We start from the raw sequence: 131,232 nt of genomic DNA on the forward strand, positions 1-131,232 counted from the left end.
AGGCTGGATCTTAGGCAAATTAGGAATAGAACACAGATATTCTCTATGGTTGAGTAGTGCAAGACTAAGGAAAAGGCATGGATTCATTCCATCATTTATATAATAATACTATAAATGTGCGATTTATATGTACAGATTTTTAACACAGCAGTAAAGAAACTTATTTTATTTTACAAACACTAGATGATTTTCCCTCCTTCTTCCACCTCCGGTTCAAGCCATTGTTTTCAGTCTAGTTGTGTAGGACACAGCTCCCTGGCCCATGCTGGTGTTATGAGCCTTGCACTCCCCCTGGCTGAGGCCAACCACCACCAGTCTTCAGTCTGCCGCTCACATCCCTACAGGGTAGCCCAGGGCAGCCCGGAGAGCTGTTGTTCACAATCTTAGCTGTAGAGGGCGCAGATCACTGGCCCATGTGGGAATCAAACTGGTGACCTCCGTGTTAGGAGCATGGCACTCCAACCACCTGAGCCATTGGCTTGGCCCACTAGATGATTCTGACAAACCTAATGTCTTCATTTGGAGAAGGGATACAATGGGAATATAGACACAATGACTTTACTCACAAGCCCAAAATGTGTTCCAAAATCCAACATGAGTTTCAAAATCTGGTATCACTCTCCTTCTCTATTCCTTTTCCTTCTTCCACTTGCCATGTTCAGGTCAATGAAAAAAAGTCATAGATTTCCTATCAAATTATCTTCTAACTTCCATGTCCACTCAAGTTTTTCACATCTGTCGTTTCCCCAAACCTGGCTTTCACTGGAAGGTTAGCCCTGTACTTTGTATTGCACACCTGAAAGATGGGGCTTGTGCTAGACTTCTCGCTTTCCTTCTTTTACCACCAATAACTACTCACTAAGATTTTCTAAACAGCTTTATTGAGGTATAATTGATATACACTAAACTGCACATACTTAAAGTGTTCAATTTTTTAGTTTTGATATATATGTCTACTTGTGAACTATCAACACAATCAAAACAATGAACATATTAAATACCTACCAAAACTGTCATCATAATTACCCAACTTGTAATCCCTCCTATCCACCCCTGCCAATCTATCCTGAAGAAACCACTGCTTCTAGTCACAACAGATTAATTTGCATTTTCCAGAATGCTATATAAATAGAATCACCAAGTATAAGATTCATTCCTGTTGTAGCATGTATCAATAATTCATTTGTTTTTAATGTTGAGTAATATTCCACTGCCTGTTTACCTATTTACCAGTTGAAAGACATTTTGTTTATTTCTAGTTTTTGTCTATTATAAATAAAACTGGCATAAATACTCATGTACAAGTCATTAAATCAACATGTCATCATTTCTCTTAAGTAAAAAATGAAGAATTTGTTTAATGTTTTTAAAAAATCTGTTAAACTGGTTTTGAAAATGGTTATAACATTTTTTTTGTATTTCTTTTTTTTCTTTTTAATTTATTGGGGTGACAATTGTTAGTAAAATTACATAGATTTCAGGTGTACAATTCTGTATTACATCATTTATAAATCCCATTGTGTGTTCACCACCCAGAGTCAGTTCTCCTTCCATCACCATATATTTGATCCCCCTTACCCTCATCTCCCACCCCCCATCCCCCTTTCCCTCTGGTAACCACTAAACTATTGTCTTTGTCTATGAGTTTTTGTTTCTCATATCTACCCAAAAAATCTGAAAACATTTATCCATAAAGACACGTGTGCTCCAATGTTCATTGCAGCTTTGTTTACGGTGGCCAACACATGGAAACAACCAAAATGTCCTTCAATAGATGAATGGATAAAGAAGTTGTGGTATATATACACCATGGAATACTATTTGGTGGTAAGAAAAGATGATGTAGGAATATTTGTGACAACATGGATGGATCTTGAGAGTATGATGCTAAGCGAAATAAGTCAGACAGAAAAAGCAGAGAACCATATGATTTCACTGATATGTGATATATAAACCAAAAACAACAAAAGAACAAGAAAATGGTTATAACATTTAAATCTCCATTAAGGCTGTTGAGAATTCTGTCGAGAGTTCCTCAACATTTTCAACAACATTTGGTGTAGTCTTTGTAACATTATACATTCTAATAGGGATCTAGTTGTATATCATTGTGGCTTTAATTTGCATTTCCTTTTGAATAAATGATGTTGAGAATCTTTCTGAGTGCTTATGTGCAATCCTGTGCATTCTTTGGTGAAGTGCACAGACACAAAAACAACTTTCTTGTTTATGTTTTGAATAAGGTTGACTATTGTCTTGTTATTGAGTTTTGAGAATTCTTTATAAATTTTGACTACAAGTCCTTTATCATGTGATTTGCAAGTATTTTCTGCCTGTCGCTGGCTTCTCTTTCACTTTTTCTATGGCTTCTGAAGAGCAGAACATTTTAATTTTGATTATGTCCAACTAATCAAATTGTTGTTTTATGACTCATGGTTTTGGTATTTTATCTAGGAAATATTTCCCTACTCTAAGGTCACAAAGATTTTTCTCCTCTGGTTTTTTTTTTTTTAAGTTTTGTAAGTGGCACTATTTCATCTTATGGCAGAATAGTATTCCATTGTGTATATATGCCACATCTTCTTTATCCAATCATCTATCAAAGGACACTTTGGTTGTTTCCATGTCTTCAAAACAAAAGTTTTTGAGTTTTAGCTTTTAGATTTTTGTCTATCATCCATTTTAAGTGATTTTTGTATATGATATAAGGACTGATATTCATCTTACTGTATATGAATAACCAATTGTTCTAGTGCCATTTATTGAAAATGTTATATCCTTTGTCAAAAATTAGTGGTCCACATGTAAGTGAAATCATATGGTTCTCAACCTTTTCTATCTGAATTATTTCACTTAGCATAATAATCTCATGATCCATCCATGTTCTCACAAATGGCACTGTTTCATCTTTTCTTATGGCAGAATAGTATTCTATTGTGTATATACCATACCTTCTTTATCCAATCATCTATTGAAGGACACTTTGGTGTTGGGAGAATTGGAAAGCCACATCCAAAAGGATGAAACTAGACTTCTACCTGTCACTGTGTACCAAAATTAACTCAAAATGGATCAGAGATCTAAACATAACACTTGAAAGAATAAACATAGAAGAAAACATAGGAGAATAAAGCATAGAAGAAAACGTAGGTACTAAACTTATGGACTATGGGTTCAAAGAGGATTTTATGAGTTTGACTTCAAAGGCAAGGGAAGTAAAAGCTAAAATAAATGAATGGGACTATATCAAACTAAAAAGCTTCTGCACAGCAAAATAAACCATCGACAAATAAAGAGCAAACGAACCTAATGGGAGAAGATTTTTGCAAACAACCCCTCTGATAAGGGGCTAATATCCAAAATATATAAGGAACTCATACAACTCAACAACAAAAAGACAAACAATCCAATTAAAAAATGGGCAGAGGACCTGAAGAGACATTTCTTCAAAGAGGACACACAGAAGGGCCAATAGACGTATGAAAAGATGTTCAACATCACTAATCATCAGAGAAATGCATATAAAAACAATGAGACACCACCTCACCCCAGTTAGGATGGCTATCATCAACAAGACAAATAATAACAGGTGTTGGAGAGGCTGTGGAGAATAAGGAGCCCTCATACAATGTTGGTGGGAATGTAGATTGGTGTAGCCGTTATGGAAGGCAGTGTGGAGGTTCCTCAAAAAATTAAGAATAGAATTACCCTATGACCCAGCAATCCCTCTCCTGGGTATCTACCCCAAAAATCTGAAAACATATATCTGTAAAGATATATGTGCTCCATTGTTCATTGCAGCTTTATTTATGATGGCCAAGATATTGGCAGTTTTCATAATATTTTCTTATCCTTTTAATTCTGTAGAATTTATAGTAATTCCCATTCTTACGATTGGCAATTTGTCTTTTTCTTGATTAGTCTGAATTTAGTTTTATCCGTTTTATTTGTATTCTCAAAGAAACAGGTTTGGGTTTTGCTTATTTTCTCTATTTTTCTGGTCTTTATTTCATTGATTTCTGCTTTGATTTTTATTATTTTCTATCTTCTCTTTACTTTAGGTTAAATTTTTCTTCTTTTTCTAGTTGCTTAAGGTGAAAATTGATGTCATTTATTTGAGATCTTCTTTTCTAATGTGAGTATAGGTGTTTAGTGCTATAAATTTCCCCTTAAGTAATATTTTAGTGACAACCCAGAAATTTTGATGTGTTGTATTTTTATTTTAATTCATTTCTAAATATTTTCTAATTTCCTTTTTGATTTCTTCTTTGACCATTGGATTATTAAAATTGAAATAACTAATTTCCAAATATTTGAGTTTTTCCAGAGATAATTGTTTTTGATTTCTAATTTCATTCCATTGTGATTAGAGAAGATATTTTGTATGATTTGAATTATTTAACTGTTGATAATTTTTTTAAATTTCTTTTATTATTATTATTAAGATTTTTTTTTATTGGGGAAGGGGAACAGAACTTTATTGGGGAGCAGTGTGCCCTTCCAGGACTTTTCCCAAGTTGTTGTTCTTTCAATCTTAGTTGTGAAAGGCGCAGCTCAGCTCCAGGTCCAGTTGCCATTGTTAGTTGTAGGGGGCGTAGCCCACCATCCCTTATGGGAGTGTAACCGGCAACCTTGTGGTTGAGAGACCACCGGTCCATGTGGGAATCGAACCGGCAGTCTTCGGCATTAGGAGCACAGAGCTCCAACCGCCTGAGCCACCGGGCCAGCCCAACTGTTGATAATTTTTATATGTCTAAAAATATTATCTACCTTAGGAAATGTTCCATATGCTCTTGAAAAGAATGTATGTTCTGTTGTTATGGATAAAATGTTCTATTAATGTTGATTAGGATAAATTGATTGATATTGTTCAATTCTATACTATTCTTACTGATTTTCTGCCTATTTGATTTATCAATTTTTGAGAGAAGACATTGAAATATCCTATTATAATTATGGATTTTCTATTTCTCCTTGCTGTTCTATAAATTTTTGCTTCGTGAATTTTAAAACTCTGGTGTTAATTTTATAAACATTTAGGATTGATATGCACTCTTGATAAATGGACACATTTAATGTTATAAAATGATTTTCTTTATCCCTGAAAATATTTTATACTCTGAAATCCCCTTTTGTTGATTTTAATATAGCCACTTGGGCTTTCTTTTCATTGGTTTTAGCATGGCATATTATTTTCCATCCTTTAACTTTTAGCCTGTTTTTTGTCTTCATGTTATTTATGCATCATATAATTGAATTTTTCTTTTTAATCCAGTCTGCCTATTTCTGCCTTTCAATTGGGGGTGCTTAGACTCTTTATATTTAATGTAATTATAGATATAGTTGGGCCCAAATCTATTATCTTGTTCTTTGTTTTTCTCTTTGTCCCATCTATTCTTTGTTCTATATTTGACTCTTTATGCATTCTTTTGGATTAATTGAATGTGATTTATGATTCCACTTTATCTAGTATGTTGGCTTATTAGCTATAACTCCTTGTTTTGTTATTTTAGTGGCCTCTTTAGGTTTATAGTATACAATTTTAGCTCATTATTATCTACCTTCAAAAAATATTCTATCACTTTACATATAGTACATAAACTTTATAATAATGTTTTTCCATTTGTCTCTTTACCCTTTGTGTTATTATTTTCATATGTTTTTCCTTTTACAGATGTTATCAACTCCATACTATACAGCTTTATTGTTGTTTAAACAATGGATTATTTTTAAAAAATAACTAAATAGATAAAAATGATATATTTACTTATGTAGTTACCATTTCTTATGCTCTTTATTTCTTATGTTAAACCATATTTCCACCGAATATCATTTTTCTCCTGCCTGAAAGACTTTCTTTAACGTTTCTTGTGGTGTGTGTCTAATGGTAATGATTTATTTAAGCTTTTAAATGTGATGTCTTTATTTTTCCTCAGTATTTGAAAGATATTTTTGCTGGTTAAAGGAATTTAGGTTAGAAGTATCTTTTTCTTTCCGTAGTTAATACTGATGCTCCACTAGCTTATTGTTTGCATTGTTTCTGACAAGAAGTCTGTTATTTTCCTGTCTTTGTTCCTCTGTACTTGTGTGAATTTTTTTTCTGGCTGTGTTTAAAATTTTTATCATTGGATTGGGACAATTTATTTTGATGTGTCTTATTGTAGTGGTTTTCATGTTTCTTGTGCTTCAGGTTTGTTGACCTTCAATCTGTGGGTTTAGAATCTTCACAAAGTTTGGAAAAATTATTTGAACCATCATTCCTTAAATGCTTTTGGGGACTATAATTACACATATATAAAGCTGCTTGAAGTTGTCCCACAGTTCACTGATGTTCTTTTCATTTCCTTAATTTTTTTTTCTCTCTGCATGTTTCACTTTGGGTTGTTTCTATTGCTATTCTTCAAATTCCCTAACATTTTTTCTGCAATATTTAATCTGCCAGTAAGCCTATTCAGTGTATTTTCCCCCCAGATATCAACATCTATCTTTATTTGTGTTTTCTTTTGTCTTCTGTTAAAGGCAAATAGCTGTGAAGGTTGTTCTCTCTCTTTTTAAAGATTTTATTAAAATGTAGCTAATATACACTATTATATTAGTTTCGGGTGTACACCATAAGTTAGCCAACATTTTTATACCTAAAGTTAATCACCATGATTATTCCAGCAACCATCTGACACCGTATCGTGCTATCACAATATTATTGACTATATTCCCTATGCTGTGCATTACAGCAAGTGTAGAGCATAGTGGTTAGACGTTTATATAATTTAAGAAGTGATTCTCCTAACTAGTCTAGTACCCGCCTGGCACTATTCATAGTTATTACCATATTATTAATTATATTCCTTATGCTTTACTTTACATTCCATTGACAATTTTGTAACTTCCAATTTGTATTTCATAATCCCTTCACCTTTTTGACCCTGTCCCCAACCTCCCTCCTATCTGTCACCCCAATAGATCTAGTACCCATTTGACACTATACATAGTTATTACAATATTATTGACTATATTCCTTATACTATACCCTATAGCTGCATGACTACTGTGTAAGAACCAATTTGTTCTTCTTAATCTATTCGCCTTTTACATCTACCCCCAACCCTCCTCCCATTTGGCAACCATCAAAATGTTCTCTGTATCTATGAACTTGTTTCTGTTTCATTTGTTTATTTACTAATATATCATTCTTTAGATTCCACTTGTAAGTGAAATCATACAACATTTGTCTTTCACTGTCTGACTTACTACACTCAGCACAATACCCTCTAGGTTCATCCATATTGTCACAGATGGCAAGATTTCATTCTTTCTAATGGCTGAATAATATTCCATTGTATGTATGTACCACCTCTTCTTTATCCATTCATCCATTCAGGGACACCCAGGTTGGCTCCATGTCTTGGTTATCGTAAATAATGCTGCACTGAACATATGAGTAAACATGTCCCCTCAAAGTAGTGTTTTGGGTTTCTTTGGATAAATATTCAGAAGTGGAAACACTGGATTCTTCTTTGTCTCTTGTTAAACAGCCTTTGTTTTGAAGTCTGTTTTATCTGGTATAAATATTGCTACCCAAGCTTTGTTTTTTAATTTCCATTTTCATGAAATAACTTTTTACACCCCTTTACTTTCAGTCTGTGTGTGTCTTTGATCTGAAGTGAGTCTCTTGTAGGCAGCATATGTATGGGTCTTGATTTCTTGCCCATTTAGCCACCCTTTATTTTTTGATTGGAGCATTTAATCCATTTACTTTAAATGTAATTGTTGATAGATATGTTGTTATTGCCATTTTATTATTCATATTTTTAATCTTTTTTCTTTTTATTTTTCTCAAAGAAGTTCCTTTAACATTTCTTTTAATACTAGAATACCAGTTTGGTGGTGATGAACTCTTAGCTTTTTTGTGTCTGGGAAGCTCTTTATCTGTTCTTTGATTCTAGATGATAACTTTGCTGGATAGAGTAATTTTGGTTGTTGGTCCTTGCTTTCCATCACTTTGAATATTTTGTGCCAATCCCTTCTGGCCTGCAAAGTTTCTGTTGTGAAATCAGCTAATAGTCTTATGGGTGCTCCCTCATAGGTAACTAACTACTTTTCTCTTGCTGCTTTTATTTTTTTTTGGGGGGGGGAGGGGGAAGGCATATTGTGTTTCTCCAGGGTCCATCAGCTCCAAGTCATTGTCCTTCAATCTAGTTGTGGAGGGTGCAGCTCAGCTCCAAGTCCAGTCACTGTTTTTCAATCTTAGTTGCTGGGGGTGCAGCCTACCATCCCATGTGGGAATTGAATGGGCAACCTTGTTGTCAAGAGCTCATGCTCTAATCAACTAAGCCACCCAGCTGCCCCTGGAGATGCTTCATTAATTCTCCAGTTCTGGTGCACCACTAACACCTGACAATATTTATGCCATCATGAGCTATAAAATTTTTATGTTTTCACATGCTTGTATTCTTTTTTATGTGCTATTTTTATGCCTTAAATTCCTTTATCTTTTTTAACTTTTGGCAAAGTCCTTCTCATATTTTAGGCACAATTTCAGCATCTTCTCACAGATAAGAGTTTTCTGGCTGTTCATTTTCATCTCCCAGTTGATATGACCATTTCTTTCTTTCTTTTTCACCCTATACTTAGAACCTATGTTCATTAGTGCTATCATATCTGATACTCTTAGCTGATTTTGAGTTATTTAGAGCTAAAATAACGTCTTGTAAAATTTTATTGTGAATTAAAATTTTATTGTAAAATAATGTCTTGTAATATTCCATTCCATTGTATGTACTCCATGCCATTGTATTCCATTGTATTCCATTCCATTGTATGTATGTACCACCATTCCACCATTTGTGGAATCTGTAATAGTCATGCATAATTCTATTGCTGTTCTCCATCCCATTAGAAAAAAAAAGCAAGTTCTGTCTATAGACAATCTACACAAAATTATTCACTAGACATTTACTTATGGAAATAATATTAAAATCGGTTATAATAATAATACATTAATTATTTAATTATATTTTGCCTATTTTATTTTAGTTTTTTGACATAATTTGACCAGATAAATTCTGTCATTTTTGTTTCTAATGTATTAGTCCAAAGCAAAGTGCAGAAATTTGATATAGTCAATTCAACAACAATAGTATATGAGTTAATATTTCCCCTTAATTTTGTAAATTTGTAGTGAATTTTTTCTCAATTTCTTTGGTTGTTTTATGCCCCATATTGAAGAAAACATGAGTATGAAAGGGAAACTTACTCTTTTAATGATTTCCCTTTTTTGGTTGACTCCACCTCTATTACATAACCTTTCTATATTTTTGTGGAAGTGAGAAGATTTTTAGAATTCTTAGTGGTCCTCTTCTTCAGGAGAACATTTCTAAGGACTAATACAAGAAGATTTAGAAATCATAAGACTTTGGGACGGACAAACTCAGAATGGTACCACATGAAAATTCTGGATCTGCTGGTAAAATCTTCTCATTTATTCTACATTTATCCTTTAACGGAGGATAACATTATTCTGACAGTCAGTAGATCTGATTTAATTGTGGTTGGTATCAGGAGAATAAGAAATGGGAAGAGGGCATTAAGTTTATACGGCAGGACCTCATACCTGCCATGCATTCTAGATTAGATTTGGTGTCAGTTTTGTAAAACTGCTGAGGTGAAATTAAGAGCTGAAATAAGTGAATTGAGTATTAAAACAATAATTGTTAGAAAAGATAGAACATGTAGGAATGAATATTAATTGTAAGTTGATTACCTAGAAGAAACATAGAATGACACACCAGAGTGTTAAAATCTACTTCATGGTTTATATGGATGTGTTAAACTCACTTAGAATTTTTAATTTTTTTCAAGCTTTTATATTGAAGTATAACATATCACATGAAAGCATAAATCGTAAGTGCAAAGTTCAGTAACTTGTCCCAAAGTGAGTGTTCCTATATGGCTACCACATAGCCTTTTTTACTTTTAAATTATTGTTAGCTTAATGTAGGAGGAAGAAATGAGAGTGATGAAGAGAGCTGTAAAGAGCATTTTATGCTATATCTGAAGATGAGATCCAATGTTTGGGTCTTTCCAATATAAACATTGTTACTTTATGTCATCAATGTATTGTTTGGCTTCTATTTAGCAGGCACAGTGCCAGGTACCCGTGAAACTATGGTGAGCATTATAGATATAACCCATTTCCTCATGGAATTTACCATCTAACAATGTGAATCAAGTAGGCTTAGAGACAGGAACATCAATAATTGAATATTGCTCTGTGCCTTCAGGGAGAATTACCCACTTCTAAGTTTCATTAATGCCTTTTCAATTTTCCAGTTTTTAAGGCTACTCTTGAAATTCTTTTTCCATTCCCAATTTCCTTCTAATTACTCACCACTAGGTTGCCTATTGACATGAACATTTTAAAGCTATTTCACTGAGACTCTATGACCCTGGCTATGAATTTTTTCTGTCGGCCTTGCCATTAAGAAGGAAGGGTTTTCTGTCTTGATTTGATCTTCTTTATTAATCTCAAACCTCTGAAACCATCTGCCTTCTCCAAAGTCTCTTTTTAGGAAGGCTACACTTTTGCCCTCTTTATTTTTTTTCACAGATTTTAGAAGATGTTTTGTCTACTCAAGTTCCTTCATTGTTGCTGTGGTCTCAGTTCTCTGTGCCTGTTTGATTACCAGTTCTCTTGGTGAGTACTTTGTCAAATCTAGTGGCAGCCTTAGCCCACTCTGACAAGAATCAGTGAAAAGCAAATAATTCTCCTTAAGGCCAAATAGCATCTGAAAACATGCTTCATGGTTTCAAAGGATCAGATATTAAATGTACAAAATAAGAAACTAACAATGTGATACACAAAAAAATGAACAAAATAATAGCACAGTTTTCCCCACAATAAACTCTCACAGAGAAGAAAAAAAATGCATTTTACTTAAAGGTTTGAAATAACATCTGACTAAAAAAAAGGAAAAATAAAAGGAGTAGAAACCTCAGAATTATTGGGATTATGGGAATTTTAGAGAAACTTTAATAAATTCAAATGTTAAAATTTATCAAAAAGGTATTGAGAGACTGGACATATTTATCAGTGGGACCACAGCTAAAATAATCATGAAGTGCTGGCTGAGACATTTGGGAGGGATGTGGGGGAAAGGCGATTTATTTTATGGTAGAAGATAAAAGGAAAATATCTCCATCTCAACTTCTATTTAAGTAGATGCATTTCTGTCATATTTCAACTAGTACTTTTTTAAAGATTTTTTTCAATTACAGTCAACATACAACATTATATTAATTTCAGGTGTACAACACAGTGATTAGTCATTTATATAACTTACAAAGTAATCACTGCAACAAATCCAGTACCCATCTGACACCATACATAGTTATTACAATACTACTGACTATGTTCCCTATGCTATACTCTACATCCCCATGACTGTTTTGTAACTACCAATTTGTACCTCTTAACCCCCTCCCCCACTTCACCCACGCTAATGGCATCCATCAAAATCCTCTCTGTATCTATGACCTTTTTTCTGTTTTGTTTGTTTATCTTGTTCTTTAGATTCCATGTATAAGTGAAATCACATGATATTTGCCTTTCTCTGTCTGATTTTACTCCACTCGGCACAGTACCCTCTGCATCGATTCATGTTGTTGCAGATGGCAAAATTTCATTCTATTTTTTGGCTGAGTAATATTCCATTGTATATATGTACTACTACTTCTTTATGGACACCCAGGTTGCCTTCGTATATTCGCTATTGTAAATAATACTGTGATGAACATATGAATGCACATGTCCCTTCAAAACATGGTTTTGGGTTTCTTTGGATAAATACCCTTTGTTTTAAAGTCTATTTTGTCTGGTATAAGTATTGCTATCCCAGGTTTTTAAAATTTTATTTCCACTTTCATAAAATACCGTGTTTCCCCGAAAATAAGACTGGGTCTTATATTAATTTTTGCTCCATTAGGGCTTATTTTCAGAGGATGTCTTCTTTTTCATGTATAACAATCTACATTTATTCAAATACAGTCATGTCATCTTCTTCTGGAACATCATCATAACATACTAAGTGCGTCCGTCTGGCTGATGATCTTAACTGGGGCTTATTTTCGGGGTAGGTCTTATTTTGGGGGAAACACAGTAACTTTCTCTCTCTCTCTCTCTCTCTCTCTCTCTCTCTCTCTCTCTCTCTCTCTAAGATTTTATTGGGAAATATTGAGGAACAGTGTGTTTCTCCAGGGCTCATCATCTCCAAGTCGTTGTCCAATCTAGTTGTGGAGGGCACAGCTCAGCTCCAAGTCCAGTTGCCATTTTCAATCTTTAGTTGCAGAGGGTGCAACCCTCCATCCCATGCACGAATTGAACCCACAACCTTATTGTTGAGAGCTCATGCTCTAGCCAACTGAGCCATCCAGCCACCCCTCTAGAAGCTCAGCAGCAGCTAATTGTCTTCATTCTAGTTGTGGAGGGTGCAGCTCACTGGCCCATGTGGGAATCAAACCTGTAACCCTGTTGTTCAGAGCTCACGCTCTAACCAACTGAGCCATCTGGCTGCCCCTCCTTCTCTTTACTTTCAGTCTGTGTATACTTTTCGGAAGTAAGTATTTTGCAGGCTTCAACTGGTATTTTCAAAATGTATGATATTTTACATATATATGTGAAACAGGTGTAAAATTTTTTATAACTGGTCTTTTCATCCTAACCATCAGCCTTCCTTCTATTGATGTTGGGATTTTGGAGAAACTTACATAGTTCATGCCTTTAAAATTTTATACTACTTTATTTAAATAGTAAACTTTCCATGTAGATTCTATAACTTGACATTATAAAGAATATCAGCCATAATATAATGATATATAATATTGTGTTACTTGGATTTACTGGTTTACATCATTGTTTAATTTGAAGCCTGTGATGCCAATATTTGTATTTGAATTTCTATGAAATAGCATTCATTATCCTATTGTACCATAGATGGGTCCAGGAATGTTTCTCAAACCTGGCTTTGGAAAATAGATAATCTAAGGAATAATAGTTCTCTACTTGCTCTTTGGATCTTGACCAGTTGCTGCCTTTACCCTTTGTTGCAGGAGGAACAGACAAAGAGCTGAGACTAATGGATGGTGAAAACAAGTGCACTGGGAGAGTGGAGGTGAAAGTGCAGGGGGAGTGGGGAACTGTGTGTAATAATGGCTGGGATGCGGATGAGGTCTCTGTAATTTGTAGGCAGCTAGGATGTCCAACCGCTATCAAAGCCACTGGATGGACTAATTCCAGTGCAGGCTCTGGACGCATTTGGATGGATCATGTTTCCTGCCGAGGGAATGAATCAGCTCTCTGGAACTGCAAACATGATGGATGGGGAAAACATAACTGCACTCACCAACAGGATGCTGGAGTAACCTGCTCAGGTAAGACTTGCATAAGTCAAAGCCTCAACATGAAATGCTTTGTGAGAAAAAATATACAGATGGATTAAAAATAAAAAGGAGTTTTCGGTAAGTAATCTAGAACACATATAAAATCACCCAATCCATTGCTAAAAGACCAGAAAACGCATGAAAAAGCCCATATTAAAAAATAAATCGACTTTTTCTGTCTGACTTATTTTGCTTAGCATAATAATCTCAAGATTCATCCATGTTGTCACAAATGGCACTATTTCATCTTCTCTTATGGTAAAATAGTATTCCATTGTGTATATATATCACATCTTCTTCATCCAATCGAACCATTTGATTTCACTGATATGTGGGATATAAAACTGAAAGCAACAAAGGAACAAGACAAACAAATAAAGAAACAAAAACTCATAGACATAGACAATAGTTTAGTGGTTACCAGAGGGTGAGGGGGGAGAGGGAGGTGGTAGATGAGGGTAAATGGGATCAAATATATGGTGATGGAAGGAGAAATGACTCTGTGTGGTGAGCACACAATATGATATATAGATGATGTATTACAGAACTGTACACTTAAAACCTATGTAATTTTACTAACTATTGTCACCCCAAAAACTTTAATTAAAAATAAAATAAAATACAGAAGAGAATATAAATAAATAAATAAATAAATAAAGATTCTGAACATTTCAATCAATGAGGAAGTGACTAGCTTCCATTTTATATTTAGTAATCTGACTATAATCTCCTACTCCTACATAAAAAATCATGATATTGAAGTTAGTTCCTTCTCCCCTTTCCCAATGACATACTGCTTTCATGCATTGACACATAAATCATTAATTACCCTTTTTTCCATTAACTGATAACCAACTTACTGAATCAAAAAATAAATATTCTTAGCACTAATCCTTCTTTGCCCCTTTTCCAGTATACAATGCTATTCATTTCATTTACATAGTGGTTTTAATTTATAAAATATTTTATGAGTTTTATGTCTGTTGACCTTACAATGACTCAGAAAGTCATGTGTCAGACCTTTCTCCTGACAAATCCTAAAGTTGTGTTTCTGACCCAATTCAGATTCCCAGGCTTCTCATTTCTCTTTGCCCACTTCACTGAGCTTTATGCAACCCTCTCACCTTCCAGCTTCTTTCTTAGAGATCATCTCTTCCATAGGACTGATTTTAGAAGGGGCTAATCTCTACCCAAGTATTGTGGTATAATGGGAGCAACACAGGCTAGTACCTAGAAAAACGCTGGACTAAATTCCAGCCAACCACTTATTAATACTACTATTTTGAGCAAGTTGTTAAATCTTTCTAAACTTTAATTTCTGAGGACTCAACGACAGAATACATGTAAACCTACCGGTACACTGTCTGGTATGTAACAGGAGTTAAAAATTAACGTTAGTTCCCTCATTACCTTGACTACTCAGTTCTCTTTCTTCTTTCTCCCTCCTCCCTTCTTCCTCCTCCCCACTTCTTTCCCCCATCTCTCCTCCTCCTTCCTTCCTCCCCTCCTCTTCCCCTTCTCTCTTTTCTCCCCCTCCTTCTTCTTCCTTTTCTTCTTGTCTTTTATGTTAATCATCACTCAGGGAAAAGCAATGCTAAGATGTACATCAAACATCTACAGCAAAGTTAAAAAATCATAATAAATCTTGCTAGGCTCTTACCATAATTATTTCTGGTAAGAGCCTAGCATTATTTCTGTCTATAGAGTTGACTTTTTAAGCTAAGACACAATGTAGTATTTTTAACTCTGGTTTTCTATTTTTTTATGCTTAAGGATGGAGTTAGTCAAACTTACTTTTTCAAGTTTATATATCTATAGCTCCAACTGGTGCATAATATTAATATTAGGAATATACAGACACTCACCTCACTAGTTTTATGTGGTTTCAGAGTCTGAATTTCTGAGATTTTCCATCCTGATAAATGCTCAAACCTCAGAACCTGTGCCTCCTGGGAGATTTTAAGATTATTACATGCACAGGGGCAATATAGCATAAAAGTGAAGAGAATAGACTCTGATGCATCACTGCTTTTTCCCTTCCCACATTCTAGTTCTATTATTTTCTAGGTATTTGATCCTGTGTCAATTATTTAACCTCAGTTTGCTTATCTGTAAAGTAGGGATAGTGGTAATAACACATAATGCTTAAAGTTGTGAATACTAAAGAAGAGAACATATCCGATGCACTTGGAACAACTTATGCATATTTTGATTGTGAGCTATTATTATTATTAATTGTTCATAATAAAAAATCTTGTTAAGTGATCTTTTTACCTGGAGTTTAGAGCTTTTAAAATTGAATTACTTTTTCAAAAAGAAGCTTCTAAACTTTTTGTTTAACCACAAACAGTTTTTGTTTTTCATGTGTCCCAAAGTTTCATGCCAAAGCTTCTTTTCTCGGATATTTCAGTCCTCATAGAAAATCTAAGGGACAGTGTATAGAGAAAAATCTTTATGAAAAAGCTGTTCTTTGCTAAAACTAGTACCAGATGCTTTGGGGATGGGGAAAAAAAACACCCTTTGGTTTAAACAGGAAATTGGTAAGAAATTAATTATTTTGATTGATTTTTGTCTTTAGTTTTTAATAGTTTGGTATAGCACAGGGTACTTTTGCAAAATATTCATGCTTGTGCATTTTATTTTTGCTTTTTCTGTTTTCTAATTTCAAATTCAATTTCAGACAATTACTCAGGCTCTGAATTATTTGTGATAAAGATTTTATTTTTATTTTTATAGAAATGTTCCCTTTTATTTATTTATTTATTTATTTTTTTGTTAAAATTTTTTTTTTTGTGATAAAGATTTTAAATGTTCTACAAGTGACCAGTTAGTCATTTTTACTACTTTGTTGTGTGGACCAGTTTTATTTTTTTCTAGTTTTTTAAATAACTGATTTGAATAGATTTTATCTATTTCTATATAGAAGAGTGTTTGTTCTGTCCTCATGAAGGAGCAAAACAAAAAGTAAATTTAATCTGTAAAACATTTTCTTTGGTAAGTAGATGTACATAAAAATCCTAATTGTTAACTTACTTTTAAAAAATTAAAATTCTCCAATATGTGAAGATGGGCAGCATCCAAAATGAGGCACCATTTTAAGGAAAACATGAAATCCCAAGTGTCCCGAAGAATCTTATTTTCTAAAATTCCTTCTGAATGAATACCACTTTGAACTCTGGTCTTTTCTCTGCTCTAGATGGATCCAATTTGGAGATGAAGCTGATGAGTGGAGGAAACCGGTGTTCAGGAAGAATAGAGATCAAATTCCAGGGACAGTGGGGAACAGTTTGTGATGATAATTTCAACATGCATCACGCTTCTGTGGTTTGTAAACAACTTGAATGTGGAAGTGCTGTCAGTTTTTCTAGTTCAGCTATTTTTGGAGAAGGTTCTGGACCAATCTGGTTTGATGATCTTGTATGCAATGGAAATGAGTCAGCTCTCTGGAACTGCAAACACGAAGGATGGGGAAAGCATAATTGTGATCATGCTGAGGATGCTGGAGTGATTTGCTTAGGTAAGACTGATGTGGGTTTGTTCTGTTCTCCAAGAGAAGACCAAAAAAATGGGGTATGCGGGATAAGAGCCTTAAAAGGCTGAACTCTTAAATGTATAAGGAAGTCTGTTTTCTTTGTCACTTTATTATTACCTAATGTCAAGTTCCAGTTCTGATAGCTGTGGAGTTTTTATTGTAACTGAAATTAGGATTAGTGGATTAGAAAGGAGGGATGAACAGTGAAATTGAGATCCAAATAATAAGGATAAAAGGAGACATTTAGAGAATAGTCCAATCCCATCCACCACCACCACCCCCCAAAAAAAAAGAAAAAGAGAAGAGGGAAGAAGAAATGGCTTAACTAGCAAATTTTACTATCTGGATGCGTTTTAAAAGGAAATCACCTTATTATCCTCTACCTACAAAAGTCTCCTCATTAGCCACATTAACCCACCCCTTCCCAAAGTAGTAGCTCAAATTCACAGAGTCAAATGATTAAAACAAAATTGTCGGTTTCCTGTTAAAACCTCATTTATGCTACTGCTATGGTATGAGCAGACACTGAGTTTGTCTAGAGACTTTCATGTTCCATACTTGATCAGGGGACATGGGCAATGGATTTGTATGAGCAGGGATGATGGTCTCCTTTTTTTTAACTTGAGTTCTTGTTTTGAAGAATATCTAGGATATTTTGAACCCCAAGGAACATTTAGGAAAATACAATGGGAGTTAAAATGTCCCTGTATTCACCAGGTATTTTTTTTTTCTTTTTTGGGGAGAGGGAGGCAAATGCAGGAAACTCAATTCAAACTAATGTTAAAATGAGAAGTTACTGACTCAGAAAACGGCAATTCAGGAAGTACATGGCTGAATTCAAGTACTTAAAGCAATGTCATCAGGGTTCTGGCTCCTTTTTTATTTCTCAGATTTGCTTTTCCTTGTTGAACAATATAACCATCTATATATATAGTCTGAATCACAAAGAATGGGATTCCTACAGAAAAATATAGATTTCATTAGCTGAGGAAAATGAAAGGGATTTGGGGTAGAAAAAAACTCAGTATGTACCTTCCATTTTCCTTTACCCATCAAAATATTTCTAGGTCAACAATCAGCACATTTCTTCTCAATATGTTTTATACATGCTGAGGAATCCTAATAAATAGTATTGTGGCAGCAAAAAGTAAAACTGCCAGAGGAAAAAACTAATTTATTTATTATAGGATATTACTTAGAATCAAGTTCTGAACTTTGAGGAATATTGATTGGGAGAAGATGAAAGCAGTAAGGATGAAATCCTTGTTCTCTTAGTTTTGCTTTTAAACTAAGGAAGTCGTCACAAAGGGGCCAGGCACATAATACTGACCAGGTAGTACAGATAGGAAATACAGTCAGAGGCAAAATTGAGTGTTGAATATTGAGGCGAACTAGAGTATGTGGGTACCACCTAAATACGTGAAAATATATATCTAACAAGAAAAAACAAACAATTCCGACAAAAAAATCTGTGGTGGTCAAAAAAGTAGATCACTAGATATAATTCAGCCCCTGGACCTCCTGTTAGGAACTCTTCCTACAGTGCATGCTCTCTAGACTGAAAAGTTCTGTCTTACCTGATCCACTCTTTCTTCCATCTTCAATAGTTTTCAGTAGTAGTGTGTCATTGTTTTCTCTGTTTCTACTTATATCTCTCCCTTTTCCTTAATTCATCTCAGATACAGCTATTTAGAGTCCCCTTATACTTGTTTCTTTGTTTTTCATTTATTTTTCAATTACAGTTGACATATAATATTATGTTAGTTTCAGGAGTACACTGCAATGATTAGACATTTATACAACTTATGAAGTGATCACTCCAATAAGTCTAGTACCTCTTTGACACCATACATAATTATTACAACATTATTGACTATATTCTCTGTGCTGTACTTTACATCCTTGTGACTATTATTTTTTTAATTATACTTTGCATTCAATATTATTTTATATTAGTTTCAGGTATACAGCCTAGTGGTTTGATATTTACATAATTTATGAAGTGATCCCCTGATAAGTCTAATACCCACCTGGTACCATACATAGTCATTACAATATTATTGACCGTATGCCCTATACTGTACTTTACATCCCTGTGACTATCCTGTAACTGCCAATTTGTATTTCTTAATCCCTTTACCTTTTTAACCCAGTCCCCTGACACACCTCCCATCTGGCAACCATCAATATGTTCTCTATATCTATGAGTCTGTTACTGTTTTTTGCTGTTGTTTATGTTCTTTAGATCCTACATGTAAGTGAGATCATATGGTATTTGTTTATGTCTGTCTGACTTTCAGTTAGCATAATCCCCTCTAGATACATTCATGTTGTCACAAATGGTAAGGCTTTCTTTTTCATGGCTGAGTAACATTCCATTGTATATATGTACCACATCGTTTTTAAGCAATCATCTATTGATGAGAATTTCAGTTGCTTCCATATCTTAGCTATTGTAAATAGTGCTGCAGTGAACATAAGGGTACATATATCTTTTTTGAATTAGTGTTTTGGATTTCTTTGGATAAATACCCAAAAGTGGAATTGCTGGGTCATAATGTAGTTCTATTTTCAATTTATTGAAGAACCTCCAAATTGTTTTCCATAGTGGCTGCACCAATTTGCAGTACCACCAACAGTGGATGAGGGTTCCCTTTTCTCCACATCCTTGTCAACACTTGTTGTTTTTTGATTTATTGATGATAACCATTCTGACAAGTGTGAGGTGGTATCTCATTGTGGTTTTAATTTTCATTTCTCTGATGATTAGTGACATTGAGCATATTTTCATATGTCTGTTGGCCAATATATGTCCTCTTTGGAGAAATGTCTGTTCAGGTCCTCTGCCCATTTTTTAATTGGATTACTTGTTTGTTTTTTGGTATTGAGTTGTATGAGTTCTTTATAAATTTTGGATATTACTCCCTTATCAGGTGTATCATTGGTGAATATCTTCTCCCATTCAGTAGGATGTCTTTTTGTTTTATTGATGATTTCCTTTGCTGTGCAAAAACTTTTTAGTTTGATGTAGTCCCATTTATTTATTTTTTCTTTTGTTTCTGTTGCCTGAGGAAACATAACCCCCCAAAAATTACTTTGGGCAATATTGGAGAGTTTACTGCCTATGTTTTCCTCTAGGAGTTCTATTGGTTTCAGGTCTTCCTTTAAGTTTTTAATCCATTTTGAGTTTATTCTTGTATATGGAGTAAGAAAGTGGTCCACTCTCTCTTTTTTGCATGTATTTCTCTAGTTTCCCCAGCACCATTTATTGAAGAGACTGTCTTTACCCCCATTGTATATTTTGCCTTTTTTGTTGTAGATTAAGTGACCATATAGGCATGGGTTTTTTTCTGGGCTTTTCATTCTGTTCCATTGATATATGTGTCTGTTTTTATGCCAATACCATGCTGTTTTGATTACTATGGCCTTGTAGTATTGTTTGATATCAGGTAATATGATACCTCCAGCTTTATTCTTCTTTCTCAGTATTGCTGTGGCTATTCAGGTTCTTTAATGGTTCCATATAAATTTTAGGATTATTTGTTCTAGTTCTGTGAAAAATGCCACTGGTATTTTGATAGAGAAGCATTGAATTTATAGATTGCTTTGTGTAGTATGGACATTTTAACTATGTTAATTCTTCCTATCCATGAGCATGCTATATATATGCTTCCATTTATTTGTATCTTCTTCAATTTCTTTCTTCAGTGTCTTTCTTATAGTTTTTAGAATACAGGTCTTTTACCACCTTGGTTAAATTTATTCCTAGGTATTGTTTTTATGCAGTTGTAAATGGCATTGTTTTCTTAATTTCTCTTTCGGACCGTTCTTTATTGGTATATAAAATGCAGCCAATTTCTGAACATTAATTTTGTATCCTGCTACTTCACTGAATTCATTTATTAGCTCTAATAATTTTTGGTGGAATATTTTGAGTGTTTGATATATATAGTATGTCATCTGCAAATAATGACAGTTCTACTTCTTCCTGTCCAATTTGGATGCACTTTGATTTATTTTCTTGTCTGATTGCTGTGGCTAGCACTTTCCATACTATGTTAAATAAAAGTGGTGAGAGTGGGCATCCATGTCGTGTGCCTGATCTTAAGGAAAACACTTTTATCTTTTCCCCATTGAGTATGATGTTGGCTGTGGGTTTTTTTGTATTGGCCTTTATTATTTTGAGGTATGTGCCCTCTATTCCCACTTTGCTGAGAGTTTTTTTTTTTTATCATAAATTGATGCTGGGTTTTGTCAAAAACTTTTTCTGCATCTATTGATATGATAACATAATTTTTATCTTTCATTTTTATGTGGTATATCACATTAATTGATATGCAGATATTGAACCAAACTTGCATCCTAGGAATAAATCTCACTTGATCATGGTGTATGGTCTTTTTAATGTATTACTGAATTCAGTTTGCTAACATTTTGTTGAGGATTTTTGCATCTATGTTTATCAAGGATATCAGCCTATAGTTTTCTTTTTCTATAATGTCTTTGTCTGGTTTTGGAATCCAGGTTATGGTGGCCTTGTAGAATGATCTTGAGAGCATTTCCTCCTCTTGAATTTTTTGGAATAGTTTAAGAAGAATAGGTGTCAAGTCTTTGAATATTTGATAAAATTCACCTGTGAAGCCCAGCCAGTTGGTCTAGGACTTTTGTTTATTGGGAGTTGTTTTGATTACTGATTTGATTTCATTTGTAGTAAGTGGTCTGTTCAGATTTTCTGTTTCTTCTTGATTCAGTCTTGGAAGATTATATGTTTCTAGAAATTTATCCACTTCTTCCAGATTGTCCAATTTGTTGGCATATAATTGTTCATAGTATTTTCTTAAAATTTTTTGTATTTCTGTGGTGTCTGCTGTCACTTCTCTTTCATTTCTGATTTTATTTATTTGGGTCCTCTCTCTCTCTCTCTCTCTCTCTCTCTCTCTCTCTCTCTTTCTTTATGAGTCTGGTTAAAGGCTTATCAATTTTGTTTATCTTTTCAAAGAGGCAGCTCTTTGTTTCATTGATCTTTTGTATTGGTTTTTAAAACTCTATTTCGTTTATTTCCACTCAGATGTTTATTGTTTCCTTCCTTCCACTCACTTTGGCCTTTGTTTGCTGTTCTTTTTCTAGTTTTCTTAAGCATGAAGTTAGATTGTTTATTTGAGATTTTTCTTGTTTCTTGAGGTAGGCCTGTACTGCTATGAATTTCCCTGTTAGAACTGTTTTTGCTGTGTCCTATAGATTTTGGGTCATTGTGTTTCATTTTTATTTGTCTCAAGGTATCTTTTGATTTCTTCCTTCATCTCATTGTGAACCCATTCATTGTTTAGTGGCATGTTATTTAGTCTCCACATGTTTGTGTGTTTTCAGTTCTAACTGATTTCTAGTTTCATACTATTGTGATCAGAGAAGATGCTTGGCATGATTTCTATCTTCTTAAATTCCTTGAGCCATGTTTTGTGGCTAACATGTGGTCTATACTGGAAAATGTTCCAAGTGCTTTTTAAAAGAATGTATATTCTGCTGCTTTTGGGTACAATGTTCTAAAAATATCAGTTAAGTCCATCTGATTAAAGTGTCATTTAAGGCCACGATTTCCTTGTTCATCTTTTGTCTAGATAATCTATCCATTGGTGTCAATGGGGTGTTTAAGTCCCCTATTATTATTGTATTACTGTTGCTAGCTCCCTTTATGTCCATCACTTGGTTGATAGTGTAAGCTGTGGCAGGCCACTTTTGTGGGGAAACCACTGGAAGAGACTTTGTTCCAGGGTGTGAGTTGGATAGGGTGGAGCCCCAGGGAATCACCAGGAAGTGGCAAATGGTGTTAGCCAAGTTAATGGAGAGTACAGATTTGGTGCCAACCTGCTCCTGCCAGCTGGGTGGGAGAAAGGCTCAACAAAGGAGCAATGATGTCTGTCAGCACTCCCATCCCCGGAGATAGTTGCCCCAATCCCTACCCTTCCAGCTCTCACACTGAAGTTAGTCAATTTAGTTTTTCCTGGATCTTTTAAAGCTGCTGCCCCTGCACTAAGTCTTAGTGTGAGTGAGATTGTGAGTGAGTGATTCTGTGCGTGGGCCTTTTAGGACCTGCAGTGCCTCAGTCTCTAGCATGCCATTGTCTTTGTTGGACACATCCCTTCTGATTTTCACAGTCTAATGTTATGGGAACTCCTCTTCCTGACGTTGATGCCTCGGGTTTGGGAGCCTGGAGTGGGGCTGGGACCTTTCACTCCTCAAGGGGGACTTCTACAGTTGAGAGATCCCTCCTGATGCTTAATTGTCCCACCATGGTTGTGGGACCTGCCCTTTCTGTATCTCCACCCCTCCTGCTAGTCTCGATGTGGCTTCTTCTTTATACCCTTAGTTATATGAATTCTGTTCAGCTAGTTCAAGTTTTTTTCAGTGATGGTTGTTCTCTAATTTAGTTGTAATTTTGATGTGGTCATGGGAAGAGGCAAGCACAGAGTTTACCTATTCTGCCATCTTAACTGGAAATCTCTTATTTCTTTATCACTGACTTGTTTTGTATCCTTCTTACAGATGGAGCAGATCTGAGCCTGAGACTGGTAGATGGAGTCACTGAATGTTCAGGAAGATTAGAAGTGAAATTCCAAGGAGAATGGGGGACAGTGTGTGATGATGGTTGGGATAGTAATGATGCTGCTGTGGCATGTAAGCAACTGGGATGCCCAACAGCTGTCATTGCCATTGGTCGAGTTAATGCCAGTGAGGGAACTGGAAACATTTGGCTTGACCGTGTTTCCTGCCATGGAAATGAATCTGCTGTCTGGCAGTGCAAACACCACGAATGGGGAAAGCATTATTGCAATCATATTGAAGATGCTGGTGTGACATGTTCTGGTAAGTTAAAACAAAAATAGAGAAGGAAGGACCTGTGTTTTGTAGGAGTAAGAATAAGTATGAGGTGTGAGAGACAGAAATATCTAATAATTTCCTTGTTGGGAATTCTTACAGTTGTGTGGAATCTTTATTTGACTAGTTTGGAGCATTGTCTGACTCTATTTTCTGTAATAATTATTCAGACTGCTGTGAGGAACCACACTTCAAATTCTAAATCTACCTGGAGCTCTGAGACACAAAATGTTATAGCCCTTTTTAAAAAAAATCTGACTTGCTCATATTTTTCGGCTATTGATAATTTTTATTAACCCTTGAAACTATAATCCCATTTCTAACCAAATTTGTGATCTATACTGGCTGTTAAAAGAACCAGAAGATGGGCAAGCCATAATTTCCAGTCCCTGTCTTGGAAGAAACAAAATAAAAAACATGTCCTATATTTAACCTCCATATGTATCTATGGCCTAAGTTTATGTTTCTTTGGCAGATGGATCAGATCTGGAACTGAGACTTAAAGGTGGCGGCAGCCGCTGTGCTGGGACAGTGGAGGTGGAAATTCAAAAATTAGTAGGGAAAGTGTGTGAAAGAGGCTGGGGACTGAAAGAAGCTGATGTGGTTTGCAGGCACCTGGGATGTGGATCTGCACTCAAAACATCCTATCAAATTTATTCCAAAATTAATCCAACAAACACATGGCTATTTGTAAGCAGCTGTAATGGAAATGAAACTTCTCTTTGGGACTGCAAGAATTGGCAGTGGGGTGGACTTAGCTGTGATCACTATGAAGAAGCCAAAATTACCTGCTCAGGTAAGATGTTCAAGCAATATGTTAAGAAGTTTAATTTAAAGTTTAGCAGTATATTATAAGTAGAGAGAAAAGTTTCCGCAGATGCACAGAAGCATGAAAAAGCATGGTATTCCCAGGTATTGTTAGGCTGGGGCATCAGGTATGATTGATAGAGTGATAGATATTAATACTTTTAAGGTAACATCATAGAGTTCTTTAAAGTATGTTAAATTATTAGTGTTTATCATCTCTCCATAATTTTAATAGATGGGTGATACTGGGAAATCTACCAAAGCTCTCTGTGTTGCAGTTTCCTCAAAAGAAAAATGATAGTAACAAAAATACCTTCCTCACAGGAATTACACACTAAGTGACCAATAAATGGTTATGATTATTATTAGTAGTATTAGCATTATCTGTCTTCACTGATAGATTGAACTCTGTGACAGACTTTTTAACCCACCCAAATGCCTAAAGCATTGTAGGTGCGTAATAATGTTTGTTGAAAGGACAAATTATTGTATAAATAGGAAAGCAACATTGAATTATCTTGAAGACAAAGAAATCATGTGAAAACATTTGAAATTTAATAATATATATTTGTGATCATGTCGTACATTTATTAGAAAGAGGACTTAGAAGCAAAAAGAACACTTAGGAAGATATTGCAAAGGTCTACATAACAAGATGACAAATTATATTAAAGCAATAGCAACGAATATGCAGAAGAAACATGCTGGAAGACTGACAGAGACTGGTGACTTTCCACATGTGCTAGTGTATTGTGAGGGTCAAGATTCTAGCCTCTAGCTTCAAATCCTGGCCCTTTACTAACTCACTGTGAACTTAGCAAATTACTACACCTCTCTATGCTTCAGAAAATTAGAATGATTTTAATAATTCTACCCTAAGGCAATTGTAAGAATGAAATAACGTTTGTTAAATACTTAGTAAAAATGCCATAATAATAGGTGTTCACTTAGTGTTCACTACTATCATTATTATTACATTTTTGGTAGATAAAGAAATTGTTCAGTTTCAGGTCATTCTAATTTGGTTTAGATATCATTAAGTAAAAAATACAGTGGGCTTGTCAATACATAGTTTATTCAATTTTGAACACCTTAAATTCCTGATGTCCAAGTAGATATGTTTATGAATATAAATTTAAAGAGAAAAGTATAAATGAAGACACATTTATTGGCAGTTAAGAGAAGATGTCCATTAATAGGATGGGAAAGCTGAGGACAGAACCTTCATCAGGGAATTCATGAAAGGTTCTGATAAAACATTGTCAAGTAGGAAGGAGGAGAAAGAAGTGTCTCGTGTATTGAGTGCAACAGATATCAAAAGAAAAAAAGGGTCTAATTTTCATTTTGAAAACAGGAAGGATGTTGGAAACCTTTATTTAAAATCATTTGAAAAGGTTGGGGCAGATCCCACATTGCAGTAGATGAAGAACTGAGTACAGGTCTAAAAGAGAGAGTATGGATACACACTTCCTTACATTGTTATGAACAATGTAAGGAAAATACAGAAAGGAAAAAGTTATGCTTCCAGGATTAGTTGGTTCCAGGAGGTAAAGTTCCAGAATTCTCTCAGATGAATTGGTATAATGAGGAATGAAGAGGTCTAGAATTTGCTATGCCCAATTCTAGGCAGAAAAGCCAAAAGAAATGAGTATGGAAAAAAATCACTAAATACTCTGGCCTCCCTTTCTTACTCTTCCCTCCCTTCCTCACTTCCATCATGAAGGAAAATCTTGGAATCATGTTATCTCTCATTGAAATATTATTTTTTCAGCCCACAGGGAACCGAGACTGGTTGGAGGGGACATTCCCTGCTCTGGTCGAGTTGAAGTAAAACATGGCGACACATGGGGCACCATCTGTGACTCTGACTTCTCTCTAGAAGCTGCCAGTGTACTGTGTAGGGAATTACAATGTGGCACAGTCATCTCTATCATGGGGGGAGCTCACTTTGGAGAAGGAAATGGACAGATCTGGGCTGAAGAATTTCAGTGCGATGGACAAGAGTCCCATCTTTCACTGTGCTCAGTAGCACCCCGCCCAGAGGAGACTTGCAGCCACAGCAGAGACGTTGGAGTAGTCTGCTCAAGTGAGACCCAGAGAAAATGTTCAATATGTTCCCTTGCCATGGAGAGGGTAGGGTTAGGTAATCACAGACACCTTTTGTAAAGCCCTGATTCCTTCCAGGATACACAGAAATCCGCTTGGTGAATGGCAAATCCCCATGTGAAGGAAGAGTGGAGCTCAAGGTTCTTGGGACCTGGGGATCCCTCTGCAACTCTCACTGGGACATGGAAGATGCCCACGTTTTGTGCCAGCAGCTGAAATGTGGAGTTGCCCTTTCTACCCCAGAAGGAGCACATTTTGGGAAAGGAAGTGGTCAAACCTGGAGACACATGTTTCATTGCACTGGGACCGAGCAGCACATAGGAGATTGTCCTGTAACTGCTCTGGGTGCATCGCTATGTTCTGCAGGGCAAGTGGCCTCTGTAATCTGCTCAGGTAAGAGGATCAAGGGTAGCCAATGATGAACCTGTTATCTAGTGGTGCGCCTGAAGAACAAGTATACCTATAGTGATGAAGAACAGAAGTAAAAGGGAATGATCCATTTTGAGGGATCACAAGAAGTGTACCTGAATATTAACCTCATTTGTCTTTTTAGAGAGAGTATAAACTTAATTTTCATGGACCTCATAGTTATCTAGTGCTTATCATGTGCCATCCCTTCTCAAAGCACCTGATTAATCCCAGCCTGGCTGACCCATCCCCCTTCCTTTACCTCTAAAGCTATGTTTGTCCTCAGCTCATCTATCTAATACTTCGTCTGACCTCCATTCCTCACCCTACCTTTTGTATCTTGTATGACTGAGCAGTTTGATGTTTACAGGAAACCAGAGTCAGACACTATCCCCATGCAATTCATCATCTTCAGACCCAACAAGCTCTACCACTTCAGAAGAAAGTGCTGTTGCCTGCCTAGGTGAGAATCAGTGACCAGACTATGAAAATGATCTCAATCCTTAGGAATGCATTTTATTAATATTTTGTTTTCTCTTTCAGGGAGTGATCAACTTCGCTTGGTAAATGGAAGTGGTCGCTGTGCTGGGAGAATTGAGATTTATCATGAGGGTTCCTGGGGGACCATCTGTGATGACAGCTGGGACCTGACTGATGCCCATGTGGTGTGCAGGCAGCTGGGCTGTGGAGTGGCCATTAATGCCACTGGTTCTGCTCATTTTGGGGAAGGAACAGGGTTAATCTTGCTAGATGAGATAAACTGTAATGGAAAAGAATCTCATATTTGGCAATGCCCTTCACATGGCTGGGGGCGGCACAATTGCAGGCATAAGGAGGATGCAGGAGTCATCTGCTCAGGTAAGTTCTGCACATAACCTCTGGTCACAATTACATAAGAAAGGGCTGAGGTGAGGCAAAGGGTAGTGAGGAATATTAATCTGAGAGAATTCCCTGAAAAGCAGGTTCAGAGGGAACTGTTGCAAGAGCCAGGATCCCAGAAGTATAGCTTTGACGAATTAATGTAGTGCTGCCTCATATGCAAGGTAGTATAAAATCAGAAGGAGGAATATTCAGAAATGAGCTTGCATATCATGAAAATGACAACAAAACTAATGAGTTATTTTATAAATATCCATGGAGCTGGATATTGGGTAAGGATTCAGTGCACCACCTGATAATCACTGTATTAATAAAAATGTAGATTAAAAGGGACAAGGAGAAATACATCAGTGCTACATTCTACAAAGACAAAAATAATTACTATGCACAAATAATTTTTCATGACAGACAAATGAGACTTACTTGTCCTAGGAGCAAAAATTACCATAAGAGGCCACTAATCTTTTTTTTCGTATACATGGCAAGCTTTAGAAACTATTGTGAAGTAGAAAAATGTATTCAGTTGTAATATACTCGGAAAAATAGTACTATGACTCAGTAACTTAGGGAAGTGAAAAATTCTTTATGCCAAAAGTGATTTGGGTATCATTTCACATTTCATGACATAAATTTGGTAGAGGACATACACAACAAAACTGTGAGGTGTCAAAAAGGGAAATATTTCATTTTAAGATAATGTACACAAAGTCTTGGTTTTAGTGTCTGAGTATCTCACTAAATTTTAACTGCCAAGGGCAGTTGCAAAAAACACAAAAATGAACAGAATAAGATTCTTAAGTGACAGTAACTTAGAAAGAAAAATCCAAAATATAAATTAATAAAAGGCTTTGAGCCTTTTATTGAGATCTGGAAGTCAACTTAGAATTATTGGTGCCATTCTGAAGAGGTCCCGGAGTACAAAACCCAAGACTAGAAAAGCAGAAGATCTTTATAGAACAAATACTATATTTTACTAAAAGCTACTAAATCACCCAGAAGTTACTAAAGAATTACCAGTAATCGATAGTGTACCTATTTTTAAAGCCATTTTCATGTCAGAGTAAAAGAAGGGAGTCTTCTGAATTTTCAGAGAAGCTGTGAAACTACTAACTTTGTATTTCACCTCAGCGTTCATGTCTCTGAGACTGATCAGTGAAACTAGCAGAGAGACCTGTGCTGGGCGTCTGGAAATTTTTTATGATGGAGCTTGGGGCAGTGTGGGCAAGACTAATATGTCTCCAACCACTGTGGAGGTGATATGCAGGCAGCTGGGCTGTGCAGACAAAGGGAATATCATCCCTGCATCTGTCGTCAAGACAACGTCCAGACACATGTGGGTGGACAATGTTCAGTGTCCGAAAGGTTCTGACACATTATGGCAGTGCCCATCATCTCCATGGAAGCGGAGACTGGCCAGCCCCTCAGAGGAGACCTGGATCACGTGTGCCAGTGAGTATGTGTTGGCCTATATGAACATTCCATTCTACGACTCCATTATCATCTTCTGCTAAGTACTAGGAATGACTAAACCCTAGTTAATATGAGCATCTATTCTACCTGGACAGTGTAATTGGTTTTATTTAAATTTACCTATAGATTTTCAGGGTCTAAGATCATTTTTCAAATATTATATATTCTCTGTGGTCTTCTTGAAAGTTTTATTCAATTTTTTCTCTATGGACAAATAAGGAGCAGAGAATATGTGATTTAGTATTGACTATTGAATGGTCTACCTTACCTTTCCCATTTTTCTTTCAAATATTATCTTGCTGTATTACTATAAAGAGAGAAGCAGTCAGAAAGATCAATGCTGAAGTATTTCCCCATTCTCCATCGTATTAAACTGGAAGAAAATTTCTATGTATCTGGCAATACCCCAAGCTCTTTTCCATTTGAGACAACTTAACATTATGTAATGTTAATGTTATTCATTTGACATTTCCCGAGTCACACTAACATTATGTCCAGGATGAAATATTTTGCTAAAAGGGCATGTGCTTTCACAAAAGATAAATTTTATTAAAATATATTTTAAATGTGCATTAAATAAGCAAAGTTTTAAAATAGACATTTGAAAAGAGTTTCAAATCTCTCTTTTCCCCTGTGACCTCTTAGGAGTTTTTATCTTCTCAGAAATGACCTAGGTGTCTCTGATTTTTCAGACAAGATAAGACTTCAAGAAGGCAACACTACTTGTTCTGGACGTGTGGAGATCTGGCATGAAGGTTCCTGGGGGACAGTGTGTGATGACTCCTGGAACTTGGACAATGCTCACGTGGTGTGTCGACAGCTGGGCTGTGGCTCAGCTTTGGAGCCACTAAAAGAGGCAGCATTTGGTCAGGGAACTGGGCCCATATGGCTAAATGAAGTGAAGTGCAATGGGAATGAATCTTCCTTGTGGGATTGTCCTGCCAGATCCTGGGGACACAGTGACTGTGGGCACAAGGAAGATGCTGCTGTGATCTGCTCAGGTGAGTGCCAGGATACTGGATGAAATCTGGAATCTCTGGCAGCAGAAGAAGGGTTGGGCAGTCAAGTACATTGTGTAAAGACTGGATGTGTCAATACAGGGATCTAGTGCAGAGAGAATCATGATGTTTCTGTCTGAAGGAATGATGAAAATATTTGTTTTCATACATTGACCTTCACCAAGGAAAAGCATATTACTTATCTAGATCCCTGTGCAGAAGGAAGAAAGACAGGGAGATCATAGTTTTAGGTGGGAAGGAGTAGTTTACTTAGCTGAGAAGCACTGAGGGCTCACATAAAAACATAGAATTTTTTTAAAAATTTTCAATAAAAACTGTATTCTTTAATCCAGGAAGTGATACCAACACCTATACAATTCTCCAGTTTAAATTTCTTCTTCTCCCTCTCATCTATCACCTTCCCCAGTCACCAGGTTCTATATATTCTTTTTTTAAAATTAAATTTATTGGGGAACATTGGTTAAGAACATTCTATAAGTTTCAAGTGGATGGAAATAGAAATATTTGTTCTATATGTTACTCTAGAATTGAGTCTCTTCTTTTTTTCCCTACAGGAACTGTAACCAAAGAACGATCAAACATCACAGGTATATCTGGGTTTATGAGCATGGGATCAATAACCTGGATTATTTAGAACCCTTTTGTTAAGAGATTTTAGATCAGAAGCAGTTCTGAGAATATGAAATTCACTTCAGTGATCCTGTATCTAATGTAAGGGAGGGATGGTAGTAACTAGGGACCCAGGTTTTTGAGCTAAGACATTCTCATATCTTGTGATATTTACTTGTGCTTAGGTCTCGCCTTCCTTGTTGTATTCGGACTCATTCTGTTGTCTGGTCTCCTTGCGCTCTTCTTGTGGACTCGGAAGCGAAGACAGTTACAGCAACTTACAGGTCTGAGCCAAATTATGATCTCTCTAATGTCTTATGGGATTAGAAGATTCTTGGGATTAAAAAATATACCTATTAGATTCAAGTATCAAATGGCCAGAAATATGGAGCCAAGAAGAGGCTTAAGCAGTTTCTCAAAAGGAGAGAACAAGATTTCAGAAAAGACAAGGGGCTTTGGTTATATTGATGATTCCTATACTTCACCTACATGTTTAATTGGGACATTATACAATTGATAGTTTAGAATGGATATGCTTATTTGGTTTCGGGTGAATCCTTTATTGCCCGAACATTTATTTGCCCTTACTATATGCTTAATTCTAATGTTACTGTTCTGCCAAGCTAGGTACTAGGCCCTGATGTAGACATGGATAAGCAAGTGTTTTTGTCTTCATGGAATTTCAAACCTAGTGGAAGAGATATACATGTAAACAAATAAACTGTAGTATAGTATTATACATTAATACAAATAAAGAAAAAGATGGCACTAAGAAGAGAATAACTAACTGAAAGGGAAATGGAAGTGTCAGAGGCTTCTAGGAGGCTTTTGAGGCAAACTTTGAAGATAGGAGTTCAAAGAACTGGGGAAGGTGCAATATAGGGAAGGAGAAAAATATGTACAAATGTAGAGAAGCTTGACAGATATCACATTTGTTGTTTTTTGGTGGGGAGTAAAACTTGAGCTCAAGGAGAGAAGCTACTGAGAAAGCTGGAGAAATGGGAAGAAACAAATTATGAAGTTCTGTATTCCATGGTAAGATGAATAGTCATCAAAGAATATTATGCCAAGCAGCCTTTCGGAAAGTTCTATTTGACAAAAGGATGTATAAGGAATTGAAGGAGGACCACACTGTTGACAAGGATAGCATTTTGAATTAGTTGAGATGAAAGATGAAAAATAACTTTATAGTGAGAATGGAGAGGAGGCAGATTTTAGAGAAAGCTCCGATGAACCAACAATTGTCACCTCAATAAACTTTAATTTGAAAAAAGAGAAAAGACTACTGCTGCCTTAGGGAAAGAAACTGGATTTTTCTACCATGGCAATAGCATCATTCCACTGGATTTGAGTTTGTGGCATTATAAGGGAAAATCTTGGTAGTAGAATGGGATGGAAACAAGACAAGGGTATGAATGAAGATTAAGTATGTTTGCATTGCTGCGGAAAAGCACACGTAGGGAAAAAAATCTTTATTGTGGTCTGCTGATTCCTGACCTAGGACCTCTGTTTTCAGTTTCCTTGAGAGGAGAGCATTCTGTCTCCCAAGTTCAATACCAGGAGATGAATTCCTCCCCCAAAGCAGATGATCTGGACCAGCTGAACTCCTCAGGTCTGTGGGTTCTTTGAGGGTCTACAACCCCGGGGTTCAGACCAGTAGATGCAATTGAGGCTGAGGCATTCTACTTTGCATAGCAGTGGAAAGAAGTCTCAAACAGCTAGTAATAGGAAGCTTATGATGCACATGAGGAAGAAAGGCAGGAATAAACTGAAAATTTTTCTTGGAGAACATAAAAATTGCAATCATGGGGAGACTTCTGGCTAAGAAGTCTACGATTATTTCTGACAGAGGTACAAATGACCATGCAGTAGAATATCATGACTTGGACCTCATTTTATGAAAACAAAATTAATCTTCTGAAAAGTAGTTTAACTTTTCATATATCTCTTTTACAGTTTCTTCCATTCCCACTCCTGCTACTTTCCTTTCTCTAAATTGCTATGTATTATATTTTCCCTAAAAACGTATAAGCTTGAACTCTCTATATTTTTATCCCATCAGAAGTCATCACTATTCACAGGACTGGCCTCATTTCCCATTACGTAATGCTTCTTTCTCTGTCCCCCAACTATTTAGCACCAGTGCACTGGTGCTAAATTCTGCCTCTAGGAAGCATCACTCTGCTAGGTTGGAAAAATATCCCAATACCCACTCACTGCATGAAGGCTCAATTCCTTTTCAATAGTCCTTACCTTCTGACAGGGGCCTGCCTCACATCTTCAGCCCAAGGAATTTGGTATTTGCTGCAGTTACACCAGGAAAACATATTTAAGGCATAGGAAAGACTTCCTATGCCCCTTAAATCACACTTGTTCGCCTTCCTAATTGTGGACAGTGTTTTTAAATGTTCAAAGAACTTCTAAGGCACTTGAGGGGAGGTCTGATTTATTTCCCCGTAATTATTTTTTTCTTTTAAGAAAATCCCAATAAGTCAGATAGTTTTAATGCTGCTAGACTAATTTCTGTGTCTAAATGTCTTTCTGTTTCTGGATGAAAAAGAGACCATCCTGAAGAACACTGAAAAAGAAAATGGGAATTATAATCCAGTGAGGTGAGTGAGGAGAATTTATTCATCATTGTGCTAAATAAGTACATTCCTTTGGAAAATTGAGGACTCTTCTGGTATTAGAAAGAATGTATATACACATATATTTCCATATACATCTGTTTATGTATATAAATCCACATTTGGAATATATAACATTTTTATTACTGTGACTTACACATCTCTTAGTTACAGATATATTCTAAACCATAACAATGGTACATCACGGAGCTAAGAAGAAACTGGGTAAATACACATACATAAATCTTTTAAAGATATTTTGGGGGTCATTTCAGGAAAAATATAAGGCATATTTATGGTTGTATAATGCATGCCATGTAGAGTAGTATAAGATACTATAGGAATATAGAAAGTTTGCCTAAAAAAGTTTGGGGAGATTGTGAAGGAGATGTAATGTTCAAGTTAAACATGAGATGACTGAAAGATAGACCATTTTAGAGAAAGAACATAACATGTACAGAATATGGAGGCATGAAATAGAAGCACACCTTTGGGAAACAGTAAGAAGTTTTGATAAATATGTTCATATATATTGAACATATTTTGGTGACAAGTGGTGTCCTGAGCACTGAAGGTACAGAGATAAAATATGCTGTTGAAAAAGACATAATTGTTTAATGAAATTTCTCAGTCTATTGGTGAGAATATGGAGAAGTTAATGTGGAGAGAGGGGAAGTGATGAGATCCTAAGGCTGTCTGGGTGGGTAAACACATAGTGTAATACACAGTGATGTGTTATAGAAGTGTACACTTGAAACCTATATAATTTTACTAACCAATGTCACCCCAATAAATTTAATAAAAATTTTACAAAAAAGAAAAGTCTGCATGAATGGTCTTACCGGCTATATTTCATGTTTATATTTTATTTTAGGGAACTATTGGGCAGGTGGTATGCTTTAGAAGTTTAAGCTAGGGCAAGCTATGATCAGATTTACATTTTATAATTTGCTCTCATGAGGAAAGTATAACAACAACAAAAAAATGAACAAGGCAAGAAATGTATTGAGTTATACATCAAAGAGAAAATATGGTGAAATGAGTTAGTGGGTACATTTTCTGTTCTTTTAAAAAATGTGGGGAGGGCTATATATTTAGAAATGACATATAACAAAAGTAATATTTTTGTAGAAATATTACATATGACATATAAAAAATACAGATTGAGTCAAAAGATAAAAGTTGAAACTCTTGAAACTATATAAATGTAAAGTGTTAATGCATACGTATACATACACACATAGAATGTTTATAACTTGTATATTGCATGAAAAGGGTAAGTATATGTATATAAATTTCATATATATATATATAAAATATATATATATATATATCATATCAATTGTTAAGACAAAGACATCTAATGGATAATTGGGCAATGCTATGAAAAGGCAATTCATACAAAATTAATTTCAAATAACAAGTAGACATTTTAAAATGCTCAAATTCACCAGTATGTCTGAGCAATTCAAGTTATGATTAAGAATATATAAATTTATATACACCAGACCAACAAAAATTTAAAAGCACCAATATTTATTGTTGGTGGGAGTACAGAGAAAAATGTAATTTCAAACATTGCTATTGGAAATGAGAAGTGTGATACCCTTTAGAGAAAGCAACCTGGAAATTATTATTTAAAAAAAATTTTTAATGCTTCATAGCTCCTTTGACCCAACAATTCTACCTCACAGAATTGTTTCCATACAGATAAAGCCACTAGTATGTAAGAACATATATAACAGATTATTTTTTGCAGTTTTGGTAGTAGTGGCAAAAGCTGCAAACAAAATGAATGGTAATCAGTGAGGTAGTGGCTGGAAAATTATGGTGCAGCCAACTGAAAAAGGAAAAATCATCTATAAAAGTGCAATAATATCATCCCATTTATGTGCTCATGTTATTTAATCTAATACAATGTTTACATCTATAAAATTATACGTGAATATGTATAAAGAAACATTCAAAAATTCTAACACCATTGTAAACTGAGGACTATAAATGACTTTTGATGTGTAATCTCAAACATATAAATATTATTCTGATATAATAAATAACACTTAAACTACTTTTTTTCCTTAAAGAGTAATCATTGCTGAATAACTGATTCAGAATCATGTGGGGTGCTTTTAAAAATAGAAATTCTAGACACCACTGTAGTTCTATGGAATAGGAACCATTGCATTTTTCTGTTTAAGGAAGTAGTATGCTTTTTAATATAGGTGAGTGAGTGGTGTATGTGTGTGATAATGGAACACATTATATTATATTATAATGTAATTCTTCTATGCATGTGCATGTGAAGAGGAAAATAACAGTTTTTTATTTATGGCTTCAATTCAGCTTTTGACATACCTTGATGAAGACCTGGACTATTGAATGAAGTAAGAATTCAACTCCTTCACTGAAGATCACAATACAGTCCTATTTTTCCTATATTCCAAAGATTGCTGCTAAATTTATAAAAATTAGATTGATGACTGTGACTACTAAAAGTTGTATAAGACTTTCAGTGTGATTAAATAAAAATGAATGTTGCTGATTTGAATTTGTCTTAACTTTTTATTCTTGATTTTATGAATTTTTTTTAATTAAAATTTATTGGGTGACAATGGTTAGTAAAATTACATAGGTTTCAAGTGTACAATTCTGTATTACATCATCTATAAATCACATTGTGTGCTCACCACACAGAGTCAGTTCTCCTTCCTTCACCATATATTTCACTCCTTTTACCCTTGTCCCCTTCACCCGCTGGTAACCAGTAAATTGTTGTCTGCGTCTATGAGTTTTTGTTTCTTTATTTGTTTGTCTTATTCCTTTGTTACCTTGAGTTTTATATCCCACATATGAGTGAAGTCATTTGGATCTCGACTTCTTTTGTCTGATTTATTTTACATTTTATGAATTTCTGGGTGTGCTTTCTGACTTCTTTCGAGCTTCATAAATATAATATGATGTCTTTTCATTTGGCAGTGTTTGTATTTGCATCTAATACATATTTTTCTAGTTTGGTTTAAACAATAATTTTCTTCTTATTACAAAATCAAAACAGATTGATTTCTCTTTTTGCTTTTTTTTAAGAAAGGGAAAGTTAGTAATTATTAAAGGATTTCTGTTTTTTAAAATTAAAGTTTATTGTGGTGACAATGGTTAGTAAAGTTACATAGGTTTCAAGTGTACAATTCTGTAATACGTCATCTCTATATCATATTGTGTGTTCACCACCCAGAGTCAGTTCTACTTAAATCACCATATATTTGACCCCTTTTACGCTCATCTACCACCCCTCGCCCCCTTACCTTCTGGTAACCACTAAACTATTGTCTGTGTCTGTGAGTTTTTGTTTGTTTGTTTGTTTGTCTTGTTCTTTTGTTGCTTTCAGTTCTATATCCCACATATCAGTGAAATCATATGGTTCTCAACTTTTGCTGTCTGACTTATTTCGCTAAGCATAATAATCTCAAGAGCCATCCATGTTGTCGCAAATGGCACAATTTCATGTTTTCTTATGGCAGAATAGTATTCCATTGTGTACATATACCATATCTTCTTTATCCAATCATCTATCGAAGGACACTTTGATTGTTTCCATGTCTTGTCCACTGTAAATAAAGCTGCGACGAACATCAGAGCACATGTATATCTTTAAGGATAAATGTTTTCAGATTATTTTGGGTAGACACCCGGGACAGGGATTGCTGGGTAAAATGGTAATTCTATTCTTAATTTTTTGAGGAAACTCCACACTGCCTTCCATAGCAGAAACACCAATCTATATTCCCACCAACAGCATATGAGGGTCCCTTTTTCTTCACCGCATCTCCAACACTTGTTATTATGTGTCTTGTTGATAGCCATTCTAACTGGTGTGAGGTGATATTTTATTGTGGTTTCTATTTGCATTTGTCTGTTGATTAGTAATGTAGAGCATCTTTTCATATGTCTATTGGCCATCTGTATGTCCTCTTTGGAGAAATGTCTCTTCAGGTCTTCTGTCCATTTTTTAATTGGATTGTTTGTTTTTTGTTTTTGAGTTGTATGAGTTCCTTATATTTTATGGATATTAGCTCCTTATCAGAGGCATTGTTTACAAAAATCTGCTCACTTTCAGTTGGTTGTCCATTGTTTCTTTTGCTGTGCAGAAGCTTTTTAGTTTGATATAGTCCCATTAATTTTTTTTTTTTAGCTTTTACTTCCCTTGCCTTTGAGGTCAAATTCCTAAAATTGTCTTTGAACCCAAGGTCCATAAGTTTAGTACCTATGTTTTCTTCTATGCAGTTTATTCTTTCAAGTGTTATGTTTAGGTCTTTCATCCATTTTGAGTTAATTGTGGTACACAGTGACAGAGAGCAGTCTAGTTTCATTCTTTTGCACATGACTTTCCAATTCTCCCAGCACCAATTATTGAAGAGGCTGTCTTTTCTCCATTGTTTGTTTTTGGCTCTTTTTTTTTAATTGTCTGTCCATATTTATGTGGGTTTATTTCTGTGTTTTCAGTTCTATTCTATTGGTCTATGTGTCTGTTTTTCTGCCAATATTATACTGTTTTGATTATTGTTGCTCCATAGTACAAGCTGAAGTCAGGGATTGTGATATTTTCAGCATTATTCTTTTTTTCTTAGGATTGCTTTGGCTATTCAGGGTCTTTTGTGGTTCCGTACAAATCTGATGATTTTTTGTTGTATTTATTTAGAAAATGCCATTGGGATTTTGATGGGGATTGCATTAAATTTGTTTATTGCTTTGGGTAATATGGCCATTTTACCTATGTTGATTCTTCCAATCCATGAACATGGAATGTCTTTCCATTTCTTTGTGTCTTCTTCAATTTATTTTAAAAATGTCTTATAGTTTTCAGTGTACAGGTCTTTCACACACTTGGTTAAGTTTATTCCTAGGAATTTTATTCTAGTACAATGGCAAAAGGAATTTTTTTTAAATTTCTTTTTCTGAGATTTCATTGTTAGTATATAGGAATGCAATGGATTTTTGTACATTGATTTTGTATACGGCAACTTTACTGTATTTGTTTACTGTTTCTAATAGCTTTTTGGTGGAATTTTTAGGGTGTTCTGTATATAGCATCATGTCATCTGCAAAGTGACAATTTAACTTCTTCATTCCCAATTTGGATGCCTTTTATTTTTTTCTCTTGCCTGATTGCTCTGGCGAGGATTTCCAACACTATGTTGAAAAGCAGAGGTGATAGAGGACAGCCCTGTCTTGTTCCTCAATGTAGAGCGAAGGTCTTCAGTTTTTCACCATTAATTATGATATTATCTGAAGGTTTTTCATTTATGGCCTTTATTATGTTAAGGATTTTCCTTCTATACCCATTTCATTAAGTGTTTTAATCATAAATGGATGTTGTATCTTGTCAAATGCTTTTTCTGCATCTATTGATATAATCATGATTTTTGTCCTTTATTTTGTTTATGTGGTGTATCACATTGATAGATTTGTGTATGTTGAATCATCTTTATGCCCATGGAATGAATCCCACTTGATTGTGATGTATAATCTTTTTAATGCATTGTTGTATTTGATTTGCTAGAATTTTGTTTAGGATTTTTGCATCTGTATTCATCAGACATACTGCTCTGTAGTTTTCTTTTTTTGTGTTACCCTTACCAGGTTTTGGTATCAGGTTAATGTTGGCCTCATAAAATGAGTTAGGGAGAATGTCTTTCTTCAATTTTTTGGAAGAGTTTGAGTAGGACAGATATTAGATCCTCTTTGAATGTTTGGTAGAATTCGCTAGTGAAGCCATCTGGTCCTGGACTTTTGCTTTGGGGAAGGTTTTGAATGACTGATTCAATTACTTTACTGTTGAACCATATATTTAGATTTTCCAGTTATTCATGATTCAGCCTAGGAAGACTATAGGTTTCTAAAACTTGTCCATTTCTTCTAGGTGATTGAATTTGGTGGCATATAGTCCTTCATAGTATTCTTGGATGATCCTTTCTATTTCTGTGGCATCCGTGGTAACTTCCCCTCTTTCATTTCTGATTTTGTTTATTCATGTCTTTTCCCTTTTTATTTTGGTGAGTCTAGCCAAGGGTTAGTCAATTTTATTAATCTTTTCAAAAAACCAGGTCTTCATTACATTAATTTTTTCTATTGTCTTTTTGCTCTCTATTTCATTTAGTTCTGCTCTGATTTTTATTGTTTCCTTCCTTCTGCTGATTTTGGGTTTCATTTGTTCTTCTTTTTCTAGTTCTTTAAGGTGTAATGTGAGGTTGTTTATCTGGAATTTTTCTTCTTTCTTGAGATATGCCTGTAATGACATAAATTTTCCTCTTATTACTGCTTTCACTGCATCCCAGTAATTTTAGTAGGATGTATTTTCATTGTCATTTGTTTCTATGTATCTTTTGATCTCTATTCTTATTTCTTCTTTGACCCAGTTATTTTTTAACAGTATGTTGTTTAATCTCTACATATTTGTGGTTTCTCCTGCTTTCTTTTTGCTATTGATATCCAATTTCAAAGCCTTGTGATTGGAGAATATGCTTGTTATGATTTCAATCTTCTTAAATTTGCTGAGACTAATTTTATGTCCCAATATATGGTCTATCTATTGAGAGTGTTCCATGTACATTAGAAAAGAATGTATAACCTGATGTTCTAGGATGAAGTCCTCTATAAATGTCAATTATGTCCATTTCATCTAATATGTCATTTAGGGCTGATATTTATTTATTTATTTTCTTTTTGGATGATCTATCCATAGTTGTCAATGATGTATTTAGGTCCCCTAGTACAATTGTGTTTTGGTCAACATTTCCCTTTGGTTCTGTTAGTAGTGGCTTTGTATATGTTGGTGCTCCCTGATTGAAGGCATAAATATTGATAACTGTTATGTCTTCTTGTTCTATAGTCCCCTTTATCATTATGAAATGTCTATCTTTGTCTCTTGTTACCTTTTTTATCCTGAAATCTGTTTCATCTAATATTAGCATTGCTACACCTGCTTTTCTCTGAATACCATTTGCTTAGAGTGTCAATTTCCACCCTTTCACTTTGAGTCTATATTTGTCCTTGTAGCTGAGATGTGTCTCTTGGCAGCAGCATATGGTTTGGGTTTAGTTTTTTTATCCAATCTGCTACTCTGTGCCTTTTTATTGGTGAGTTCAGTCCATTTACATTTACGGTGGTTATTGACATATGAAGATTTCCTATCATTCTATCTTCTTTTTCTGGTAGGATGGTGTCTCCATCATTTCTTTGCCTTTTTGTTGCTATCTTTTATTTCAGTGTGGTGGTATTCTATGAATTTCCCCTCTGTTTCTTCTTTTTTTATGTTTTATATTTCAGTTCTGCATTTTTTGAGTGGTTACCATTAAGTTTTATAAAAGAAAGTTTGATATTTAGAGTATTCCATTTTCTTTAGTACGCTTCCTTTCTCTATTCCTCTTTGCCAGGTCAGTCCTTTACTCTCTCCCCTTATACATTTTTGTTGTCACAAATTATCCCTATTTATGCTGACTTGATTTCTGCAATGCTGTAGCTAGTTTTCTTTTTCCTCTGTTTTTTTTAATTTTTTTTTTCTTTACCCTGTATGTTATGTTTAAGTGTGTAGTGAACTTTTGGTGTAGGCGTTGCCATTTCCTGCTTCTGTCTGTTCGTAATACTACTCATGGTTTTGTATTCTTTTTCTTTTTTATTTCAGGTCAAATACCCTCCTTCAGTATTTCTTTAGTGCAGGTCATGTGTTTGAAAAGTCCTTCAGCTTCTGTATGTCTGGAAAGATCTCTATTCCTGCTTCGTATCTAAAGGATATCTTTGCTAGATATATTATTCTTGGCTGATAATTTCTCTCTTTCAATAGTTTGAATATTTGATTCCACTCCCTTGTGGTTTGTAGAGATCTACTGAGAAATCTGATGATAATCTAATGGGCTTTCCTTTGTAGGGTACCGTCTTCTTTTCCCTGGCTGCTGGAAGATTCTTTCTTTGTCGTTAATTTTTTATAGTTTCAACACAATGTGCCTTGGAGAAGGCCTGTTTGGATTGAGGTAATTAGGTGTTCTATTTGCTTCTTGAATTTGAGGGTCCAGTTCTTTCCACAAGTTTGGGAAGTTTTGTTGACTATTTGTTTGAATGTATTCTCTGTTCCCTTCTCCCTTTCTTCTCTTTCTGGTATGCCCATTATTCTTATGTTACTCTTTCTGATGGAGTCAGAAAGTTCTTGTAGAGTTCTTTCATTTCTTTTAACTCTCAAGTCTCTCTCTGGTTCCATCTGTGTCATTTCCAGATTTCTATATTTGATGTCACTGATTTTTCCTCCATCTGGTCAGCTCTATTACCCAAGCTGGCTATTTCGTTCTTCATTTCTTTTATTGAGTTTTTAACTTCCAGAAATCCTATTTGGTTCTTTTTAAAATTTTCAATCTGTTTGGTAAAATGTTCATTTTGTTTTTTTATTTTGTTTCCAAGTTCATTAAACTGCCTGTTTTTTTCTTCTTTTTTTCACATCTTGTTGAGGTTTTTCAGAACTGCAGTCTTGAATTCTCTGTCATTTAACTCACATATTTCCATGTCTTTAAGTTCATTTTCTGGAGATTTTTCATTTTCTTTCTGAGCTGCCTTGTCACCTTGGTTATTCATGGCAATTAATGAATTATTATTTCTCTTCCTGGATATCTACATGAATGTGTTCTGCAATAGGTTGATATGAAGAGGTGTTTCTTTTGCTTTCCAATAGGTGTTGGTGGAATGTTTTATTTTCTCTCCCACTGCAGCCTTTTATTCTCTCTCATGCTGTAGCATTATATTTTCTCTTGCACTGTTCTGGCTACTCACATGATGGGGTGGTTCCCTGCAAGGTGGGCTTCTCCTCTGTGAGCAGGTCGCCTGGGTATCGGGGCACCACCTCTGTGGGGGGATGTGGAGAGCTTCCGACGTCCCAGAGCTCTTTCTGCATCGAGATTCAGAGCCTGTGTGTTTCCATGGCTCTGTTTGCCCTTGCAGGGGTCCCCCAAGATAGGTGGCAGAAGGGGTCGTGTGGGTTGTGAGAGTTGGCGCTGAGCAATGGCAGCAACTACCAGCACAGTTAACTTGCCCCTAAAGTTCCTTCCCTTTTGCTGGAATTGGTTGAGCCGTGAGTCTGTGGCTGTGGGGCTACTGTTCTCAGAATTGTAAATATTCTGTTCTTTGATCTGACACTGCTACCTTTCCGCTTCTAGCACTGGGAGGTTGTGGGTGGGTTGAGCTCTGGGAGGGTAAGGAGGTGTTGGCTAGGCTCTGTGCCGGTGTCTTCCATCCTCTACTTGGCAGTGAGGGCTTAAACCACCATTCTCACCCTTCTTCCCTCAGTCTTTGCTCTGAGGTTCTGTTATGAGCATTGGGTCAGCCGTGTTATATGCTGATCTTTCAGGTAAAACTGTGGACTGTAGGGGAGTGCTTGCAGTCTGAAGTTTTCCCTCTCCCATGACTGTGTAGCTCCAGAATGTAGGGAGTTCTGAGTTCTGGTTTGTGTCCTGCAGCCCCATGGCCTGAGTCTCTACACTTCCTCCTTCCCCTCTCCCCACTCACCCAATTTCCCCACTTTAGATGATTTCAATTGTGTGTCTCCTAGGCTTGCTTGTCTGCTGCCCAGGGAGTCCTCTATGGAATTATAGCTGCTCAATTTGTAGTAAATTCCAGGGGAGATTTCAAGTGGGTCTCCTCACACCACCATTTCTGTGATGTCCTCTGAAGGATTTCTTAATAATATAAGTTTATCTCTACAACACATGACTCTCATTGGATCTTTTGTTTATCTTTATTAAATTTATCAGGGTGACATTGGTTAGTAAAATTATATAGGTTTCACATGTACATTTCTATAATACATCATCTATATATCACATTATGTGTTCATCACCCAGAGTCAGTTTTCCTTCCATCACCATATATTTGATGCCCATTTCCCTCTTCTACCACCACTCCCACCCCCTTACCCTTTGGTAACCACTAAACTGTTGTCTATGTCTATGAGCTTTTGTTTGTTTGTCTTGTTCATTTGTTGCTTTCAGTTTTATATCCCACATATTGAGTGAAGTCATATGGTCCTCACCTTTTTCTGTCTGACTTATTTTACTTAGCATGAGCATTTTTTTATATCTCTGGCCTTTTATATCTATTCCTTCTTTCTTCTTGCCATGATATAGTTTACCCCAACTTTCTGCAGCACCATCCATAATAATGGCACACAAATGATATGGAAGGAAAAAAGAACTTCTCAGCAACCTTAAATACGTCTTGACTTTTGACCAGACTGGACTGTAAAACTTCAGATAAAGATTCCTTTAAAAGAGATTGCATTGTGACTTAAGAAACTTTTGCTGGATATATTTCTGACTTGCAGTAATATCACAAATCCTCCCAATAGACTATGTTTGCTTTTACATGTGTAGGGGAGCTTAACTATTTGCCTCTTTTCAACCTATTTCCTCAAACATTTTGTAAGCATAGCTTTCACAAATATACACTTCTCATTTCTTTTTTTAATAAACTTTTTATTTTAGAACAATTTTATCTTTACAGGAAAGTTGCAAAGATAGTAAAGAGAGCTCCTATTTGCTCCTCATCTATTTTCAATTTCCCTTAGTGTTATCACCTTACATTACTATGGAACATTTGTCAAAATGAAAAAACTAACATTGATATGTTACTGTTAGGGGTTAAATTGTGTTCTCCCAAAAGGTATGTTCATGTCCTCATCTCTGGTACATGTGAGTGTGACCTCATTCGGAAATAGGATCTTTGAAGTTATAATCAAGTTAAGATGAGGATATAGTGTATCATCAGGTTGTATTCTAATCTAATGACTGGTGTTCTTCTAAGAAGAGGGAAATTTGGATACAGAGACCACAAGGAGAATATCATGTGCTGATGGAGGTAGAAATTGGAGTAACAAATTTCCAAGCCAGGAAATGCTTAGAATTTCTGGCAACCAGCAAGATAGGAAGAGACAAGGAAGTATCCTACTGTAGAAATTTTGAAGGGAGCATAGCCTTGCTGATGTCTTGATTTAGAACTTTTAACCCTTTTGCTGTGATGGTCAGATATCCGAATGAATATATCCAAAATTTTTATACACAAAAATAATGTCATTTATATACAAAGCAGCTCAAATTGTTATTATTAAATGCATAAAATAGTCAAACTATCAACTTTTTGTTTTGTATGGATTTCTGACATATTTTGAAAAAAAAAAAACACTTGAAATCAATGCAGTGGAAGAGCTAACATCCAGAATTGTAAAAAAAAAAAAAAAATTAATTTCTGCTGTTTTAAACCATACATTTTGTGATACATTGTTATGGCAGCCCTAAGAAACTAATATATTCACTATGAAATACATTCCAGACATTATTTGGATTTCACCAATTTTTTCATTAGTGTCCCTTTTCTGTTCCAGGATCCTATCCAGGATATCACATAGCATTTGGTCTTCCTATATATTTAGTCTCCTCTGGTCTTTGAATTTCTCAATCTTTCCTTGTTTCTCATGACCTTGACAGTTTTGAGGTGTATGGGTCAGGTATTACTAGAATTTCCCTCTCTTTGAATTTATCTAATTTTTTTTTTTTCATGAATAGACTGGGGTAATGGGTTTTTGGGGAAAAAATATCACAAAAGTGAAGCACCTTATTCATGACACATCATGGGAATACATGATATGCACTTTATCACTGGGGTATAACCCTTGAGCATTTGATTGAGGTGGTGTTTATTGTGTTTCTCCACTGTAGTTATTTTTCTCCCCTTTCCATACTTTATTCTTCGGAAGTAAGTCACTAAGCCTGATAGAAGTCTGCTGGTAATGAGTTCCATCAAATTTTGTTTGAGGATTTAAAAAGAATTTCCTTCAATTTTAAAATATGTTTTCACTGTGCATAGTATTCTGGGTTGACAGGTTACATTCTTTCTTTCAGCTCTTAATAGATGTCATCTTCATTGTCTTCATGCATGCATAATTTTGACAAGTCTACTGTAATTGTGATTTTTGTTCCTCCTTATGTAATGTGTCTTTTTCTCTGGCTGACTTTAATATCCTCTCTGTCTCTGTCTCTCTCTCCCCCCACCTCCCTTCCAGCTGAACATATTATACCTAAGTACAGAGTGTGTGTGTGTGTGTATGTTTCTTTTCCTGCTTGGTGTTCTTTAAGTGTGTTGGAACCTGTGGTTTGGTGTCTGTCATTAATTCTTGACCACCATTTTTCAAATATTTTTTCAGCCCCATTTGTCATCATTTTCCTCCTGGTATTACAATTACTGTTACATATTATACCATAGCCTTTGGATATCCACTTATATTTTTGTTCACTCTTTGTTTCAGGTTCTTCCCAAAATTATTACCAATGACTTCAAGTATTTCTTCAAGTATTCATGCCTTCTGTAATCCCCTCCTCTTGTTGGTTGGATACAGTGACTTGCTTCTAATGAATAGAATATATCACTTTCAAGATCAGCTTATAAGTGACTGTGATTCCACCTTTCTAGTATTCTCTCTTGCTGAAGGAGCTCACATCTTCTCTGCCCTGTAGAGAGGTCAATATGGCAAGTAGCTGAATACAGCCTCTGTCTAACTCAGCAAGAAACTGAGTCCCTCAGTACAACATCCCTTGAGTAACTGAATCCTGCCAACTACCTCACTAGTGACTGTGTTATTCTGGGCTGCCATAACAAAATACCACAGAATGGGTGACTTAAATAACTCAAATTTATTTTCTCATAGTTCAGGAGACTAAACATTCATGATCAAGGTGCTGGAAAATTTGGTGTGTAATGAGAACTCTCTTTCTCATGCGTTCTCACATGTCTGGCTCTTTCTCTGTATGCATGTGGAAAAAGAGAGAGCTCCCTGGTGTCTCCTCCTCTTCTTCTTTTTTATTTTATTTTCAGGTGTACATTTTTTATTTTATTTTTTATTTTATTTTCAGGTATATTAGACATTTATATACCTTATAAAGTGATAATTCCAATGAGTCTAATACTCATCTAACATTGTACGTAGTTATTACAATATTATTGACTATATTCCCTATGCTATACTTTATATCCCCATGACTATTTTTTTAAATTATAGTTGACATTCAATGTTATTATTTTTTAAATTAAATTTATTGGGGTAACAATGATTAGTAAAATTACATAGGTTTCAAGTGTACAATTCTATAAGACATTCATCTATATATCATTGTGTGCTCAATACCCAGAATCAGTTCTTCTTCCATTACCATATATTTGACACTCTTTTCCCTCCTCTACTATCCTCCTCCCTCTTTACCCTCTGGTAACTATTAAAATGTGTCTATGAGTTTTGTTTCTTTGTTCATCTTGCTCCTTTTTTGCTTTCAGTTTTATATCCCACATATGAGTGAAGTTATATGGTTCTCGACTTTTTCTGTCTGACTTATTTCATTTAGCATAATGATCTCAAGATCCATCCATGTTATCACAAATGGCAGTATTTCATTTTTTCTTATTACAGAGTAGTATCCCATTGTGTATATATGCCACATCTTCTTTATCTAATCATCTATCAAAGGACACTGGTTGTTTCCATGTCTTGGCCACCCTAAATAATGATGCAATGAACATTGAGTACATATATCTTTATGGATAAATATTTTGAGGTTTTTCGTGTAGATTATTTTATATTTGTTTTAGCTGTATGGTGTAATGGTTAGACATTTATGTAATTTATGAGATGATCCCCCAATAAGTCTAGTACTCATCTGACACTATACAAAATGCCCTTCAATAGAAGATTGGATAAAGAAATTTTGGTACACGTATATACAATGGAATATTACTTTGCCATAAAAAAGAACAAAACCCTCTCTTAAAACTTCATTTAACCTTCATTACCTCCTTAAAAGTCCTATCTCCAAATATAGTCATATTGGGGGTCAGAGCATCAACCTAAAAATATTGGGGGGCACAATAAGTCCATAACAGTAACCATGGAACCAGATCTTTCCTCAGTCTAGTCTTTGGGTGAAACCAACGCCCCAGTTGACACTTTATTTCAGCCTTATGAGAGACCTTGAAGCAGAATACCCAGTCACTTCTCCAAATCAAATATTATCACATTCATTTTTCTTGCCCCTTGTAAAGATAAGAAAGAAGCTCAAACATTTAGATTATGATCTCCCAAGTGTATAAGGGAGATAATTTTGGAGACTTTGGATAACTTTGGAAAATGAACGAATCCCAAAACAAGCAAGTTTATTATGAAGGCAGGAGTTGATACAAATGTTCTGTCAAAGAATATCAATAACCCGGTTTTCATCTTTGTTTTTAGTTCTCACTTCTGTGAGATAAAAGTTCAAACATTTATCAGCAATAGTTGTTCTGGATTCTGTCAACATGAAAATGTCAAGGAAGTGAAAATATTTTCAGTCATCCTGTATTTTGAAAATTTCAGGGAGTTGAAAATTTCAATATCCTCTTTGTATCCTTTATTCTCTCTATCATATGACCTTGTCCTGAACAGTATATTATTTTCCCCCTGTTCTATATTATCTCAATTATTAATATATTAAACATTGAGGAGAAAAAGAAAATTTTCCAAATAAGCAAGGTAAGATATATAGGCCCATTAGCACATAGAATAATCACTGTGAGCTGAGAAGTCAATTCTGGTTTTCCACCAAATATTTTAAATCATTTAAATCGATGTCATCCAAACTCATTTGAGAACTGAACTTAATTTTCTTTTACATTATCACTAACACTAAAAAACTAATCTTCCAAGGACTCCGTTTTATATTTTTTTATAGATTACAGAATATTTTCAAATATGTTTATCCCAGTTCATGTTGACATCAGCAAAACTTTCATAGAAAATCCAGCTTTGAGAAACGTACTTTCCCTCTGATTCTTTTAACATAGTTTCCTGTAATATGTATGCTAAAATTTAAAAAAAGAAGAAAAAAGGTGACATATTTTATCTTTTAAGTAATATCCATGTAAATCTTTTAATGTGGCATACAAACCTCTTTGAAAGTTCAGGGTTGCAGTTTACAGTTCCCCTTATTCAGTAGTAGTTTCCAGGCAGCTTCTTTAACTTTCTTTGTTATCCCATATCCAAATGTGATAAGGAAGTAACAAGGGAAAAATACCTCAGGTCTTACAATAACTTCTCCTTTCAAATACCAGAAACTCAACTTTATGTTTTTCTTATTTCCAATGATAAATCTGTTTTCACATCATGAGTACACCTATGGGGGCATATATAAGCTGATCCAGGAATTATTTCTTAAGATTCAGAAAGAGTTAGTCTCATGATGATGCTACTTCAAAACTTTTGACATGTTAGTAAGGGTTTGCTTTTATTTTGATCTGACATTTGGGAGAGGGCAGGCATGGTAGGAGTATGTATGTCAACAGGTAGATATAAATACTATGCAGTAAGGACAAAAATAGGGAGAAAAGAGAAATAAAAAAATTTTGTAAGTTTTCTGGAACTCAGAGTAGCAGCAATATTGGAGACAGATTCCTGCTATTCTTACCCAAGATATATGAGTAGTTCTCAAATTGAGTTTTGACTTTAGTCAATTTCCAGAGTTCTGAAATAGGTTTTTTGTTTGTTTGTTTTACTACTATATTTAGTTTTATAGTTTCTTCTGGGGGACAGAATTTTCCAACCTGCTTACTCTATCATGCCTGACATACTAATGTAAATATCCATTTATTATCTTGCCTGATTCAATCATTACTATGATGATTACCACACAGTGACTTTGAAATCTGTAATTTCTATTTTATTTGTCAAAATTTTACAGTAAAGGAGATCTTTCTCTTCTCCACTTATTTATAAATTTACTTATTCAATATGAATACATGAGTTTTTATTTTATTGATGGATTATAGTTTATTACTAACATTATTTATATTGGTATACAAATTATCTCACACTTGCCAAGTAGGTGCCTCCTCGTAGTAGGTCCCAAGTCCATTAGACACATTTTCATCATTCTTTGAGTACTTCTTAAATTTATGCCACAATTAGGTACATACTTCCTATCAAGATGGCAGACTATGTAAATTCTGTGTTTGCCTCCTCCCACAGTTAAATTGAAATTGCAACTAAATTAGAGAACACCATCATTGAGAACCTCCTGATGACTAGCTGAACAGAACTCCTATAACTAAAGATATAAAGAAGAAGCTATGTTGAGACTTGTAGAAGGGACAGAGACATGGAATGGGTATGTCCCACACTTACAGCTGCTGAAGTCTCCCCTGAGGGATCTCAGACCTATACTGAACTCCCCAACCCAGAGCATCAATGCCAGGAAAAGAAGACCCTATAACATCTGGCTGTGAAACCCAGAAGGGATTGCCTCCAAGAAAGATAATGGCCTGCAAGAGACAAGCACTGCAGGTCTTACAGGGCCCAGGCACAGACTCACTCACTCACTCACTCACTCACTCACTCACTCACTATCTCACTCAGTCTAAGCTCCAGTGCAGGGGCAACAGCTTGAAAAACTCTCGGGACATATGGGAGAAAGTAAATTGACTAACTTCATGGTGAGGGTGGGAGGGGTAGGGGTCATGGCAACTCTTTCTAGTGCTGGAAGGCACCATCGTTCCTTTATGGGGCTTTTCTTCTACCCAGTTGGCAGGTACAGGTAGGTGCCAAATCTGTGCTCTCCATTAACCTGATCAACATGATTCAACGCTACCTGGTGATTCCCTGAGGCCCTACCCCACCCAAATCACCCTCCAGGACCAAGTCTCTTCCAGTAGCTCCTCTGTAAAAGAAACCTGCCTCAGGTCATGCTGCAGACTTCCAAAAACTCTCGAAGGTCCACAAACCCCAAACAAGCAGTGGCTGGCCTCAGCATGCCTCATAGTTCTTGCTAAGTGGCCTCAAGCCCAGCAGAGTGGCAGCCAATCTCAATTTGCATTGTAACTTTCATCAGCTGGTCCCAAGCTTAGCTGGGCCTGGAACACAGCTTCAGTCTGGACCTGGAACGTAGCTTCAATTAAGCAGCCACAAGCATTGGCACAAGTGATGGCTGCCTTAGTTCACATCACAGTGCCCACCAAAATGTCCCAAGCCCAACACAAATGGCAACTGGCCTCCATTTGCAGTATAGCCTCTCCAAAGTGCCCGAAGCCCAACGCAAGCAGCAACCAACCACAAATCACTTTGTAGCTCCACCAGGAGGCCCCAAGCCTGGTACAAGCTGAGCTTGGCCTGTCCCAGAGCCCCTCTCAAGAGGCTTCAGAACAAACACACCCAGTGTCCAACTATAGACCACACCAGAGCACAACCCAACTAGCTCCACAAACGACATAGCTGAAGGACAGATTTAGCTAGCACCAAAGGTCTGCTAAAGTGACTGCCACTTGGTATGGTCAGGCCCTGCACAAAAGCTTATCTTTTATAGTCATAGCCCATCCTCACAGCCAGTCAGCCTGACAGCCAACCCCACCCATGGGCATACCAATAGCAGTCCAGGCTCAATTACAAGAGGAGGGCACACACAACCTATACAAAGGACACCTCTGGAGCACTGGCTCAGATGACCTGCAAGATTGTGCCACTGGGTCCGATTGGACACTTTCTACATAAAACTACTCTATCAAGACTGGGAGATATAGCAGACCTATCTAAGACATAGAAACAAACATAGAGAGTCAGCCAAAATGAGGAGACAAAAAAAATGTCCCGAATGAAAGAACAGGATCAAACTCTGGAAAAAGAACTCAACAAAACAGAGACAAGCAATGTACCTGACACAGAGTTCAAAACACCGGGTATAAGGATGCTCAATGAACTTAAGAGAAGAATATATGAATTCAGTGAGAACTTCAACAAAGTAACAGAAAACACATAAAGGAGATAGAAAACATAAAAAAAAAGAACCAGTTGGAAATGAAGAACACAATATTGAAATGAACAATACATTAAAGGAAATCAACAGCACATTGGCTAAAAGAGAGAGACAAATTAGCAATCTGGAAGGCAAAGTAATGGAAAAGACTCAATCAAAAACACTAAAAGAAAAAGGAAATTAAAACTTAGGATAGTTTAAGGGACCCCTGGGACAACATCAAGCATACCAACATTTGCATCATAGAGATACCAGAAGGAAAAGAGAGACAGCAAGGGATTGAAAAAAATTTGGAAAAAATAATGACTGAATACTCCCCTAACCTGGCAAAAGAAATAGACCTAAAACTCCAGAAAGCACAGAGTCCCAAACAAGACAATCCCAAACCCACACCAAGAGACATCATAATTAAAATGCCAAAGGCTAAAGACAAAGAGGGAATCTTAAAAGTAGAGATTAAAAAACAGTTAGATAGCTACAAGGGAGCTCCCATAAGACTACTAGCTGATTCCTCAACAGAAATTGCAGGCCAAAAGGCATTAGCACAAAGTATTCAAAGTGATTAAGGCAAGACCTACAATCAGTGTTACTCTCCTCACCTAGTCTATCATTTAGAATTGAAGGAGAGATGAAAAATTTCCCAGATAAGAAAAAGGTAATTCAATTTATTCAGCTAACATTTATAGAGCAACTAAAAATGCCCAAAGTATGGTACAAAGGGCTCTCTATACATGATTAATATGGTTTGGTGTGGCTGTGATACTTTATACAGAGAAGAAACATGTTAAAATGCAATTATTTTGGCTAAATACGATGAAATGTGGAGTTAAACATAGAAAAGGGATAGATTAGTTCAATAAACTAACTTGTAAAGCAGCTATAATTGCACAGGCAAACAATAAAATGGTGTAGGACTATGACAAAGACCTTGCATGTGGGTGAGAGAGATGGACAGAGAGGAAGAGCAAGAAATATTAGGACTTGGTAAACAAATGTATGTGGCAGGTGAAGTTAAAGGAGAATGTGTACTGATGTGGAAGAGAGAGAAAAATCAGTTTAACTTGGTAATAGGAGAGCAATACTTGGGGGCCATTCAGCTGTGGACAAAATAGAAAAATCTATAGCTAGTCCTTCACCACGCATCTCTCTGTTAAACCATATTCCAGTGTAGTATAGGAGAGAAGTGCGGTACTTACATAAGAAAATGATGAAATCTGGACAAAACACTTTAGAACATTTCAGTAATTTGGCAGTAAAATCATTTTGGGTGGAAAGAGGAAGGGATCAGCTGTGGTCCTGGGCCTAGTATCTACCTATTCTGATAAAAACTATAAGCATCTCTTCATCTATAGGAGTGAAACCACATGTTGACTTGGGAAAGGAAATAGCACAGATCACTCACCTAGGACTTTACCTAGACAACAGAAGTGTGCTTGGGATTTTGATTCCCTAAAAGAAATCAGATGAAAGAGAATAGAAATTCAACAAAGAATTCCTTATAACAGCACTTTTCTGAGAGTATCAAAGTATTATCAATTTCATTTCAATACAAACAGATAATGAGGGTCTCAGAAAACCTCTCCTTTCTGAGACATGATGTAACAGGGATACCTTGTAGGTTCAGCCACTCTCAAACAGAAGTTGCTAGACAGACTTCCTGGGCTCTTTCTCCAACCACGTTCACAATAAGTGACTGCTGATCTTCTCTCATCCTCCCAACTTTCTCCCTCTCAGAGCTTCTCTCCTAGGGTACTGAAGAAGATGGCCTGAAACAAAAAACAAACAAACAAAAAAACAACAACAAACAATTCTTGGCTATAACTTAATGCAGCAAAATACAGAACCCTATTTAGGTAGAAAAAATTCAAGACACTCAGATCGCAAATATTTCGGAACATCAGCAAAATCTCAGAACACATATCAGGATAGAGCCATTTTCCATATACAAAGATTTTCTGTAGCTCTGTTCTGATTGGTCAAAAAATTTTATGTAGATAATCCCAGACTTATTAGTTTATCCCTAAATAGAAGAGATTACTTGAGTTCAAGAATAAAAGTCATCAAAATTCACACAACTCTCATCTTACCCACAAACCTAAGAGGAAAAGAAACTTTTCTAATCTGTTATTGGAAAGATTACAGCTTATATTTCCGAAGGTTCCTTCTAGCTCTAACTTCCTATGTGTCTACAAGAAAGTTTACAATAATTCTCACATTTGCTATACAACTCTCTGAAATTGTGTACTTATCAGGAAAATCTAAATTACTAATGTCAATGATCACCATAACTCCAACACATCATAAACGTACGAATATTTTAGCATCTAAATTGATTCCCCACAGCTCATTACACATAGCACACAAAAAATCATGACACTTCAAGGAACTAACATTTGGATTTAGTAAATATAGTCATAGTAGAACTGCATGTGTACATCAGTGACTGAGAAGAGGGCGGGAGGGAGGGATAACCACAGAACCCAAGATTTACCCAGCCTCTGGGAGGATACAGAAAAATGACAGAAATGCCTTGAAAAGGGCAAAGGTGATGTATGAGAGAGATAGCAGACCACTCAGGTTTTGAACTCTCAGAAAAGATCAGCTTTCTCGGTGACTTACAAGAGGCCCTAGATGATAAACCTGTGTCTCTTTACCCTTCCAGGAGAGAGATATCCCTCTCATTACTGGAAAAGTTTTAGACAAAGTGACTCATATGACCCCTTTGAAATCGTCACTTGGGATATTATTGTTCTGATTTGGGGTCCTCCGGGCAAACCAGGATTTCAAGACCAGGAGCAGAGGTGAAATGTAACATGAATTGGGGTAGTGGAGACATTTTTGTAAAAATGACAGAGTTACAGTGACTTCATGTGAAATTTGGAGCAACTCACATAACTTTTCCAACTACAACAATAAATTATATTATTTTAAATTATATATTCTTATTTCTATAATGACAGTGTTGGATATTGTGATTTTTTTAATAATTAAAACCACCATATTCTTTTATTATGTTGAGGATGTGAAAAATCCAAATATGTGGTACCATCATTCTTCCAAGTTAGTAAACAAAGAAGTTCTCAAATCCAAATATTTATTCAACCAAAAATGTATTTTCTATCTTTTTTACCTACCTCAAAGCAACATGATAACCTTTTATAGACTGGTTATTTCAATTTTGTGTGAGGGAAACCTGGTCAGAATATCTGTAGAACATATTAACATTCATACTGATAGAGTGATATGGTGGACACAGACAACCTAAGACTCTATAATGCCATAAGGAGTCAGAACAGCACGAAGGAGGGAAGATTTGACCTTACTTGGAGATGCGAGTTGCCTCAGATACACAGTATATAGGAGTTATGATCATTTTTATCCTTATACACAGCATTATGCCGAGAATATCTGTATCTGAACAAGGCTAATACAAAGTTCCTTGGGTCGGAGACAATATCTGAAAGTTCTCTCATAGATCCTCAGGTTCTACAGGGTTTCCCATATCCTTAGCTCAGTCAGGGCCCCAGATACTTCCTCATGCTCCAGAGGTATACCAGGAATGGACTTCCTACCCAGGTCCTGAACTCTGCCACCCAGTATTTCTATCATATATGAAAGCATGATTTTTAAGAATTCTTAGCCCAGGGTCATTGAAAGGCCTTAAATTCCAAAGAGAAGAAATTATTTTCTCAGATCATGTAGTAAGGAACATATTTTCAAGTACCTTACATTTTAATAGATCCCTTACCCTCCTTCCATATATACATTCTCTAGGCTCCACATTAAAATTTATATTTCTCCATGTGTTCATCAGCCTCACCAAAGAAGGGGGAAAAATGAGAAGACAATGAAAATGATGGTCATTACAAGTAGGATGTGTAGCCAAAAGACTACAGTTAGGTGCTATCGGATGCCTAATTCAAATTCACATGAAGATGTAAATAAGGATAAAGGAATTCTCTTTTGCAGCTCTGTCACCACCTGAGTGATCAGGTGATAAAGTCACAGTTTCAGAAAGAACGGGAGTAATGAATGTCTCAGGGGGATTGGTGAAGCCTTTTCCTATATATACCGTACAGGAAACATTGAATAAAATCAGATAGCTTCACTTCCACAAAAGCCTTAATGGCCCCCAAAATACTAGCATAGCTAAACCCAATCAGGAAGACAGAAGACTCAGACACAAATATTCAGAATGAGTGTGTTACCTGCACTGGAGTCATATCTATATACAAAAGGAACAGCCTGTTTCCTCAGACTCCTCAGCTTTAGAGCCAGCTTTATTTAGAGAAAAAGACATCTAAGTTTAAAGATGAAGAAAGAGCAAATGTTCCTGAAAAGAAAGCCCAGATCTTTCAGTAGAAGCTCCAGAATTCCCTGTCTTGGTGTACTTATTCATGTCAGGAATGTGTGTCCCATTAATGATAGGATATCTCCCCAATCACATGTGTCAGAGGAGGGAATTATTTATTTTCTCAGATAAATTTAATGTTGTCTTCTGAGCTAAACAATATCAGGCACTGGGATTGCTCTGAATATCACCAGAATGAGCCCCCTTGATCGTTGGCAGCAGCTATGGAACCACTGGGGAGTGAGCCAAGGGATCAGGCCATAGATACCTGGTACAAGAACACAGCTTTGCTCACAGTTATCTCTGCATTGCTATCCTACTACACAAACCCATCTAACATGTTTCAAAGAACTTAGATCAATCAATTCTCCTCCATTCAAAAGAGCACCTGACAGCAGAATCTGTCTCATGCTTCAAGTCACTTTCTCTAGGGATTCCCAGCTCACTGACACAGGGAACAGTCTGTCCCACCACCACTCCCCAGTGCACACAATGACCTCAATTCCTGGTCTGAATTCAACCTTTTCTAAGGTGACCGGTGCAGACCCCATGACAAGATGCATCCATAATCTTTGCCACCTTCCAAGACTTGTTGTATACCATCTCCAGAAGCCTTTATGCCTAATCTCTACTGCCATGAGTATGTTTCCTCTCAGGGTTCACAACCTCCCTATTTCTCACCCAAAACAACAAAGAGAAATCACTGATGCCACAACACTGCCTAAGAACAAAAAATATGCCCAGTGCAGGATTGGACAAGAAATATGCAGCCCAAATACTGTCCTGTGAGAGCTTCTCACCCAATTGAGGAAATAAAATCCTGGGCAGAAAAGGCAAGGGTGACTATGGCTGGATTAATTGGGGAGGTCTTCATGGAACATTAGAAAGGAAAAATAGCCATTAAGCAAATAGAACGAAAAGGAAATCATCTGAGATTCGTGGTGACTTTCTGGTTTCAGGGGATGGATACGGGAACCAAGATACCTATGTGCGTTTATGGGCTTCATTTTGAGGACAGTCTCAGAAACTGAAAATTTCTCAACCTACATTTTTAAAATATTTATTGAGATAAAAATCCATGTTTAGAAACTGAAATAAAAACAATTGTTGATATTTTAGTTAATCACTAGAAAAACAATTATCTACTATGTTTTATTTTCTTTCATTTTGAATACTTTCCACAGGAAGACCTTGGGCAAGTGTTTTAGACCTAAAGATACTCAATAACTCCAGCACATCATTTTTCACAAAAAAAGCCCTTTCCTGTTTATGAAGAAATCTGTTCAATATTTTTATTCTTTTTCATATAAAGTCTGTTTATGTCCCCTACATAGATAAACAACAGGAAAAAACATCATTTTAATAATAATGAGAGACTTAAAAGACAATATAGATATTTGCCTTTCCATTTAAAAACAATGTTTGAAATTTTAGGATTAATTTAATGATCAAAAATATTAATCTAAGGTTAAAAAACAAAAATGGGGAGGTTGTTGACATTTAAATGATATATGAAGGTTATATGGAAAGACAATAATAGTTCAATGAAACTATTTTTTTTTTACTTGATATTTAGCATTGTTTTATCAAGGGAATGGCAATTGAAGGGTTTCTGGAAGTTTTATTCCATGACATCATTAGCATAAGTGAGAACTCCTTTTGAGTTTGGAAATTAACCATGATAAACTATTTGTTTAAACAAGTATAAAAGTAGTAAACATCCATTGTCCATTAAGAAAACTATTAGGCCTTCTTGAATCTCAATTTAGGTCACAGAAATTGGTTAACAATGTATGTTTTTAAAATAAATTCATCAGGCATATCACTAGCCAGGGAGCATTTTTGAGGAGCAATGGTTTCCTGGGAAGGAAATTAACACTAGAATGTTGGTGCCCCACACATGATATATAACTTATATATCAAATAAGTCAAATAAGATTTGGGGGAATGAATGTAAAGCTATTGTGATTGCAGTGTGCTTTCAGAAAGTAAGGAAAGGGATGTTTTCCAGAGTTGGAATTATTTTCTAAAACAATGAGATCTCGGCACAGTATGTAGGTAATGTGAAGCCCTCCTAACCCAGCACCCTGAAGAATCCCTGTTAAGAACAGAAACACAAATAGCTAGAGGAGTCCTGTGGCGTGATCAGTCGGTGTTCTGCTGATGGTAAGCAGATAGCTAGCTCCTGCTTTCACTGAATAGGCCTCTGAACGGCATTCTTATCAATTCCTCCTATTGCTGCCTTCTTTTATATTCTCCATGAACAACTGGGACTGGGAGACTGAGAACTACATTTCCCACAATCCCTTCAGGATCAGTTTGGGCTACCAATGACATGTTCTTCTATTCATGGGAGATTTAGTTTTGCAGGAGCCTTTGCACATACCCTGAAAATTGCTGGCCTTGGCATTGCAGCATCGTGACTTTTAGCAGTGGTTTCTTGTGGTTTTTCAAATTTCATGAGAACTTTGTAAGCGTATAATTTTCTGTAGTAAACCACTTCCTGTTTTAAATACCTAGAGGGCTTTCTGTTTAGTGTCTGATTTTTGAGCCCTGTGTCTCCTTAAATTCATTTAATCCTGGGCAGAATTACATTTTGAGAGGGGTACTCTTTCAAAATGAGCAGAAACTGCACTGACTTTGTAGAAACTACCATCCAGAGCCCTCAGCCCCACGCATCTAAATCTGCAGTTCAACGTCACTCTGGGCACCATGTGACCGGCTCTGCCTGCACAATACGCAGAGGACTCTTTGGTATAGCAGAGGACAACCTGGAGATTACTTGGTGGGCTTAAGCCAAGACTGGTGCTACTTTTTGTTTTGTTTTATTTTGTTTTGTTTTGTCTTTATATCTTTGATATCTTTGCCTGTGTTGAGTGGGAGTTGTCGGTTGTTTTCACATGTGAAGGTATTTGATTTTTTCATTGTTGTTGTTGTTGTTGTTGTTGTTGTGCTTGGTGATTTGCTTTGTTCTGAAATTGCCCTACCAGGGCCCAGCTTAAGAGGCACAAGATTCAACACACCCAGAGCCAACTCCAGACCAAACCAGAGTATTACTGTGTTTGACCTATAACACCAGAGGGAATTCTCTACAGGCACAAGAGCCCATAGAGGCCAAACCACATTTAAGTGGTCAACCCTCACGCAGCAGAACACCCTGAGGTGGGCAGAGCCAAGTCTCACAACTAGTCAGCCTAGGAGTTAACCCCACCTACTCACAAGCGAAAAGCAATTAAAGATCTTCTTTAACAGGACAATATACACAACACAAGAGTCACCTTTGGAGCACATGCAGAGGAGAAGAAGAAGTAGTGCAAGTCAAATATAAAGGACACATACTACATAAGATAACCCAGCAAGAACTAAGAACTCTAGGGGATCTACCTAATACATACAAGCAAACACAGAGAGTCAGCCAGAATGGGGAAACAAAGAAACATGTCCCAAATAAAAGAACAGAAGAAACCTCCAGAAATGGAACCAAATGAAACAGAGGTAACCAACCTATCAGAGACAGAGTTCAGAACACTGATGATAAGAATGTTTAAGGAGCTTAGAGACGACATAAAGAAGGATGTAGAAATCATAATGAACAACCAGTTAGAACTAAAGAACACAATTACTGAAATAAAGAACTCACTTGAAGGAATTAACAGCAGGTTAGATGAAGCAGAGGATCGAATCAGCAACTTAGAAGACAAGTTAGCAGAGATCACCCAAACAGAACAACAGAAAGAAAAAAGAATAAAAAACAATGAAGATGGTTTAAGAGACCTCTGGGATAACATCAAGCGCAACAACATGCGCATCATAGGAATACCAGAAGGTGAAGAGAGGAAGCAAGGGATTGAGAACATATTTGAAGTGATAATGTCCCAACCTGATGAAGGAAACCAACATACAAGCCCAGGAAGTGCAGAGAGTTCCAACCAGGATAAACCCAAACAGGCCCACACCAAGACACATTATAGTTAAAATGGCAAAGGTTAAAGACAAAGAGAGAATCCTAAAAGCAGCAAGAGAAAGACAGAGGGTTACATACAAGGGAACTCCCATAAGACTATCAAATGACTTTTCTACAGAAACATTGAAGGCCAGGAGGGAGTGGCAGGAGATACTCAAAGTGATGGAAAACAAAGGCCTACAACCTAGATTGCTTTATCCAGCAAGGCTATCATTTAAAGTTGATGGAGAGATAAAGAGCTTCCCAGAAAAGAATAAGCTAAAGGAATTTATTACCACCAAGCCAGCATTGCAAGAAATACTAAAAGGACTTCTGTAAATAGAAGAAAGATGAAAACAATCTAACTACAAATTTAAAAATGGCAATAACTATGTACCTATCAATAATCACTTTAAATGTAAATGGATTAAATGCTCCAATCAAGAGACATAGGGTGGCTGAGTGGATAAGAAAGCAAGACCCTTGTATATGCTGTATACAAGAGACTCACCTCAGATCAAAAGACACACACAGGCTGAAAGTGAAGGGTTGGAGTAAGATATTTCATGCAAATGGAAATGAGAAAAAGCTGGAGTTGCAATACTTATATCTGACAAAATAGACTTTAAAATGAAGAACATATTAAAAGACAAAGATGGGCACTATATAATAATAAAGGGATCGATCCGACAAGAGGACATAACCCTAGTAAACATCTATGCACCCAACATAGGAGCACCTAAATATATAAAACAGATATTGACTGACATAAAGACAGAGATCAACAGTAACACTATCATAGTAGGGGACTTCAACACACCTCTGACAACAAGGGACAGGTCTTCCAGACAGAAAATCAATATGGAAACAACAGCCTTAAATGACACATTGGACCACTTGGATTTAATCGATATTTTCAGAGCATTTCACCCCAAAGCTGCAGAATACACGTTCTTCTCAAGCGCACATGGAACATTTTCCAAGATAGACCATATGTTAGGCCACAAAACAAGTCTTGATAAATTTAAGAAAATTGAAATCATACCAATTGTCTTTGACCACAGTGCTATGAAATTAGAAATGAACTACAGGAAAAAAACTGGAAGACACACCAATTCATGGAGGCTGAATAACATGTTACTAAATAATGAATGGGTCAACCAGGAGATCAAGGAAGAAATCAAAAGATATCTCGAGACAAACGAAAATGAAAATACAACGACCCAAATCTATGGGATGCCGCGAAAGCAGTCCTAAGAGGGAAGTTCATAGCACTGCAGGCCTACCTAAAGAAACAAGAAACATCACTAATCAACAGTTTATCTTCACACTTAAGGGATCTGGAAAAAGAACAGCAAAATAAGCCCAAAGGGAGTACAAGGAAGGAGATAATAAAGATCAGAGTGGAAATAAATGAAATAGAAACCAGAAAAACAATACAAAAGATCAATGAATCCAAGAGTTGGTTCTTAGAGAAGATAAACAAAATTGACAAACCTTTAGCCAGACTCATTAAAAAAAGAGAGAGAGGACCCAAATTAATAAAATCAGAAATGAAAGAGGAGAAGTGACAACAGACACCGCAGAGATAAAAAAAATGTAAGAAATTACTATGAGCAACTATATGCCAACAAATTTGACAATCTGGAAGAAATGGACAATTTACTAGAGGCATACAACCTTCCAAGGCTAACTCAAGAAGAAACAGAAAACCTGAATAGACTGATTACCACCAGAGAAATTGAATCAGTAATCAACAATCTCCCAACAAACAAAAGCCCTGGACCAGATGGCTTTACAGGTGAATTTTACAAAACGTTCAAAAAGAATTATCACCTATTCTCCTCAAGCTCTTCCAAAAATCCAGAAGGAGGAAGACTCCCAAACACGTTTTACAAAGCCACTATCACCCTGATCCCAAAATCAGACAAAGACACCACAAAAAAGAAAACTACAGGCCGATAACTCTAATGAACATAGATGCAAAAATCCTCAACAAAATATTAGCGAACAGAATTCAGCAATACATTAACAAGATCATACACCATGATCAAGTGGGATTCATCCCTGGTATGCAAGGGTGGTTCAACATCCGCAAATCAATTAATGTGATACACCACATTAACAAAATGAAAATAAAAATCACATGATCATATCAATAGATGCAGAAAAAGCATTTGATAAAATCCAGCAGCCATTTATGATAAAAACCCTTAAGAAAGTGGGAATAGAGGGTTCATATGTCAACATAATAAAGGCCATATATGATAAACCCACAGCTAATATCATACTCAATGGGGAAAAGTTAAAACCATTCCCCTTAAGATCAGGAACAAGTCAAGGTTGCCCACTTTCTCCACTTCTATTCAACATAGTGCTGGAAGTTCTAGCCACAGCAATCAGACAAGAAAAAGAAATAAAAGGCATCCAAATCGGTAAGGAGGAAGTAAAATTGTCATTATATGCAGATGACATGATACTATATATATAGAGAACACTAAAGACTCCACCAAGAAACTATTAGAGCTGATAGATGAATTTAGTAAAGTAGCAGGATACAAAATTAATATTCAGAAATCAGTTGCATTTGTATATACCAATAATAAAACATCAGAAGGAGAAATTAAAAAACAATCCCATTTACAATTGCTCCAAAGACTATAAAATACCTGGGAATAAATTTAACCAAAGAAGTAAAAGATCTGTACTCAGAAAATTATAAGACACTGAAGAAAGAAATGAAAGAAGATACAAATAGATGGAAACACATACCATGTTCATGGATAGAATATAGTTAAAATGTCCATACTGCCTAAGGCAATATACATATTCAATGTCCCGACCGGCAGGACGATACAACGTGGGACGAGGGGAAGAAACCTGTTGAGGATGAAAAGAGAGACAGGAGACGCGAAGAATGGAGGCAAGACAGGGATCTGATCAAGCCTCAAAAATTTTATTGTGGTGGTTGGTTATATACAGCTATGTCGGATGGGGGCGGGATAGGCTGTGTCATAGGGTGGCGAGGTACTTGTCGCGGGCTAATTGGCTAAGCATAGGGTGGTGCTATATGAGGTACAAGGAAATGGGCAGGCTCTGGGCTTGGCGCGCGCGGGCTTTGCGCGAGGGCTTTGTCTTGGTGCGCGGGCTTTGTCTTGGTGCCCGGGAAGTTCCGCCCAGGCAGGGCCTGGGGATTTCCGTGGCTCCCGACATCTCCTCCCTTTTTGTTTTTTAAAAGGAGGTGGGCCTTGACCGAGTGAGGGAGCAGAGGCCTGGTTCCTCCAGCGAGCGGAGCTCGTTATTGGATGGCTCTGGGTATCTTTTGTGGAGGAGAGGTAGAGCCTGTGAATAGAATTTTGATACCAACCTCTATGCAAACCAGGCATGCTCTCAGGAAAGTCAAAGGGAGCCGATCGTTGTGAGTCGAGCCCTTCCCTTGCAAATGCTTTGCTTTGCACTCACCTCGGTGCCCATACCCCTCCCCAACCCATGGGGGGGTAGGCATACCTTTGTATTATGCCGTCCCCGTGGGGAGGAAGCCAAGATAGCCTTCTTCAAGGCAGTCTCTGTCTATAAGACGTTGGTAATGAATTTGGATTGGCTTTGCTAGAATAGCGTCGACCTGTTGTTTAATGAGGTCAGTAATGCGCCTAAAAGCCCAGGGCCCGAAGGTTGTTAAGAGGAGGATGCATAGGAGGGGGCCAAGGATGGGGAGCAGGTAGGGGAGGAGTCCGTTAAGACCCGTCCAGAGTGGATTTTCGAAGAGTTCCTTACGTCTTTTTACTAGGTCCTCTTGTAGTTTTCTGATCTTGTCGCGGACGATCCCAGACTTGTTAGCATAGAAGCAGCAGCGTTCCTGTAAAGCTAAGCAGATTCCTCCCTGTTCTGCAGTGAGAAGGTCTAGGCCTCGACGGTTTTGTAAGACTACTTCAGCTAGAGAATCAATCTGATCTTGGAGATCATTGATGGTCCCAGAGAGTGTTTGGACATCATCTATTAGCTGGCGTGATAGTTTATTGTATGATTGGACTGCGACACCTATTCCTGTGGCACCGGAGGATATTCCAGCAGTAATTCCTAGCCCCACGAGTAAGGGGATGGCTGCAATAGCACGCTTATGGCGCCCGGTGGCAAAATCTAGGCTAGGGAGAGGGACAGGTTCGTCTCCTGGGATAATAGAGATATCAGGGAGGAGACTAGCTGGGACACAAAGTCCAGTCCAGTTTGTGGGTAACGTGGTATAAGCGAGGCTGTTCCCGCATACGAAAACTTGTCCAGGGCCAGAACATAAGGTGTCGTTAACTATAATGGTGTTAGAGCAGTTAGTAAAAGTGATAGACCCCAGATCTAAATCAAAAGTGTTGTTTCGAAATCTCCCCTGATAGCAGGTGGAGGTATTAAATCCTACAGGTTGAACTCTAAGAGGGAGGGAGAGGCGGGAACAGTTAGAAATTCGTGTGTTTATTGTGATATTTGAGGGGATTGCAGTAGGTATGGGAGTGCCCATAGTCATGCATAGCCAGCAGTCTTGGGCAAGAGAGGGGTTGGAGTGATTTAAGGCCAAGAAGGTGGATTCAAGAATGTTGTTGGTTTGTGTGTCTAAATCTGTATCCCGGGATTTCGGGAGGGCCAAGGGGTGGTAATACAAGGGGGGGTAGAACTGGTGGAGCATTTCTTGGATGCGTTGAGTGACAATAGCCTGTTTTAACATATCACTTGGCCCTCCGCCGTCTGAGACATGAATGGGCGCTTGAAGCGGCCAGCAGACATTGCCTCCGACGGTACCACGACAGGATGCTTGACTAAATTTGGAAACTCCTGTTGGGGTGGTGTAGTCTCCCTCACCTCCAGAGGAGCCGGCGAATGTCTTTTGTAGAATAGCAGTGTAGTAGGTTTTGTTATTTGAACCAGTACAAGTTTGGGCTTTTTTATAGCATGTAACATGCATTTGTGATTGCATGTTGCACCCCGTGGGGCAGGGTCCTGGTCTATTGTTGATGGGGGATATAACTGGTGGTTTTGGGACACAAGTCCATTTTTGTGGAGATGTGCCCGTGATTTGTGTGGTGTAGGCTAAGTAAGCTAGTTTATTACCACAGTCTGTGTGTCGTGTGTAGCTACGGGGGGTGATGGTTACTGTACCTCCTTGGCAATCACATGGATTTCCATAGAGTTGTTGGAGGAGTTGTTGGCGGTTTACTGGGGGTCCGAACCCACCGTAAACGGGGGTGACGAGGAGTGTGAAGAGCGTTAGGGTGAAGAATTCCATGAAGAACTTCATGTCCTGTAAAAGGAGAGAGAGATTTTCTCAGGGAAGATATCCCTGGAGTCTTTATGTGTTATTTGGATTTGGGGTGTTGACAGGTTTAACGAGACGTTCTGGCAGCCATCGTGCGCCGCCTTCTTGAGAATCATAAATGCAGGCCGACCCACGTCCCCAAATGAGGACTGGATCGGGGCCGTACCATTTGGAGGTTAACGGATCTCTCCACATAACTTTAGCATATTGATTTTTTGTTTCTTGGTGCCAGAAGCGATCGGCAGCCGATTTTCCCTGAGCGTCAAGTTGTAGGAAATTAAGGGTAAACAATGCATGGCTGAGAACATTACGAGGAGATCCTTTGGTCGGATAGGCAGTGGTGGTTTTTAATTTGTTAATGGTGTTTTTAAGTGTCTGGTGGGCTCGCTCTACAATGCCCTGGCCTTGGGGATTGTAAGGGATGCCAGTGACGTGTTTGATTTGGAATTGAGAACAAAAAGCTTGAAATGCCTGGCAAGTATACCCTGGTCCATTGTCTGTTTTTATAGTTTGAGGTTTTCCTAGTGTGGTAAGGCATTGGAGGGTATGGGCTATGATGTTTTTTGTAGCCTCGCCTCCATGAAGGGTGGCAACAATGAAGCCACTGAAGGTGTCTATAGTTACGTGTACATATTTTAAATGGCCGAATTCAGGAATATGTGTAACGTCCATCTGCCAGATTTGTCCAGGGAGTAAACCCCTTGGGTTAACCCCTAGGTGAGGAAGAGGCAGAAGGGTTATGCATCCTGAGCAACTTTTAACAATGTGTCTAGCTTGATCTCGGGTAATTTTGAATAACAAGCGAAGTGTGTGGGCATTGACATGATGTAAGTTGTGGAATTGGGTGGCCCGCGTTATAGGATCTAAGGTTAAGGGACATACTAAGCGGGTATGATTGTCTGCTATAGCATTGCCCTGTGAAAGGGGTCCAGGGAGGTCAGTATGAGCCCGAAGATGACTAAGGAAAAATGGGGTCTGCCTTTGTAATATGAGATGTTGTAGTTGTTGAAAAAGATTGGCAGCGCTGGTAGAGGGCTTGATATATGGAACTGTTTCTAGTTGGGGCACAGACAGGGCAATATAAGCACTATCAGTGTACAAGTTAAAGGGTGACTCCTGTAGTTTTTTAAACACTTCTATAACGGCATAAAGCTCAACAAGTTGGGCAGACTGAAATGGAGACTGCACCTGAAATTTTTGAGAGTTAATGACGTATGCTGCTACGCCAGAAGAAGACCCATCCGTGAAAACCAAGGCGGCATTTTGCAATGGTTTAGTGGCTGTTACCTTCGGAAAGACAAAGGGATGTAGTCTGGAGAATTGTAGGAGTTTATTAGGGGGATAATGATTATCTATTTTGCCCTGAAATGATGTAAGGGAAATGATCCAGTCATCGTTATTTTGGGTTAGCCAGTTAAGCTGTTCTTTAGTGTAGGGGAGAATGAGCTGATCAGGGTCCCTGCCAAAGTGTTGTCGGCTTTTTTCTCTTCCTATTTTAATAAGTTTGACTACTAGGGATGGATATGTGACTAGGACCTTAGACGGGGAGGAGGGCAAATGAACCCAGAAGAGGGGATTATCTTGCCATAAGACCCCAGTAGGTGTATGAGGGGTTGCACAAATAATGAGGGAAAAGGGCTGTTTGTATGATAGAAAGGTGACTTGTTGTTGTTGGATTGCCTTTTCTAGTAATAGAAGGGAGCCCTTTGCCTCGGGCGACAGCTCTCGAGGGGAGAGAGGGTCTGAGTCTCCCTGAAGAATATCAAAGAGGGGCTTGAGGTCTCCTGTAGTGAGCCTTAAGTATGGTCGAAGCCAGTTAATATCTCCCAAAAATTTTTGAAAGTCATGTAGAGTGTATAAATGACTAGTTTTAAGTTGGATTTTTTGGGTGGTTATGGACTGATTATGTAGCTCAAATCCCAGATAGTAGTAGGGGTCTTTGAGTTGGATCTTATTGGGGGCAAGTTGGAGTCCATAAGTGGTAAGATTGTGAGTTAAGTGTTGGCAGCATTGGAGTACCTCTGTGGTGGTCTTTCCTGCTAGAAGGATATCATCCATATAATGAATAATATAAATAGTGGGCCACTGTGTTCTAACAGGATCAACAGCTTGTGCCACAAATTTTTGGCATAGAGTGGGACTATTGGCCATGCCTTGTGGGAGGACTTTCCACTGAAAGCGCTGCATAGGGCCCTTGAAGTTGGTTACAGGCAGGCTAAATGCGAAACGCTCTCTGTCCAGGGGGTGTAAAGGGATGGTAAAGAAACAATCTTTAAGGTCTATAATAATCTTGTGATAGTTAGCTGGGATAGCTGTTGGGGAAGGGAGGCCTGGCTGGAGGGCTCCCATGGAAAACATAGTTTTATTAATTTCCCTGAGATCCTGAAGGAGGCGCCAGGAACCAGACCTTTTTTTAATAACAAAAATGGGTGTATTCCATGGCGAGGTAGTTGGTTCTATATGTCCTGCCGCTAATTGTTCCTGCACTAACCGAGAAGCTGCGGACAACTTTTCCTCAGGTAGTGGCCATTGGTCCACCCAAACGGGGGAATTATCTTTCCATTTTATCTTATCCGTATGGGGTGCAGGAGGGTCAATGGCCGCTAGAAAAAATCCTGACTGCCTAATCCTTGCCGGTTAGGGTTGGGCTTTATAGAGAGGGGGTTTTTTATCCCTTGACCAGTTTTTCCCAGTCCCTGTCCAGGGAGATAGCCTTGATTAAGCATCTGTTGAGCAATTGTTTCAAAATGAGCAGAAACTGCACTGACTTTGTAGAAACTACCATCCAGAGCCCTCAGCCCCACGCATCTAAATCTGCAGTTCAACGTCACTCTGGGCACCATGTGACCGGCTCTGCCTGCACAATACGCAGAGGACTCTTTGGTATAGCAGAGGACAACCTGGAGATTACTTGGTGGGCTTAAGCCAAGACTGGTGCTACTTTTTGTTTTGTTTTATTTTGTTTTGTTTTGTCTTTATATCTTTGATATCTTTGCGTGTGTTGAGTGGGAGTTGTCGGTTGTTTTCACATGTGAAGGTATTTGATTTTTTCATTGTTGTTGTTGTTGTTGTTGTTGTGCTTGGTGATTTGCTTTGTTCTGAAATTGCCCTACCAGGGCCCAGCTTAAGAGGCACAAGATTCAACACACCCAGAGCCAACTCCAGACCAAACCAGAGTATTACTGTGTTTGACCTATAACACCAGAGGGAATTCTCTACAGGCACAAGAGCCCATAGAGGCCAAACCACATTTAAGTGGTCAACCCTCACGCAGCAGAACACCCTGAGGTGGGCAGAGCCAAGTCTCACAACTAGTCAGCCTAGGAGTTAACCCCACCTACTCACAAGCGAAAAGCAATTAAAGATCTTCTTTAACAGGACAATATACACAACACAAGAGTCACCTTTGGAGTACACGCAGAGGAGAAGAACGAAGTAGTGCAAGTCAAATATAAAGGACACATACTACATAAGATAACCCAGCAAGAACTAAGAACTCTAGGGGATCTACCTAATACATCGAAGCAAACACAGAGAGTCAGCCAGAATGGGGAACAAAGAAACATGTCCCAAATAAAAGAACAGAAGAAACCTCCAGAAATGGAACCAAATGAAACAGAGGTAACCAACCTATCAGAGACAGAGTTCAGAACACTGATGATAAGAATGTTTAAGGAGCTTAGAGACGACATAAAGAAGGATGTAGAAATCATAATGAACAACCAGTTAGAACTAAAGAACACAATTACTGAAATAAAGAACTCACTTGAAGGAATTAACAGCAGGTTAGATGAAGCAGAGGATCGAATCAGCGACTTAGAAGACAAGTTAGCAGAGATCACCCAAACAGAACAACAGAAAGAAAAAAGAATAAAAAACAATGAAGATGGTTTAAGAGACCTCTGGGATAACATCAAGCGCAACAACATGCGCATCATAGGAATACCAGAAGGTGAAGAGAGGAAGCAAGGGATTGAGAACATATTTGAAGTGATAATGTCCCAACCTGATGAAGGAAACCAACATACAAGCCCAGGAAGTGCAGAGAGTTCCAACCAGGATAAACCCAAACAGGCCCACACCAAGACACATTATAGTTAAAATGGCAAAGGTTAAAGACAAAGAGAGAATCCTAAAAGCAGCAAGAGAAAGACAGAGGGTTACATACAAGGGAACTCCCATAAGACTATCAAATGACTTTTCTACAGAAACATTGAAGGCCAGGAGGGAGTGGCAGGAGATACTCAAAGTGATGGAAAACAAAGGCCTACAACCTAGATTGCTTTATCCAGCAAGGCTATCATTTAAAGTTGATGGAGAGATAAAGAGCTTCCCAGAAAAGAATAAGCTAAAGGAATTTATTACCACCAAGCCAGCATTGCAAGAAATACTAAAAGGACTTCTGTAAATAGAAGAAAGATGAAAACAATCTAACTACAAATTTAAAAATGGCAATAACTATGTACCTATCAATAATCACTTTAAATGTAAATGGATTAAATGCTCCAATCAAGAGACATAGGGTGGCTGAGTGGATAAGAAAGCAAGACCCTTGTATATGCTGTATACAAGAGACTCACCTCAGATCAAAAGACACACACAGGCTGAAAGTGAAGGGTTGGAGTAAGATATTTCATGCAAATGGAAATGAGAAAAAGCTGGAGTTGCAATACTTATATCTGACAAAATAGACTTTAAAATGAAGAACATATTAAAAGACAAAGATGGGCACTATATAATAATAAAGGGATCGATCCGACAAGAGGACATAACCCTAGTAAACATCTATGCACCCAACATAGGAGCACCTAAATATATAAAACAGATATTGACTGACATAAAGACAGAGATCAACAGTAACACTATCATAGTAGGGGACTTCAACACACCTCTGACAACAAGGGACAGGTCTTCCAGACAGAAAATCAATATGGAAACAACAGCCTTAAATGACACATTGGACCACTTGGATTTAATCGATATTTTCAGAGCATTTCACCCCAAAGCTGCAGAATACACGTTCTTCTCAAGCGCACATGGAACATTTTCCAAGATAGACCATATGTTAGGCCACAAAACAAGTCTTGATAAATTTAAGAAAATTGAAATCATACCAATTGTCTTCTCTGACCACAGTGCTATTAAATTAGAAATGAACTACAGGAAAAAACTGGAAGACACACCAATTCATGGAGGCTGAATACTATGTAACTAAATAATGAATGGGTCAACCAGGATATCAAGGAAGAAATCAAAAGATATCTCGAGACAAACGAAAATGAAAATACAACGACCCAAATCTATGGGATGTCGCGAAAGCAGTCTTAAGGGGGAAATTCATAGCATTGCAGGCCTACCTAAAGAAACAAGAAACATCACTAATCAGCAGTTTATCTTCACACTTAAGTGATCTGGAAAAAGAACAGCAAAATAAGTCCAAGGGAGTACAAGGAAGGAGATACTAAAAATCAGAGTGGAAATAAATGAAATAGAAACCAGAAAAACAATACAAAAGATCAATGAATCCAAGAGTTGGTTCTTACAGAAGATAAACAATATCGACAAACCTTTAGCCAGACTCATTTAAAAAAAAGAGAGAGGACCCAAATTAATAAAATTAGAAATGAAAGAGAAGTGACAACAGACACCGCAGAAATACAAAAAAATTTAAGAAATTACTATGAGCAACTATATGCCAACAAATTTGACAACGTGGAAGAAATGGACAATTTCCTAGAGGCGTACAACCTTCCAAGGCTAACTCAAGAAGAAACAGAAAACCTGAATAGACTGATTACCACCAAGGAAATTGAATCAGTAATCAACAATCTCCCAACAAACAAAAGCCCTGGACCAGATGGCTTTACAGGTGAATTTTACAGAACGTTCAAAAAAGAATTATCACCTATTCTCCTCAAACTCTTCCAAAAAATCCAGAGGGAGGGAAGACTCCCAAACACGTTTTACAAAGCCACTATCACCCTGATCCCAAAATCAGACAAAGACACCACTAAAAAAGAAAACTACAGGCCGATATCGCTAATGAACATAGATGCAAAAATCCTCAACAAAATACTAGCGAACAGAATTCAGCAATACATTAAAAAGATCATACACCATGATCAAGTGGGATTCATCCCTGTTATGCAAGGGTGGTTCAACATCCGCAAATCAATTAATGTGATACACCACATTAACAAAATGAAAATAAAAATCACATGATCATATCAATAGATGCAGAAAAAGCATTTGATAAAATCCAGCAGCCATTTATGATAAAAACCCTTAAGAAAGTTAGAATAGAGGGATCATATATCAACAGAATAAAGGTCATATATGATAAACCCACAGCTAACATCATCTCAAAGGGGAAAAGCTAAAACCATTCCCCTTAAGATCAGGAACAGGGCAAGGTTGCCCACTTTCTCCACTTCTATTCAACATAGTTCTGGAAGTTCTAGCCACAGCAATCAGACAAGAAGAAGAAATAAAAGACATCCAAATGGGTAAGAAGGAAGTAAAATTGTCATTATATGCAGATGACATGATACTATATATATAGAGAACCCTAAAGACTCCACCAAGAATCTATTAGAGCTGATAGATGAATTTAGTAAAGTAGCAGGATACAAAATTAATATTCAGAAATCAGTTGCATTTGTATATACCAATAATAAAACATCAGAAGGAGAAATTAAAAAACAATCCCATTTACAATTGCTCCAGAGACTATAAAATACCTGGGAATAAATTTAACCAAAGAAGTAAAAGATCTGTACTCAGAAAATTATAAGACACTGAAGAAAGAAATGAAAGAAGATACAAATAGATGGAAACACATACCATGTTCATGGATAGAATATAGTTAAAATGTCCATACTGCCTAAGGCAATATACATATTCAATGCAATTCTTATCAAACTACCAACGACGTTTTTCACAGAAATAGAACATATAATCCTAAAATTTATATGGGACCATAAAAGACCACGGATAGCCTTGGCAATCTTGAGAAATAAGAACAAAATGGGAGGTATAACATCTGACATCAAATTATACTACAAGTTTACAGTAATCAAAACAGCATGGTACTGGCATAAAAACAGACACATAGATCAATGGAACAGAATAGAGAGTCCAGAAATAAATCCATGCCTATATGGCCATTTAATCTACGACAATGGAAGCAAGAATGTACGGTGGAGTAAAGACAGTCTATTCAATAAATGGTGCTGGGAAACCTGGACAGGCACATGCAAAAAAATGAAGCTGGATCACCTCCTTACACAATATACAAAAATAAATTCAAAATGGCTTAAAGACTTAAATGTAAGATCTGAAACCATAGAATTCCTAGAAGAAAATATAGGAAGAAACTTCACAGACATTACCGAGTAAGATTTTTACTGATATATCCCTTGCATGAGGGAAGTAAGAGAAAAAATAAACATGTGGGATTACATCAAACTAAAAAGTTTTTTACAGCAAAGGAAACCATCAATAAAACAAAAAGGATCCTACTGAATGGGAAAAGATATTTGCCAATGATATATCTGATAAGGGTTAATATCACAAATTTATAAAAAACTCACTCAACTCAACTCCAAAAAACAAACAACCTAATCAAAAAAATGGGCAGAGGACATGAAGAGACATTTTTCTAAAAAGGACATACAGATGGCAAACAGACATATAGAAAACTGCTCAACCTCACTAACCATCAGAGAAATGCAAATGAAAACCACAATGAGATACCACCTCACCTGTCAAAATGGCTATCATCAATAAATCAACAAACAAGTGCTGGCGCGGATGTGGAGAAAAGGGAACGCTTGTGCACTGTTGGTGGGAATGCAGATTGGTGCAGCCACTATGGAAAACAGTATGGAGGTATCTAAAAAACTGGAAATGGAACTACCTTATGACCCAGCAATTCCACTCCTGGGTATCTATCCGGAAAAATCCAAAACTCTAATTCAAAAATTTTTATGCACTCCTATGTTTATTGAAGCACTATACACAATAGCCAAGACGTGGAAATAACCGAAATGCCCATTGGTAGATGACTGGATTAAGAAACTGTGGTACATTTATATAATGGAGTATTATGCGCCATAAAGAAGAAAGAAATCTTACGATTTGCAACAACATGGGTGGACCTAGAGAACATTATGTTAAGTGAAATAAGTCAGACAGAGAAAGACAAATACCATATGATCTCACTTATATGTGGAATCTAAAGAAAAGAATAAGTGAATGAACTAATCAGAACAGTTTTGGAGACATAGAGGAAAAACTGAGGGTTGCTAGATGGGCAGGGGGTGGGGATAATGGGGAAGGTGAAGGGATTAGAAAACAATCGGTAACCACAAGATGGCCACGGGGTTTTGAAAATTAAGTTGGGGAATGTAATCAATAATGTAAAGATTTTGTAGGGTATCCAATGGACACTTGTCCCATTTGGGAGACCACCTCAGGTACGATGTAGATGCCTGATCCCTGCACTGTACACCTGAAGCTGAACAATAATGAATGCCAACTATAATTTTATATATATATATATGTGTGTGTGTGTGTGTGTGTGTGTGTGTGTGTGTGTGTGTGTGTATATACTTACAAGAAGTGGAGTACAGCATTAGAAATAGAGACAGTGGAAATGTAATGGCTCTGCGATGTCAGAGGGATAGTGTATGGGGGGAGGGGGGTTCACACAGTGTGAGGGATATAAATGATAAATGTCTAAGTATTATTTTTTCTTGTGTACCTGAAACTAATTTTAAAAAAAAGAAAAACAGATATACAAACATACAAAGTGACACATACTCCAAAGAAACAGATGCAGACACAAAAGACCAATATCTCATGGCAATTTGAATATCATCTTAATAGACATCCTACAACTTTACAAACTTCAAAATGAAATGGGATTTCCACAGTTCTTTATCACAAATTATATTAGACAATGTAGGGACTTTTCTAGACTATTTCAATTTCTCATTCTACACAGAAATCCCTCACATAACTGTTCTGATAGGTAGCACCAGAGACATTGCTTTAACATTTCTACAGACAGGAGTTCCTTCCATCTCAAAACAACCTATTCTATGTCTCCCACCCAGATACGCTTCCCTTTCCCTCCTCTCTCTTCCACTCCTTCGCTTTCCTCCACTCCTTCCTCTTTCTCTGTCTTCCTCCTTCTCTCCCTTCTCCTTCTCTCTTCCTTCTTTCCACCATCACTTGTATATCTATCTCTCCAACTAGAGGTTCTCTCCTTGGTGACTCCAGGGGACAGCCTGAAACAAGAAGAAAATTACTTGATTATACCTGTGACCCAGCAGAATGACAACTCCCATTTTAGACAGCAGAAACAAACAATGGAAGAGATAGAAATAGTAAAAATTTCTGTGCAAGATTAAACACTCAGAACAATCCCATCAGGACAGGACTATATGACTCTCAACCAATAGTCTGGGAAATACTTGTCACAAGAGATTACTATTTCTCAAGATGAATATACAAGAAATATTTTAAGCTCAAAAACATTCATTCCTCAATGACAGACCAACCTTTTTTTTGTGACATTGTCCTGATTCCCAAAATAACTATGCAGATAATCCCAACTTTTATAATAGTTGTTATATCATGGGAGTTGTTACATGAGCTATAAAAGTCAACCCTCACCAAAGGGCCCACAGCTTTCACCTTACATGGCAAAAGGAAAACAGTGTTCTCATCTGCTAATCAAAAATATTATAGCTGATATTTCCCACATCAACTCTAATACTTCTATCTTTAAGCTCCTATGAGTTTACAAGAAAATCTGGGATAATGCTCTCCCCACCTAACCTGAGAAGCTATATGTCTATCTGTAAGAAAAGTCAGTCTAACAGACAATAGTTTAGTGGTTATCAGAGGGTAAGGAGTGTGGGGGATGGTAGATGAGGGTAAAGGGGATCAAATACATGGTGATGGAAGGAGAACTGACTCTGGGTGGTGAACACACAATGTGATATATAGATGATGTAATACAGAATTGTACACCTGAAATCTATGTAACTTTACTAACAATTGTCACCCCAATAAACTTTAATTTTAAAAAAAAATGTCAGTCTAGTATATTAGGGGCAATGGTGATCATAAGGTAGAAAATGTCACAAAATGTTCATATTTTAGCATCTTGCTAGACTCCTCACATTTTTGTTCAAATGCAGAATTAGTGCAAAAATCATTTGACAGTCCAAAGAACTAATATTCAAATTTGAGAAATATGGTCATTGTAGCACAATATACCTGCATCAGTGACCGAGAATGGGGACAGGAGGAAGGGATAACCACAGAACCCAAGATTTACCCAGCCTCTGGGAGGATACAGAGAAATGACAGAAATGCTTTGAAAAGGGCAAAGGTGACATATGAGAGAGATAGCAGCCCACTCAGATTCTGAACTCTCAGAAAAAAATCAACTATCCTTGGTCACTTACAAGAGGCCCTAGATGATAAACCTGTGAGTCTCTTTACCCCTTCAGGAGGGAGAAATTATTCTCATTGCTGGAATAGGAAAAGTTTCAGATGAAGTGACCCATTGACCCCTTTGAAATCATCTCTTGTGGTATTGTTCTGATTTGGGGTTCTAACGGCAAATGAGGATCTCAAAAGCAGTAGAAGAGGTGAAGTATAACATGAATTGGGAAAGTGGAGACATTTTTGTACAAATGACTGAGAGTTACAGTGACTTCATGTAAAATTTGGAGCAATTCATTTAATTTTTCCAACTACAATAATAAATTATATAGTCTAAAAATAAATTGCATATTCTTGATTATATTATGGCATTATATTTGGCATTATACCTTATTTATATAATGGCTAGACATTCTGATTGTTTACAACAAAATCATGATATACCTTATTTTACCTACCTCAAAGCAACACGATAATGATAACCTTTTAGACTAGGCATTTAAATTTTATGTGAGGAAAACTTGGTCAGAGTATCTGTATCATATATTCATAAAGAGGTGATGATGTTGTGGGCATAGAGAACCCAAGAATCCAGCATGTCCCCTTCCCGTGATGTCACAAGGGAGCCACAGAACATCAAAAAGGAGGGCAGACCTTACTTTAACTGAAGAGGCAAGTCACCTCACATACACAATCTGCAGAAATTATAGTTAACAGGTAAAATCCTCCCCAGAAAAACAGGCTTTCAGTTTCCCCAGGCTATTTGTATGATGATCTCATCTCTCTTTCTGCACTTATTTCTATCACAAAGGCAACATTATAACAAGTGCCTGGAGAAGAGTCACCTTATTTTTCATTGTCTAACATGAGAAGCTGGGTTTAGTCACTGAGTCATTTGCAAGGGAACCTTGAAAGGAAGAGAAAAGAGAAACTTTTCAAGCTGCAATAGGCCTTAGATAATAAATCTGTGCTTATTATGGAGTCAGTGAGGACTCAAAGCCAAAATTCTGCTTGGAAAGTGTTCTCCTTAGAGAGGACTCAGCAGTCATGCTAAACACAACATGAAGGGGCTGTCTCACTGAGACCATATTTGAGTATGGGGTTCTCAGCTATCTTGCCCATAAACCATGGGAGCAACTAGAGCTGCCAGCTTCTAGCCATATGAACCAGAGGTTAAGGGCAAAGAATACTCACCTGGTCTTCCCAGATGGTCCATCCTTATCTCATTGTTTTCTTTATTCTTATGCACAGCATTACACAGACAGTGCCTGCATCTCATCAAGACTAAGAGAAAGCACACAGGGTCAAAGACAGTCATCTGGAAATTCCTTCATATATTTCCAGATTCTACAGGGTTCCATTTATTCTTATACCCAGGTATTATGTCAGTTCAGGGAGGGCCCAGATACTTCTTCATGACCCATGGGTATACCAAGAATGGTATACCTGTCTTCCCCAGGTACTTCTATCATATGTAAGATCGTGATTTCTAAGACCTGTTAGCCCTGAGTCACACCTACTACACAGACCCATCTAACATTTTTCAAGTAACTTAGATCAAGACCTTAGAGATTAGAAAAGAGCCGACATTGTTTTCATGTTCCCCACATTATGTTGTATACTATCTCCTACCTTCATACACCCATTCTCTCATTATAGTTCCCCTGTGCCCTAAGTCCCACCATGGCACTTACATTTCTTTATATGTTGGTCTATCTCAAGTAAAAAGGGAGAGAACATAACAAAAAGAAAAAATACAAAGAGCATAGCAAAGAGGGCATACAGCCAAGGAACATTTGGGAATAAACTGGCCCCTGGTTCAACTGCCGCCATTGAGATCTGAGAGAGGATGTGGAATTCTCTGCCCCAGCTCTCTCATCTCCTAGGTAATCAGAGTGATGAAGTCACAGCTTCAGGCACACTAAGAGTGGTAAAGGTCCGGGTGGGGATTGGTCAAGCCTCATTCCATATATGGTCTACAGGAACAAGTAAACTCAGGGAGCTTTACTTCTACCACAGCTCCATTGAACCAAAAATGCTAAACCAGAAGGCCAGATCAGTAAGAGGGTAGATTACTGCACAGATATTTAGAATGTGCATCTCACTGCATCAGAACCATGTCCATTCACAGAATGAAAGAACTATTTTCCTAGATTTCGTCACCCTAGAGCCACTCTTATTGAACAGAATGATGTCTAAGTTGAAGAACCAGAAAAGAACAGATTTTCCTGAAGAGAGATTTTAGATTCATTCTTAGAAGCTAAGGAAAACTCTGTCTTTGTGTGCTTAGTCATGCCAGGAATGTGTGTCATGGATTGTGGGAATATCTCCCCAGTCACATATGAAAATGCGGAGGGAACAGATTCTTTTCCAAAATGGAGGTTATGCTGTCTTCTGAACTAAACAGAACTTTAGTGGGGTTGCTCTGACTATCACCATTCTCTGAATATCTCCTCATTCCTAACCTACTACACAAACACATGTAATGTTTTTCAAACAACTTACTCGTAGATCAATAGATCCTTCCCCATCCAAAAGAGAACCTGACAGCAGAAGCTGTCTCATGCTTCAAGTCACTTTCTCTAGGGATTATCAGCCCACTGGCACAGGGAACACTGTCCCACCACCAATCCCTGGTGCACACAATGACCTTAATTCCTGGTCAGAAGTCAACATTTTCTAAGGTGACGAGTGCAGACCCAACGACAAGATGCTAATATGCATCCATAGTCTTTGCCATCTTCCAAATCTTGTTGCGTACCATCTCCAGAAGCATACTTTATTTTCTATCCTCCATGGGGAGGGTGTCTCTTTCCATGTTGGGCTGCTCAGCATGGGGGAGGAGTGGCAGGGGTAATGTGAAAATGTCTTTCCTATCCTCTTCAATATGTCTTTTCTTATTTCTGTGCTCTACCTAGTTTGTGGGTTACACCCATACACTATGCTGTAATCCCTCACCTGCAATCCTTAGCTTTTTTGAAGGTATTTTGTGTGTGTGGATAGTTGTGCAAACTAATATCACTGGCAGGGGATGAGCATTAGAAACTTTTACACTGTTATCTTACTCAGAAATCTAGAATTTTCCTCAACAAGGGAATGGCAATTGAGGGTTTCTAGTTTTATTCTATGGCATAATTAGCATAAAGGATGGCTTTCTTATAAATATTTGGGAAATTCACCATGATGAGTTATCCAGTTAGACAAACGTAAGAGAATAAACCACCCATCGTTCGTGTAGAAAATTCTTAGGCTTTCTTGAATATGAATTTAGCTTCCAGAAATTGGGTTACAATTTGTATTCATACACACACATAATATATCATTAGACATAAATTGTCTTTTTAAAAACTTTTTTGTTTTGAAATAATTATAGATTCACAGGAAGTTGCAAAGGTAACATGTTTTGGTTGTTTCCAGTTTTTGGCTATTACAAATAAAGCTGATATGAGCAACCATATACAGATTTTTGTATAGATATAAGTTTTTATTTCTGTGCAATAAATGTTCAGGAGTTGCTGGGTAATATGGTAAATGTAAGTTTAATTTTTTAGGATCACAAAAAAGCCTTAGTCATTTCAATTAATTGAAATCATTCAGATATATTATCTGACTAAAGTAGAGAAATCACAATAAAAATTATAAAATATTTTGAACTGAACAACAAAAATGCAAACATAAAATTTGTGGGATGACTAAATAAAGTATCATATAGAAATAAAGTTATAGACATAATTACATTGTCTTACATCACAGCAAAGTGAATCTAAAGAAAGTAAAAGAATGAAAAAGATACGGAGAAAAAGTGGGTTAGAATACAAAACAAATTTATAATAGAGTAAATCATTAAACCTAAAACCTGGTTCTTTGAAAAGATTAATGAAACTGAAAAATCTCTAGCAAAACAGGTACAGGATATAAGAAAGCACAAAATTGTAATATCAGGAACGAAAAAGTGTACACCACTACAAATTTCTACAAATGTTAAAATGATGAGGATATAATAAACATTACATCAGTATAGATGAAATGAGCAATTTCTCAAAAATACATTACCAAAACTGGTACCAGAAGAATCAGAAAAGGTGAATTGTTTATTTTAAAAAATGAACCCATCATTAAAAACATTTCCACAAAGTAAACTCCAGGCTCAAATGGCTTCACCAACCATTTTTCCCAAGTATTTAAATCACACAAATAAAGTACTTTTAAATAAACCATTCCATGGTATAGAACATGTTTTATGAGGCCAGCATAACCTTGATATAAAAACTGAGAAAAATTTTATAAGAAAGGAATACTATCAAACACTTGTATGACCATAGTTGTAAAAGGCTAAGCAAAATAGTCACTAAATAGATCCAGCAGTAGTCATGAAAGATAATATATCATGATCAAGTAAAGTTTTATTCCAGGCATGCAAGAGTGAGTTAACATTTGAAAATTCAATCAATGTCTGTACCTCTTATTCAATTTTGCTGTGAAACTAAAACTGCTCTACAAAATGAATTTTATTACAAAATTCTTCAAAAAATAATAGGTTGAGATTCCAATTCTATAAATGTTTTGGTCCCAGGACCCCTTTACATGCTTAAAAATTATTGAGAACACCCAAAAGCTTTATTAATGTGGGTTACTTCTGTCAATATTTATATTAGAAATTAAAATAGAGAAACTTTTAAATATTTAATTATTAATTCATTTAGAAATAATAATAACCTCATTACATGTTGACATAAATATCACATTTTAATTTTAAAATAACTATATTTTTCAAAACAAAAATTATGAGTAGCATTGTTTTACATTTTTACAAACTTCTTTATTGTCTGATCTAACAAAAGACAGCTAGATTCTCATATTTTCTTCTCCATTTAGTCTATTATGATCTCACACATCATGTACCCTCTGGAAAACTCCTATGGACACTTGTGAAAGAACATATTTCCAGTGGAGTGAACATAAAAGGCCCAACAATAACAAACCAGCAGGTGTACAAATTTATTAACCACTTTAAAAAATGGTTTGTTGAGATCTACAAAATATACACATACTACACCCTATAACCTAGCACTTCCTCTTCTGAGTGTATTCCTAAGAAAAGCTTTCAACAATTTTGGGTAATACTTGGCTAATATAAATATCTGTATTTAAGTGTCTGGGTAAATAGATAAATTCATTGTTTTGCTTCCTTACTGTCCCTCACATCAGCTCTACTTACAATAGCCAAAACCTAGAAGTAATTCAATGTCTAAAATACAGTAGAATAAATTAACGAATTGTGATATAGTCTTACATTAGAATATTAGACAGCAATTTAAAAGAAATACTGCTACATGTAGCAACATACTTGAATCTCACAGATACACCATTTTGTAAAAGAAGCCAGGCAAGAAAGAATTCTCACTGTTCAAACAGCTCAAAAACAGGCAAAACTAACCTCTGATGGTAAGAGATCAATGTAGTGATAGACAGGGGAAGCAGGCACGAGAGAGCCCTCTGTGGCACAGAAAATATTCTTCATCTATCATATGCATATATGGGTGTATAGCTATGTAATAATTCTTGAGTTGTATACTTACTATTTGTGAAATTTACTCTGTGAATTTATAACTCTATGAAATGGTAAAATTAGTATTATACGAGGCTTTTGTAATGAGCTGGGACTTTTCCCCTCTGTTTTCTACAGCTTCTTCTTTTTTTGTATAAAATAGTAATCATTGCTTGAGAGTTTGATGAAACTTACCAATAAAACCATTTTGCCTTTGATTTACTGAGAAGATTGATCTTTGAATAACACTTCAATTCCATTATACTTATTGTTGAATTCAATTACACTGTTTCTTCTTATGTTAACAGCAGCACTATATATATTTGTATTTTATATAGCTGTGGTTCATGTAATGTATTTCTCTCTCACTTAGAGATGATATTTTTGCTCTACATACAATTCCAAATACAATAGTTTTCTTTCTTTTAAGGTATTACTTTTGTCTTTTTATAAGTAATATTGCTAGTAAAAAGTTTAGAGTCAATCTGATTCTTATATCTTGGCAGATGATGTGCACTTTTTTCTGGATATTTACTATGGTATTTTGTTAATTTCTCTATAGTTTGTCTGGATGTGAACATTTTTCCTTGTCTTATTTAAGCGGGAATCTACAAATTTTTCCAAAATGAGACCTTACATACTTTTTTAAATTCTATGAAATTTCTATTGGTTCTTCAACTCTTCATTCCTCTCTAGTTTTATGCTTTTTACTTCTGGGACCTCCTACATACTACGTATATGCTGGTGCTTTTCTTCTGTGCTCTATATACCTTAGCATTTTATATTTCCTACATCTTTCATCTTTGTCTTCACTTGCCTTCTTAAAAGTTATTCAAATTTATATTCCAACTTACTAATTTGTTCCGTTTTTAATCGTGCAGCATTTTACTTCTATTTAAGACCTCTTAAACATTGCAAAGCAGATAGAAAAGAAGTGAGGCACCTTTCACAGCTCTTTAGATTTCTAAAATCATCTTTTAAAAAATTTTTATTACATTTATTGGGGTGACATTGGTTAGTAAAATTACATAGGTTTCAAGTGCACAATTCTATAATACATCATCTATATGTTGCATTTTGTGTTCACCACCCAGAGTCAGTTCTTCTTTCATCACCATATATTTGACCCCTTTACCCTCTTCTACTAACCCCCGTCCCCCTTACCCTCTGGTAACTGCTAAAGTATCTGTATCTATGAGTTTTTGTTTGTTTGTTTGTTTGTTTGTTTGTCTTGTTCGTTTGTTGCTTTCAGTTTTATATCTCACATATGAGTGAAGTCATATGGTTCTTGGCTTTTTCTGTCTGACTTATTTCACTTAGCATGATAATCTTAGGATCCGACCATATTATCACAAATGGCAGTATTTCATCTTTTCTTATGGCTGAGTTATATTCCATTTTTTATATGTACCACATCTTCTTTACCTACTCATCTATCAAAGGACACTTTGGTTGTTTCCATGTCTTTGCCACCATGAATAATGCAGTGAACATAGGGGTATACATATCTTTACAGATAAATGTTTTCAGAATTTTGGAGGTAGATACCCAGAATAGGGATTGCTAGTTCATATGGTAATTCTATTCTTGATTTTTGAAGAATCTCCATACTGTTTTCCACAGTGGCTATACCAATTTACCTTCCCACCAGCAGTGTATAAGGGTTCCTTTTACTCCACAGCCTCTCCAGTACTTGTTATTACTTGTCTTGTTGAGAATAGCCATTCTAACAGGTGTGAGGTGATATCTCATTGTGGTTTTGATTTGCATTTCCCTAATAGATAGTGAAGTTGAGCATCTTTTCATATATCTGCTGGCTGTTTGTATGTTTTCTTGAGAGAAGTGTCTGTTCAGGTCCTCTGCCCATTTTTTAATTAGATGGTTTGTTTTTATTGTTGTTGAGTTTTATGTGTTCTTTATATATTTTGGATATTAGCCCCATGTCGTAGACATTGTTTGCCAATATCTTCTCCCACTGGTTTGATCGACTCTTTGTTTTGTTGACAGTATCCTTGCTGTGCAGAAGCTTTTAGTTTGATGTATTATCAATTATTTATTTTTGCTTTTACTTCCCTCCCTTGCCTCTGAGGCCAAATTCATAAAATCTTCTTTGAACCCATAAGTTTAGTACCTATGCTTGCTTCCATACGATTTATTGTTTCATGTCTTATGTTTAAGTCTTTTATCCATTTTGAGTTAATTTTGGCATATAGTGATAGATAGCAGTCCAGTTTCATTCTTTTGCATGTATCTTTCCAATTTTCCCATCACCATTTATTGAAGAGACTTTCTTTTCTCCATTGTATGCTTTTGGCTCATTTGTTGAAAATTATCTGCCCATATATATGTGGGTTTATTTCTGGGTTCTCAGTTCTGTTCTATTGCTTGGTACATCTGGTTTTTTGCCAATACCATACTGTTTTGATTATTGTCACTTCATAGTATAATTTGAAGTCAGGAAGCATTATATTTCCAGCCTTCATTTTTCGGTTTTTGGGTTTTTTTCCATCAGAATTGCTTTGGCTATTTGGGGTCTTTTGTGATTCCATACAAATCTGATGATTTTTTTTCTTTGTCTATGAAAAATGCCATTGAGATTTTGATAAGGATTGCATTAAATCTGTATATTTCTTTGGATAATATGGCAATCTTAACTATATTGATTCTTTCAATCCATTAACATGAAATATCTTTCCATTTCTTTGTTTCTTCTTCAATTCCTTTTAATAATGTCAAATAGTTTTCAGCGTATAGGTCCTTCACATCCTTTGTTAAATTTATTCCTAGGTATTTTATTCTTTTTGTTGCAGTTGCAAAAATAATTTTTTTTTCATTTTGTTTTCTAAAATTTCATTGTTGGTATATGGTAATGCAAAGGATTTTTGTACATTGATTTTGTATCCTGCAACTTTACTGTACTTGTTTATTGTTTCTAATAGTTTTTTTTGGTGGAGACTTTAGGGTTTTCTTTATAAAAAAAAATCATCTGCAAAAAGGGACAATTTAACTTTTTCATTTCCAATTGGGAAGCCTTTTATTGCTTTCTCTTACCTGATTGCTCTGGCTAGGACTTCCAATACTATGTTGAAAAACAGTGGTGACAGAGGGCATCCCTATCTTCTTCCTGATTTTAGAGGAAAAGCTTTCAGTTTCTCATCATTAAGTGTGATATGAGCTGAGGGTTTGTCATATATGGCCTTTATTATGTTGAGGTACTTTCCTTCTATACTCATTTTATTAAGTGTTTTAATCATAAATGAATGTTGTATCTTGTCAAATTTTTTTTGTATTTATTGATATGATCATATCATTTTATCTTTTATTTTGTTTATGTGGTGTATCACATTGATTGATTTGCATATGTTGAACCATCCTTGCACCCCTAAAATGAACCCCACTTGATCATGATGTAAAATCTTTTAAATGTATTGTTGTATTTGATTTGCTAGTATTTTGTTTAGGATTTTTACATCTGTATTCATCAGAGATAGTGGTCTGTAGTTTTCTTTTCTGTGTGTTATCCTTACCAGGTTTTGGTATCGGGGTAATGCTGGCCTCATAAAATGAGTTAGGAAGTGTTGTCTCTTCTTCAATTTTTTTGGAAAAGTTTGAGGACAAGTATTGAATCATCTTTGAATGTTTTGTATAATTCACTAGTGAAGCCATCTGGTCCTAGACTTTTGTTTTTGGGGAGGTTTTGGATGACTGTTTTAATTTCCTTACTGTTGCTCAGTCTATTTAGATTTTCCAGTTCTTCGTGAGTCTTTATCTGCATTTATCCTGTTATTTATTCTTAATTGTTTTCTTTAACTTCTCAGCTTAGTAGCACTTTCGAATTTACCTCATATTATTCATGGACACAGTGAGCAACTTAGATTACTGCCATAGATTCCTGTAGCTATAAAACTAGTGATAAAATAAATTGGGGGAAATGCAAGATCAAAATGTTCCTCCAGGCTACACTATCATTTTCTCCTCTTACAGTTCTCTTCCCAGGTTGCAGCCCTTTACCAACCTCTGCCCAGCTTCACTCACCAGATCAATCTAAGTTTCAGTCTACTTAGGGAATGGTCTCACTCTAAGATGATTAATTTTTTGGAAACTTATTTCCCTTTTATCTCTAATATTTCTCTAGATTTGGTTTCGGTAGTTGGCAGCCCCTTTTGGTTCATCATTTTGCCAAGAATAGGGTGTCATCACATACAAAACAAATTATCCCATTGAAAAAAGAAGTATTTTGAGAACATAATATAAATATGTGTCATTTTTGAGCCAAACTTTAAAATATTATCAATTAATACATCAACTTCAAATATTTAATATCAATTACAACTTTATCTCTATGATTGATCTAGGTTGATGAGACTGCTATTTTAGGAAATTCTACAGATTCTGTAGATCTTTTAGAGCAATCTAAGATACACCAAGTACACCACAAATTTCTGACAAATAGACATCAGCAAGGCCTCTGACATTACTGTTAATCAGATATTACTAAAGATGCAGGAAGTGTTTCTGTTCATCATTAGGCCCATTTGTGATTATAACCACAGTGGTATGTAACAGGAAGGAAAATTTTGCTATATCAAAAAAAAAAAAAAAATAACAGTTGCTTTTGCCTTCAGGAAAAGGGGGTGGGTTGTGGGTGCTAGTAGTAAAAGTCAACGTTCTATGTGTGTATTTTATTATAAGAGCTCTGCCAGTGCTCAAAGATTATAATTAAGTTCATATTCTTTACAGTGAGTTTGCTATATGCACAAGATTCCTGTGAGTGCCTACTAACCAGACTAATTTGCTTCTATGCTAAATTCTGTCATGTTTCTATACACAAATTTAGTCAGTCCCTGCTAGAACAAAACACAAGATTGGCTTAAACTCCAAATAGGCAGAATGCACAAATCCTGTTTAGTGGGGTCAACTTGTACACAAAGATACCTTACATATGAGAATCAGGGGACCAAAAGCTGTCAAGGCAGTGACTACTAGATGGATAAACCTTTTCTCTAATTTCCTGCCCATGACTCAAATACACTCTCAAGTGGATAAAATTCTTCTATGTTAATCATAGTTGGAGGAAGAATGTCTTGTTGGCTTACTCTCCCCTTACCGCCTTATACCTGAAGCGGGAAGGTCAATTTCAAGAGATCTTATGGGGGGCATTTCAAAACTTGTAAGAGAGAAATTCGGAAAGGTCAATAGAGAGAAAAGTGTATACTAAGCAATGGTGACAGTTAGGATTAAAATGGAAAGAGAAACAAACAAACAAACAAATTCCTCGGGCAGAAGGCTGAGAGAAAACAACAGTGGGATATTAGGATTAGGTCAAATTTACTAATTATTTATACCTTGCACCAGGCTATATTCCTTCCTCAGCCCCCTTTAACACTAAACTTCAGTAAATGTTGACTGCATAAAATAAGCTTTTCATAGAAATAGTTTGGAGTAGGAAGAAGCAGCAAAATGTCCACACATTCAGTGAAATGGGGCAAAGAAGAGATAGGAGGCATAAGGGGGAAAAGGAAGAAAACAGATTGAGAATTTAACAAAAGCACACTTTCACACTTTCAGGAAGTAGTAGTTAGAAGTATTATAGCCCAAATGCACTCAGGAACCATTAGAAATACTAGGGACAGTGCATAGGGGTAATAATTCAAACCACCTTATTTCTTATTATTCAAAGGACTTGAGAACTTGGACATGGTATATGTAGATGGTATACTTTTTCTCAGAAGATGTATGAACTCTAATGATTTTTTTTAGGAAGTTTAAAAGATTAGCAAGTCTCACCTACTCTGTATAATATGTGATCCTATTGACCTTAACACAGCAGGTCATAAATAAAGGACTTCTTCATTCCCTTCCCCTTCCACTGAGAGGCACATATTAGGATAGAATTTTGGCATAAATATAGATTTTTTTTACATGTAATTGTTTGTTATTTGATTTTCTTATACTCATAGCTTGAATCTAGGGGGTTACTTCAAAACAAGCAATTCAGAGATAGTAGAATAAGGAGTAATTTTCCAGGGAGAGTATAACCACTTACAATAGAGCTATTTTCCAAAATTTCATGCACCAGTATCTTCTAGGATATGAGTTCAGAAGAATATCCACGTTCACCATGGCCATAGTATGCTGAGGGGACGAGAATGGCTTAACTCCTAAAGAATCATCACTACCCCTGATACTGATCCAACTTCCAGCTCTACTCTTACACACCAAAAGACCTGATCTCTTTCTATAGCCAGAAGAAGTGAGAACATGGAACCAAAAATTATTTTCCTAACCAAAATCTAACCATATATTATGGGGTACCTTGAATTGATTTACATTTTAAAAGATCACTGTACTTGAGGACATAAAAAATAATCTTCATTTTTAATTAACCGTACAGCACACGTTATATGCTACACCCAGTAACTCAACCATGAAAAGACAGCATTGGGTTTGGAAATTAGTTGAGATCTAAGAATCTACACAACCAAAGTTAAAAAGTTAACATAAAATCATTCTGCCCCCAAGTGATTCTGTACTTTCCTATTCCAATTATACCTCTGAAAAGTGTTAATATTTGTTTTTACTGAAAACATTCTGCCACATTTACATCTATTTCCATAAAATCAAATTCCGGATTCTATAGTGGGAGGAGCCAAAATTATATAAGAAAAGATGATGTAATAATTAGAATAGAATATTTCTGGAATATTCATGTTTTTACTGTCAGGTCATCTTGAGAGGAGAGACATCTCAACTCTGCATCTAGACTCAGACTCTCCCTCAGTCTGACCATGGATCACTCATCTAGAGTTTCACCCAGTAGAACAAAATGTATATTTGAGTTAAAGTGGCTATGGTACGAACACTGTAAAAGCAATTGTGTTAAAGTCTCTAGATAGTTGCAAAGATTTCTCAATAACACAAAACTGGTCTGAAAAGACCAATGTATTTATTACTGGACAATTTATATGAAAATGGAGCACAAGTCAGTATTATCCTATCTGGATATAAACAGTGATATTTTCTGAACATATTGTTCTTTTAGGAGTTTCTCCTCTCCCAGGTTTTCTTTCATTGAGGAATGTGAAAACCAATCTGCAATAGCAAATTCAGGGCCTGGTTATAACTCAGAGATTAAACAGAGCCCTCTACAGGTCTCAGAATCAGGGGCAAAGTGAAAACACAGCATCTCTGGTGACTCAGATTGAGATCATTTCTGCACAATATAAAACACATCAGGAAAATCATATTAGATACAAACTGTTGATCTCAGATCATTCTCTAGGAAATATTATACCTGTAGTAAAAACTAAAGACCTCTGAGAAGAGCTACTGCACACTCTATACAAACAGCAGGGACATGAAATTGGAGAAATTGTGAGTATCCTAATTTTCCCAATAAACTGGGCTACATCACAGGAATTTGATCACAGAAAGGTACATCTCCATTACCATCTATTCCATAAGGTCACTTAGGGGCCAGATCCTGATTTTCCAAATGTCCACAAGGATAATCCCAGCCTTTTCTGAAAATCCTCAAATGGGTACAGCTGCTTCAGCTGCTACAGTTTTTCTTCTCCCAAGGGATACCACCACCCTTACACAGGCGATGGCAGCAGATGTTTTATTGGGCCTTCCAGCTCTGAAATTCTGTGAATCCGGACCAGCTTCATGGATATGCAACCTATGCAGTTACACAGGACTCCATACTCAGAAGGGCCCTGTACTGGTTTAATGTTCTGCTGTCACCATCTTCAAAGTCTTGTTTTTGAACAAGGAATCTCATGTTTTCATTTTACATTGGGCCCAGAAAATTATGAAATCAGTCATGCCACTGGTCTTAAGAATATACAGACTACTTCTCACCCATGACCCAAAACCTGCCCCAGTGAAAACACGTTTATCAGAGTAATCTTAATATAGTATTAGTAACTATAGAATGTAGCTTATCAGTGTTTTGCCATTTTAACTGTATTTCTTACTTTATTACATCTTGAAGTAACCAAAAGAGTTTTTTGATAATATACGTGATTATTGTGATTGGGAAAATATGGTCACAGCATCAAAAAAACTACACGCATGGCTGTAACTGCAGGAAGGTACCTATCATGAAATCCAATATTCCCATTCCCCTTAAAGATACTCAGAAATAGCAAAATGACTTGGGAAAGTAATTCTGGTTGTAATTGGGAAATATGGGCCCACTCAAAATTTATATTTGCAACAAGGATTGGCAATTAAGGACTCAAACTCATCTTCCCAGGAGATAAGAATAAGACTACAAGAGACCAAACTTCCCTTTCACTTGTCTATGAGGAACTATTCTCTGGGCTACACAATTTGTGGGGTTCATTGCAAAACAAAATGCAGAGTCCCTTGTTCAGAAACTATCAAAAACTTCAAGATGCGACAGGTGAGCAATAAATTGAGTGCAAGATTAGATCCTTCTTGTGAAAGACCTATATGCTGAAAACTACAAGACATTTTTAAAAGAAATTGAAGAAGACACAAAGAAATGGAAAAACATTCCGTGCTCATGGATTGGAAGAATTAACATAGTTAAAATGGCCATATTACACAAAGAAATATACAGATTTAATGCAATCACCATCAAAATTCCAATGGTATTTTTTAAAGAAATAAAACAAAAAATCATGTGATTTGTTTGGAACCACAAAAGAACCCAAATAACCAAAGCAATCTTAAGAAAAAAGAACAATGCTGAAGTATCACACTCCCTGACTTTAACTTGTACTACAGGGCAACAATAATCAAAACAGCATGGTACTGGCAGAAAAACAGACACGTAGACCAATGGAATATAATTGAGAACTCAGAAATAAACCCACATAAATATGGACAGGCAATTTTTGACAAAGAAGCAAAAAACATACAATGGAGAAAAGACAGCCTCTTCAATAAATGTTGCTGGGAGAATTGGAAAGCCACATGCAAAAGAAAGAAACTGGACTGCTATCTGTCACCATGTACCAAAATTAACTCAAAATGGATCAAAGACTAAAGCATAAGATCTGAAACAATAAACTGCATAGAAGAAAACATAGGTACTAAACTTACGGACCTTGGGTTCAAAGAGCATTTTATGAATTTGACTCCAAAGGCAATTGAAGTAAAAACTTTTAAAAAAATGAATGGGACTATATGAAACTTACAAGCTTCTGCACAGCAAAAGAAACAATCGACAAAATAAAGAGGCCACCAACTGAATGGGAGAAGACTTTTGCAAACAGTTCCTCCGATAAGGGGCTAACATCCAAAATATACAAGGAACTCATGCAACTCAACAACAAAGAAACAAACAACCCAATTGTAAAATGGGCAGAGGACTTGAAGAGACATTTCTCCAAAGAGGACATACAAATGGCAAATAGACATATGAAAAAATGCTCAACATCACTAATCATCAGAGAAATGCAAATAAAAACCACAATGAGATATCACCTCACCCCAGTCAGAATGGCTATCATCAACAAGACAAATAGTAACAAGTGTTGGAGAGGCTGTGGAGAAAAAGGAACCCTCATACACTGTTGGTGGGAATGCAGACTGGTGCAGCCGTTATGGAAGGCAGTTGGAGGTTCCTCAAAAAATTACGAATAGAATTATCATAAGACCCAACAATCCCTCTCCTGGGGATCTATCCAAAAAATCTGAAAACATTTATGCATAAAGACACGTGTGCTCCAAAATTCATTGCAGCTTTATTTACAGTGGCCAAGACATGGAAACAACCAAAATGTCCTTCGATAGATGAATGGATAAAGAAGTTGTGGTATATATACACAATGGAATACTATTCGGCGGTAAGAAAAGATGATATAGGAACATTTGTGACAACATGGATGGATCTTGAGAGAGTAATGCTGAGTGAAATAAGTCAGACAGAAAAAGCAGAGAACCATGTGATTTCACTGATATGTGGTATATAAACCAAAACCAACAAAAGAACAAGACAAACAAATGAGAAACAGAAACTCATAGACACAGATAATAGTTTAGTGGTTGCCAGAGGGTAAGGGGGGTGGGGGGTGGGGGGTGGGAGATGAGGGTAAGGGGGATCGAATATATGGTGATGGAAGGAGAATTGACTCTGGGTGATGAACACACAATGGGATTTATAGATGATGTAATACAGAATTGTACACCTGAAATCTATGTAATTTTACTAACAATTGTCACCCCAATAAATTTAATAAAATAAAATTTTTAAAAAATTAAAAAAAAAAAAAGGAGAAAATCTGAACAGATCAGTAATGAGTAAAGAAACTGAATCAGTAATCAAAAACTTCCCCAAACAGAAAACCCCAGAACCAGATAGTTTACTGGAGAATTCTACCAAATGTTTAAAAAATGAATGCCAATCTTCAAATTCTTCCCAAAAAAATTGAAGAGGAGGGAAACTCCCAAACTCATTTTATTAGCCCAGCATTGCACTGATACCAAAGCCAGATAAAGCCACTACAAGAAACAAAACCGATATCCATGGTGATAGATCAATATCCATGGTGAATATAGATACAAAAATTCTCAATAAAATATTAATAAATTGAATTTAATAATGTATTAAAAAAGAATAGTCATCATGAACAAGTGGGATTTTTCCCTAGGATGCAAGGATGGCTAACATACACAAATTAATAAATGTGGTACATCACATTAATAGAACAAAAGAAAAAAAATAATGATCATCTCAATAGACACAGAAAAAAAATTTGAAAAAAATGGGTATAAGTGACAAACCTCAACATAATAAAGGTCAGATACAACAAACGCATGGTTCACATTATACCCAATAGTGAAAATTTGAAAGCTTTTCCTTTATGGTCAGGGACAAGACAAGGATGCCCATTCTCATCTCTTTTATTCAACATAATACAGGAAGTTCTAGCTACAGCAGTTAGGCAAGACAAAGAAATAAAATGCATCCAAATCAGAAAGGAAGAAGTAAAATTATAATTACTTGCAGATTATATGATCACATATATAGAAAATTCTAAAAACTCAACAAAAACATTGTTGGAGCTAATCAATGAATTCAGTAAAAATCAACATACAGAAACCGGTTGCATTTCTATACACAAGCAATGAAACATCTGAAAAAGAAATAAAACTATCCCATTCATAATAGCATAAAAACAAATAGGAATAAGCTTACCAAGGAAGTAAAATAATCTGTACAATAAATACAAGACTTTTGTAAAAGAAATTAAAGAAAACACAAATGGAAAGATATTCCATGCTCATGTATTGAAAGAATTAATATTGTTAAAATGTCCCTACTGCCCAAAGCCATCTATAGATTCAACACAATCCCTAGCAAAATTCAAATGGCATTTTCCCCAGAAATAGAAAAAAAATTCTAAAATTTGTATAGAACCACAAAAGACACAGAATAGACAATTATGAGAAAGAAGAACAAAGCCAAATGCATTATACTCCCTGATTTCAGACTGCATTACAATAGTATAATAATTTAAAAAGTATGGTACTGGCATAAAAATGGACACATAGATCATTGGAACAGAATAGAGCCCAGAAATAAACCCTTGTATATACAGTCAACTAATGTTTGACAAGTTAGCTAAGAACATTCCATGGGGAAAGATAGCCTCTTCCATAAGTGTTGGGAATACTGGATAACCACATTCGGAAAAATGACTTTGGACCCCTATATACCTCAATAAAAAAAATTTTAAAGTGATAACATTATGAGTACTTGTTTTATTGATACCAAGGGTGAGATAAGCAATTTGTGTAAAATTGATTTCATTTCCAAGTACTGTAATGACATCCATTTTATTTATTTACTCAAAGGTCCTGAAAAGAATGTGAAAGCAGATTAACTGGTTTATATGAAAATGAACAGAAGAAGAGGAGGCATAGGAACAGAAATGTTGAGAAAAAGGACCAAGGAGTAGGAGGGCAGGCTCTTTCTAACCACTGAAGACTGGATTGCCAGGTACAGACTGACACATTGTAAAATGGGGATTAATGTTGTAACTGCTTTGTAATCTGTAATCCCACCATGTCCCAGGAAACTGTAATGTATTCCTAGGTGAAGTATGTACTGATTATGGTAGTCTTGGGGACAAAAAGTAATATGTGGTTTGAGGGAAGGAAAAAAAAAGCAGACTTTATACTTGTTGCCATCAAAAGTCCTGGAAACAACTGAAATGTCCTTTGATAGATGATTGGATAAAGACGTGGCATATATACACAATGGAATACTATTCTGCCATAAGAAAAGATGAAATAGTGCCATTTATGACAACATGGATGGATCTGCAGAATATCGTGCTAAGTGAAATAAGTCAGACAGAAAAAGTCAAAAACCATATGATTTCACTGATGTGTGGGATATAAAACTGAAAACAATAAAAGAACAAGACAAACAAAGAAAGAAACAAAAACTCATTGACACAGACAATAGTTTAGTGGTTACCAGAGGGTAAAGGGGGAGGAGGGTGGTAGATGAGGGTAAAGGGATCAAGTATATGGTGATGGAAGAAGAACTGACTCTGGGTGGTGAACACACAATGTGACATATAAATGATGCATTACAGAATCGTATACCTGAAACCTATGTAACTTTACTAACCATTGTCACCCCAATAAACTTTAATTGAAAAAGAAAAAAAATCCTGAATCTTTATAAGGCTTTCATTTACCAACCAGAAATAAAATGAGAGGAGTCTACTATGAAGCCAATAATCATGTCCCCTTAATGTCTGTCTCACATTTTTTCTTTATTTAGCTGAGGATTTTTTACCTTTCTAATCATATTTTCTACCCAGCTGACTTTTTGTTGTTACTGTTAGATACTTCTTGTTTCTTTGCAGTCACAGCATGATGGTCATTTGACATTCATTAGGCCTAATTAAACAAAAATCATTTTTGTCTTGGGCCCATGGGGTAGTAGAATTGACCCAGAAACAGTGCATCTGACTGATCTCACCAGCTGAGCTGAACCAGTCATTGAGCCAGACCTCTGAGGTGGAGAAGAGAAAGCCACATATACATTTTTTTTTTTTAAATATAGCTTTACCATATCAGCTTTGGGGGCAGAATAACACCTGATGTCAGAAAACCTTGTATCTCATATAAGGAGATATTTAAGATTCGGCATCTCATTGGTGTTTGAACTTCAGAAAGTTTCCTTTTATATAGTCTCTGATGGTAGGGAAGATGTTAAGCAGAGTTTCTATTCGCTCCCGGAAGATAGTGATGTCAGGGTGTGGGACTATGTAATGCTCTTCCTGGTGTAGGAGCTCCCTTTAAGGACTGGGAGGATTCCTTGCGTGGTGTGAGGAAGCCAAGACTATTACCTGAAGACAAGACGGTCAAAACAACCATGAATCGACACTGCTTTCTCCAAGGACTTGCTTTTTTCCTCTTTAGTGTCCTAGCGAGTGCTCAAGGTAAGCATAGCCTTACACCGTAAAATCAGCAGCGATACTGGATTCGCTCTAAAACTCGGGGGTAAATGGTCCCTGAGATTATAAAGACAATGCCTTTCTATTGACCATTTTGTTTTGACCAAAGATAACCTTTAGTGACAATCAATGTTGATTTTTCTTCCGTGGGGATTCAGTTTTCCAAGTAAGATATTGCAGAGATGTAAACTGTGTTCTCAGATTGACCTGAATCTGTGTTTCAGCCCTCTCCAACATCTAAAAGCTCAGAAAATGTCTGATCACTTCCTGTAATGGATTATGGCTGAGGGACTACCCCAGTTTGCGTCTCTCATCTGTCCTTTCTGTATTCTATATTATGTCTCTCCCCACCAGTATTTTGGTATTTCTGCTCTTTTAGCCAATGGGTGTGTGTATGTGTGTGTGTGTTTGTGTGTGTGGAGAAAGAGAGAGAGAGAGAGAGAGAGAGAGAGAGAGAGAGAGAGAGAGAAGAGTTAGAAGACTAAATGTGTGAATAAGAATATGTCTGCCCAGTGGAAGTCAACTTTTCAAATAGGAGTTCATAGAACTCACTCTTTAAGCCAGACTGGTGCACTTGGTAGTGGAGGTGGTAGTGGTGGTGATGATGTGTGTGTATGTGTATATGATAAGGGCAGATAGGGAAACCTTCCTGCCTATAAAGAAAGCACTTCCAATATGAACTGTAATTACACCCCCCAATAACCCTGCACCTGCAGTCTAAGCCTGACTTTGAGCTTCTTTTTCTTCCCCACAAACCCACAGCTCAGAGGTTTTTCTGCTTTACTGTACTTTTTCCCCAGTATTGGGTTCTTGGCAGAACTTTGTATTCCTGCCTGTGATGTTTTCCATTTCTACCTCTTGGATTGATGGTCCTCTGACCTCACTGTGCAGCAGAGAAAACTGATGTGAAATATAAGTGTTCATAAATGGATTCATATTAGCACTGAAAGCAGAAGAGGCATCCAGCCTTAGCGACTTCAGGATGTGCTTCTCTTGGTCAATTTTTCCCTGTCCCACTGGGGTACTTGAGCTTGTACTTGAGATCCTAATGGATCTGCTATTTAGGAAGAATCCTATGCTTATCAATGTCGTTATGGTGAGTTTTCTCCCTGTAGTTCCCTCAGATCCTACATGAAATCTAGCCTCCATTAGGTTCTTGACTCAAAATATCAGTGTGAGCTCCTGAAATGAGAATAATCCAACCACATGCCTGGAAAACCAGCTCTTCTAGGTGTAAGCCTTGGTCTCCGGCTGCTTTAGCAATACTCCTCAATTCTTTATCCCTTCCCTAACTCATGTCTCCTCTTTATTTCAAGCCCTTCCAGTCAGAAGTCTCTGTCTTTATTTCAAGTCCTTCCGGTCAGAAGTCTCTGTCTCTCTTCTTTGGGAAATTCTACTCCCAACAGGAGCAAGAAGTTCTGTTTCTCACTCCCTTGTTATAGTTCTTTCTTTATTTTATTTTTTTATTATTAGTTTCAGGTGTACAAAACAATGTAATAGTTAGACATTTCACCCCTCACAAAATGATAACCCCTCTCCCCCAATCTATTGCCCCTCTGACATCGTATAAATCTATTACAACTCCATTGATAATATTCCCTATCCCATGACTATATATATATATATATATATATATATATATATATATATATATAATTATAGTTGACATACAATATTATTCAGCTTCAGCTTTAGGTGTACAGTACAGTGGTCAAGCATCTACACCATTCATGAAGTAGTCTTCCTAATAAGACATGTGTCCATCTGACACCCTACAAAATCTTTACAACATTATTGATTATATTCCCCAAACTGTCTTTCATATCCCCGTGGCAATACTGTAGTTACCAATTTATGCTGTCTAATCCCTTCCCCTTCTCCCTCATCCCCACCCTCCTCCCATCTAGCAACAATTTGCAACGATATGGATGGACCTAGAGAACATTATGTTAAGTGAAATAAATCAGTCAGAGAAAGACAAATTCCATATGATCTCACTTATATATGGAATCTAAAGAACTGAACAAATGAGCAAAGTAAATAGAAATAGCCTTGTTATGTTTCTTAAAACTTCCAGTTCCTTGGCTTTGGGCCATATGTTAATAATGGTTGATTTTGATATTTATAATATCTTAATTAGGCCTTATCCCGTTATAATCATGAAAATACCCTCTTTAACTCAATTAGTAAATCTTACCTTAAAGTCTACTTTTTGTGATACTGATATAGCTACTCCTGTTGACTTAGAGTTAGTGTTTATATAGTATTTAAATACATTTTTTCATTTTTTCCATTATTTTACTTTCAACATTTCTTTGCCCTCATATATAAGGTGAGTATCTTGCACATAACCTTTACTTGAATTTTTTTTTTTAATCTAGATTGGCTTTTACTTGAAGTAGTTAATCCATTTACTTTAAATGCAATTACTAATATTGTTGGGTTAGTAGTTATCATTTGCTTTCTTTTTTTTTCTGTGTTTCTGGTTATAACCATCCTAGGAAGTGTAGATGGTACCTCATGGTTTTTTTTTATTATTATTATTAGTTTCAGGTGCACAAGACAAAGTAATACTTAGACGTTTATCATTTATATCCTTCACACTGTGTGAACCCCCCTCCCCCATCCTCTATCCCTCTGACATCGCACAGAGCCATTACATTTCCACTGTCTCTATTCCTAATGCTGTACTCCGCTTCTTGTAAATATATATATATATATATATATATAAACAAACTTGTAGTTGACATTCATTATTGTTCAGCTTTAGCTTCAGGTGTACAATGCAGTGATCAGGCGTCTACATCATCCCTGAGGTGGTCTCCCTAATGACACAAGTGTCCATCAGATACCCTACAAAATCTTTACAACATTATTAATTACATTCCCCAAATTAATTTTCAAAACCCCATGGCCATCTTGTGGTTACTGACTCCCCTCACCTTCCCCCATATCCCCACCCCCACCCATCTAGCAATCCTCAGTTTTCCCTCTATGTCTCCAAAACTGTTTCTGATTAGTTCATTCACTTATTCTTTTTTTTAGATTCCACATATAAGTAAGATCATATGGTATTTGTCTTTCTCTGTCCGACTAATTTCACTTAATATAATGTTCTCTAGGTCCATCCATGTTGTTGCAAATGGTAAGATTTCTTTCTTCTTTATGGTTGCGTAATACTCCCTTGTATAAATGTACCACAGTTTCTTAATCCAGTCATCTACCAATGGGCATTTTGGTTGTTTCCACATCTTGTCTATTGTGTAGAGTGCTTCAATAAACATAGGAGTGCATAAAGTTTTTTGAATTAGAGTTTTGGATTTCTCCGGATAGATACCTAGGAGTGGAATTGCTGGATCATAAGGTAGTTCCATTTTCAGATTTTTGAGATACCTCCATACTGTTTTCCATAGTGGCTGCACCAATCAGCAACCCGACCAACAGTCGGTGGAATGTTTGATTTTCTCTCCCGCTGCAGCCTTTTATTCTCTTTCACACCATGGCGTTATATTTTCTATTCTACTGTGTTCTGGCCTCTCACACAGTGGGGGGCTGGGGATGTTCTCTGGAAAGTGGGCTTCTCCTCTATGAGCAGATCACTTGTATCTCAGAGCACTTCCTCCATAGGAGGATGTGATGGACAATAGAGTTCTGAGCTTCTGAAACCCCAGTGCTGCCTCTGCAGCCCAATGTAGAGCCTGTGTGTCTGAGCAGCTCTGGTTGCCCCTGCAGGGATCTACCCAGAAAGGTGGGGGCAGGGTGGGCTGTGAGAGGTGGCTGGTGTGTTTGTGACTCCAAGCAATGGAGACTTCCAGCCCACAGCTGTCTCACCCCTACAGTTCCTTCTCTACTGCCAGAATTAGTCAGACTATGTATCTGTGGCTGCAGGACTATCTCTCCAGTTCTCAGGGCTGTAGACATTCTGTTCTTTAATCTGACACTGCTACCGTTCTAATACTGGAGTAGGGGTGAGTATTGTGAGGGAGGAGTTGACCAGGCTCTGTGTCTTTTTTTTCTGTTTTTCTGTTTTTTGCCTGACAGTGAGGGCTTAAACCATAGTTCTCACCCAAGGTCTTTGCCCCAAGCACTGGGTTCAGCTGTATTATACGCTGATCCCTCAGGGAGGACTTTGAGCCCCAGGGAGTGGACCTGCAGCCTGAATTCTTCCCTCTCCTGAGACTGCAGTGAACTCTGGATTGCAGCCTGCGACAAGCATCTCTGCACTTCCCCCTTCCTTTCTCCCTTGCTCACCCGATTTGCCCACCTTCAGATGATTCAATGCACTGACCTCTCAGAGGTGCTTGTGTGTTGCTTAGGTTATCATTTGTTGAATTATAGCTGTTCAATTTGTTGTAACTTCCAGGGGAGATTTCAAGACGCACTCCTCATACTGCCATGTTTGTGACATGATCTTCCAAATTTTTAATAACAATTCCTGACATGAAGTCCAAATAGAGGTTAGCTTTGTTTGGGGGAATAAGCAACATTCTATGACTCCCAGGGAAATCAGGCCAAGGTCAATATCACCTAACATCATCTTTCATGTGAGGTTGACCAATCAACTCAAAGAGGAGTACATTTTTTGAAACTCAGTATCCAGATCTGGAGTCTGAAGCCTAGAATCATAAGTGAAATATGCTGGGATAGACCATGGCCTGTGTCATGGTCCATTCATTTTTCAGCTCTGAATGACTATACCAAGAAGAACAATTCTGAGTGGAATAGGATTCATGGCTACTCTCTGAGGCTTCTGATGAGCTCACCTCAGTTCTTCACTCCATTCTCTTTAAGCAAATTCATCTAACTGTCAGGTTGATGGCACCAACATGTGTGTGGTTTATAAGAAACTCATCCAGCTGCTAGCCCATTACAGTGATTCTAACTCGTTTAACTGCTTAGGGAAGAGATTCTAACATTTCCTGTATTTCTTTCTCAGATGCCTTGTAGAACTCTACAAATCAGAAGGTTAACTCTGATAAGACCTATATAACAATTCCTAACTCAGACTACTCACTAGATTATTTTCAGCTTAATTTTTCCTAGTCCTTCCTATTTTTCAACAATATTACTCTTTGATCACTGCTCTAGAAAACCAGACGTAGGTGTGGTCCTAGTGTAGCCCACCAGGCTCTGCAACCACAGAAGAGAGCACTGCCAATTGCTCAGGTGAGTGGTCCCACAGGAGCAGAAAACCCTTCTCATCCCCTGTTAAATGCCACATTGGCATCACTTTCTCTCCTCAGACAGTAGACAGCTCCGCCTGGTTAATGGGGACCGTCCCTGTGCTGGAAGAGTAGAGATCCTTCACCAGGGCTCTTGGGGCACCATCTGTGATGACAGCTGGGACCTGAATGATGCCCATGTGGTATGCAGACAGCTGGGCTGTGGAGAAGCTCTCAGTGCCTTGATCTTGGCTTTCTTTGGGAAAGGGTCAGACCCCATCTGGCTGGACAATGTGAACTGCACAGGACAGGAGTCCCATGTGTGGAAGTGCCCTTCCCAGGGCTGGGGGCAGCATGACTGCGATCACAGAGAGGATGCGGGAGTCATTTGCTCAGGTAAGGTCAGTGCATTGTCCATTGGGTGAGGGAATGGAAAGTTCCAAGGAAGCTGGTATCTGATCACTGGGGCAACAGAAACTGGATAGACTAGAGAGGTCTGAGAACCTACCCATTGTCCCTGAGTGCACAAAGCATCTGCGAATGATGTGAAAGTTCATTTACTTTACTTATTGTCTCAACTGTTATTCTTTCCTTCTCCAGTGTCTAAATAGTTTATTCTAGTATCATCCCAATTCAAATCAATCTTCATAAATTTTTTGTAATTTACTTTAGTAATCGTGCAACTTTTGCAAATCACCACACACGTCTCCTTTGTAGTGAGCCTGTTGAAGGGAGGGACAAGAATGAAGATGTGTTTTCTTTGGTGGAATAATCTCTGTATATATAGTATAAGGCATTGTTTTGCATTAGATTAGTAGGAATAGAGGCACAAGGAATGTCATTAAACAAATCAAAGAGGAACTTATGAATTTGTGCCAAATTGCAAGTCTCCTTTGCAAATTCATACATCAATATTCATAGTTATTTGGTCAATAGGACCAGAAAAATATGGATAAAATACTCTGAGTCATAGGTTCTCCTTCCACTTTTACTTGAAAGGATTCTCTCTCCATTTTCCTTTCAAAAAATCAGTATAAATCAGACTTTGGAGGGAAACTAAGCCATGAAATAAAATATTAATTTATGTGTTTTATGGTGAGGGATTATATAATTTATACCTGACTGCTCAATGGTATAAGAGAATTGTATTTGGAGGTTATTTGCTAAAAAGGGGATTAAGAGGACAAACATAATTTTTAATAAAGTAGAAGAGACTTATAGTAGCTGCTGTGGAGGGGAACGGCAATAGGAGGTGACAAAGCGCACATACACAGTTCTCTGAGCAGCACTGAGGGTCCAGGTATGGTGTGGAGAAGGCCATGTATACCTTTATGTAAATCCTGTATGGATGATTGTAGGAAAGGAGAAGAATGAGTTCTAAGATTGACTCAAGGTTGAGGTCAGAAAAGGTCAGCATGGTTGAAGAAAGGGTCCCAGTAATGAAATGTTAATTAAGTAATTTGTCTAAGGACCCAGAATATCTATATAGCAAGAAACCACACAAGGATATATCTGACCATAATTTTCATTTTGCCTTAGGTGGGGTTAATTCATATAAATAAATATCCCTCTAAATGCACAGCTTCCTTCTTTGTGCTATCCAGGTCTCACAGAGGGCTTTCCAAAGGGCTTAAAACTGTCTACTTGTTTTATTCCTCCACTAGAAGTAAAGCCCCACAAAGATAAGAACATTGTTTTATTGACATTTACATTCCCAGAACCTACCAAAGTTCTTGAAACATGGCAAACTCTAAAAAGATGTTTGTATTTTGAATAAAACAGCATGAAATGGACTCTCAATAGTGCTTTCAAATAACTTTTTCCCACCTAAATATCAGACCTGCTCAGAGAGTTTAAAGATAACTCTTTTGGAGCCTCTTTTATCTCTCCTTTTTCATTTCCCAATCAGAGGCTCAATTTTTCCCTATTTCTGGACTTCCAGTGACCCTCTCTTATGTGATACACCTTGATGGAAAGTTCATGCTGACAACCTCTGACTGGTGTTATCTGTGGTGAGCCCAAATTCTATTTTACCTCAAATAACCTTTAGGGAATTATTGGATTATTAAAACTTCACTTCTTACTAACAGTCTTGTACAGATAGTAAAATGTCCTTACAGAATTATAGACAAATGAAAGGATCTCTATCACATCACAGAGGTGAATGATTTTAGTCAATATGGAAATGTGTGGTCATGTTAGATGACATGCTGAAAAAATTTATGTTAATAGAAGAGCCCTAAAATGAGTCTTCTTTACAATCAACTCTTCTTTTTTTCTTTTTTTTCTTTTTTTTAAGTGGTGAAAGAGCAGTTTATTAAAAGAAAAAGTGCACTTCAAAGAGATAGAAGTGGGCCCAAGCAGAAGGCTCATTATTAGAAAAGGGCCCATTATTAGAAAAGAAAGTACATTCCAAAGGGATTGGAGTGGGTCTGAGCAAAAGCGTGATTCAAAAGACTCAAAAAGCTCAACGGCCTAAAGGGCTAGGCCCAGGGCGGCATTACTAGGAGAAAAGGTACACTCCGAAGTTTGGAGCAGGCGAAGCAAAAGAAGGGGCTCAAAAGGCCTCAACTGTATTTTTCAAAGGAAACATATAATGTATTTTTTCTCTCAGTGTCTTATTATGATATGAATATATTTGGAGATTGATATCATATAGAGATTTGATTTTATTGTTTTTAAATCTATCCCTAAATTTTTCAACAGTATTTATTGAATAATCTATCTTCTCTAATGATTTAAAATATTACCTTTTTCAAATACTAAATTTCTGTGTGTGTGTGTGAGTGTGAGTGTGAGTGTGTGTGTGTGTGTGTGTGTGTTTGAGTCTTAGGTATTTATATTCTGCTCCATTGTACTCTAGTCTATTGTTACACAAAAACATAATTGGTTTCAATATTTTAAATGTCTCATACCCTTACATCAGCCTTTCACTTCATAAATTTCCTCGCAATTTTCACACACTTATTCTTCCATTTGAATTTTAAAATCAAGTAGAAAATTAAAAATAATAAAAATTTGCTTCAGAAGGCTCTATCCTGATTATACAAGACCTTATTGCTTATTCAGCATATATTTGAGTGTCTGATATATATATATATATATATATATATGTGTCACACTAAGTAAAATAGTGTACATTCTAAATTTGTAATCTCGTGGGATTAATATGGAAACCAACATCTTGTTATGTAAAAGATTCTTTCCATCACCATATATTTGACCCCCTTTGCCCCATACTTTAATTTTTTAAAAAAATTATTTAGCTAGAATGAGTAGCCTATGACCAACCTCCCAACCAGATTAGATGAAGGGTCCTAACCTGACCTTCTCTGGGGAGATAGAAATGGATAAATAATATAAAATAAGCAGGTCATCTTGTTTCTCACCCATTCATTCTTGTACAAGATGTCAAACTTATCCTTCAAGTCTTTAATTCCTGTGGTATAATTTCTGCTTTCTTGCTCTCTGTGGCAGACTTTTTATTCTTTTAGAACATTTCTGAAACTCAATCATGCATGCCTCAAAGTTGGCATGCTTATTAATCAGAGTCTTTTACTAGGAAGGATTCTACCATGTACATAAATAATCATGATCACACTCAGAAACCAGGCAAGCTTATTTTTAAAAACTGTTCTCTATGATTTGGGATTTTATTTTATTTTCATTCTGTCTAAAATATGGTCCCTGAATGACCAAATCATGAACATGATTTTTTTTCTTTGGTCTCCCTCTTTCAGTTTCATATTTTATCCACTCCCAACGTAACCTACCTCATAACCCACACACACTCCACTTCTACAACAGTGCTTTTTGTTTTGATTCTCCTTTCTATCCATTTATAGCTCTTGTGATTGTTGTTGTTGTTGTTTCATGTGCAGTGGGAAAAATGGGAAAGGGGAACAGGTTTAGCGGTGGATGGGAGAAGCGCAGTGTGTTGTTAAATTTTTTTTTTAATTTATTGGGGTGACAATTGTTAGTAAAATTACATAGATTTCAGGTGTACAATTCTGTATTACATCATCTATAAATCCCATTGTGTGTTCACCACCCAGAGTCCGTTCTCCTTCCATCACCATATATTTGATCCCTCTTATCCTCATCTCCCACCCCCCACCCCTCTTACCCTCAAGATAAACAAACAGACAAACAAACAAAAAAATCATAGACACAGACAATAGTTTAATGGTTACCAGAGGGGAAATGGGAAGTGGGGAGGCAGAAAATGGTAAAGGGGGGTAAAATATACGGTGACGGAAGGAGACTAGACTTTGGGTGGTAAACACAATGCAATATACAAATGATGTATTATAGAATTGTACACTTGAAACCTATATAATTTCGTTAACCCATGTCACCCAATACATTTAATTTAAAAAACTTGTTCAGCAAATATTTCCCCAAATATTTATATCTTTCGTCCATATTGAGGCTTTTGCAATTTGAAATCTCCATATTATTGCTTCTTTGCTCTCTGCTTCCTTCCTCTTACTCATTTTTGTATAACATGCTGGTTTCTTATCTCAAGAATCCAAATAAGAGAGGAATACACATTTTACCAAAAAATAAGATTAAAATACATCAATTACTATACTCTTTAGCATTTGATAAGATTCTCACGTCTAGGAAGGAAAAACCCTAGTTTGAAGTTATCAGCAAACTCGGCTTTGTTGCATACTCCCCCTGAGAGCTCAGTCTCTCAGCTTCATTGACAAACACTAGGGTTTCAAGAGAGATGGTTAGGACCAGCCACTTATGCTCCTATGACACTCTGAGCTTTCTTAACATTCAGACTCATCTGTGGGCAACTTCTTTTACCATCAGCTCACCTAAGAAATTCCTTGAATTTTTCACCATCAAAAATTATCAGAAAAGTAAAATGTGAAATCATAAAACTGGACTAGTTATAATATCCATATTTCCTCCCTTGAACTGTAGTCTGTCTACTGTTAGGCATACACTCATGAATCCAGCCCTCATTTTTCCCTACCCTCAGTCACTTAAAGATTGGCTACTGAGAGAAAGCTGCTCAGAATTCTAGCCCAAGAAATCTCAGGATGTTCTTCTAACCTTGTCAGCCTGATAGCCCTCTAACCTCTTGAATCCTATGGCTGTTTTTCACTCTGGGTTAGTTCAGCTCTTCATACCTCTGCACCCAGTTTGAAAGCCCATTACAGTGCAATTTCCATGGGCCCTGTAGTTTCTAGGCCCCTAGACAAGGAAGTCATATTTCTAACCAACCTAAAAGTGTATGTTCCTGGGATTCAAGCCATTCCAAACTGACCCTGTAAATCCTTCTGGATTTCTCTTTAGAAACTCACTCATGAAAATGCAATTCTGACACTAATGGTCAGAGTCTCAGTTCATGCCTTACCCCTGGGGAAAAAAAAATAACTTTCACATCATTGCATGTGATTTGTCTCCAGTTGCCAAACCATGATCGTGATTACTCACTGAGTTTGTTGTTTTCTTAGGATTTGTGCATCTGGTCAGAGGGGATGGACCCTGCTCAGGACAAGTAGAAGTACGTTCTGGAGGAGACTGGACTCCAGTGTCTGACAGAAACTTTAAGTTTCCCACTGCCCACATCATCTGTGCAGAGCTGCAGTGCGGCAAGGCTGTGTCTGTCCTGGTGGATGTGCCCTTCAGAAAGTCAGGTGGACGGGTCTGGGCTGAAGAGTTCAGGTGTGAGGGGCAAGAGACAAACCTCTGGTTCTGCCCTAGAGTGCCCTGTCCCAGAGGCACTTGTCAGCACAGTGGAACTGTTCAAGTTGTGTGTTCAGGTGAGATGTAGAGCAGGACTTTAACTTCCCTGCATATTCTGTTGGGAAACCATGAGATTTTGCTAAAATCCTCTCTTCTCCTACCAGCATACACAGAAATCCGGCTCATGAAAAATGGCACTTCTCAATGTGCAGGACAAGTGGAGATAAATATTTCTGGAGAATGGAGAGTGCTCTGTGCTTCCCATTGGACTATGGCCAATGCCAATGTTGTCTGCCGTCAGCTCGGCTGTGGAGTCGCCATCTCTACCCCAAAAGGAGCATACTTTGTGAAAGGAGGTGATCAGATCTGGAAAGCCCAATTTCACTGCTCAGGGGCTGAGTCCTTCTTATGGAATTGCCCTATGACTGCCCTGGGCATTCCTGACTGTACCCATGGAAACACAGCCTCTGTCATCTGCTCAGGTAAGAGCACCAGATTGAGAGTTTGTCTCTCTATCCACATTTCTACAAAATCTGCAGCAAATTGAGGATCTTGAGTAATACTAGACATGCCCTTCCATTCAGCAGAAAGTAGTACAAAGAAAATATCTATTTGATCTCCCATGAACAAAATCTATCAAAAGGGAGTTGGAAAAAAATGTTTATACTGTCCCGCAAAGTGGCTTAAACTTTGACTTAATAGTCTTCTGTTTTAGGAATTCCTGCAACATGCAGGATCTTTTTAGTGATCATCAGTAAGACAAGGACCATATTCTGATCTTAGAAGACATACACCCAACTCCTTTATGGTGTTGGTGAGTAAATCACCAACTATAACTCTGAGGCGATTGCAGTTTCAGACTGCTTCTCTTATTTTTATCTTCACTAACACAAACAAAAGCAGCCAAGGTACCATATTTTTGGTAGAAATTTATAAGCCAATTCTAAAATCTATGCAAAATAGAATGCACTAAACAATTTTGAAAAAGAAGAACCATATTGTCTCTGAGTAAGGATAGATATATAGATCAATGGAACAGAACAGAGAATTCAGAGATGGGCCCAAATATATGTGTAATAAGTTGATTATATTTTTTAAAATGTTGCTATGGACTAAATTGTTCCCCCACAACACACACACACACACACACACACACACACACACACACACACAGAGTTCATATCTTGAAGTCCTAACCCCCAATTCCGCAGAATATTACTGTATTTGGAGACAGGCCTTTTAAAGAGGTAATTAAGGTAAATGCGGTCATATGGATAGCCCTAATCCAATATGACTATTAGCCTTATAAGAAGAGAAAATTAAGATGCAGATACACATGGAGGGAAGATCATGTGAAGACCCAGGGAGAAGATAGCCATCTATAAGCCAAGGAGAAGGCCTGGAACAATTCCTTCCCTCATAGCTCTCATAAGAAATCAACCCTGCCAACACCTTGATCTTGGACTTCTAGCCTTCAGAATTGTGAGAAAATAAATTTCTGTTGTTTAAGCCTCCCAGTTAGTGGCACTTTGTTATGGCAGCCCTAGCAAACTAACACAGATGCCAAAATATTTCAATGGAGGAGGTATAGTCATTTAAAAAATGATGTTGGAATAAATAAATATCTGTATGGGTAAAAAATGAACAACAACCCTTACTCACACCATACCAAAAAAATGAACTCAAAATGATAACTTTACTAATAATTGTCACCCCAATAAACTTCAATTTTAAAAAAATTGAAAAAGATTTAAAAAATGATTACCAACCTAAATATAAAATTTTTAATAATTAAACTTCTAAAAGAAAACATAGGAGAAAAATTTTGTGATATTGGCGTTGGCAAACCTTTTTCTAAAGCACAAAGGCATTAAGTATTTAAATAAGAATTACACTTCATCAAAATTAAAAACTTTTGCTCTTTGACAGTCAACATTAAGAAAATGAAAAAGTGTTCAACTGATAGGGAAATTTTTGCAATATGTGTATGGGACAAAGGACTTATATTCAGAATATGTAAAGAATTCTTACAACTCAAAAATAAGACAAATACCCAGTTTAAAAATGGGCAAGAGCTATGAAGAGACATGTCCCAAAAGACTATATACGGATGGCCAATCATCAAACTAAAAGATACTCAACATCATTACTCATCAAGGAAATTCAAATTAAAGTATAAGCAGAAATACCACTTCACTAACTAGAATAGCTAAAGTTAAAAGACTTATCATTCCAATTTTTGGCAAGGATGTGAAACAATTAAAGCTCTCATATTTTGCTGGTGGGAATGTAAAAAGATACAAACACTTTGAAAAAGCCAGAAAAAAACTTTTTTGGTTAAACGTACACTTAAAATGTTACCCAACAATTCTACTACTAGACGTTTACTTGAGAGAAATAAAAACCTAGGTCCACAGAAAGATTTCAGCATCAATTAGGAATAGAGACAGTGGAAATGTAATGGTTGTACGCGATGTCAGAGGGGTAGTAGATTGGAGGAGGGGAGTTATCAGTTTGTGAGGGGTATAAATGATAAATGGCTAACTATTACATTGTTTTGTACACCTGCAACTAACAACAAGAAAGATTTCAGCATCAATGTTTATACCAACTATATTAACAATATTAGAAAGTATAAACACCTTAAATTTCTATTAACAGAAGAATGAATAAACAAATTGTAGTATATTCAGACAATGGAAGACTTTTCAACCATGAAAAGGACAATTGATAAATGTAACTGCACAAATAAATCTCAAAAACATGCTGAGAACAAGAAGCCATCCAAAAAGGGATACATATTATATGATTCCATTACTTTCTAGAAGGCATAAACTAAACTATGTGACAGAAGGCAGATCAATGTTTGCCTGAGACTGAGGTTGTGGGGTGGAGGATATATTGGCTGCCAAGACAAATGGAAACTTTTTGGGTTCATATTCGTGTTGTATCTCGATTGAGGTGGTAGATTATATAAGTATACAAATTTGTCAAAACTTACCAGAATGTACTCTTAATATAGGTGTATTTTATTGCACTAAAAGTACACTTCAATACAGGTGATTATACTAGTTTCGTTTGTTTCTAGCTTAATTCTACTGCAGTCAAAAATGATTTTTTTATTACTTTTTCTTCATTTTTCCTTTGAAAAATTTTTGGAACTTATATTTGCTATAGCATACAACCAATCTTGGTAAATGGCCTACATACCCTTCCGAATAATGTGTATTCTGCAGTTTTCAGGTGCCTGTTTGTTAAATCATATAATTATAGTATATTTTAAATAGTAAACACTACTTAGTTTAATTCCATTTCCTGTTCTTCAACGCAACTAAACCTCTGTCTTCTGTAGGAAACCAGACCCAGGTGCTGCCCCAGTGTGATGACTCCATGTCTGAACCAGCAGGCTCTGCAGCCTCAGAGGAGAGCTCTGCCAACTGCTCAGGTGAGGGGTCCCACAGGCCCAGAAAACCCTTCTCTTTCCCTGTTAATAGCCCCACTGGCATGACTCTCTCTCCTCAGAGAGCAGACAACTCCGTCTGGTGAATGGTGGTAATCGCTGTGCTGGCAGAGTGGAGATCCTTCACCAGGGCTCCTGGGGCACCATCTGTGATGACAGCTGGGACCTGAATGATGCCCACGTGGTGTGCAGACAGCTGGGCTGTGGAGAAGCTCTCAATGCCACGGCCTTTGCTCACTTCGGGCAGGGATCAGGCCCCATCTGGCTGGATGATGTGAACTGCACGGGAAAGGAGTCCCACCTGTGGAAGTGCCCTTCCCGGGGCTGGGGACAGCACAATTGCTGGCACAAGGAGGACGCAGGGGTCATCTGCTCAGGTCTGTGCTGCACACTGTCCATAGGCTCTGGGAGGAAGTGGGGCTCTTGAGGATGGAGTCTGAGCCCTGAGGGGGTGTTGCTGAAATGGGCCAGAGGAGAAGGAAGCTTCCTTCCACAGTGCCTGTCTTTCCAGCAGATTTGAAGATTGGTGTTTTTAGTTCCTCCTGCAGCAACTGAGGCTCTGCTCCTTCCTTCTCAAAAATACCTACTGGCAGACCCATGTCCTACAGAGTTTCCATTTGAAAACAGGGCTCACTCATCAGTTACCTATGGTAGTAAAATCTTGAGATGCTATTGATGTTGTAATGAATTACCACATATTTAGTGGTTTAGAACAACAAAAATCTATTATTTTACAGTTCTAAATATTATAAGCCCAACAAGGGTCTCAATGGGCTGACATCAAAGCACCAACAGTCCTGCATTCTTTCTGGAGACTCGGGGGATGATTTCTTTCCCCTGCATTTTCTATTTCTAAAGGAAGTATGCATTGCTTGGCTCCTAGCTCCCTTTCTTTTTCTTCAAACAAAGAACATTGCCTCCCTCTGACCATACTTTCTTAATCTCATTTCCCTCTGACTGAAGAAGGGAAAGTTTATCCATTTTTAAAAATAGCTTGAAAAAGGATGCGATTAGACTGGCCTCACCTGGTTAGTCCACAATATACCAGGTTAATCTCACCTCCCAAGGTTCTTATCTTAATAATAACTATACAGTCCCTTTTGCCATTAAACGTAATATGTTCACAGGTTCCAGCGAGTAGGATGTAGACATGTTTGGGCGTCTGTCATTCTGCCTACCACCCACTATCTGTGCTCCCTTTCACATACTCTGTCAGAGGTTTTGTCAGGAAGCAGATTCAGCTTTCCCTCTGTGCAGTGTCCAGGTTGGTGCTCCTCTCAGTTCATATTCTACTGCATCATTGTGGTAGAAATAAACAGACACAAACCAACAAAGTCAAGGAAAAAGGAGACAAATTTCAGTCTTCTGAGGTCTTCCTCAGCAGAGTCAGCGATAAGTGTTCACAATCTCTGGGAGAGAAAAAAACTAGATCGTTGAGTGGAATGTTCACTGTGCCTTGTTTTCCCCCTTTCTATTTTAGAGTTCCTGGCCCTTAGGATGGTGAGCGACGACCAGGAGTGTGCTGGCTGGCTGGAAGTTTTCTACCACGGGACCTGGGGCAGTGTCTGCCACAGCCCCATGGAAGCCATGACCTTGTCCACAATCTGCAGACAGCTTGGCTGTGGGGACAGTGGGACCCTTAACACTTCTGTTCATTTTAGGAAAGGTTCTAGACCCCGGTGGGTGGATGGAATCCAGTGTCGGAAAACTGATCTCTCTCTCTGGCAATGTCCTTCTGACCCTTGGAAAAACAGTTCATGTTCTTCAAAGGAGGAAGCTTATATCTCGTGTGCAGGTGAATTTTGCCGGTTTCTATGTGTCTGTCCCACCCTGCAGGATGTTGTTAGTGAGATTTCATATTTTCAAATCTAAGTGATATTTAAAGATAAGCGTACAAAATTTAAATGGATAAAAATGATTGAATCCATATGTTGCAATCTTGTTGCAATCTGTTTTCTTGGGCACAGCCCAAGAAAACAGACTTGTTAAAAAGAAAAATGTTGTGGTTTTTTTTTTTCTCCTGTTGGCTGCCACATAATGGGGAACTGCTGGGAGGTCAGTGACCTAGGTTCTTCATATCTTTCTGCTTGAATTTATCTCTTGTAAGAGGCCCTCAGAATCCGTCTTCTTGGCTGATCTCTTATTCCCTGTGCCTTTCTCCCTTATTATTGTGTACTTCTCTGTTCCCCTCATTCTACTCCCGCAAATCTTCAGAGCCTGCTAGAATTTGGAGCCCATTATTTTCCAATTCCATTATACCCTCAATATTTCCTTCACTTTTATGTTCTGATCAAAACCAGGCTTTTCCCTGAAAACACCGATTTCCCTATCAACCAGAGGCTGTGTGTTTGTTTGTCTTTCAACAGACTTTTCTCTGGCTCCTGACTTTGACTACGCATGCTCCTTGCTCTCAGTTGTCATTTTCAACACTTCCTCTTCTGTTTCTTCTCCACATCCAGTTACTTTGAAATTCACACCATGAGGCAATACCACCCACTACTTCTATTTTTAAAACTCTCTCTGGTAGACAGAGAAACAATCTCTAATGGGCACTCTATACTGCCCCTAAGTGCTACTGTACTGTGCTTGCCCTCTGTTTAAAATTATATTTTACATGTTTTCTGTCCTCACACTGTCAAAACCTGATTCCCACCATCCATTCTCAAATCATGATCTTGCGTCTCACCTCACAGAAAAATTAGAACAGAGAAAACTCATCTTCCTTTCACCAAATCTACTGACCTGTGGTCTGTGCACATGCTCTCTACTTGGCTTCCAAGGTCAGTTGCCACTGTCCTTACCTTAGGCCAGCTCTTCTGCATGGGCTATAGGTCCTAGTAACATTTACCTTGTCAAAGTCTTAGGTTCTTCAACTATGCCCTCTTCCTCAGCATCATCAACTTCTCCTGTCTCTTGGTTGATTCTCATCAGTATATTTATAAGCTTGAGTGTCACACATCTTGAAAAGTACCAGACAAACAACATTCTTCCTCAACCCCAATTCCCTCCCTAGCTACTACTCTCCATCCCTCTTCTCTCTTCTCCACAGCTGTTTTCCAAAGTAGTATTGTTATTAATCATTCACTGTATCTATACTTTTGTGTCATATGCTGTTCTTAACCCATCCATTTAAGTTTTAGGCTCTACCATTTCTCAGAATCAGTAAGGAAATAAAATATAGCGAATCTTTCTCTTTTCATTATTCTTGACCTGTCAGCAGCATTCAGTAGGTTGACTTCTCTTTCCTTCTCAATTTTTCTTTTGCCTCCATACAATCATGCTGTCTCATTAGTTGTTCTCCTTAGTCTCCCTCACTGATTGTTGTTTTTATTCTTATAGGGTTGACACTCCTGTGCTCAGCCTCTAGATTTTAGACACTCTCAGGGCTCAGTATCAGACTCTCTACTCTTCCTTAGCTATCTATACTCCCTCCTTAAGGCCCATGACCTAATGACATCTATATACTTACAGCTGCCAAATATATACCTCCACAGCTAATCTTTGCCATTAATTCCAAACTCATATATGCTTTTGTTACCTGTCATCTCCATTTTAACGTCAATGGGCCACTCAAATTTAGTCCAAAGCATGATATTTGATTTTACCTACTCACTCCTTGTACCTCACTATATTTCCCATTTCAGTTCATGTTGCTACCATTACGTAGTAACTTAGGCTCAATATATAGGAGTCAACCTTTATTTCTTCACTTCCCTTCCCTGCCATTCCAATAGAACAGCAAGTTCTGTTGGCTCTATCTTTAAATAGATCTTTAATCTTCTACTCTTTCTATTTTCATTACCATCTTAGTCCAGAAAAGAGCACTTTTTTACATGGATTAACCAATAGTTGCTAGTGGTCACCTAAGTCCACGCTTTCTCTTCCATGCTATATTCTTTCTCTTCCACAGTATATTGTTTCTCTGTCTACCAGAGAGAGTTTTAAAAATTAGTTTGTATCTTGTTTTTTGCCTTTTAGCCTCCAGTGGCTTTCTATTGAACTTAAGATAGACCTCAGATTTCTTACACTGGTGGACAAAGCCATACATGTTCCTTCCCCTACCCACCCTCAGTCTTCCTCTCCTGTTACTCTTCTACACAGCGGGTATACATATTGACTCTCTTTGTATTTATGAAATGTACAGGCATGGGGGGAGTAAGGAAAGGCAGGCTGGCCATCATTTAATGCCTCAGTATTCTTTTACCGGACAGATGGTATTATTCATCTTAAAATGTTGCACTAGTTGTTCTATCTGCTTTGCTTGCCTGTCAACTTCTCATCGTTCAGTTCTCACTTTAAATTAATTTCCTTGGTGAGGCTCCTCATACCAATTTAAATGTTATTACCTCTCCCAACAGTCTTTATACTCTTGACAATCCATGGTTATCCCTGAACACAGTGATTGCTTTTCTGAATATCTCTCCTGCAGGGTTTTAATTCCTCTGCCCAAACAATTTTACGTTTTATAGCATATTTTATGCTTCTCATAGTACTTATTACTATGTGAAATGATCGTTCATTTATTTTCATGTTTATTATCCATCTGTCCTATTAGATTGTAAATTCCATGGGATCAAGGACTTTGAGTATTTTATTCACTGCTGTGTATCAGTGCTGTAGATAGTACCTGGCGTACTAGACATTTAGAAATGGTTCTTGAATGAATGGATAACCTTTTTGATTGTGTAGTCAAAATTAAAGACATTTTCATGAACGTGTAATCAAAACTAATTGAAAGGTTTTTAAGCTGGGAAGTAAGTTAATCAATTTTGCATTAAGAAAACATCCTTTGATACATGATAAACAAAGGATTATTGCAGGGAAAATATACATGCATCCTTTGTTTATCCTGTATCAAAAGATGTTTTCATTAGTTTCAGGTGTACAAAACAATGTAATCATTAGACATTTATCGTTTATATGGGCTCAGTTTTGGATACATTAAATTTCAAGCGGATGAGAACACTCAAGTGGAGACGTCATTAGGCATTTAGAAGTATGCGATTTGAATTTAGAAAGGAAATCTGGGTGGGAGATATAAATTTGGGAGTTTTCATAGAGATGTTTAGATCAGCATGGATGAGATCACTAGGAAAATAAGCATGCCTAGAATAGAATCCAAGGAACACTAACTTTTAAAAGCTGGGTAGTGTACTTCATGAAATGTCATGGAGTCTGATGCAAAGCTGACAAGGAAATAAGACCCAGAAATTATTGACCCAGAAAAAATTTCTGACCCAGAAAATATTGTATTTGGAAATCAGGTTAAAAAAAAAAAGTTTCATGGAAAGGGGATTCGTCATATGTGTTAAATTATACTGAGACATTGAATAAATGAGAACTGAGAATTGCCTAATAGATGTAGATCAATGTCTGTCATCAAGTTTCTTAACAAGAATACTTTTGAGAGTGGAGGGTGGAAACCAGAAATAAAAGTATCAAAAAAATAAAGTGATAGTGGGAAATATTTCGTTCATGAGATGTTGATACTACAGTTCATATAACCATTAGCTCATTTATTGGTAGTCTGATTATTTTCAATTTTTTCTCCTCTACAAATAATTTTGTAATAAGTATTTTTGTCATGTAGCTCTACATACTGGTGAGTTTATTGCTACAGGATTACTCCCACTGTTGATATTATTAGATCAAAGGATACACACACACACAACTGTTAGGACACTGTCAAATTACTTTCTATGGCTAATTATTTTTAATTGTCTTCTTCATATCTAGATAGAAGATGCTGGGATTTTTCAATAACTTGACTATTAAGCTAGAGCCAAATCACATAGAAATTCCAAAATCGAAAAGCTTACAAATCCCACAGATATCATCCTAAGATATTTGAAGTCTGAATAAAGATAACAGTTGCTTTGCTTCTGGTTTCTTTTTCCTTACTTCCTTTCCTCACCCTCTTTCTCTCTCCCTCTTTCCTTCCCTTCCTTCCTTCCTTTTTTCCTTCTTTTGCATTTTCACAGTGCTTTCCTTTCAACAGTTTTATCCTGCCCCTTGGTTTGTCTCTTCTCGTGCTCTCTCTCGCTCTCTTTCACACACACACACACATACACACACACATGCACACACACACACACACACACACACACACACACACCAATCAGGTATTACTTGGACAATATGCTTCAAGTTGCCTGAAATCCACAGCTGAGAGAAATAGATATTTCAAAAGCAGAGGCTCACTCCCTTTCTTGCCTCTCTTTCTTCACCTCTTTTTCTTGCTCCTGTGGAAGACTGAAGAGACATTAAACTATAAGACCTTCTATTGATGAGAATTTTCTATAATCAAACACAATGAGTTGAGAAGTAGTGAAGACTCCAGTCCTGAAAGTAAGCAACCACCTGAGGGGTCATGCCATCATTTTGAGAGATGTTCTCTGCATAAAAAAGGAGGTTTGATAGGATGATATGGAAAGATAGGCCAATTCTGATATTTTATGGCAAGTACCATGTACACTTCTGTTTTCTTGTGTTGTTTTGAATTTATGTCTATTTTCTTTGGTTTCAATTCTCATCTGTGTTTTTCTTTTGTTCCCATCCTTGAGTCCTTTTAATGTAGTTTTTCTTAGTATATTTATTTGTGTCTTATGCAGACATTTCTGTCTGACTAGCTAGCTGTTTGTCTACTCATCAATCTTTCTCTAAATTCTACTTATTGTAGTACTTTAAAAAATGTTTCTGTCCCTATAGTAATTTCCTTTGTTTGTCCATATATTACACTGAAAAATAGATAAGGAAAGTTTACAATCTGTTATATAATTTCCCTTTAAAAGTATAAGCAGAATATTGAACACAAATTACTTCTATAATTCTGGACTTATTTGTTTTTAATATCCACTCTTTTTTACCACAAGCCATTATCATTAATTTATATTTCTTTTATTATCTTACTGATTAGCAAGAATTTAGTGAATTATACTTCACTGGATTTTATTCATCTATTCATTTATTCAGTAAATATTTATCAAGCCCCTATATATAGAATTTATATAAGATTCTCAATGTATATTTGTTGAGTGAATGCATACAATGTGCCAGTCACTGTCTTAATAGTAGAAACACTGAGATGAATAAGATATGCAAGGTCCTTGCTCCAGTGGAGCTTTCATTCAGGGGTGTGTGTTTGTGTGTGTATGTGTGTGTGTGTGTGTGTGTTGTGGAATATGGTAAGTGATAAACAAATAAACATATTAATTAACTTCAGCTGGTGATAAGGGCTAGGATTCAGTCAATGTCTCAGTAACTCAGCCCATTATATTAATCATGAAGTCTGCGTTTTCGCTTGTCATTGGACTGAGCCAAAGACCTTAAATAATCTTGTTTGAGGCAAGACCCCCACCCCACCACCACAGCTGTCCCTGATCCAGTGCTTCCCCTTTGTCTGCTTCTGCAGGAATGAGACCCAAGAGCTGTCCAACGGCTGCCCCCTGCACAGGTACATCAGCCTCTCCCACCTCCCCTTTTGGCTCCCAGGGGCTCCTTCCTTCCCATCAGGTCTGGAAACAGGACATACTGCTGCCTTTTCAGACAAAGAGAAGCTCCGACTCAGGGGAGGAGACACTGAGTGCTCAGGGCGAGTGGAGGTTTGGCACAATGGCTCCTGGGGCACGGTGTGTGACGACTCCTGGAGCCTGGCAGAGGCCGAGGTGGTGTGTCAGCAGCTGGGCTGTGGCTCTGCTCTGGAAGCCCTGCAGGAGGCAGCGTTTGGCCCAGGAAACGGGCACATCTGGCTGGACCAGGTGCAATGCAGCGGCAAGGAGTCCTCCCTGTGGGCCTGTGCTACGGAGCCCTGGGGGCAGAGCAACTGCAAGCATGAGGAGGATGCTGGCGTGAGGTGCTCAAGTGAGTGGAAGGACCAGGACATTGGGCTAGAATTGAAGGAGGTGTGAGTTTGCACCCAGAGCTTCCTAGGCTAACCTGCTGTTCTGTGCTCTGGCTACAGGAGAGGCTATTGCCTGATCTCCTGATATCTGGGAAATAACCAATATGGCAGAAATAGTAGATATAACCTTATGGTTTTTCCAGGCCAACTCAGGACAATGATCCCATCATCCTTTTCTCTCCAGGTAAGAGAACAACAGTTCGCCCCACTCGTGGAAGTAAGTGGTTCTGCTCTGGGTCATGTGATAGAAGAGACACACATATTTTTAGGGACTTGCACTATGGAATCTACATATTTCTGGCAAAATCAACCATATCCATTTAGTAAAGGCCTAATGATCAGGTATTTATACTCCTATGAAGTTGCGGCAGCTGTAATGTTCCAAAGATTTACTAGTTTTCATTTTATAAAAATTCCTTGAACAAGATTCAGTTCTCGTTGACAACGCTCAGGGCAGGACCTGGGTTGATCACGTCTTGGAGTTCAAGCAGATTCGTTGTACCTGAATGGTGACTTCATGGTCTTGAGGACTCGGGAGATGACTAGGGTAAAGGGGTATTTTCATGGGCTTATGACCCTCTCTAAAATCTCATGACCTCTTCTGTCCTCAGGTACCAATTCTGGCTCAGCTCCAGTACCTGGCTTCTTCTCCCTACCTGAGATCCTCTGTATCATATTGAGTGCCCTTCTCTTCCTAGTCCTTATCATCCTGGGGATTCAACTTCACAGATGGAGAGGAGAGCACCAAGGTGGGCCTTAAGGATGCTAAATAATCTGAAAAGTAGTGGGAAGGGTACAGAACCAGTTGTGATATCAAGAAAAGTGCACAAGTATTGGTCTTCAACCCCATTACTTGGCAAAACTCCACTTTCTCTACTATAGACTTCAAGATTTGAAAGTATTGAATCCTTAGTCCTGGGTTGAAGGTAAAACTATTAAAAAATTATGACTTCCTAAAAAAAAGTTATGACTTCCTGTGTGAACAGTGTCAGTGGAATTCAGTGTAAGATCAAGATCAGGGTCAGGAAACCTTGTTCTGTCCCTAAAGGGCACAAGGCTAAGAAAGCGGCCCTAGCAGTCCACAGGGGTTTTTCCAAGAGTGAGCATTGGAGGGCACTGAAGGCTTTGTCTATTAGTAAATGGAGTATCTCCAGGGCAGTCTCTAAACTCATGCCACTTTCCCCAGCCTTGCCTGCTTTTGAAGGTGCTGTTGATGAGGCCTTGTACCAGGAGATTGATTACCTAGAGAAGGAGGACCTGTTGGACAGCCCAGGTGTGTTCCATGCCCTCCCCTCTGTTCATGAGATGGCTATGGTTTATCTTCAACAAGTACAGACCCAACCACTTACCCAACCTCACATGGTTAGCCTCCTAAGGTAGGAACTGTAAGCCCACTCTCTATAAGTCTGAAGCCTCAGGATTTTTTCTGAACTGTAACACTAGGCCTCCTATGATAGGAAAGATTTTTCTGTTTGTCTGTGATGTTTTTCTCCCTGCCAGGTAACCTGTCTGATGACTTAGTGACTAAGCTGCCATATTATACAGGGGGACATGAGGAGAATGAAGACCCCAGATAGTAGAGAGAAGTCTTTCCTTGGATGGTGGGGATAATAAGGAGGAATCTCACCTGAGGAGAATTCCTCCTGTGATTAAGATGGCAAGGACGTCTTCTCTCCAGTTCACAACAAATTTTTCTCTCTCTGCCCACTCTGTGACCTTAGAAAGGGAAAAATCAAACTCAGTTCTCTGTATCCACAGCTACTTCTACTCAGTTATAAATGTGCTTCTATTATTATGGATTCAAAGGCCTTTCCTTTAAACGTCTGGAACTGATCATCTCAAAAATTCTGTGTCAAGAGAGAACATTGAAAAGTACAGTTGGATCCTGAGATAGTATGATATTTGGATCATTTAGTGGATCATGTATATATTGAGACCAAAAATTCCTTGTAATCAACACTGGAATATATTGAGTGCTTGGTGCCTGTACTTACCAACTATTAGAAGCTCTTATTTACAAGGGACCTAAGAGAGGAGAATGTCCCTCTGGACCTTCTCCAGATAGTAAAGATGCACAGCTCTTGGGATGAAGCTTGTCCAGAATGGCTCCTGGGGATTCGATCCTAAAGCCAACCAAGCACTAGAAGGAATTCAAAGCCAGACCTCCTGTGATTGGAACTAGTGAGATCTCCTGTCTCTGAGTAATAGATATCCAGGTTTCTCTTTCTCTGTCAGTTTTGTGTCTCCCACAGTTTCAGAAGGCACATGGACAGCCTGGGTTCTCTTGGTCCATATTCATCCTTTCTCTGTCTCTGATATGAGCATATTATATGTTATAACTTCATATCATATACTTGAAAATAGTACCTGAAACTCATAGCAAAATAGCTTTTGTGGATATTTTATGGTATGAGAGGCCATGTTAGAAAATTATTATTGACTTTGATATATTGGAATATTTAGAAGATTTAAGTAATTTCTGAGACTATTGAGATTAAATATATGCCTTTGAGATAATTCTAGAATATGGTATCTATATTTATTAGCTATTAGAATCCCTGCATTAGAAGGGACTTAGGACATCACCTAGTCCAACCCACATTTTGCTATTCCACCTAAGTCCTTATCTCTTTTCAGAGTCTCCAGGTCAGCATGTCAATGGCACAGGTAATGATTACGATGATGTTGAAGAGTTGCCTGTTCCTGAAATTCCTTCTCTTCCTGGGACGAGGGAGATTTATTCTTTCCCAGAGGAGGGAGGTGGTGCCAGGTATTACCAGACAGGTGAGTGAACAGCTCTGTCTCCAATAGTCTTTCTTCCTTGTCATGGAGAAGATGAGTTTGGACCCATCAGTAGCCAGTTTTTCTTTAGCATAAGAATCTGAGTAGCTTTGTATACCTAGATAAGATCAGCTCTTCTTTATCCCAGGTATAGTGTAGCTATTTCACCTCTTCTGAGAGGAGAAACATACTGTGTTCTCTGTGACTATGCCCACCATCAATTGATATAGACATGTCTATGAGTTGCAGAGGCTTGTTCCCATTTTTTTATACCCTGAGGGCTTTCAGATTGTGAAAAGTAATCTGGAAAGTTTTTGTTTTTTTTTAATATCAATGTAAATTAAATTTGTGGGCTATAAAATTTTGTTTTGGGAAAACCATGTAACCAAGTGTTTAAAGTTGACATTGCCCACTATTAATGCAGCATGTGTAGTGGCCTTGGAGAGTCATAAAATCTCAGCACCAGAAGAAAACTAAGGTACAATTTTCTCTCATTGTTTAAATTGGCAGATGAAAACCTTCATCCATAGGACTAGGCTTTCTGCTTATATGTGAGCATGGGGTCCCTGAGGAGCAGAAGACTGTGGGATTTGATTGAGCTGCTCTCTTTTGGCATCTGACAAAGGACCCAAATTGTCCTCACGAATACTTTTAGGTCAGACTTTATCTGTTATCAAGGTGTTGAGGAGAGGTCATCTTTTTCCTCCATTCCTTAAGAAATCAGACCAGACTGGTGTGGAAGAGAGAATTCATATCTCTTTTCCACTCCTTGACATTATTCATCCACCTCCTTTCCAACTGTAGAGATCAAGACAAGACTTTACACAGAGTAGCTGAGTCAGTATGAAGTAGTCCTATCTAGCATTTCAGACAAGTGCTGGGCCCCCACAGATAATTTGTAGCCACTATGTACTAGTCTCCTTCCACCAGAGGACTCTGTCCTGTCTTTCTATCACCGCTGAAACCAAGATTCTCCTTACTGTTTCAGGCATCTTTCTTCAGTCTCCTAGAGAAGCTATCAACTCTGGCATGGGAGAGAAAGGATCCTCATTGGTCCTGAGCCAAGACCCTGGGTATGATGATGTTGAGCTTAGCACCATGTAGTTGACATTTTTGGTGCAAGTATCTTTTCAAAGAATCCTTCTGTAATATTGTTTCTCAAATAAATGAGAATTCTGTCTTCTTCACTACTGCAAAGCTTTTACATGTGTCTAAGACAAAAAGAAATTATTCATAATAAATACTCTGAGCTTCATAGATGAATGCTATTCTCTTAAGAATCTAGACATAGTCACCCCCACTGACCTTGGAAACTTCAGTCTTCAAACATTCTTCTTTCTCCAAGTGAAATCTCAGTTAAAAAATCTGTTTTATTATCTCCCTTCAGACTATATACTGTTGCATTCCTTTAGGTACAGAGAAGTTCACACTTATCTTGAATAGCATAAAACTGAAATCTGGCTTACTCTTAGGAATATAAACTCAGAAACACATACTTGAAAATTCCAAAATATTCTACCTATCTTCTATAAAACCTAGAAATGAAGTTCAAAGTGAGGTTTGGTCAGGTAGAAGAGAAATGTTGCAGCTCTTATAATTTTGCACACATTTTTATGGAATATTAATAACAAAAATCGACTACTACCTAACAATATCTTTTACTTTAACTTCCTTTTCTCTTTTCTAGTTATTCCCCAACATCCTAAATTTAACCTATCAAACTGCACGTTCTATTGTTCAAAAATTCCATTTTTTTCCATCCTTTTCTATTATTATCTGTTTTCCATTCCCTTCTTTGACTGTATTTGTTTAGACACCCAACAGTTCCTACCTCCCCAATTGAAAAGCATTTTAAGTGGTTGTATTTACTTTGAACTCTTCCCACCTCAAACCATCCTCACATGTTTACTGGAGTTATATCAAAAAGAGAGAAAAAGAAAGCTGGGGGAAGAGGAGCAGGCAAGCCAAACAATGTAATTCTCCTGCCTACAAGAACACTACTGGTTCATTATTAGCTATACCAAAGTTTCCAAAATTCAGTTATTTGCATGCCAGCATAGTGAATGTTTCCGTACCTGCATTATAACTGTATAATTATTTGACCAAGATTTCCTTTACATTTACTATCTTTTTAACTGAAACATTCTGTTCAAAAATAAAATACATATTACTACCAAAAATATTCATGAAATAATGGAAAATTTTCTAAAGTTCACAAACTATATGTACAGTTATTTTTCAGAAACTCTCCATGTACCTTAAATCAAAATTTGGGAAACACTAAGCTACATTAGAAAGCTCAAAGCCCTTTGTTTAGTCTATGAAGCTCCCCATATTTGGAACTCTCTTCAGGATCCTTAGCTATTTCCTTGCAGTTATTTTAGGAACAAGCAGTACTGAACTGTTCAGCATTTCCTAAGCCATCAGATTATTTTGCTGCTCTGTGTTTTATACATGGTTTTTTTCTCTGAAATAGCCCTCTTCATTCTCCAGTCCTTAACCTCTTTCTCCCTCATCTCTCCCAATTTTAAATAAGTTATCATTTTCCAATTATGTCAGTTCAATAAGTTAAACTGAATTAGTGTAATCATCAAATACTTAATGAGATATAGACTACAGGACAATATCTGTATATTATTTATTTTGTACTGCTTAAAATAATTGACTTTAAAAGTGAATAAATTTCTCGTTCCAGAGAATATTTTTTTCTGTTATTTTTTTTTAATTAAAATTTATTGGGGTGATGAATATATTTCTTTTAATAGGTGCACGTCTTGAATGAATGTTATCTGATTCTTGCTATCACAGTTCCTTTTTCTGTAAATGGTAAAACTGGAGTTGATTCTGTCTGTGTGTGCCACATATTTCAAATACAAGGCAAAGAAAGAAGCAACATTCACTCCAACTAACCAACAATAAGCTTCTAGAATCTCTCTAATTTAATTCACTCATCAAATGAGCACAAAGACAAATTCATTAATTGATGATCCAGGCCGTTTTGCACATCACTTTTCACCTTCTTGTGTGTCCTGCTAGAAAAGTTTGCCTGTATCTCTCCAAGTGGTAATAATTCCCTGGACCAAATCTGAGTTTTAATTCCTTGGTAACTGTCTTAACTACACTATGTAGAATCAATTACCCATTAGAGAAGACTCAGTTCCCATTGAGAAGCAACACAAAATGTGATATATAGATAATGTAATACTCGTACAGAAATGTACACTTAAAACCTACGTAATTTTTACAGAGGGATAGTGGATGGGGGGAGGGGGGTTCACACAGTGTGAGGGATATAAATGATAAATGTCTAAGTTTTGCTTTGTCTTGTGCACCTGAAACTAATTAATAAAAAAAAAAAAAAAAAAGAATTCAATGTTAAAAGTGAAAACCAAATAAAATTTTTTTAATATATTGATATAACATATACATGAATCATAATACTATGTAATAATGAGGGCTATCTGTAAAGAATTACTTTTCAAATATAGTAAAAATGCTTTGACATTTAAAAAAAAAAAAAAAAAAAAACCTACGTAATTTTACTAACCATTGTCACTCCAATAAATTTTAATTAAAAAAAAGAACGAGAAGTAAGACTTATTTAGTAAATCAAAATCATACTCTAAATAGCCCCATAAAGCAAAGAGAAGCCATTTGACTCAGATCATAAGGATCCTCTTGCTCTAAAGAGAATCTCTCAGATGGCTTTGCATCAACCTCAGTGTGAGTACTATTTTCTTGTCATTATTTCCTCTGATCTAGGTGTATACCAACCCGTTAATCCCAGAGTCAGCTCTGCCAGAGTCAGATAGGTGGGTCTGGGACAGTTGGGAAACATATTTTCCCTATTTAGATATAAACCCAGGAATGTAATTTACAAATCCAAATCAATATCCAAATTAATGCAAAGAAAATAAAGTGGAGATCTGTAGGATAAAATTCTTGCACCTCTACCTTCTACCAATCAAGAAAAGAATCATATAGAAATAAATGCCTAGCAGCTTTCGCAAGAGGCTATAAAAATTATATGATAGGACCAGGGTAAAAAGAACAGAGGAACTAAAGAGAAATAAGCATGTTAAATGAATAGTTAATTCTGATTTCTTAATGACTACAAAAGGGATGGTTATTTTTGGGTGCCCAAAGGTTAAGATAAAGAGCTCATATCCATTGAGAAATGCAAAAGATTATGTAAATAAAACAGGAAACCTACTCTCCACTATGGAATCAGTATGTAGTAGAAGAAATAAGTGAATAAGTAAAAAATGGTTATGTACATTTCTACATAATTAATAGGACATTTGTACAGATAAACAATAGGAAAGTTTAATATTATACTTTACCACCCATCAATCTCCTCTTATTATGGGCAAAGTACTGAGTTTATGTTTTAACGGAAGCAGTGAAGATTAAACTTGAAAAATTATACAAAATACAAGAAAAGCCTAAAGTGACCAAAATCAAGATGTAGAACTGGTCAATCATCACAAAAGAATTCCGTCATGCTACCTCTTTGTATTCACACTCACTTCCCATCCCACCTCACCTATCTCCTTGTTAATCTGTTCTCTATCTCTATAGTTTTGTCATTTTGATAATGTTATTTAAATGGAATCATATTGAATAAAACCTTTTGCAACTGACTTTTTCACTAAGCATAATATTCTTGAGGCCCATCCAGATTGTTGTATGTATCAGTAGTTCATTCCTTTTTATTGCTAAAAAGTATGCCATTGTATGTATGTATCAGAGCTTGTTCAACCATTCACTGATTGAAGACATTTGGACGGTTTCCAGTATTTTGTTATTAGAAATAAAATTGCTAAGAATATTTGCATACATGTTTTGTGTGAACATAAATTTTTGTTTCTCTGGGATAAATCCCCAAGAATGTAATGGCTGCATCATATGGTAAATGCATGGTTAGTTTGAAGAAAATGTCAAACTGTTTTCCAGAGCGGCTGTATTCCCATCCGCAATATATAAGAGATCCAGTTTCTCTGTATCTTCATCAGCATTTGATATGATCGCTATTGTTCATTTAAACAGCTCAAATAGATGTGTAGTAGTCAACCTATGCATTTTAATTGGAGGATTTTATCCATTTACATATAACATAATTATAATATCATTGGATTTAGCACTACCAATTTGTTCTCCATTTTCTCTTTATACTATCTTTTGTTCATCTAACAATTTACATGTAGATTTTAGGACTCTTTCATTCATATGTCCATCTGCTTTGAGATTCTCCTCCTCATCATTTTCTAGTCACTCAGCGTTCCCAAGCTCCATTCTCTTATTCCTCAATATGGAAAGACTATGGCTTTCTGCTTGAGTTCCAGCCACTTGTGCTACATAGCCAGGCATTTCACTCAATGCACTTTACATCTTTTAAAAATTTACTTCCTCCAGCTTTTACCTAAATTTGGTTACTCTCCAGTATCTTCAAATAGTTGTGATTTAAATTTTTTCCTAGAGTTTATAGTAGTTATTTTTGTGAGGATTAGTCTAATCCAAGGTACTCTGCCATTTCCAGAATTCCCACACAATGATTTAAAAAATGAAGTTAGTGAAGATTAAGTTACTCTTCCAAAGTTACAGCAGTAAACAAATAAGAATAAAAGCATTCAATAAAGTCTGGAGGTTCCTATTTACTTATATCTAGAATGTTTAAATAAGGGTTGCAAAAGTTGGCTCCTTTAGCTGCACAAAAACTAGATCCATCCCACTTTTTAAAAATGAGAAGAAGGGCCAACCTGGTGGCTCAGGTGGTTGGAGCACCGTGCTCGTAAGGCCGAGGTCACTGGTTGCATTCCCACATGGGCCAGTGAGCTGCGCACCCTACAGCTAAGATTGTGAACAACAGCTGGGCTGCCGTGAGCAGCTAGAGGTTGGCGTGAGCTGCCGCAGGCTGCTGTGTGCTGCCGCAGGCTACCGTGGGTTACCATGTGCCAAGCTGCCATGACTGGCTGGCAGCCAGCGTGTGTGGCCGTCAGCCATCGTGAGCAGCTGGCAGCGGTGAGAACTGCCATGAGCTGCCGTGAGCTGCTGTGAGTGGCCGACTGATGACTGGCAACCAAGTGCCTCAGCCGGGGGGAGAACAAGGCTCCTAATACCAGCATGAGCCAGGAGCTGCGTCCTACGCAACTAGACTGAGAAACAACAGCTTGAACTGGAGGGGGGGCCAGGTGGAATAAGGGGGTGAGGAAATTAGAAAAAAAGGTATGCAAACCTGATATTCTCAAATTTGGACACAGTAAAGATATCGGTCAATTAAATCAAACCCTCTATTAAATAACCATTAACATCACTGAACAGAGAACACTAAACCCACTAAATATGTAATGAGATACCCTCCAAAACCACCCACTCAAAAAAGTCTCCTTCATAGGCAGCACAGATCACTTGAAATGATTGCTGTTCACCAACTCCTCAATGCTTTTTGAGCACCCAATCCATAATAAGGCTTGTCCTAGAACTCCCAAATCTGGGTAGTGAAGCTTGTCTTACCTTCCTCTTCCTTAAATTTTCCTGAGTTTTATCACCAAAAATTATAATAGCCAGCTCTCTATTGTGGCTTTATTGACACCATACATCAGAAGTAATAGCTAATGATCTTGATGGGTATACCTTACTTTTCATTGCTTTCATCACTTTCCTATGGCCAATGGCCATGTATATTGTGCTAGGAGAAGCTCTACGCATCTTCCAATCCCCTCGCCCTGCCAAGACTTATGAAGATTACAAGAGTGAGTGTAGGTTTGACCCCTTAGACAGCCTCCAGAGCCATCAGTTAAGGAATAGGTTGGGCTCAGCTCATAATCAGGCCACCATTCTCAGTCCTTATATTAATTCACATGTAATAGAGTGTTTTGAAGATGTAATCTTTACTTGGCCACTGCTACAGAATAGCTCTCTACCCTGAAGAATCAAAGCAAGATCACGTTCGCATTTTAAGTAGATACCAGACCAAAGCAATCTTGTAGCAATGTTTTCAGAGAAGAAGCCCACTGGTCTGGTTCTTCCTCTATTAGTTTAATCATGGCAGACCCTTCCATCCACATCTGTAAAACCCACATAGCCAATTCCTGATTTTTCTGTTTATATTCCTTTTGGATCTCCTGTCTATGTCTCCTCTTCCTTGCCTTCTTACCCACTTGAATGCAGGTCTGTAGGTGGGTGCCAATTTGTCCTCCATTAACTTGTAGTGAAGAGAGCTATGAGTTGATATAATTCATTTAGAAGGCTTTATAATCGGACAGACAAGAAATAGTAATGTCCCAAAGAAATAAGAGGAAGTGATGAGGTGGAAAGTCTGCATTTAAAAGGATAACCAACTAGACGTGAACGGGTGAGGAGTCTACATGAGCTTGAGTAATAAAGGGAAGAAGAAGCCTAGGGAATCAGAAATTAAGAAGGACGAGACAGTTGTGTAGAATTACATTTTTAATTATTCCATGAAAATTTGGGCACGATAAGAAAAAGTGTATTAATTCTCTCCCACTAACCAATCTCCCACCTTCAGTTTTGAAACCCTAAGCCTCACACCCACGTCTGGTATCTATGAATTGTTTTAAAATAGATGATGTGACATCTCAGGGAAGAGCATATATGAATATTCACGATTTTTTTCATGAGTTCATCTTGATAGGAATGAGAGTGTGAGTGAGGACCAAGTTTAGAGTCCCTTGTCTAAGTAAGAATGACCTGGAACATTTGTGAGCCTGGGCAAAGTAATACCTTGAGTAGCTTATGGAGAAGATGAGAAAACAGGTCAGTTCACTCACATTGTATTTCCTTTGAGGGAAACTGATTGAGGAGCAATCCACTAAGAGTAGTTGGATCAAACTTGCTAAATTATTAATATCAACAAAGAAAAAATACTTTATTCAGAATATCAAATTTTTAGCAATTTCCATATAATACAATTACAGGTCAGCACTACTCAATTGGAATAGACAGTTAGAATATCTGAGGCCTCATCTCATTTTTAATACAACATCATGGGAAAGCCACTGTAGATGTTCCAAGGGCACCTAGTTCAACATCATCATACCCAGGGTCTCGTTTTTCCCTCTGGAGCAGCCAGGGGCTATTCTCCGTCCTGGGATCAGCTGCCCCTCTAGAGAAGTGCAGAGATGAGCCTGCAACAGTAAAGAGAAGTTTGATTAGAACTGTGACAAAGGAACAGAACAATGTCCCATGGTGGAAGCAAGTCAAGTAAATGGTGATGACAAAGCATCGCTGGGGACCCATAATGCTCAGAGAGACTCAGACTATTTAATATTAGTTACAGCAAGGGTTTATCAGGGCTATCCTTTCAGGATCCAATACACATGGGTCTCTGGGGGCCTCAGCTTATCTGGAAAACACTGGATCACAGGAGCTCTGTGGCAAAAGGTGTTCTCTGAAGACCTTTTCCTGGCTAACACAGCAAGGAGATGGCTCAAGAATGGTTAAGAATCATAGGACAAGATGTGAAAATTTCTCCTTTCACAATTGTCAGGTCTGAGTTTACAGAGAGAAGGAGACAGGAGGCCAAATCTGGAGAAACCTCAGTTCCTCACTGACAATCTAACTCTGTTCTTGGTGGCCTTGACTTGTGTTACCAGATGCTGGCAAAAATAATCCCAGGATTCTCACACAGTCGCTCCTTCCCAAGGAATCACTTGAGCCATCAGATGGAAAAATACTCCTCTCTGGAAAATGAGTGTCTTCCTCTGGCCATTGAAATAACTGGAGAAGATTAGCCCTTAGCTGCCTACAAATTTTGAATCTACAATCTATCACCATGGTTTTAATTTTCAAGGCAACCATTTATCATAGACCTTGTACATATTAGTATAACATATGATCACAGTGCATCTTAAATTATCAAATGTCTCTCAAACTCCAATATTGCAATATTTTTTAAATTTCTAATTACCTTTCATGTATGAGACAACACAAAAATGTTATCAGAAAAGTTGATGCATTTGGGGATTTGGTAAATAGGCTCGATTAATCTACAAGTCTTATGCAAGCACATCAAGGATAAAATTATGGAGACACAGATACCAAGAATACAGAGTGATTTCTTCCTCCCAAGGAAGAATAGTATTAAAGAAAGGAATATGGTCAAGGTGCTGCAGTCAAATATATGAAGTCATTCAAATTTTGAATCTACAAGAAGGATGGTCATTGAGGGGCTCAAATTCACCCTTTCCTGGTCAGAGATACAAGCTGGTAGGAGATCAGCTCATTCCATTCACCTGTCTGAGAGGCCCTCCCATTCTCCTCCTCTGAAGGCACTTTTCCCTCACTCATCTGAGAGGCAGGAGGAGCCTCAGGGACTGGTGCTTCTTCAGCATCATCGTAATCCTCAGTAGGAATATTAGTTCTCTGAGCTGTGGGTTCTACGGACAGACAGGAAGGTCAGGTGAAACCACGGCAAATGGGTTGGTTTAGGCGATAACTAAAATCCTTTCTGACCCAGAGATTCTGATGGCTGCTAAACAGAGGCACCATTCACTCCATGTTTTAACAGGTCTTTTCTAAGGTCATATATTTCATTTTGATGTGCTAATAAACCAGAAAAGGATCAAATATCTCAGTATTTCTTGATTAAAACTACATATTTCAAAGTGACTTTTACACTAAGGAGTATTACTAAAATATTTTGTCAAATTGTACTTTCCAGGTGTTATTTTTTAAAACAATCTGTGCCTGTTGTATCTGAATGAGGGTAGTTCTGGACTGAGAGCACAGCCCCAACATGAGGCATTACAGAGCAACAAGAAAAGGGGAAGATTAGAATCTAGCAAGAGACGGGAGACCCCTCTAATCCCAGCCCAGCCAAAGGAAGACTATTCCCCTCTGAAGGAAGTTCCCCTGCCCCCACTGCCAGCCAAGGCTGATTCACCTCTACTACCTGAAGCAGATTTATAGTCACTGTTCTCACCATCCCCAGTGTAATATGGCAGTTTAGTCACTGAGTCACCTGACAGGGACCCTAATGTGGAGAAAAACATCACAAGATAAACAGGACAACCCTTTCGACACCCATAGGCTCCACGGTAAGGCTGAGAAGAAATGCTGGGGCTGCACAACTGTTGTAGCATAAAGGGAAGGCTCAGAACTCATAGAGGCTCTGGAGAGGTTCATCCTGCGGTCTGTGGAGAGACTGCCTTTCTGAGCCTGGGATAGATGTAGGTTCTACAGATGCTGAGAAGACCTCATAGATGCTCACAGCCAGCGGGTGGCTGACAATCAGAGGTCCTAGGAAGACAAGGCAGGGACACACACCTGGGCTGCTCAGCAGATCCTCTTTCTTCGGTGTTACAAGTTAATCGATCTCCTCATACATGGCCTCATCAAGAGCATCTTTGACACTGGATAAGGCTGAGCAAACCACCAGCAGGTCAGAGATTGCCACCTGAGACACCCTGAACCAATGGGCTGATCCTTCATTGTCCCCAGTGCTTACATATGGAAAAATCCTCAGGGCTGCCAGGACCCCCATATAGTCTCATACCTATGCATCATGTTTGCACCTTCTGCCTTTGTCGGACCCACTATCCACAGCTCAGCCCCTACTCTTTCTTATCTCATGTAAGAAGCCATGACTTATGAGTGTGTACATCCCAATCCTAACTGGATTCTGTATATTTAGCCCTGAGAGGTTAATGTGGAGTAGATGGATTTTGCAAACGAATGGGGAAAGAACAAAGACCCTGACTAGTTTTCCCCTTGTCATACCTGGCCCCATTTTCTGCCTGCACACATGTGGGGACAGAGCCCCAGAAAGCAGTTTCCAGGCTCTCAGCCTCACATAGAAAGGTGCTGGCTCAGGTAGTAAATGGCCATCAACTGTGATTGGATGGCCATCAGCTGTGGCTAGTTGGCCGTCAGCTGTAACCAGTGAGCCATTGGCTACTAATATAACTGCTGTGGCTACGCTAGCAGCAAATGGGGGCTAGCAAGAAGATGGCGGCTGAGCCTGCAAGCGGCGCAATGAGGGTTGAGAATTGTGTGGCTCCTGTTTCCTGTTTCTCCAACCCAGCCACCAGCGAGAATATAGTGGTATGACTCCCCTATCTATGGCTCCGTGGGTGTTCCTTTTTGGCCTCACCATATCCTGCGTTCCTATGTGGGGAGCTGAGACCCGGCAGGCCGACTCGCATGACACCCTGCATGACAAATGGTGCAGCGAGCAGGGTCTCCCGCACGACAATTATTGTGTGTTTTGAGTAGTATCAAAGTTTCCTTGATTTTTCATGTTTGCTGAAGTCTTGCATTGCTATCTTTGCATTTGAAGATTGTGTTACCTCCTCCAGTCTTTTCTGACTAGTTTTGAAAGAGAAATGCCTTCTCTCTCTCAGCCCTGCCAACAATTCTATGGTTTTCCCAGACCTTATCTATTTGTAAGCCTGCTCCACACTTCTTGCACTCCCCTGTAATAGAATTTGTAAGCTTGTATACCTTCTCTCTATCCTGCAAAGCCAAGCTGAGTGATGATTGCCTTCCTTCTGCTTTTCCTAGGGCAGTGTTGAGTGCTCAAGTTTGCAGTTTC

At 37.3% G+C, this 131,232-nt stretch overlaps 2 protein-coding genes across 4 annotated transcripts; both read left to right on the top strand.

Annotated features, from left to right (window-relative positions):
• The first annotated feature begins 9,311 nt into the window (after positions 1-9,311).
• On the top strand, positions 9,312-93,288 carry CD163 (CD163 molecule). Of its 3 annotated transcripts, none has more exons than XM_074326099.1 (17): positions 9,312-9,463; positions 10,607-10,693; positions 13,105-13,425; positions 16,631-16,951; positions 23,507-23,827; positions 24,315-24,635; positions 26,418-26,732; positions 26,831-27,145; positions 27,531-27,623; positions 27,704-28,013; positions 29,163-29,488; positions 30,202-30,510; positions 31,083-31,115; positions 31,323-31,421; positions 32,654-32,749; positions 33,698-33,749; positions 93,051-93,288. In XM_074326099.1, the coding sequence occupies exons 1-17, from the start codon at positions 9,433-9,435 to the stop codon at positions 93,055-93,057; spliced, it is 3,357 nt and encodes a 1,118-aa protein (XP_074182200.1). In that variant the 5' UTR covers positions 9,312-9,432; the 3' UTR covers positions 93,058-93,288. The 3 variants fall into 3 exon arrangements, with proteins under 3 accessions (XP_074182200.1, XP_019609990.1, XP_074182199.1); XM_019754431.2 differs by lacking the exon at positions 93,051-93,288 and adding an exon at positions 36,108-36,312 and having other exon boundaries at positions 27,704-28,018; positions 29,168-29,488; XM_074326098.1 differs by lacking the exon at positions 93,051-93,288 and adding an exon at positions 36,108-36,312.
• Positions 93,289-94,529: 1,241 nt separating this feature from the next.
• Positions 94,530-120,865, top strand: LOC109459656 (antigen WC1.1). Its single transcript, XM_074326100.1, has 14 exons — positions 94,530-94,654; positions 99,913-100,227; positions 105,306-105,614; positions 105,702-106,019; positions 108,890-108,982; positions 109,060-109,374; positions 110,478-110,792; positions 116,409-116,450; positions 116,543-116,857; positions 117,082-117,114; positions 117,509-117,646; positions 118,084-118,170; positions 119,535-119,681; positions 120,667-120,865. Exons 1-14 carry the CDS (start codon positions 94,588-94,590, stop codon positions 120,780-120,782), a joined length of 2,610 nt encoding a protein of 869 aa, XP_074182201.1. The 5' UTR covers positions 94,530-94,587; the 3' UTR covers positions 120,783-120,865.
• Positions 120,866-131,232: the final 10,367 nt, after the last annotated feature.

Source organism: Rhinolophus sinicus, linkage group LG02, assembly GCF_036562045.2.
Source record: "Rhinolophus sinicus isolate RSC01 linkage group LG02, ASM3656204v1, whole genome shotgun sequence".
NCBI lineage: Eukaryota > Metazoa > Chordata > Mammalia > Chiroptera > Rhinolophidae > Rhinolophus > Rhinolophus sinicus.

Coding starts and splice junctions, on each gene's coding strand:
- CD163 (XM_074326099.1), top strand. CDS start 9,433: ATGGTACCACATGAAAATTCTGGATCTGCTG. Junction 9,464..10,606: donor TGAAAATTCTGGATCTGCTG/GTAAAATCTTCT, acceptor TTTTTTTCACAG/ATTTTAGAAGATGTTTTGTC. Junction 24,636..26,417: donor AGCCAAAATTACCTGCTCAG/GTAAGATGTTCA, acceptor TTATTTTTTCAG/CCCACAGGGAACCGAGACTG.
- LOC109459656 (XM_074326100.1), top strand. CDS start 94,588: ATGAATCGACACTGCTTTCTCCAAGGACTTGCTTTTTTCCTCTTTAGT. Junction 100,228..105,305: donor TGCGGGAGTCATTTGCTCAG/GTAAGGTCAGTG, acceptor TTGTTTTCTTAG/GATTTGTGCATCTGGTCAGA. Junction 117,115..117,508: donor AGTTCGCCCCACTCGTGGAA/GTAAGTGGTTCT, acceptor TTCTGTCCTCAG/GTACCAATTCTGGCTCAGCT.